This window comes from Leucopleurus acutus (genome assembly GCF_964270905.1).
Source record: "Leucopleurus acutus genome assembly, chromosome: 18".
NCBI classification, from domain to species: domain Eukaryota; kingdom Metazoa; phylum Chordata; class Mammalia; order Artiodactyla; family Delphinidae; genus Leucopleurus; species Leucopleurus acutus.
In genome coordinates this window covers 2,618,820-2,740,715 of record NC_139160.1, presented here as the reverse complement: position 1 = coordinate 2,740,715, position 121,896 = coordinate 2,618,820, and the positions used below count along the sequence as shown (strand labels likewise).

At 43.8% G+C, this 121,896-nt stretch overlaps 1 protein-coding gene across 1 annotated transcript; it reads right to left on the bottom strand.

Annotated features, from left to right (window-relative positions):
• Positions 1-631: 631 nt before the first annotated feature.
• Positions 632-68,686, bottom strand: TNFRSF19 (TNF receptor superfamily member 19; the record flags this gene model as incomplete). Its single annotated transcript, XM_082859626.1, has 9 exons — positions 68,603-68,686; positions 66,068-66,178; positions 52,617-52,795; positions 42,544-42,629; positions 10,260-10,424; positions 9,649-9,774; positions 6,253-6,373; positions 5,251-5,656; positions 632-664 (listed from the first exon to the last, which is right to left on the bottom strand). The coding sequence occupies exons 1-9, from the start codon at positions 68,669-68,671 to the stop codon at positions 632-634; spliced, it is 1,296 nt and encodes a 431-aa protein (XP_082715752.1). The 5' UTR covers positions 68,672-68,686.
• Positions 68,687-121,896: the final 53,210 nt, after the last annotated feature.

The window sequence follows — 121,896 nt, the reverse complement described above, 5'->3', positions numbered from 1 at the left end:
AGAAGCCTCAATTCTGCAAGATTTGGTCTCTTCTGATTCCCAGTTAGGACAGTTAACATCATCTAATAAACCCAAGACTCAGGCAGGCCATGTGAAGTCAATTCTAACCTCCTATGCTAATTATTTAGAAGATGAAAAAGTGACCTTCAGGAAATAAAAACACTCCCTTTTGAACCCATGCTACCTAAGAACTAAGGTAACTCATCTGACGCCGACTTTTAGTAGGATATATGAAATTATTTCTGGAAAGAAAATGTAAATGAAAAATTTTACTCTGGGTCTTCAGTCTTGGCAAACCACCTCCACCGTGAAAAGAAGCATGAATGCATTTCTGTTTCTCGTTATACCCCTAAGCTCGGTGGCTGCAAACTTGGCCCGTCAGTCTCTGAAGTCAGCCTGTAGCGTAGAAGCTTCTTGTGTAGGAAAGATGCAAAGTCTCAGAAGTGCTTGGAGTGTATTCCTTGAGGTCTCAGCTTACAGCTGGTCTGGCTCAGAAGCAACTGGTTGAAAGGCTTAAAATGCCATCAGTGTGGTTCAGATTTACTTTCTTCCCCCAGAAGCCATGCGAGGTCCAGACGGTGCTGAGTCCATAAGCAGAGGAGTGGCTGCCCTTTGGGCTCCATACGACACTTCATTGCAGAAAGAAGCAAGTCCTTTCGGCCTCCTGAAACGGTGACAGAAGGACAGCTTTGAACACAGCACCTGACAAATTAAAGCCCTAAACTGGGACTGTAAACATTTATGGTGCTTAGCTTCTACTAATTGCGCACATGAATTTTATAATATATGGACAAGAAGTTCCTGTAAGGGTGTCCCAATATCAGGTACCCATGTACTCTGAGAATAAAAACAAAGATTTCCTAACAACCCACAGTCACTCCATATGTGCAGACCTTAAAAGATGAAAATGTGCCCCAAACAAACTGTATCGATGAACAATTCTTTTGCTGATTTTCAACCTCAGTCAAACATTTAACGCTTGTTTCTGTGTTGCACTCCTTTAAAGCAACTGTAGGTAAAGGTTTTAGGATTCTTTAGTCTATTCTTTAAAAGAACAAAGATGGTTAATAATTAATGCTATTCTTAGTCTTTGAATTTAAAACTTCTGTGAAGTCTTGGAGAAAGTTTAGAAAGAGTCTGGGAATGAGACTTCTCTTATAATGACCTCCCTGGAATACTCACACATACGTCACAGGGCAAACGTCCTCGGGAGAGAGCAGCCTTTAGATCTGTCCCTTATCACAAAAGCACAGTGACCTCACTTTGGGAGGGGGTGAGGCTTGGGTCACCTGCGTGTTATTGTACGTGAGTGAAACCTTCATTCACGCCGTAACCCTTCATTAACTTACCACTAATTTGGCATTAGTGACATATCAGACGCATTTACAGAAAAAATTTTTTTCAAAGGTCTAAGGAGATTATCTAGAAATAGAAACTTCTGAGGTTCTCTCAATAATAAGATAGTTTTATCAAATATGTTGATCAACTGATATGATAATAACAACCATATTAATGCTACCAGGGAGGAAAATTATACTTAATTGGCCAATAAGGAAAAGATAGAGATGTTGATAGACTGAGAAACTAGAACCCAGGTCATCTCATATCTTTTCTAGCATTCCTTCCATTATTTCATGTTGACATTTAAAATGTTGGTTAAGAAACACCACCAAAGAAAGCTTTTCCTGTTATTAAACAGGCTGGCTTCGTTCTCCCAAATACCTTAGCAAGTGATGTCTCAGTATCCTAGACCTGGTTCCCTTCTGGGGAGGTGTGTTCAGGGAACATTTGATTAAAATGGAATCATACGGACTAAAGACAGCTCTCACTCCTATTTGCTTTATCCCGAACCATATCATTAGCAGACTCTGGGTGGCATTAAACTACCCACAGGAAGACTACCGTGTAAAACTAAATTTTCGGAAACAAATGCATCACACATTAGAAATCTGAGCCTCACACCAAATACAGACAGAAGTCCCTTGGTGCACTTGGCAATCAATCGAATCATCACACTGTACACCTTTAACTTCTGCTATGTTATATGTCAATTACATCTCCATAAAGCTGGGGAAAAAAAGAGTGAATAGAGGTTAAAATACAAGTGAATGAAACTTGTATTCACGTGAAATAGAGGTTAAAATACAAGTGAGTGCCTGGGTAGGAATTTAAAGTTTCATTGAAAATAAAATGGAAATAAATTGTTTAAAAAGGGGTGGGGCTGTTTTGGTAACAGCTGCCCTCATCCACCCCCGGAACAGAAAACAGTGCCCTCCTGAGTTAGGAGTGAGCCCACATCAGGGGCCAAGCTCACTGCACTTGAACTTGAGGAGCCAGGAGTCCTGCCCTCTGGTCCAATAATAGAAAGCTTCCGAAATCAAATTCTTTTTTTTTTTTTTGCGGTACACGGGCCTCTCACTGTTGTGGCCTCTCCCGTTGCGGAGCACAGGCTCCGGATGCGCTGGCTCAGCGGCCATGGCTCACGGGCCCAGCCGCTCTGCGGCACGTGGGATCCTCCTGGACCGGGGCACAAACCCGTGTCCCCTGCATCGGCAGGCGGACTCTCAACCACTGCGCCACCAGGGAAGCCCTGCTATTTTTAATTATATGGAGAAAATGGAAATGATTTACATTTTAACAATCCCTTTCCTGAATTCAGGATGTCTTATTTAGATTTGCCAAAATTATCTAATAGTTATAAGACAACACATCTTGGAAAGCCTATAAAAACCTTTCATTAATAAATTACATGGAGTGAGGCTTCCCTGGTGGCACAGTGGTTGAGAATCCGCCTGCCAATGCAGGAGACACGGGTTCGAGCCCTGGTCCGGGAAGATCCCACATGTCGCGGAGCAACTAAGCCCGTGCACCACAACTCCTGAGCCTGCGCTCTAGAGCCCACGAGCCACACTACTGAGCCCGCGTGCCTAGAGCCCGTGCTCCACAGCAAGAGAAGGCACCGCAATGAGAAGCCCGCGCACTGCAAGGAAGAGTAGCCCCGCTCACCGCAACTAGAGAAAGCCCGCGTGCAACAACGAAGACCCAACACAGCCAAAAATAAATAAATAAAATAAATAAATTTATAAAAAAATATTTGGTGATGTCCTTAGCCACTGAAAACTACCTCAAAAATAAATAAATAAATGACATGGAACAAGCTGTATGTAACATTTCCTCATTCATCATATATGTAATTATAACTTTCCATCAGACTTTGAGTTGAAGGTATCTTTAGGTAATCATAATTACCTTGACAACTCTCTATGAAAAGAATTCACGTCATGATGCACCAATCTTACACACTAAACTACGTTTCCACACTTTTGCATCCACGTAGCTGGGACAAAAGGGCTCATCCACCCTACCTCCACCTCCTCCATAACACAGACAGGACAAAGGGCAGGCTGGGTTGCTTCTGACACGACGTGGCTTCGAGATGCTTTATTCCTTAGTTTTAGAATTTACACCACAAAACTGGGGACAAGCTACAAAATTAAGACGAGCAGTAATTCTATTTACTGACAATACTCGGAAGAACTGTAGCTAGTGCGATGGTAGCACCGTCACTGCAGCCACTCAGACTTTCTTCTGACAGTGGATACACGAGAAGGTGAAACAGATAATTCGTGAAGGTAACACAAGCAAGTTTATCATCAGAACCAAGTGACTTGATGGAAAAGAAACTTCAGCACTTTGTAATGAAAACGTGACTCAGATGAAATAGTAAGTGTCCTAAGCTGCTCATTCTAGAGTGCGTGGCAAGGCTTCCGACTGGGATGTTGGGATTAGCTACCAAAGGGCCCCGTATCCTGTCTTCTGCATCCTCCTCTCACCCGTTCTCGGGGCTTGTTAGCTGCTCTGGGCTTCTGGGGGTTCTCTGTCCAAAGGTCTGTGGGCCACGTCCATGCTGAGACCTATATGCACCTAGGCCAACTCTTAAGTCTTTTCTTATTGTCCTCATGAACGGTGTGAAAATCAGCGGCTGGCCCCAGAGAACAAGGTCAGTGAGTGAGCTTCCCAGCTACAGAGCTGCACAGTCTGTGCTCTTTAAACGGCCTCATTTGTTTGATTTTCCTCCGTTCATGGATCTCTTCTTCATTTCCGTTATTATAAGAAAACCAACATCGTTTTTTCTCCAGAGCCAACAAATGTTTTCAGCACAGAATTCCCTGTACATGCTTTAAAGATTTTCTTCATCGTTAAAAAAAAAAGTACTGCAGGTTTAGACGCACATAAACCCACATATGTGTTCTTAGAAGGAACTATCTCCATTCACACTGACTTTAGACTCTTCCTGATTTTATTAGACAAAGACAGGACGTCTCAAGGAAACAGAGGTGCTGTCCAGGAGCCCGCGCAGCGTGCTTGTGGCCCATCGGCCGCGCCCCTGATCTGGGGCAGGAAGGACCGAGGATGAGAGCAGCCCTGTCTGTGCAGGACAGGGCTTGCGGGGCCTGGGAGCCCCTGTTGCTGTGAATCTGCCCTTTCATACTCAAGGCCGGCATTGTTCTCCCAGAAGGAGGCACACCAACAGTGTATGTGCTCACATTCAGGGAACGCTTGTACACACCAAGCCCAATTCGGCAAAGGCCACCTCCTCACCTGGACGAGAAGGCAGGGACAGGGCCCAGGGGCCCCCGGGGTCAGAGCCCGTCTCCCTTCAGTCACCACCTGCCCCACCCAAAACCTGATGTCAGACCCTTCCATCTGGAAGGATCTTCTGCTGTATTGGGTGCCAGATCACAACCAACAATCAATTTCCAACCAAACTGATCAATCAGTCAGAGCAAAGCGATCTAGAAAAACCGCAGTGAAAGAGAGAGGACGGAAAAGGGTAGCCGTAGGGGACCTGAATTCTCATTAACTTGACCGTGAATGGACAGCATATAAGTGTTGGGCATGAGAACATCACAGGGGAAGACAAAGGTGAGGAACTGCTTCCAAGATGCTCCCATAACTAATTCATCTCTCAGCCAGGATGGTGCTGGGGTGCGGTCCTGGGTAGCTGGAGTGACAAGAGGAGAAAAGAATGCGGCTGCCCTGGATGGCCTTAGAGATAAGCTGTTAGTTAAAAAAAAAAGACTCCTGAAATTTAATTTAAATATATTCTCCTATAACATACAAGAAGTTATGAAGGATGGAAAGACCTTCTCCCCAGGTTCCCCCACATTTAACGGGGGACAGAGTCCTGTTCCCTCTGGGCTTCCTTAAGTCACTGCTGTGCCCACACCGAATCCATCGCTGCCTTACCTGGGGTGACGGCTGAGTGGCCAGGTGATGGACATCTCCTCTCTCCTGAGCCAGCTGATTTCTGGCAGTGAGCGCGTCCTGAGTTAGCGCTGGTTCTGGCACTGAGTTGTTGAGTCTCGATAAATCAGTAGTTTCTGTAAAGCTTTCAGGGTGAGCTTGAATTGGAACTGCTCCGCCCACCAGACCCCGACTACTGTTTGAGTCCAAGGATGCTGAACTTGCACTCTCTGGATTGAGAGAGTGAACGTCTTCTCCAGGGAGCTCAGGATAAGAAGCGCAAGAAGAGATGTCGTCACCACAGCTGGGATTTTGCATCAGCGGCCAGGCGTCCGAAAACTCGCCACAGACGGACCTCGAAAGGGACCCAAAGAAAGTCGGCACTGCTTCCCCCGCTGGACCTGTGTCTCTGGACACATGTTCGAAAGAGCTGTAAGTACTCTACTGGGAGAAAAACCTACTACAAAGCAACATTCCAGCTATGCTTTTCAGTTTTCTAGATGAAATAAACAACAAGTTATTGAGTCAGAATTCTCATGCTTCCTTTGTTATAAACTTGCTTCAATACAGTGAGTTAAATTACTACGTTTACTTTAAAACCGAATTTTTATACCTACTTCTAACCAATATAAACTTAATCCGATGTCTAAAATAGGCAGTTTCCTGGGTCTTAATTGAGTTCCTTTGATTGCTGTTCTAAAATTCTCTGAGTATGTGACATGCTAAAAATTACTTACAGATGATGGAAGTGTCACAAATCATGAATATAAAACAAAAACAAAATTAGTGGAATGTAAAGGATAAAGGATGTTACCCTGGCTATCAGTAACCCTGAGACACTTACCTAATTCTTGCCAAAGTTCCCACCCCCTACAATGTCTAGAATGTTATTAATGATACTAAAAAAGTGATGTCCCATAGTTTCCCATGAAAATTGGTACATGAGTAGCCTGTATATTTGCACGCGGGAACACGAAATTATATAGATTAAAAACACCCATTTACCTGTCCTGAAGAATGGCCTTGGAGTGCACCCTACAAGCAGGAGTCTCCCGGCCGACGCTGCAGGCCCCGTCACAGCACGGGGATGGGATGAGATGCACGGGCCCTAGGAAAGCCGGCAGGGCTGTGAGGAGCAGTGCTTGTTTATACCAGTTCAACACTGCTCTCGAAAATTTAGCTATTCCCCTTTGGGTGACTTTCGGGGGGAAAGGGGTTATGAGGTTTAATTTTTTCTCTTTTTTCTTATCTTAAAAATGATGGACCACTTCTATGAAGGACCCGGAAGAGTCAAATTCCTGGAGACAGAGAGTAGGATGGTGGGTCCCAGGGGCTGGAGGGCAGGAAGAATAGGGGGTGAGTGTTTAAAGGGGACAGGGTTTCAGTTGCGGGTCGTGGAGAAGCTCTGGGGATGGTGGTGATGGTTGCACAACAATGTGAACGTGCTTAATGCCCTCCAACTGTACACTGAGAAACGGCTAAAACGGTAAAGTTAAGGTGGTGTCTATTTTACTACAATGAAAATAAGGATGAAGAGGAATGATGAGAGGGTACGTGAAATGAGACTTTCACCTGTGGCTGACGAGGGCGGAAAGAGCACGGGGTTTCTGCAGAGCGGGCTAGCCATGCAGCACAGAACATACACGTCTAAACCCTTTAACTCCACACACACAACTTTTTGTTTTTTTACTGCTAGGAATGTATCTTAAAGAATAACTAGCTACGTGCACACAGCTTTGCAAACTATTATGTTCACTGAAGCGGTATGTATTTTCGGTTACAAAGATAATACACATTCACTGAAGAAAAAAACTTTAAAAATAGAGAGATTAGATCAGAAATTAAAAAATGAATCTTCCTTAATTCCATAAGCTGCAAGACACTGTCCACATTTCTGAACAGCCTTCTAGACTTCTCTCTCTACATATACAGACATATGTAACTCTGATTTTATAAAACTATAGATATAGTAAAACATACAGACAAAATTAGGAAATGAGCGTTAATCACGCTGTTGTGTAAGAGAACCTTCTTGTTCTTAGGAACCAAGCACTGAAGTAAAGGGATACCTTATCTGCAACAGATGTTTCTCTCCGCACAGCTTGTGGGATCTCAGTTCGCCAACCAGGGACTGAACCCAGGCCACAGCAGTGAAAGCCCAGAATCCTAACCACTAGGCCACCAGTAAACTCCCTGCCACTGATTTTTAAATGGAAGTTTAAAAACTGTGTACATGTCTATGTAAAGCACACAGTTGGCCCTTGAACAACGTGGATTTGCACTGTGTTGCAGTGCAACACAGTGCACGTATTGGAGGATTTTCCTCAACAGTAAATACTACAGTGCCACACGATCAGCGGGTATTTGGTTCCGAGGATGTAGGACGGATACGGAGAAACCGTGAACACAGAGAAGCCGCAGATACAGAGGGCCAACTCTAAGTTACAAGTTGATTTTTGACTGGGCGGAGAGTGGGTGCCCCTAACCCCCAAGTTGTTCAGGGGTCGACTGTGTACACCCACCATACTCAGAAAGAGATAAAAATGATACAGCAAATGTGGACATGAGATAAATGTTAATACTGGGGGAATCTAGGGACAGGGTATGTGGGAATTCTTTGTCCTATTCTTTCAACATTTTTGTAAGTCTGAAATTATGTCAAAATAAAAGTGAAAAGAAAACAGGCACTGTCACTAAGGAAGAAGCAATTTATATGATGAGCGACACTGAACGTGGGCGGGTGACAGCGGGGGCGGATGCTGTCCAGTCTCTGCGTTCTATTTCAAAAACGTGCAGCAAAGCCATCCACGTATTTAATCTTTCTTTTCAGATAGAAGTGACGATGAGGCAGAGTTTGCACAAAGCTGTACTTGATCACATTGAAACCCAAGTTTCTCTCTCAAGCAATCCCGTTTGCTAACTCTGATCTAGGGGCAGTGCCCGGCGCAGCATCTAGAAAATGCGGTGCTTGGGCCGCCTTGAGAATCACCAAGGCATCGGTGCTGCCAGGAGCTGAGTCTACGATCTCTGCAGGCAAAGGCAAAACCAGATCCACGCATGCCATGGCAATCCCATGTTTTGTTCTTAACCCTAAAGCAGAAGACAGCAGTGGCCAGGAGAGAAATAATTACGTTGAAGATGCCTTATCCCACGTATTAAATATTAGACCGAAAAGCTGAGCCCTTCAATTTCTTGAAAAGAAAGATCGGACAGTTCTGAGACAATAAGCAATTGAACTGGGACATGTTTAACTTCAAGGAGGGTTACAGGAGACAAAATGCTGCTGCGCTATTGCAACCACAGGTGCCGGGGGACCTGTGAGGGGTGGATGGGGCAGGTGGCGGGCAGGCTTCCGGAAGGGCTGCGGCCGCGTCGATTTTTACTTTGCAGAGGAGGTGAGTTTGTGGGGACAGGGGCAGGAAGCGTGCCAGCTGGTGTGACCTTTGCCCGTTTTTGCCCACGTTAGAAACCAAGTCCATCTGAATCACAGGCAGACGCGGCTGTGTCGTGCCTCACAGTTATTGCTTTTTCCCAAAGTGAAGGTTTGTGGCCACCTTGCGTCGAGCAGGTCTGTCGACAGCATTTTTCCTACAGCATCTCCTCACTTTGTGTCTGTGTCCCATTTTGGTAATTCTCACAATATTTCGAATTTTTCATTATTTTTTCATTATTATTATATTTGTTCTGCTGATCTGTGATCAGGGATCTCTGATGTTACTACTATACTCGCTGAAGGCTCAGACGACGGTTAGCATTTTTCAGCAATAAAGCATTTTTAAATTAAGGTGTATACATTATTTTTTTAGACATAATGCTGTTGCACACTTAATAGACTTCAGTACAGTGCAAACATAACCGCTATATGCACTGGGAAAGCCCAAAATATCACGTGACTCGCTTTACTGCAATATTCACTTTATTGCAGTGGTCTGGAACCGAACCCCCAGTATCTCCGGGGTCTGCCTGGACTTCCCTAAACTTTCACTTCTGTCAATAACCCCAGAGGCAATTATGGTTTGTGGAAAACCCTGCAATAGGTCTCCCTCCTCCCTCTACTTTAAGATATCCCAAAACACACTAAGACACTTACATGCAGGTTCAGATGGAATCCACCAGACAAGGATGGAGATGGATCCCCTGCTCTACAAAAGGCTCATATTACTTTAAATCAATTCACCCCAAAATAAAGGCAAACTTGCTTAAAAAGTTACTGAGAAATTCTAGAATTTTAATGAGATGCTTCTTTTCTGTTAAATACTTAAGAGACACAAAACACCCAAAACATCAGGGGACGGGGGAGAACGACTGAACTAGATTAGCTTTAACTAGAAAACTGAGTGGGAGCAGTTCTTTGCAGCTTCAGGGCCTGCATTCCTAGTGGCCCCCAAGCGCTGAACTTACCGCAGGTCTGGGCCGAGTCCCGGTGGCACTGACAACAGGCGTGGGGCGCAGGGCCGCTGAGCCGAGGTCTGTCGAAACAGGACAGTTCAGAACCGTTGTACTGCAGGTCCTGTGCCCTCAGGGACCCTGCGGAGGCCGAGAACTCGGTCAGCAAGACAGCTTCCCCAGGAGGAGCCCACAAACATCCCAGTGCAACCAGAACTACCCCGGCTTTTGCAGTTATAAAGGAAAGGAGAGCTGTTGTTCACATCTAAAAATACTTCTTACACGGAAGCAAAGATACGAAACAATCGGTCAAGACAGCTCGAGCTGTAAGGTACTTGTGTTGCCAGAGCTCAGACGAGCTGTGTTTCTGCCGAGCGGCGGGGGTACCCCTGCCTCCTCAGGTCCCCGGGAAGTGATGCTGCCCGGTGGCCGCGCCCTCAGCGCCTTTTGGCAGGAGGCCTCTTGGGGAGCAGGCCCCTGGGACGCCTGTTTCCACGTGTTCTCTCTGTCCCTTTGGCTGCAACCTGACTCTCCTCTTAGGTTCTCGTCGAACACCCGGATGGCAGTGATGACCAACAAAACACCCTCACCAAGACGCTAAGACACAGAAAGGGCTCAGAACTCACAGCTGGGTTTCTTCTCCATAAACTGCCGCTTACAGTATATGACGCAGAGGATGAGCAGGGCCAGCAGGACGGTGGCCAGGGCGCTGCAGATCACGGCAGCCAGGGCCGTGTCCCGTGGGCTGGAGGCCGTGGACGGGATCCTCACCAGGTTGACCTTGCTGGTACCTGAAAACCACGGGGATGGAATCAGCACATCTCGACCACCCAAGGGACTCAGGTGCTCACACTGAACTCGGGGTCCCCTGCAGCAGTGGCCTTCATGCAACATCAATGAGACCAGGGGGAGGTGTTCTAGACGGCTCAGACTCTCCCTCCGCCTGGGAGATCGCTTGAATACCGCACCTCTCCCTGCGCCTCTCCTCTGTTCCCATGACACCAACCGCGCGCAGCCCCGACACGTGTGCTGTCTGGCCCGTTGGACCAGAACCACCTGCGAGTTGGGAATCTGTCATCTTGCTCTTCCTCCCCAGCACCTGGCAGTGTGGGCCAGGGCAAGCACTCGGTATCTGCCCTTTAATTGGAATTAGACCTTCCACGGTTTTAAGCAGGCTGGACTGAAGCATGCTTAGGGGGCCCACTTTAGGGGAAAACCAGGACTTGGATCATTCATAACCTCACAGCAGGCCCCCAATTTCTGAGACAGTGAACATTTTTTAACGCCTTAGCTGTTAAATTACTGAACAACACCTAAGTTTTGGAGAAAAAAACCGAACACTGTTGTGATCTCAGATTGACAGCACTTTTCAGTTTGGATGAAGCACATCTTGAGGGCCGTTTGCCCCTGTGACTCACGGTGATGGTAATGGACTTGGCAGCCCTAGAGATGACAGGCTGGTGTCTGCATCTGTGCTGCACACGGCACAAAAGGCCACCTGGTACTTTCTCTCCACCCCTGAGTGCACAGGTCCCACCCCCATCCCAACTCCTGAAGCCTGGTTTCCACTGTACGACCCCTGCGGCTAGAGCCAGAGAAACTTCAGGGTTGATATTATTGAATCATAAAAATACGACCGCAGGAGCGATCGTTTTGGAATGTTGAATCTTGGTGTATTTACACTCAGTGATTCTGGGCCACCCTCATACACGTTTCTTATTTCCACTGGGAAAGGCACATAAACCATGTACCTTGGACCTGGATGAATAAGAATCTTAATCCAATCATACATTTTGAAGGATATCTGTTTGTAAACATGTTTTAATATTCATAAACAAATAGCGCTTCTAGCTATGTAGACATAGTGTCATAATCAAATTGCACACGTTAGATGTTCATCACACAGCAAGTTAAATAGATTACACCTCTGACCTGATAGAGATGAAATCTAAACCTGAAACAGCCTCTGTCGGTGGACAAATTCACAAGAGGACGTATGAACACAAGCACAGCTGTGCAAACACTGGTAAGTAAATACACGAATAGGAATTTATATCGAATGCAAGTAAAATCGTGGGCTACGCTTGGGAAACATTAAGTATTACCTATTGCGACCAACTGGTGAAGCTGATTTATGTTTGTGAGAAAGTGGTTTAGTTCAGAGTGAGATCAGGCCCCTTAGCTGAAACTTTCCACCAAATAACCAAGCTCTAGTCAATACCAGGCTTTAGCAGAACTGTTATCAAAATGAGACTGAATACGTTATTTGAGTCGAAGATAAAGTTCCTAACTATGATGTAAGGATTAAGTTAAACTCATTGATCAATGGAGTATTAGATATTCAGAAAAACCCTACGAGGAACCAGGAATTCAGGTTAAAGTAGAACAAGATTAGAGTCTTCTGGGTTCTTATTGTTTAAAACCTTTCTAAAATGGATGAGTCAACTTCCTTGCCTTCACAGAAAAGGAACTGTCTCTAACATAAATCAGCTGAAATGCCCTCAAATGGGTATATTTTTAATTTGGTGGTTGGTGACTCAGGGTTTATTTTCCCCAAGCCAATCAGGAAAGTCTTGGTAACACGTATCTTTCCAAGGAAGCGCACTAATACTGTGATATCAGTGCTACTGAGTTGTCATAATAACATCCATTTTAAACATAATTACACCAAATAAGCTACTTCTCTATGCATTTCCCAGGCAGGAGCATCTGAAGACGAACAAGAAAATACAGACATTTCACCTCTCAGTTTTTGACACCTATATACGAAAAGGCATCTTGTTAATGCAAACACCCCTCCCAAGAGTCCCCACGGGAAGCACGCTCTGAAAGGCACATTCTTGATTCTTGTTTATATGGACAAGTTTATGACAACCCTGACAGCAAACACCATCTTTTTTTTTTTTTATGGGAAATGGGTTCATCATTCTCAAGTTCGTCACATCAGCAATGCAGACATACCTACAGAAGCCATGAGAGACCGGGCCGAATATCACTAGATTGTAGAACCACCCTCAGAAACTCATTCACATCAGTTCCCGATAAAAGCCTATCTTCTTATCATTCTTTTGACTTGAGCAGTAAAAGCAGAGGGGAGGGAGCGGTACCAGCTGGATGAAGTGGCTTCTACCCTACTAAGTCCTGGCTCAGAAAAGGACTTATTGACTACAAACCAAAAAAGATTGCTGCTCTGACCTGTCGTTGCTGCCATGAGACTGAGATTCAAGATTCTTTCCACCCACGGCTCTAACTCAATTCCCTGGCCAAGCACCTCGATGCCTACAAGGCACCTCACCCTCATCTTGCTAGGATCCTGAGGGTACTTCCGAGGAACCAGGAATAGGACTACCCGTATTCTCCGGAAAGTTCTAACTTCTCTGGAACACAAAGGCACGTCTTACCCTCACCAATTATCAGATTCCTCCCTGATCTCAGCACTACCCTTTGGCAAGTTACTTCAGAGTGAGAGCTGTTTCTTCGCTTAAATTTCACGTTACAGGACACACTGTACGTGGGTTCAGTTTCAAACTGAACATTTCAGTGGGCTCAGCTCAACTGGACGATGATGTAGGAGTGTCTGTAGTGACTAAGACGTCTCAGTCCTACAAGGCTAAGTGCGGATCTGAACAGATGAGAACACGGGGGTCATTTGCAAGGCCTGGCAAGTGTTTCTATAAGGCCTGCTCCCCCCTTTGGAGTGGGACAAGGTGAGTGAATCCGAGTAGCTGAGACGCCTCCTTGCATCTCAGCCTCTAGAGAGCTTCGGAACGTGGCTGGGGAGACGTGTGTGTCGGGGGGGTTTGTTGCCGGGCTCCGACTGCTTTCGGGAATGTCCGAGGAAGAGTTCAGGCCGGAGTGGACCTTTCCTCCACCTGACGCTGACATGCACCTCCGGTGACCCCACCCTCCTGACGACGGGGTGAAGCCCGTTGACCACCCTCTATTTATAGAGGAGAAAACCCAGGCTTGGAGGGACTTGCTCAAGGTCACACAGCAACACGCAGGCAGCTTGAGAACCGGAACCTGGCCGTCGGATCCTTTCTGGTGGACCACCCTGTCCAGGGATGCAGGTAAAACATCTGTCAGGTAACGACGAGCAGAATGTGGCTCATCTCTGTGCGGAGAAGCTGGCCGGGCCCCAGTGAGACCACGGGCCTCCTGATCACAGACCTGTCCACGTGTCCAGGTGTGCATGGAAGCTGGTTCCACTTGAGGGCCTCTGGCCCGGCGTGGATCTCCGTGTCGCACGATGAGCTGGGCAGAGGGGAAACTCTACAGAGGGGTTTGAGTCTGGAATGGATTCGAGGGCGAGATGGCAGGAGGGGCAGCGCCCAGACGCCCTCCACTAGTAACTGCAGCTCTGCTTCCTCTCAGCCCCCTGCTTGTTCAACCTCACGCCTGAGTAGGCTGTGTTTAAAAACCTGCTGAACAAAAGCTCCCTCTTCCCAGAGCCCACTCTCCACAGAGGGTGCTAAACAGGGAGGACGGAACTGGTTGGCACCATCTGGCCCCTCCCTGAACCTCAGCCTCCCCAGGGACGATTACACAGGGGCTCATACGCGGCACCGAGATCCACTGCGAGGGGCCATGAGAACTTCTCTCAGGGCGGAACGAGCTTCCATGCACGCCTGCACACCCGAGCAGGTCTGCAGTCAGGAGCCCGTGACCTCCCTGTGGCCTGGCCGGCTTCTCCCCACGGAGATGAGCGTGGTCTTTACAGCAAAGAACAGGATTACGTCAGACGCTGCATGTCACTTCTCTGAACTTTACATTCCCAGTCCAAGCTGCTTTCCCAACTCCAGAGTCACAAACCCAACGGCCAGCTGGACGTCTCCACGTGGATGGGGAAGCACCTAAGCCCGGCATATCCAAAAACGAGCTCCACCACCGCGCCCCACCCTCTTCCCAGCACCCGCCCTGCGCCCCATGAATCCCTCCTCCCTGCCATGGCCTCGGCCTGCAGCACCCTCCCCGGGCTGCGGGCATCACCCCTCCACTGCTGTAGCTCTTTCCTCAAGTGTCACCTACTCAGTGAGGCTTCCCTGCCAAACTCCTTAAAACTGTCACCTCTCTCCAATGCCCCCCGGCTTTCCTTTCCTCCCCAGCACTTGCCACCATCTGACGTTTCATATATTTAACTTGGGTGCTTCCTTGTCATTCTCCCCTGTGGTGGGAGCAGTACAGCCCACTCTGCTTCCCCAAACCCACCCCCTGCCTTGTGCTGAAGCTGGTCCAGCAAGAGGCTACATTTCCCAGCTTCCTTTGTAGCCAAGTGTGATACGTCCAAATCAGAGTCAAGGGGGCCCGGGAGGATGAGCAGAAGGGATGGGGTGGCATCTGTGTCACCTCCACTTTAGGGACAAATTACCCCAGCGTCCCCTTCACTGGGGCTGGAGCTGCATGTAGCAGCAGCCCAGTCTGGGTCCTATGGGTGAGGAGGACAGATGAGGAAGGTACCCAAAGGCTGGCAAAGCAGCAGGGGCCAGGCGCTGGGCCTCTGAAGGACCCCTGCGGCACAGCTGCTCCACCAGCTGCACCACCTGCACGGTTACAGAACAGAGAGGACCTGCTGCCTTACAGAGGCTGCACTACTGGGGGGCTTCCCTGTTACAGCTGCTTAGCCTTGAGCACAACAATTAAATCCCTCCCCGAAATACAGGCTCCACAAGGGCAGAGATGTCATAGGTTTTGTTCACCACTGTACTGATGATACTTACAAGAGTTCTGGGCACACAGCTGGTGCCCAATAAATATAAACGATGACACGAATGCACGTCTGTGAAAGAGACTGGAAAACCCTAAGCGTTCCCCGAAGTTTGTTAAGTGGCAAACGTCCAGTCACTGAGACGAGATTATACCCACAATGCGTGTGTCCTTCATCCCTCCACCTCTGGCTGGTGACAGTACAGGTGCAAACAGCTGGGGGAAATAACAGTTTCGTCTGCAGGCACTCACTTTACGTTATGTTAACTTGACTCTGGGAGAAAAAGTAAGGGTTGCTCAGACTTATCAATACACAAGCCTTGAAGGTCATTGGCGATAACCTCAGAATGAGAGTGAAACAAAAATTTATCTCTCTCTATTCAATCTGAATTAGCAGCCCATGGACTCGTCAAAAAGGGATCTTATTTAAGTGATTATCCCCCAAGTGTAATCTTAGTTAAACATCCACACTTAGCAACAACTGATTCACAGTGAATTACCAAAGAAGCCAGAAAAGGAGAGGACCTTCAGGGGCTCAGTCACATCTCCCAACAAAAGCTGCTTCGGTGTCAATTTCAGAAACTGACTGTTAGGCAAATTGGATCCAGGGAACGATTAAATCGCATTCCTATCATTTTACCAAATTAGGCATCTTTATCTTACATTTTCACCCACGCCTTCCCCCTAAAACCACTCAGAGGGATGGAGAAAATTACATGAACATTTAGAGATCTGCCAACAACAGAAGCCCGTGAATTTTTTTTGTAGAAAGTCATCCAAATTATCATCAACATTATCACAGACACCACACACCAAACACCTACAGAGGGCCGGCCTCTTGCTACCCACTTTTGGAATGTCATAATAATCCTTCACAGCACGGGTTTTACAGATGAAGATGTCTGTTCAAATCTATAAACAGTCTTTCATTTAAACCACCATTGGGTATTCATATTCTGGAAAGCAAACCAAACTACAGGGCTCCTTGGTCCGTACTGCGTTTGGCTGGCTTGTTTGATTTCAACATGAGTATATTTTTACAAATTGATTTCTTTCCTCATTTTCTTCAACCAAATTTACTGTAATATAAAGTATTCAACAATTTGAATACAAGATAAATTATTTTTAAAAAATGAAGACATCTGTACAAATCTTTAAACAGTTTTTCATTTAAACAACCATCGGGTGCTTGAATCTAGATTTAGGCCCGATTTGTCCGTCTGCTCTTTTTAAAAAAATTAAGCTATGCTCCTTCCAATATTCCAACAATATTGCTTACAGCAAAAAATATACTATGGTGTGAAGGACTGCTAGTTCAAATTTTGTACAGACCAGTAAATTCTACTTAATTAGCTAACATATACAATATAACTTGACCTAACTTAAAACAAACAGAGCTTCACAAATTCAACCTCTCTTGCCCCAAGATTAAACAGGCTCTTGCATGTTATTGCAGCGAAAAAGAACACATGGCTCCTTAAATTTATTTTTTAAATGTTCTCTGTAAGGTCTATATGGTAGAACTAGATGAGTGTCAGATAAATAGAGTAGGGAAGAACCAGTTGTAAATGAACTAATTATGCTTTCTGTCTGGGCTTCCATGTTTAAGATCTCACTAATGCCTTGTGTTTTCATCAGAGAGTTCACATAAGAAAATAATACAGCAGGTGTCACACTATGTGACAGATCACTGTGGAAACTCCAACAGAATTGGAAATGTGAGGCTTTTCACTTGTCGATGACCATGCTTTGGCACATGCAACTCAATTAACAATTAGTTCAGGAAGATAAACTTACAATTTAGACGTTTGCTAATAATTTTCAGTAATATATTTTCTTTGACTTTTATATTTCTTTCAAGTAGAGTACAAATCAATCCATTGCTTTCTGTGCTCTTTCATCACCACAACCACTACCAACCAAAAAACCCCATGTTGAATAACTGTTTAACAAATTTAAAACCTGATGAATCTATTTCTAGCTATGTTCTTTCATTAAAAAAAATATATTAATAAACAGCATTTTGCAATCTTAACTGAGGCAAGGATACAGTCCTGGAGTGTAAGGTTTATCTTGTTAATCTAAACTGGTTAAACAAAAATATCTACGGTAACACTCAAATGTATGAATTCCAGATATACTAAAGAAGTCTGCCAATAAGCAAAATAGTTGGATTTTTTTTCCCTCTTCTAATTTATTTGTTTATTGAGGTATAGTTGATGTGCAGAATTATATAAATTTCAGGTGTAACAATGTAGTGATTCACAATTTTTTAAGGTTGTATTCCATTTATAGTTATAATAAAATATAGGCTATATTCCCTGTGTGGCACATTATATCCGTGTGTCTTATTTATTTTACACATAGATCCTCTTCTAATTTAGATGAAGGTATTGATATGCAATTATGATTTACATTTTTTTTTCACCTCCTCCCCTTTCTCTTGCCCTGCCTGCCCCTAGTTACAAGGGACACACACATTAAAAGAAAGCTTCTATTCTTTTTTTTTTTGGCATTTGAAGTATCCTTGGTTTTATTTAAAATAATAATAATGATGATGATAATGATGATGAAGGAGGGACAAGAAGCCATGATTACATTTTATTTGACATGCTAGAATAGCACTGTTCCTTTTTCTTTCCAAGTGGAATTTATTGATTATGGATAACAAAGGAACATGTAAAGAAATAATATCAGTAATTTATTTCTGAGAAATGAAGATAGAGAGTATCAAAAGTGTCCCTGAGGGCTTCCCCGGTGGCGTAGTGGTTGGGAGTCCGCCTGCCAATGCAGGGGACACGGGTTCGTGCCCCGGTCCGGGAGGATCCCACATGCTGCGGAGCGGCTGGGCCCGTGAGCCGTGGTCGCTGGGCCTGCGCGTCCAGAGCCTGTGCTCCGCAACGGGAGAGGCCACAGCAGTGAGAGGCCCGCGTACCGCAAAAAAAAAAAAAAAAAAAAAAAAGTGTCCCTGAGTATTTTCTTCTGATTTTTTTATAGACCTAATAAAACAATTTCTTACTTTTCTAAATGCAAAGTATAAAGAATATAAGTAAATATAAAGTATGGTTCTTAGCCTCAGGCAAGTTATAATCCAGCTGGGAGGAACACACTGTGTAATTCTTATTCATGGAGATATCCTTACCTAAATGTGCCCGGGTTGTTTTTTTTTTGGCCAGCCATGGGGATAAAAGTTTGTTAATGAGGACGTTGGAGTACATTGTAGAGGAGGCTTGAATCCTCAGTGATGTCAAATACGAAATGGAGTATCTAAACTGAGGGTGGGCAAACTTTTCCTGGGAAGGTTTGCAACCACTCAACTCTGCTATTGCAGTGAAAAGGAGCCACAGACAATATGTACATGAATGGCTAGGACTGCATTCCCATAGAAAGAGCAGTAGTTTACTGATCCCTGCTCTGCATCCTCTGCACTGCCTACCACCAGATTTCATTTATCTGTTGAGATAAACCCTTTGGAGTTCAAGCCACCGGCATATTCCTCTGAAATAAACAATAAATAAAACAGTCGGATTTTTAAAATCCATTTTATATCAAGCACTCTGACACTGGATGTAACGTAATGTAAAAGAGTGAGTCTTCATCTTTTTACTTATCTTTCATTTTAAACTTTGAACTATGTGGTTTGTTTTTCAATAACTGATAAAAAAACATTATTTGAAAATGAGATTTTTTTCCGTTTGCACAGAAAAAAATATATTTTTTAAACTGAATTGATTTTTTTTATTGTGGTGAAATATACGTAACATAAACTTTACATTTAGTGACAATGAGTACATTCACAACATTGTGAACCATCACCACTAAAGTGATGGTTGTCCTCCCCCTTTTCGCCCATGTCCTGGTAAACACTAACCTGCTTTCTGTCTCTATGAACTTGCCTACTCTGGGTATTTCATATAAATGGAATCATAAAATATCATGTGACCTTCTGTGTCTGGCTTCTTTCACTTAGTGGAATGTCTTCGAGTTTCACCTACGTTACAGCGTGCATCAGAACTTCATCCCTTTTTATGACTGAATAACATTCCACTGTATGGATGGACCACATTTCGTTTACTCATTCATCAGATGGTGGATATCTGAGTTGTCTCCACCCTTTGGCTACTATGAATAATGTTGCTATGAACATTTACGTTCAATCTTTCCCATATATGTTTAAACTTTTCACGAAGATACACAGCAATGGTTCCACACGCTATCAAAAGGTACCTTATTGGTATTTCACTAAGGAATTAAGTTAATCAGTTTCTCACCTATTTAATGTTACTACACTAAAGCATTAAGTTAATTAGTAAGTCAGGAAATAAAAACAATTCCTGGGCAAACCAAGAGAAGAGTGGAAGGAGACAGCACAAGAGAACTGGTCAGGAACAGTGCATGTGGGGATCTGTAAACCATAGTGAGGAGTTTGAATTCTAGTCTAAGAATAATAGGAAGTACTCAACGATCGCAGAACACATTTATAGCAGCAAATGTCTACATTTAAAAAGATCTAAAATCAATAACCTAATGTTTAACTTTGTGACATTAGAAAAATAAGAGCAAACTGAACCAAAAGCTAGCAGATGGAATGAAATAATAAAGATCAGAGCAGAGACAAATAAACAGAGAAAAACAATAGAGGCAATAAAACCAAAAGCTGGTTCTTTGAAAAGATCAACAAAATTGATGAAACTTAGGTTGACAGGAAAAAACGGGAGATGACTCAAATGACTAAAATCAGAAATGAAAGAGCAGACATTGCTATGGACTTAACAGAAATAAAAAGGGTTATAAGAGAATATTATGAACAACAATACACCAACAAATTGGATAAACTAGGTAAAATAGAAAAATGCTTAGAAATACACAAGCCAACAAAACGGACACAGAAGAGACAGAAAACCAAAACAGAGAGACTATTATCTCATATTCCATCTCATGACAAAGAGATGGAATCAGTAATCAAAAACCTCCTGACAAAGAAAAGCCCAGAACCAGATGCCTTCACTGGTGAATTCTACCAAATATTTAAAGAAAAATCAACACCGTTCCTTCTCAAACTCTTCCAAAAAATAAAGAGGAAAGAAGAGTTCCTAACTCATTCTGTGAGGCCAACACTACCCTGATACCAAAGCCAGATAAAGGCACTATAAGGAGAGAGAACTACAGATCAAGATCCCTTACAGATATAGATGAAAAACCCCCAAGAAAAATAGTAGCAAATCAAAGTCAGTGCATATTAAAGGATTATACACCATGACCAAGTGGGATCTATCCCATGAAGGCAATGATGATTAATCATAAAAAAAAATCAATCAACGTAATACACAATAAAAAAATGAAAGGGAAAAAAAACACATGATCATCTCATTTATGCTAAAAAAGTACTTGACAAAACCCTAACCCTTTCACGACAAAAACACTCAATATATCAGCAAGGGTCCTTGCCTGCGTCTGCCCCGAGCCGGCGGTTCTCCGTACACCCAGCACCCAGCACCCAGAGAGACATGCCGTGTGCCCACAGAGCAGATGCGGGCAAAGCGGTGGTGGCCAGGCTCAGACTGGGCTGCTCCGATCCAAGCAGATTTGTTCAAATCCAACAACTCTTGTAATACTTTCAGGTCCTCCTCTCAGAACACCACAGCTGCCCCAAATCCAGGGAGTGCCACCACGAGGCAAGTGGCAGTGCTCTGCAGTCCACAGCCGGTCTCTTGGGGATCTCCTCCCCCCTTCCATATCTCTGCTGTTAAGAGACTCAGGCCTGGAAACATCTCCACTCCCCCATCTTCCAAACCCAAGCCAAACGGCATCCAGACGTCCAGTATGGCAAGGATGAAGCAGGTCTTCATCGAATCTGCTAGTTCCACACCTTATTTTATTGACACGGAAATGTTGAGGATCCCAAATTTGATTGCTTTGAAGAGCATGATGAATGCCAACATTAAATTTGCTGGAGTTTTATGTACAAGATGAAGACAGACAACATTTAAAATTACTTAAGATATGATTCCTTTAAATGTGGCTTAAGAAATACGGACACTTAAAACTCTACCTTGAAATAAGAATAGATTCTGTCTTACCTAGAGGTAAAGGATGGAATGTGGAACAGAGATTCAGTTTTCATTTGGTTCATTAAATCCGTAAGGCCATAAGACAAGTAACAGAAAAAGTTTCCAGGATTCTACTTATATGCACATTGGAAGGAACGTCCAGGTGTTACTGCAAGTCTTCCAGGTGCTGTTCCAGCAGGTGCTAATTTAAGGCTGATACACTCTGGACAAAGCTTTACACTGTTAAGCTCTCACTGCTCTCTTGGGGACTGAACTCTCTCCTCTGAGGCTTTGGATTGACATTGCATTTGATGATTTATGTGCCAGGGCAATGATGGTTTGGAATCTACCCCAAATACAAGCACAATGAGTAAATTTTGCTCATATACTTCTCACCTATTTCTGGTCCACAAGAGCACTAGATTCATTTGAGTAAACTGATTCCAAAGAGGTTGCACTGACCTAACCCTAACTCTAACTCACACGTGTATGGTCAACTGATTTTTAACAAGGGTGCCAAGACCATGCTCTTCAATAAATGGTGCTGGGAAAACTGGATATCCATGTGCAAAAGAATGAAGTTGGATACTATCTCATACCATATTAAAAAAATTAACTCAAAAAATGGATCAAAGATCTAAGTTTAAGAACTAAAGCTATAAAATTCTTAGAATAAAACATAGGGTAAAATCTTCATGACCTTGGATTTGGTATTTGGTTCCTTAAATACCAAAGCATAGCATAATAAAAAAATAATAATAATGGGAAGGGATTGGAGAGTTTTAAACATGGAGGGTGACATGCTCTCACACTTTAGAAAGATAACCACTTGCTGGATGCTGAGGTAAAGAGAGAAGGACAACAGGTGAGGGGGTGTGCAGTGGTCTAGATGATGATGATGATGGCTTGGGTTAAGACTGTAACCACGGAGATGTTGCCAAATGGTTACGTTTGAGAAATATTTGTTGTAAGAGCAACTGCATGTACTAGTTGTGAGTCATGTGCAAGGAAAGATGGAACCAACAATGATATGAGGTTTTGGAGTGAACCCAGAAAAACTATGGTGCCATTTACTAATGAGGACGGCAGAAGCTTGAAGGACACTGCATTTGCTGGGGGTCGGGAAGGAAGGGAATTCTGTTTTGGAAATGTGAAGTTTCAGATACCTGTTACCTGTCTACCCAGAGCTGCTGAGCTGGCAGCTGGATATCCCAACAAAGCATAAAAGAGATTGTAGTTGGAGACACAGATTTGAAACTCTGTGTATAGATAATGTCAAAAGCCAGAGGACTGTAAAATCACCTACATGCGTAGTGTAGATAAAGAGAACCTAGGACAGAACTCAGGGACACTGTGAAATTAGGAAATCTGAAAGAAGAGGAGGAGCTAGCCTCTGGGATAAGAAGAAGAGAAGCCTGAAAAAGAATTCATTTCAACAAAGAAGAGGTAAACAAAGGTTAATGGGATGAATTCTTCCAATTCTCAAATAACTAAGCAACATCAGGATTTATTTGGGGGATTGGTTACAGAAAGCAAATTTCAACAATTCCAGAGGAAAGTTAAAACAGATCTGTGATTTTTTGCCCCCTGACTCCAGACTATACTACAAAAGCTACAGTCATCAAAACAGTATGGTATTGGCACAAAAAGAGGTACATGGATCAGTGGAACAGCACGGCCCAGAAATAACCCCATGCACCTATGGTCAATTAATCTACAACAAAGGAGGCAAGAATATACAGTGGAGAAAGACAGTCTCTCCAATAAGTGGTGCTTGGAAAACCACATGCAAAAGAATGAAATTAGAACATTTTCTCACACTGTATACAAAAACAAACTCAAAATGGATTAAAGACCTAAATGAAAAGACCATAAAACTCCTGGAAGAAAACACAAGCAGTACTCTCTTTGACACTGGTCTTAGCAATAGTTTTTGGGATCTGTCTCCTCTGACAAGGGAAACAAAAGTAAAATGAAACAATTGGAACCTAATCAAACTAAAAAGCTTTTGCACATCAAAGGAAACCATCAACGAAACAAACAAACAAAAAACCTACTGAATGGGAGAAGATATTTGCAAATGATATGACTGATAAGGGGTTAATATCCAACATATATAAAGGACTCATACAACTGAATATCAAAAAAACCCAAACAACCTGATTAAAAAATGGGCAGAGGACCTGAACAGGCATTTTTCCAAAGAAGACAACAGATGGCCAACAGACACATGAAATGCTCAACATCACTAACCATCAGGGAAATGCAAACCAAAACCACAGTGAGATATCACTTCCCACCTGTCAGAATGGCTATCATCAAAAAGACAAGAAATAACAAGTGTTGGTGAGAATGTGGAGAAAAGGGGACCCTCCTGCACTGTTTGTGGGAATGTAAATTGGTACAGCCACTATGGAAAACAATAAAATGGAGGTTCCTAAAAAATTACAAATAGAGCTACCATATTTTTAAAAAATTACTGACCTTGCCCATTGCAGCTGCCTACAAATTTATTGTTGAATGAATCTCTGAATTAAAATGAAACTAAAATGTGATTTCAAAATACGATATCACAAAGTAAAAGAAGAGGCGCGAAGCTCAGGGGGAGTTTGTAACAAATAGTAATCACAACTCAAGCAAGATTTCACTACTCACTAAGCAAGATTATTTACATTAAGAAAGTATCATTTTTCAAAGGAATGATAGAAGGATTATACTAGGATTTGCATCTTTTTTTAAAAGGAATCATTCTGACCTTACTTTTGAAGCTTCACCCGAATCATTTAACTTGATGTTTCTGTTTACCAGAATCTGAGCCTAGTAAACATTGGCCAGACCATCTTCTAACATCTGTATTTGGGGCAGTCAGTTGTGTGCAAGTGAAACCAAAAGTTCATCGTGTCACACCGGTTTTCAAACATGCTCCGAGTGCTGAGTTCCCAAGTTAGTGCCCTAAACTGTTTTTATTGATTTTCCTTTTCGAACTGAGAGCACATCAAAAACAGTGCAGCTAGGCAAGCATTTTTCCTTTGTTGAGCAATGTTTTAACATTTGTTTATAAATACAGAACTTCTGAGCTCGTTTCCTTCTTTTAAGTTCCCTTGCAGGCACTGCCCCAATTACGAGTCCTTTCATGACTTAAATGCAAGTGAATCAAGGCAGAACCCCAAGGTGGCCTCGAGCTTGCTTTCTTCTAACACGAATACAGATGAGTCACAAATATGGTATTATCATAAGCAGAACCCACCTCTGAGAAGTCAACTCTTGTATCTTTATTTCCCACTTGGCCAAGTTGGGCTAACCACTGAGGATAAATAAAGTGACATGTAAAAGCTGAAAGGCTACAGAACCAAAGAAACCCAGGGTACCCTGTGATGGCACGGTTGGGCGCCCTGGTTGTGGGATTATGGGATGGCGGCTCCTCAGGTTCCTGAGAGCAGGAGACCCTGAGACCCCCGTGGAGGACCTCTGAGCCCTCTCTCCATCTGCCATTCTGCCTTGATCAATTTCTGTTTCCCTCTGGGCTGCCTGCCCATCGCTGCCTTATTGCTATTCTCAGCTTGTTACCATGTTTGTTGGGAGGAAACTATGAAGAAAATGTGAAGTGTCCTGCTGGAAGTTGGAGGGAGCGGGAGGGTGGTGGATATAATTCTATGCATTCTTAAATTTAAAGCATTTAGAAGTGTCCTTCACATTCATGTCTATTCTCATAATCTTTATATACAGTCTTTCCTTTAGATTATTAATACACATTACTCTCTATTACAAGACATTTAAAAAGATACGATTATAGTCAATATTCCAAAATGGTTCCAATTATTCCATTATTTTCTTTTGAATTGAAGAAGGAAAGTCCGAATCTTGCAATGAAAACACTAGTGATATGAATCAAAGCTCCGTTTTGTATTCTGGAAAGCTTTCATCAAAACATTGTTCTGAATTTCTTACCCTAGAAGAGGTGTGTGATTAAAAGAAGAGGTGTGTTATTTAAAGAAACTTCTTTAAATAACATGCCTCTCAGTTCTTATCTGCAACATTATCTCTGCTCTTAGAAAATCCTTTTTTTTGTTGTTCTTACTTTTTAAAATATTTCAATTTTAATGGAGCACTGTTGATTTACAATGTTGTGTTAGTTTCAGGTACACAGCAAAGTGATTCAGTTATACACATGCATATATTCATTCTTTTTTAGATTCTTTTCTCATATAGGTTATCACAGAATATCGGGTAAGTTCCCTGTGCTATACAGTCGTCCCTTGTAGAAAATCTTAACTAAAGTCAGTGGAGAAATGAGGTAACTGATTGGTAATAGTTTGGAACTGACAGAACACTATTACCAATCAAAGGGTTACAGATGAGAAGAACGCAGTATCAGGATTTTGATTATGTAGAGCAACTGCATGTAATTAGGCCTACTGATGTAGGAGCAGAAAATAGTAGCAGTGACCATGCAGATAAGTTAATACACATAATAACAGACAACTAGCAGATCCTAGTGGACATCAGCTCATGTAAGTGGAGCTCATGCAAGTCGTGCTCACATGAACCTGATTCTACTGAGAATTAAAATAGCAAACACACAGCTCTTTCTCCCAGAGCTGCCGTGCAGGTGGATGCTGCTGGAACTAGAAGCACGGCTGGTTGATGAATTCACTTTGCTGCTGACGGTCCAGAGCTCAACTTTTAAAAAGGATTGGACAGAAGCCTCCCTCCACTGGTCCAAGTGTGGTACATGGACATCTGCGGGTCTTTATCCTTTTTTCCTGGCTTTAACATTTACTGTAAAATGCTGCACACACTCTTTTATTTTTTTCTTTTTAACATCTTTATTGGAGTATAATTGCTTTACAATGGTGTGTTAGTTGCTGCTGTATAACAAAGTGAATCAGCTATACACATACACATATCCCCATATCTCCTCCCTCTTGCGTCTCCCTCCCACCCTCCCTATCCCACCCCTCTAGGTGGACACAAAACACCGAGCTGATCTCCCTGTGCTATGCGGCTGCTTCCCACTAGCTATCTATTTTACATTTGGTAGTGTATATATGTCCATGCCACTCTCTCACTTCGTCCCAGCTTACCCTTCCCCCTCCCCGTGTCCTCAAGTCCATTCTCTACGTCTGTGTCTTTATTCCTTTCCTGCCCCTAGGTTCTTCAGAACCATTTTTTTTTTTTTTAGATTCCACATATATGTGTTAGCATACGGTGTTTGTTTTCCTCTTTCTGGCTTACTTCACTCTGTACGACAGTCTCTAGGTCCATCCACCTCACTGCAGATAACTCAGTTTGGTTTCTTTTTATGGCTGAGAAATACTCCATTGTATATATGGCTGCACGTACTCTTGGTTAAGAGCTGGCTCTGCCACTTACTAGCTGTGTTACCACCGGCAAATGACAACCCCAGTTTCCTTATTGGTAAAGTCAGGAAATAACAGTATCTACCTCGTAGGACTTTTGTGAGACCTGAACGAGGTGATGCACATGGAGGGTTAGCATGGTGCCTCCCACAGAGAACCTTCTATGTTAGCCATGCTTCCTCCTGTTATTACTTGGAACCAGACACTATATTCTAACTGTTATTATGTCAGAATCTGGAGTGTCTTTTAAACCAATTGAACCACCTACATAGTGGGCAGGCCTCTGAGTACACTGATGGGACAGCCTGGGTCCTTGTGACACGGCCCTAGAGGGCAGGAAAATTCAGAAGGAAAATTCACAATGAAGACAAACCAACATGACTCTCCCCAGAAGTTTAGACGCGTTTCTTACAAAAGAAACAGCTATCACTACTTCTATCTGAGTACCTCAAAGGGTCCCACCATACGATCTCCCAATGGTAACAGAAGCAATGTTATATAAGAATAAGCGACCACGAGCAAAATAACTCAACCTCATGGAATACTGTGAATGAAATGGGAAAGCTATTACTAAGAAAAGCCTTTGGGAAAAAGAACTTTAGGCAAATCAGAAAAATATGAATGGTCAGGCACAGAGATAGTTCAGAGAATACAGAGCAGGGGTACACCTGCCAAGACGCTGAAGCAGTGTCTGGTCCCTCTCTAGAGGCATGTGGCACACAAGCTACAGGACCTGCCCTCACTGCTTCTTAAATACACTGGCGGAGCATTCTGTGTGGATGAGACACGAGGTGAGAGTCCCAACTGAGTACAATGTTTGTCCAGGATCGCCAAGCCTCTCTCAAAGCCTTGTATTAAGCACTGTTGGTACAGGATTTGGAGAGAATAAACTAAAACAATATGCTTCTTTCTATTCCAGCTCCTTGAGCACTAAGACCACAGTTTGGACTTATTACCGACATACAGACAGATAAACAGAAACAGACTTTAAGCATAAACAATGATACATATTTAAATTCAATGCATAAAAAAGGGGCATTGCAGGAAGAGGGATTAATACAAATGACTGTCTGAAATCTGTATTTTGTCATGTATGTACCTGCCTGGTTCTATTGCCAATATTTAGATGGTCTGGCCTCACTGTGAAATTACAGCAGAAAAAAAGGCCAGTTCCATGGATGTGTGACAACAGTCTTTGTGGACAAAGGAATTTAACTTATTCTTTCCCGAGGGTGGATGGTCATGCTCGGTGAGCATCTGCAACCTGGTGGACAGCCAACGTGGGAAGAGAGACCCTCTTATGTGAGAGGAAGAGGGGTAAAGGGGCGACAGTGAAGAGGAAGCAGGCTGGACCACCACCTGGCCGGCACAGCGTCCACGACCAAAAAGACCTGCTGAGCGACGGGAAATTCTACCCAATGTCGGGAGGGTTTCACCCTCTAGTCTCTCCTCGACTTGACCCGTGACCTTTTAGCTGAGAGTCACTCTTGCTTCCGCCTGGGGACACCTTAGGGTCAGGAAGTCGGTGATGCATGTATTTGCAATAAGCTGATGGTGTGAACTGAAGGAGGAATGTGGTGGGTTCAGATTCTCACCAACACAGCTACCCAACTACATTTTCTGACTTCAGTTACTAACCTGCGTGGTTAGAAAACATGATTTTTAAAAATCGGCGCAAGTCACCAAGTCTCCGCTTGGTGTGTGTAGAGATGGGCTTGGTTCCCTGTCCAACGGAGGCCATATTTTCCACTGCGAACCTCATCCGACTAAGTAAATGGGCTCCCACAGCATGTCTGAACGGAGTCTTGGGAGCCCGGCACCTTCTTCCTGAGAGACGGCACCAGCCAGAGCGTCTCCGTTGCTCCATCCATCACCAGCTGCGTGTTCACCGGCGCAGATGCCCTCGGAGACGCCGAGTGAGCTGACAGCCCTCAGCCCCCGAAGGACAAAGCACTGTATCCTGCCAGCAGGGCTCTGTTTTGTTCTAAGCTGAGAAGCCACAGTACCATCACTCACTCTGACCACAATAATGAGTACTTTGTCTTTCAACGGCCAGAAGAATAATGGTTTAAGGATGTCCTTTCTCACCCAGCAGGGTACGTACTGCTTTGAAAACTGTCCTTCCAAATACCTGGATCTCTGTCGTCTTCTCCCTCCCACCAGCCTCCACTTGGTTCTCACCCGCCATCTCCTCTGCGCCCTGCAGACCCTGCCCTGCTGCCCGAATCTGCCAGCAGTGGCTGCTCTGCACTGAGCCACCAGCTTCCACCGACACCGGCCGGGAGCCCCGAGGCGCCAGGGGAGGACACCCCACCCGGGGGCGGGCGGATGCACTGAGCCCCGGCGCGGTCCTGGCAGGAGGGCTGAGGAGCAGCTGGGAAGCGAGCCTCGTCCTCACCAGGCCTGTTGTTCCCCAAGGGCTCTGGTCCCTGAAGCTGACCAGTCACTGCTGGTCGACTGTTACCAACAGGGAGCGGTACAGGTTTTCCTTTTCTCGTTTCTTTAAGTTTGCTTTGGATCTTATTAGTACCGAAGGTCAATGTTTCTATCCAGAAAATGAAAATTAACTACATTTATAAGGCATTGAGGACTTCCCTGGTGGCGCAGTGATTAAGAATCCGCCTGCCGATGCAGGGGACACGGGTTCGAGCCCTGGTCCGGGAAGATCCCACATGCCGCGGAGTCCCCTGGTTTCTGTTCTTCTTAATCTTGCTTCCAGATCACTGGGCTTAGAGACCTGTCCCCCACCAGAGCTGTGCCACATGTTATCATGCATATCTCTGTGGGGAAAAGAAGGGAAGGACAGACAAGGCAACTGTCACAGCAGAGTGGCTGGTGAGACTGGGATGTGAACCCCAGGCCACCACTGCCCGCAGTTCAACCGCGCGATCGACCAGCAACTTTCACCGCCTGGTGCTGTTTGGAGAAAGTCTGTGATGCCCAGAGAGAGCTCGGTACTTTAGACTTGTCTTTGGCACCGGGTGGATTATAACTGTTTGGTACCGTAATTATGATAAATACCATATTTAACACTGAAAAAATTATAAAGCCCACAATGGCCGCAGATTGTCTATAGCATTCCTCTGTAAACAGAGTAAAGAAAAAGATTTTTTCCTGCGTTCAAGGATGTTTTTCTTCCTTTTATTGTCCCACAGTCCCATAAGGTCTTGCTGCGTTTATTTGACTGATGAAACAATGAAGCTTTTAAACTTCTACACCAAGAAACAGAAAAGACACCATAAAAGAAACACATTATTATGGCCTCAACCATCTGTGCTGTAGGATACCCAGGCTCAAAAATAGTTTTGCTTCAACTGCGACTAACAGACGGGGTTGCCATCTGGGAATTGGAACAAAGACATGAAACTTGGGCCCCTGCCCTCCTAGTTCCTGTGCAGGACTGTGCTTAACCCCTTGAGTGCCAGGCTCCACTGGGGGGCCCTGGACTCCGTGTTCCCGTGAAAGCACGACCTTGTTCGTTAGACCTCATCCTCGGGAAAGGCAGTGTCCAGCTCAGCATGCTTCCACCTAAGGACTCTCCTCCTGAACTTCTCAGCTTCCCTGTTATTAGTAAAGTGGATAATTCTTAGTTACCTCACTGCAGTATTGAAAGAAGTAATTTTTTGTTTTTGGCTGCATTGGGTCTTCGTTGCTGCATGCGGGGTTTCTCTAGTTGCGGCAAACAGGGGCTGCTCTTCCTTACGGTGCGCGGGCTTCTCATTGTGGTGGCTTCTCTTGTTGCGGAGCACGGGCTCTAGGTGCGCGGGCTTCAGTAGTTGTGGCACACAGGCTCAGTAGTTCTGGCTCACGTGCTCTAGAGCACAGGCTCAGTAGTTATGGCTCGCAGGCTCAGTAGTTGTGGCGCACAGGTTTAGTTGCTCCGTGGCATGTGGGATCTTCCCGGACCAGGGCTCGAACCCGTGTCCCCTGCATTGGCAGGCGGATTCTCAACCACTGCGCCACTAGGGAAGTCCCTGAAAGAAGTAATCTTCTGTGAAATTATTCTAAAATGATGAAACTCAAATTATTTCCACCCATTAACTTCCAACTAAGATAAAAAAAACGTGTGTATGTCTCTGCCCAGTTTCATGTGGCTGGCTCTAGACTGGAGAGAAAATCTGGATTTGGACTGTGTTTCTTGCTGTCTCTGTTACAGAACAATTGACCCTGCTCTTAATTTATTTATAACCTGACAGTTGACAGACCTTATGGTAAAGAACCCAAGTCTGGGTTAGGTTGGAAAGAGCACATATGTCTTGAGGTTTGGAATGTGAAGCAGATTCAGGACTTCAACTGGGGGGGGCTTTATTTCCTCTTTTAAACCTATAAGAATCTTCCTTTGGTACATGAAAAAACTGGGACACAGACAAGTTAAATAATTCATCTGAAAGTTAGCTGTTAGGACCAGGACTCAAAGGCAAGCCTCTTCATAATGAAGATTAAATGAGCTAATCCACAAAAACATCAAGTAGATTTTGGTTGGCGTTAGTCTTGGGATGATCAAACGAGGTAGTTATGTGAGTGTCCTTTCAGTGCTAATGAGCATTAGAAGTAAGAGAGAAACTTCCAGGATCTCATTTTTTAGATCCTTCTTGTGTCCCCAGGGCCTAAAGTAATAGAAAACATTTATCGTGCAGTAAAATCTTACGATGTGATATAGAATCGTAAGTTCACCTCTTCAAAATTTGTGTTTTGCCCAAGTTTAGAAAAAAATCAACTGAACGCTATTCTTCTGTAATTTGCTTTGACATCACAGAACGGGTAGAATATAACAAATATTATTACATTATTCATACACGCAGCCAAAAAAAATTAGCTCTTGAGAAACGGGTGGAAAGCCCGTTCTTCTAAGGGCATCCTTTTATCGAATCAGCTAAAACCGTTGCGTTGAACTGGTCCCCTGCTTCTTCCCTTGCTCTCCTGAAGTCCACCTCCCAGACGGTGAAATGTGAAGTCAGATCGTGTCACTCCTGTAGTTAACATTCTCCCTCAGAGGACAGGGTCCTCCTTGGTCTGCACGGTTTCCCAAGGCCCTGCACCCACTGGCTGGGCTCCCGCCTCTGCCCATGCTCTGCCCTCCTCCCTGCATCAGGGACCCTGGGACAGGCCTTCTTCTGACCACCTTATCTTACATAATAGCCCCCTCCCCCGGAGTATTAGGGCGTCGACTCCTTGAGCACTGGGAATTTAGTCTGTGTTTTTCACTGCAGGGTCCCTGGGGCCACGTCAGTGCCCAGAGTAAGATCCAGTACACTTGTCCGTGAACAAGAGGCCAGACTGGTCGACAGTTATCACATCAGAGAGCTGTCTTTATGTCCTCTGCTTTCCAGACTAGCATTAGGCCCCCAAAAAGGACTCCCTGGGAGACTTCCTGAGCTAAGCAGCCTAACACCAAAAATTTGAAAAAGTAATTTTCCTCATTTTAAAGCAAAGCCTGCCTCTTACGACCACCGGAAAGCTTTCCAGGGATGATGGATTTTCAGTGCACTTCTTAACTTTGATACTGGAGGTTTTGCAGAAAATCATTTAAACACAAAATTCGACATTTCACACCATAACCCTTTGGTCTCCACATAGAAAGGGAAACGTGGACAGAAAACAGTAATATATGCATACATCCATTTTTTTTAAACGCAAGAGAACAAAAAGATGTCTAAACCCTATCTTCAAGACAATGGCAAGTATGATAAAGAGAACCCTTCTGAGGTGACTCCAGGCTCTGCTTGAGATGACTCCCCTTTGGGAAGACTTTCACATCTTCCCTGGGGCAGATGATAACACAGCTGTGCACATCTGTCAAAACCCACTGAACTGTGCACGTAAAATGGATGCCTCTTCTTGTACGTCAAGTACATTTCAATAAAGTTAAAAAATAACTTTGGAACAGTTAAAGACGAAAGAAACACTTCTTCCCTTTCCTTATAATTGTACAGTATTGAGAAAAGAAGCGTCCTGAATATTTAAGAAAATGCATACATGATTAGTATATAGACAGAACCCTCACAAACGCTTAATTTCTCTGATATGGTCAAAATAATAAACGAAGCAGTTAAGATACTTGTTTAAACACCTGAAATGGGATATTATTATTTTTTAATTCCTATTTGATATCTGAGTTTAAGCTTCCAAGTTTTACTTTCTACTGCCTTTTCCACCCTTTGAGTTATTTAAAAAAAATTTTTTTTAACTTTTTATTTTCCCTTTGAGTTATTTTACATTACTTTTTCAAGTAGGATGACTCAACTACATTTCAAGTATAGTTTCAATGTTTTTTCCTTAAGTTTGAAATTAAACTCTTACTCCTGGTCCTTCCGAGCTGTCCTGGAGATGCAGGCCCGACTTGGGCGCCCGTCCTGCCTCTCTGCCCTGAGACCACCTCCTGGCTCTGTGAGGGCAGCACAGGCTGCGGGACGCGGATGGAGTGTCGTACCCTCCGGAACTCAAGCCCTGCTTGCTATTTTATTTATTGATTTTAATTAATTTATTTATTTATGTTTGGCTGTGTTGGGTCTTCGTTGCTGCACGCGGGCTTTCTCTAGTTGCGGGGAGCGGGGGCTACTCTTTGTTGTGGTGCGCGGGCTTCTCACTGCAGTGGCTTCTCATTGTGGAGCACGGGCTCTAGGCGTGCGGGCTTCAGTAGTTGTGGCACGTGGGCTCAGTAGTTGTGGCACACGGGCTTAGTTGCTCTGCTGCATGTGGGATCTTCCCGGACCGGGGCTCGAACCCGTGTCCCCTGCAGTGGCAGGTGGATTCTTAACCACTGTGCCACCAGGCAAGCCCCCCTGCTTGCTATTTTAAACTCTCCTGATGCTTCTCTTTTCCCTCCTCAAAGCAATGTTCCTCCAATGACATCCCTGGTCAAGCAGTTGGCGTGGGAAGCAGCCGGGCGCTCACCCACGTTTAAAGACAAAAAGACCCCCCTCCATGGGGGCAGCTACGTATTCCAGGCGCCCTTGGAATGTGGCCCCTGAAGGACCAGGCGCTGGTTTCCAGGCAGCGGGAGCCCTGGCACAGCACCTCCTGAGAATAAATACTCTGCTCTAAGGGAGGGAGTCATCGCTAAGCTGCAACTTTGAGTGTTTCCACTACGGGTCCGGGTCCGGCATAAACTGTGAGACGGCTTTTCTCCACACCCATTTATTTCAAGCGCTTAATGGGTATACACACAAATCACTGTACCCTTTGTAAAAGTCCACAACCTAATGAAACAGGCCTGCTGGATTTTATATTTTTTAAATAAACTGCACTTAATCTAACATGCATTTAATTTAGGGATGGCCTTTAACAAACCACAACCTGTTTCTTCGTGAGCAAATATTTAAACGAGTTCACTGACTTTAAATGTCTGAAAGAGACTGAAGATAAAGGCGGAGAAGCTAGATTTACAGCCGACTGGGTAACAACCAACCGCCCCGCTCCAAGGGCGGGACCAAAGCCTTCAGCGTCTCCAGACCAGGACTCTCCCACCTCCCGGACGGCAGCCAGCTGACCAGAGCTCTCAGAGCATCTCCAGACTCAGGGGCCACGGTCCACGGACCCAGCGAAGGCAGCTAAACTGCCCCTTCCTGTTCTTCTTCTTATGCAGGACCAAGTGAACGGCTTACAAATATCTGGCAATTTTGTATCGGGAGAAAAGAATGCACATAGAGCGCATGAGTGTAAGAAACATCTTTCTCTTGAAATGTTTTGATTTTTATAACTTTAATGAAGCTAGGGCTAAGGAACGATAAATACCCGAAACAGCTAAATAATCGTTCAAAGCAGCTGCAGGTACCGCGCACCTTTTTCTCTCTAAAGAGGCCAAGATGTTAAAACTGCCCTGCTACTTTTTCAATATCCTTGAAAACGAGGAGTTTGCTATAATGAATTGTCAACCTATGTTTAGAAAACAGTTGTTTACCTCCAGAAGCAAATCTGCTTAAAAAACAGGTTAACCTTTAGCAATGGAAATCATTTCAAAGAAATTACAGCAGTTTTTCTGTTTTCTGAAAAAGATTTCAACAAATGTGATGGGGTCTCCCCTCCCTTACCCTTTCTGGGTCCAGAGCAATAATGAAAACTGCAATGCCTGTCGTGAGTGGCATTAGAAAAGCCCAGGCGGGGTCAGTCGTTGAGGTGGAATTGGTCCCTCTGCTCTACACTAAATGGCACAAAGTCACGGCGTGCTCGGCGCTCTGTGGCTGCCCCGTGGGGTCCTGCGTCCTCCCCACTGGACACACAGCTGCCCTTGCACTTCTCCCTGCGTCCATCTCTCTGCCTGTCTCAGCTGCTCCCCCACTTCCTGCCCTCTGCCAGGCTGGCTGGGCCGACAGGGCGTCACCCACAGTAAAGCCTAGGTGGACCCCACGGGGGCTCACGAGGCGTCCTCGAGGCAGGACATTCGTGCCGGGACCCTGCAGGGAGCCCTGGTGGATTTCTGTCTCTTTGGTTCCCCCATAAGCAACCTTCCGTGACCACTGTTTTAGACGGTTTGTCAATAAAGTAAGGGAATCACATAATACTGAGAAAAAGAAAGGGAGGAAAAGCAGACAACTACGGAAAGTGGAAGGAAGAGAGGAGAATGGTTCCCTAAACCAAAGAATAAAGAGTGACCAGCACGGGGAACCTGCTTCAGATGCCTGGGGAGGCTGTCCTGTAGCCCAGGCTGTTTTCTTTGATCTCATTGTTCTCCTATTCTCCACCCTGTTCTGTTTAACAGGAAGGACCCAAATCTTGAAGAAGCTGCCCTTCTCCACCATTTAGGAGGTCCAGGAGGCCCCATCTGTCCTGAAGCAGTCTGGAAGCCGGGCTCCACCAGCACACCCAGGGCACCAGACACCCCGCCCGACACTTAGAGTCACGGCCTGAGGACCAGAGACTCCGTGAGCATCCTCTGTAAACTGAACCCTTAATTAGCACAGGGCGGCTTTGTGGGCCTGTCCTGCAGAGGATCCAGGAAGGACTCCAGGAAGTCAGGCCACTAAGTATTAGCAAGCCCAGGAGAAGAACTCTCTGTTGCAGAAACAGAAAACACACACAGATGCAATAACATCACATGGTGTTTCCAAAGCAAATGGATTCGCTATAACTCTTTTGGATTGCATGCATCTCTCTGCATCTCATTCTATGTCACTCACTCTGATCAGATTCAGTGAGTGTTTTAGTCCCCGGTAGTATGAAGAGTCCTGGGTGCTGGCAGGATGGCAGGAACTGGCTTCTGAACCTCAGGGGTTCAGCTGAAACACAGGTGGCAGCTGAGGTCGCCTGTGTTTCACCACAAGTAACTGGAAAACCCATACTGGCATCGATTTCAGGACACTCCCCATTATTTCCTTTTAAATTGGTTTTCTTTAAAAGAGGCGATTACCAGGCACCCTTACTTCAAAACAATTTAGCATTGCAGATCAAGAGAGAAAAACATCAGTGCCTTTGGACACACAAACACCTGTGGGCATCCATCCACCTGCCCACCTGTGGAAGGGCTCACGCACACGTGGACAGAGCAATGCGTGTGGCAGAGACAGCCCTGAAATCCAATCCACCTGAAGCCCAGAGCCCACGCCACACTCACTCGAAAATACCATTAATGTTTGGAATAGTACGTGAAAAAATGTACATCTCAAGTGGAAAAAGGATACAAAATTCTACGTACAGCATCATTACACCTATTTTAAAAAAAGATCAGTAGTAGAGATAGAAAAAAATAAATGAAAGCCGTCAGAAGGCTGTATTTTGTTTTGTATGCGCTAATGCTGGAAATGTTTTGTTTATGATGTTCTCCCCTTCTTTTTTTCTATTAAACTTTAAAAACTATCTTTAATGAGCAAATAATTATTTTAAAAGTTTACTCTGAAATTAGTTTTATTCGTTATTTACAAGACAGTTTGAGTTTCCTTTGGAAAACAATCAATCTTTCCTAATGTGATGTATTACTTACTGGTGCAGAGACCTGCGGGTTTTCTGAGAGTACTGAGTCATGTAAATTCCTAAACAGTTGCAGGTTAGCACAGCTCCTGACTTTCCTTCTCCCCCACCCGGCGACTTATCTGATCGCTTATCTCTTGGGAATCACGTGGCTCATTGAACAAAGCAAACATCTAGGTTAAACACCCTTAAATAAAAACCGCTTTGAATTTTTTCAAAACCATTTGTTCCAACTACAGTTCCAAATTAAGTAAACAGGTCTAAAAGAAATCACACCAAATCTGCATTTCTTATCAGGCCCGTGGCAGGACATAGTTCTAAAATTTCCTGGTGTTTTCCTCTATTTCTCCTAATGCTCTGAACAGCTGCACCTGATCAGGAGGTGACGCTATGATGAGGGGCAAAGCCTGAAGCAGGGGTTTCCACGTAAAGGTTGCCACTTATTTATCTGCGTCTACAGCGATGTCAACCAGACTTCCTCACGAATTAATGCTACAGGCAGACTAGCTGACGTTCACACGTCCATCATTACTTTGGGGGAGGAGAGCTTCAGGTCATGTTGGCCGGGCAGCGGGCGTGAGGCCTTGCGCCACGGGACAGAGAGGAGAGCACCGGCCGGAGTAGGGACTCTTCGGCCAGCCGAGTAACCAAACGCGAAAGTCCACCGCAGCCCCTTTCTAGGCAACCTTCACTGCTCAGCCCCCAGTGCGGGGGAGGGCCAGCAAGGCAACACCACAGCCAGTTGCATCTGAGACCCTCCCCGAGTGGGGCAGTTCCCAGCCCCCGTACCCTGCGAAGGGTACACCTGGGGTGGAAGGGGCCGCAGGCACCATCGGGAAGAAGGCTGGTGTGCTTTTGGACGCGAGTCCATTCAGTTCTATCTAAACTCGGCCAACATGGCACGCTTAGCCCCATTTCCCAAGGAGTAAGTGGAGGTTCAAAGTGGTGAGCTGACTTGCCCGACGCGACACCATCGGTCCAGGCGGAGCCTGGTCCCAGGCTGTGTCCTACACTCTGCTGCTGGTAGACGCCAAGTTTCCGAGGACTCCTTAAGACTGGGCCAATATAAAGAGTCGGGGGGATAGAAATTTCCTTCTAGTCGTTTTTTTTTAATATTTATTTTATTTATTTATTTTTATTTTTGGCTGCGTCGAGTCTTAGTTGCAGCGCGCGGGCTTCTCTAGTTGTGTCGCGCGGGCTCTGTACGTTGTGGCGCCCGGGCTTAGTTGCCCCGCGGCATGTGGGATCTTAGTTCCCCGACCAGGGATGGAACCCGCGTCCCCTGCATTGGAGGGGGGATTCTTTACCACTGGACCACCAGCGAAGTCCCTCCTAGTTTTTGAGATCAGTTTACAAGAAATACGGGTATGCCCTACAGGGAGAGAAACGCCTGTTGAGACACTCTTGATCACAAACCGAAGCTGCAGAGAAGAGATCTGTCATCTGATGGCTAACGCGTCCTCCATCTCCTGTCACCCCCTGTCCGGCTGAGCGGGGCGGCTTCCCACACTCACTGCTGGTCTCTGAACCACTGCCTCTGCTAAACACCAGACCCCCGGGCAGGCCCGCGGCCCTTTCTCCAGACGGCAATTTCTCCCAAATGCTAGGAGGTGAGGCCGAGGCACCCAGGATGCACCGCGTGGTAGGAGGGGCAAGGAAGGGGCTGAGAGCTTGGAGCTCCTGCCCGCCCGGACACCGCACAGAGGATCCCAGACACCGACCAGCTCCTACTCACATCAGCCTTAGCGGGGGGGGGGGGGGGCACCCCATTTTACAGACATGAAACCCAGCCCCCGGGGAGTTCAGTCACCCGCCACAGTTACACCAGCCAAGACAGGGACGGGCCTGGGTGGCCCTTCGGAGAGTTGACGGAAATATGGGAAGTCGTCAATCTTGTGCTTTCTGTTCTCGTAATCTCGCGAAGCAAATCTTCGGTTTGCTTCAGGTATCATAAAAAAATGTATTTACAGTCATTTAAAATTATTCTGGTGTTATTAACACAGACAGTCATCCTCTTTAAGGACTCCTTTGTTGCTTGCTATAAGCTGTGCATTTGGGGTACAACTTAGGTATGTCTTGTAGCAGCAGGACCCCTACGGATATCACAGCGGAGGCAAACAAGGTCTCACCAGGACCACTAACTCCAGCGGACCCTCGGTGCTCCTGGGAAACCCACCTCTTAATCTAATCTAGCCCGTCCACTCTCTGGCATGAGACCCTCAGCCACCTGTGCCTGTCCAGCCTCCGCCGGCAGAGGGGCACCTCGTGCTTGCCGCGCACACGGCCAGGAACGAGAGCGCCTCGCCGGACTCTGGACGCACAAGCCCGGCTTCTCGCCCACCTGTGCCCTGCCCGGCCCTGGTTACAGCACGGAGCCCTCGCCGCCACCAGAGGCCGACCCTTCTCTGGATCCTTCAACAAACCTGACGTGACATCATTCTTTTGTTCTCTCACATAGAACAGTCAGCCTCTCTCAACTGGACCTTCCCCTCAGCCTGCAAACAGGCAGATGTGTCTCCTGCCTGCGAACAACATAAAACAAAACCCCTGCCCTGCCTGCACCCTCCCGCGCGTCACCTTCAAGCCAGAGCTCTGGACCGAGTGGCCTACCGTCGGCTCTGCTGCTCTCCTTGCACAACCTCCTACGTCACCGTCATCTGGCTTCTGTTTCCATCACTCCCTAAAATGGCCGCCAAAGACCTCCGGGGCCAAGTCCAAGGGCACGTCCCGCCTCGGCGACCCACCCCGCCCCTGCCCCAGCCTCCTCCTTCTCATCCTCCCCTGGCCGATCCTTAGGTCACAGCTGGAAAGTCACAGTCGGGGCAGCCCCCCTCCGGCTCCCGAGTCATCACCCATCACTTCTTCTTAAAGCCGCGCATCCTCCCAGGTGGGACTGATCCACCAGGTGCATCCAGGTGTGCGGCGCCTGAGTGACTCGACAGCTAGCCGCCTGCACCCTACGCTCCATGAAGGGAAGGACTGGGTCTACGTGTGTCCCGTGGTGTGCACGCTCCCAGCAGGAACACAAGTATTTGTTCAGCAGGTAAGTGGGAAAGGCTGCACCTCCCAGGACGACGGTGTTTACCTGCACCGATCGGATTCTCTCCTTCAGGAGCCTGACCAGGGAAGTACACACCCCAGCAGCCCGCTGAGAGTGTTGGGGGGGACGGGGGACTGAAGCAGAACCTGAAAAAGTAGCTGCGGGCAGTGTCCTGCTGCAGAGGCCACAGCCCCCAGACTCCAGGGCTGCCGCTGGGCCTGGGGAGGCCAGCCTCCCGCGGCCACGTGTATCGCTGAAACAAGCCCCATCGCTCCCGGTAGCTTGAGAGGCGCCACCACCTTCGAGCTTAGAGTCTAAACAACACAGCAACTCCTCGGGGAAATCACCGAAGGAGCAGTTTTTCGTGGTTGAGTGGAAAAGCCCGAAGTAGAAGAAATGAAAACATAAGGCGCCTTACATAATGTCCCCCAAAGACCTCAAGATCTCTTTTGAAGAGATTAGCTGCGTTCTGGAATTACTCCCAAGAACTGTGCCAAAGGCAGCAAACTTTCCTTCCAAGTGATAAGCATTAAGGCTCACGAAAGACCACCAGACAGTGGTTTCATAAATCCAAAAGCTATCAGCTATGTGTACTGCATTTCTGACTCTGAAAAATAATTTGTATTTCTTTGCTTTCTAAAAAGTCTCATATAGGGAGAAACGTATCTATACACATAAATTAAACTAGCCAATTTTCTTTTCAAATTATAACTTACGGCTCTACAAGACATTAAAGGTTAAATGTGAAATCTACATTGACAGGCTAAGTTATGATGTCCAAGCTACGCCAGACCCCCAAGGCAAAGGATTCCAGTGCCTCAGACTTATGACTAGATTGCATTAAATTTAAACTCAATAAATTAAAGGGAAAAAAAACCCTCTAGGACTTTCCAACTCTAAATTGGGCAACGCTGATTTCTTCCCTAAATCTTTTTACGGTCGTTTAGCAGGAAGGGCATAATCTTGGCCTTCTGGCCAAAATGAAGGCTGAGCTGAGCCACTGGCCAGACTAGGTTGCGGCCACATTTTTAACTGGCAAGGGGATGTGTCCTTTTATGGGCTGTGTAGCAAAAAGAGACTCTTTCAGTATCTCCCCTATGTTAGATTTTTAGAGTTTTTGTTAAATGACGAGCCTCAAAGCAAATAATACAGGAAAAAGTCAACATGGAGTGGATTACACCAGCCAACAGAGGATAGACTGGACAGCTGGGTTTTTCTAGCGAGACAGTAGGGCGTGGGGGGGAAGAACGCAGTATTTGGAGTTAGACCTGGGATTGAATATTGTCCCTGCCCATCACCAGCCAACAATGGGAAGTTATTAACCCTCTGGACCCAGTGTCCTCAATGACGAATGCGAGCTGATGAGGACATTGAGAAAATTAAGTAAAACAAATTGTGACCAATACATAACAGGTATTCAGTACTGCATCTGTTAATTGCAATGAGTTATTTGGCGAGCGTTGACCTGTTACAAAGATGGGGGGTCAGGGTACGTTTCTATAAAAGTTGTAAAGGGTCAAGTTCTTTGCCTTTCCGTCACTTCAAATGTAGAAAGTAATGCGCTTTGGTAAAGGACCGAACAGTAGGGACTGCAAAATGCCATGACGTTCTTGGAAACAAAAGTACCATGTGACCTTATCAAATAATGCAATGACTTTCAATGGATTAAAGGGGGCTTCTGTCACAAAAAGAAGCAAGAGGTCAGATCCCATGCATGGAAAATTATACCAGACTAATCCCTAAATAAACATCTGTATTACTCATGCTCCCCGAAAGTCAAGAGCAACCCATGCAGGGATGGTGCCCTCCTCCAGCCTTCCTCCTGGACCTCGCTGCTCCCACAGCTCAGGAAGGCCCTGCTCAGCGGAGACAAGCCTGCCCTGAGCACACCTGGGGGCCGGGGTTGGGGGACGCCCGCCCTCTGACTTCTCTCCTGGCCCCTCACCTGTGGGTTTTCATTGGCCAGATTTGTATTTAGGATTAAGAAGAGTGAGGAATCACTCTTTCCTATTCAAAATCAATGCAGGTTGATAACCTGAAACAAACGCCTTTTCCATCTAAGGAAAAAATATGGTCAAAAAGTTCAAGTAATGTTAATACAAAGAAGAAAAGGCACAATTTTCTCTTTACCAGCATGTAATGGGTTTTCTCTTTTTACTTATTTGTTAAATGAGAAAAGTGAAGGAGGGAATGAAATGAACTAGGATGCACACTCATTCGGCAGGTGATTGCCATTCCCCGAGGGGGATGTCTCCAGAAACGCCTGGGAGCCACCCCACGACAGCGTCTGGGGCCTAGGAAGAGCCCGGCACAAAGACACGACGCAGTAGGATGTGGACCCCCTAGTTAACTGGAGTTGCCTGAGTTATGATCTAGAATGAAAGGTAAGAGTCTGGGGCTTCCCTGGTGGCGCAGTGGTTGACAGTCTGCCTGCCGATGCAGGGGACATGGGTTCGTGCCCCGGTCCGGGAGGATCCCACATGCCGTGGAGCAGCTGGGCCCGTGAGCCATGGACGCTGAGCCTGCGTGTCCGGAGCCTGTGCTCCGCGACGGGAGAGGCCACAGCAGTGAGAGGCCCGCGTACCGCAAAAAAAAAAACAACAAAAAAAAGATAAGAGTCTGAATGGGACATGGCAGCAGCAACGCCTCCGTGCTTCACCCGAGATTCTAATCAATGGATGCAGTTTGCTGACTGAGACGCACAACAAAAGGGCTTTCTGTCCTGCTGCACTCCTGATAAAAGGCCACGCACTCTAAGCCCCGCAGTAGAGAGAGATTTTGTTCCATTTGTCCACTGAAGAAAGGTTTTTAAAAAGGCCCAGAGCCCCTCTGCTCTTTGTATGGCGTTACTCACAGTGTGGCTCGTAGGGGGGCGGCGGGTCTCCGCAAGGCACACACTCCATGTCTTGAAAACCAACAAGTTTGGTCTTCCTGTAAAATCTAGAAGAGAAAGGGAAATAATCCTTGTTAGCATTTTCATCTAAGCTCACAGTTGCAGCAAACAGACTTATGTGATAAATTGCTGGCAGTCTCCATTACCAGTTCTAGCGTTTCAAAAAAGGTTCTCAAAGGCTTAACTATAACAGCAGACAGACGCATCCTTAGAAAGGTCTCTGAGCATGCAGTGGACGCTTAAGAAGTAACAATTCACTAAATGTAACTTTGTAGGTTCTACTCAGCCCCATTTTTCGTACACTGAGGTGGGGTGCCCGTGAGGGCATATGAAATCTGGACATTTCTATTGTCATTTAAATGACAAAAATGCCTTGTGAAGTGCTAGTTTTTTTTTTTTTTTGAAGTGCTAGTTTTTAACCTTTGAAATTCAAAGACCAAAAATGCTAAGCAAACCATAAAACCATTGGAAAAATGCAGGCAGATACTGATACAATCGTGATAAAAGGGGGCATGTTTCTAGGCATGACAAGAAACCCAGGAGCCAGGACGATAGAGATTAACAGCTTTGAGCACACACACACACACACAGACTCACAAATACTAGAGGCATCTGAAGAGCAAAAACAAAGCATCATCAACATAGTGGGCAAAAGAAAATTGGAAAATAGTTCTAGTCATGGTATTGTCTATAACTTAAGACTATAAGATAAAACTTAAAAATCATTATGGTGAAGTGAACAAGGCAACTGAAAAACAGGCAAAAACACTAATTCCCAAAAGAAGAACATTTCATAATTTTAAAACTTCACAATTAAAACTAAAAAGATGATGCAATTAAATTTAAAAAATTAACAGTAAAATGTTTAACCTCATTACTAACAAGTAAGTGCAAATTGCAGTGAAGATATACCATTTTCACTTAGAAAATTGGGAAAGTGTTGGCGTGAGCCTAGGTAAATAGGCACTTGTGTTTATTGTCAGTGGGCATATAAATTGACACTTTAGGAGGGCAGTTAGCTGTAGGCCATCAGAACTCAATAGAATAGTTTACATTCTACCCAGTAATTTCATTTTTTGAAATTTATCTTCAAAAAATAATCAAGTGGGTGAAGCTGGATGTAAAGAGTGTAACCACCGCATTGCTCATAAAAGAAAAAGAGCCAACGAGGCACAGTCCCACACCCAAAGCAGACATGACCAGCCATGGTAGACACAAGGCTGTGGAATACAAAGGGGCCTTGAGAAACGATGATGCAGATCTACATATCTATTTTTTTTAATTCATGAAATATCATTAAGTGGAAAAGAAAGAAGTGTGAATAATATAATGCCATTTTGCACAGACACACGCTTTTGTATAGATTCTTTCAGATCATTTATTTACCAATGCAGCTAAGAACAATTTTTGTGCATATATTTGCATTGTAAACAGTTTGGAAGGATATTCTATGCCACATATTAACTGATTATTTCTAGATGGTGGGGATTCAAGTGATTTTACATATATGTATATCTTCCAACTTTTTCATGACAAAAATACTGACGTGGAGAATAAATTACAGATCACGTTTATAAAGACAGGTAGATGCAATTATTTTGTGGAATTGATACTGTAGTAGCAAATCTGTGTGATCTGTGGTTGAAGCAAAATTTGCATTTGAAACTAGATAATTAGACCAAATGCCCACACCCAGCACTTGCTCAACCTTCCATTTTCATCGGACTGTGAAAATCTGTTTAAATGATTGTAATATGGTGACTTTCCACCAGAATTTATAAAAAATATTTATTTTGGAATTTATAAAGTAAAAGTTAAAGAACAAAGTTGGAGGATTCACACTTTCTGATATCAAAACATATTACGAACTCCCAATTATCAATACTGGCATAAATGCAGACATACAGACCAATGGAACAGAATAGAGAGCTCAGAAATGAACCCTCACACGTATGGTCAAATGCTTTTTGACAAGGGTGCCAAGACCACTTAACGGATATAGGACAGTCTCTTCAACAAAAGGTGCTGCAAAAACTGGATATCCACGTGCAAAAGAATGAAGTTGGATCCTGATCTTTCACCATATACAAAAATTAATTCAAAATTAATTCAACATAAGACCCCAAACTACAAAACTCCTAGAAGAAAATATAGGAGAAGTTTCATGACATGGACTCTGGCAATGATTTCTTGAATATGACATCAAAAGGCAACCAGAAGGCATATAATAAATCGGCAACAAAAGCAAAAATAGACAAGAGGGAGTATATGAAACTTAAAACTTTTGTGCATCAAAGGATACTATCAATGTATACTTATTCCCAAACTCACGGAGTTGTATACAATAAATATGTATAGCTTTGTCAATCATACCTCAACAAAGTGGTTAAAAAAAAGTCACAACCAAAAAAAAAAAAAGTTTTAAATTATAGTAATAATAGTTTCTTTGGTGGTTAAAAAAAAAAAGATACAATGAAAACAGTGAAAAGGCAACCTACCCCTGTGGGAAAAAATATTTGCAAATCATATATAGGATAAGGGGTCAATATTCAGAATATATAAGGAACTCCTACAACTCAACAACAAAAATCAAATAACCTGATTTAAAAATGGGCAGAGGACTTGAATATTTCTCCAAAGAGGATATATAAATGGTAAGCAAGCACATGAAAAGACGGTTAACATCACTAATCATCATGGAAATGCAAATCAAAACCGCAGTGAGTCATCACCTCAAACTCATTAGGATGGCTGCTATTAAAAAAAAAGTGTTGGTGAGAATGTGGAGAAACTGGAACCCCTGTGCACTACTGGCGGGAATATTAAATGGAGCAACTGCTATGGCAAATGGTATGGAGTTTTCTTAGAAAATTAAAAATAAAACTAGCATAAGATCCAGAAATTCCACTTCTGGGTATATACCCGAAAACATTTTTTTTTAACTCTTTTTCTTATTCATTTATTTATTTTTTGGCGGTGTTTGGTCTTTGTTGCTGCGCGTGGGCTTTCTCTAGTTGCGGCAAGCGGTGGCTACTCTTTGCTGCGGTGCACAGGCTTCTCATTGCAGTGGCTTCTCTTGTTGCAGAGCACGGGCTCTAGGCGCACAGGCTTCAGTAGTTGTGGTACGCGGGCTTCAGTAGCTGTGGCTTGCGGGCTCTAGAGTGCAGGCTCAGTAGTTGTGGCACACGGGCTTAGTTGCTCCACGGCATGTGGGATCTTCCCTGACCAGGGCTCGAACCTGTGTCCCCTGCATTGGCAGGCGGATTCTTAACCACTACTCCACCAGGGAAGTCCTAGCCAAAAGAATTGAAACCAGGATCTTGCTGAAGAGACTGTCTTTTCTCCATTGTATGTTCTTGCCTCCTTTGTCGTAGATTAACTGACCATAGGTGCACGGGTTTATTTCTGGGCTCTCTGTTCTGTTCCATTGATCCATATGTCTGTTTTTCTGCCAATACCATGCTGTTTTGATTACTGCAGCTTTGTAGTACAGTCTGAAATCTGGGAGGGTTATGTCTCCAGCTTTGTCCGTTTTCCTCAGGATTGCTTTGGCAATTCTGGGTCTTTTGTGGCTCCATATAAATTTTAGGATTTTTTGTTCTAGTCCTGTGAAAAATGTCATGGGTAATTTGATAGGAATCACAATAAATCTGTAGATTGCTTTGAGTAGTATGGCCATTTTGACAAAATTAATTCTTCCAATCTAAGAGCATGGGATATCTTTCCATTTCTTTAAATAATCTTCAATTTCCTTTATCAATGTTTTCTAGTTCTCAGTGTATAAGTCTTTCACCTCCTTGGTCAGGTTTACTCCTAGGTTATTTTTTTTTTTTTTTGGACACGATTTTAAAAGGAATGTTTTTAAACTTTCTCTTTCTGATATTTCATTGTTAGTCTAAAGAAATGCAACAGATTTCTGTATGTTAATCTCGTATCCTGCTACCTTGAGGAATTTGTTTATCAGTTCTAATAGTGTTGTGTGGAGTCTTTAGTGTTTTCTATATAGAGAATCATGTCATCTGCGTATAATGACAACGTGAATATACACTACTGAACTGTACACTTAAAACATGGTTAAGATGGTAAATTCTATGTTACATTTTTTTACCACACCTAAAAAATGCATTAAAAAATCTAAAAATAGGTAAAAAACCATACGACAACATAAGGGAGCTTTCTTAGATGTACTTCTTGCTAAACATTGTAATATATGCGGACTAATTCTCTTTATCTCAGACAGAAAACATGCCAAATTATAAGTTGATTAAATTAAATATTGAGATAGTCTAATATAGTTTTTAAACAGAAAAACTCTTTCTATGTAAATAAGCTAAACAAGTGCTGGGAATCATATGTGGACATTATTGAACTTTTTTTTTTTTTTTTTGCGGTACGCGGGCCTCTCACTGTTGCGGCCTCTCCCGTTGCGGAGCACAGGCTCCGGACGCGCAGGTCCAGCGGCCATGGCTCACGGGCCCAGCCGCTCCGCAGCATGTGGGATCTTCCCGGACCGGGGCACGAACCCGCGTCCCCTGCATCGGCAGGTAGACTCTCAACCACTGCGCCACCAGAGAGGCCCCTGATCATTTTTAAAATAATGAATTCTACTTGTGACAAAACAGTTTGGAGGTCTGAGCTCTCCCTGAAATTGAACAAAATATATTTGCCAAAAATAGAATTATTAAAATATATGATCAGTTTGGGGGCTGTAACACAAATGAGGCTAGCAGGTGAGAAAATCCCATGTTTTCAATGACCATTAAGTCTAACTAGAAACCCTAACTAGATAGGAGGTTGGATGGGCCTGCGTTGTTGCCACTGCTCACAGGAGAGGCGATACTTGGGCATGATGCTCATAGCAGCTATCAGCAGCGGTACAGAGATTATCCAAAAGCATTCAGGACCTGCTATGCCAGCTTCTTGATTACAATGGCTGGACGGCAGAATCTAAGATGTTTTTTAACTGCTACGAAATTTTCAAAGCCATCAACCGACTCTCACTTTTTCCACTTAGTACAAATGAGATTAAGGGCTGAATCCTAAAGCACAGAATAATTACTGAATCACCAATTATGTATTAACGATCAAAGACATTGTTTTTTTATTTTTAAAAAGTCTCCTTAAAATTATCATCCAATTTGAAGATGAAGATACAGAAATTAGAGTTTTAAGATGTGACAAAAGATTAAGTGGGTAAAGAAATCTATAAATCTTTAAAAATTATTCTACTCTCTATTTTTTTTTTTTTCTACTCTCTATTTTGTTTAGATTGCCAAGGTTTGGGGGACATAGATATATTTGCAACTCTGCTCCTGACCAAATGAGACAGGACACAAATTTTTAAAAATTAAATAAGACAAAAGAGAACAGAGACATATACACGGTGTCTGGTTAAACTGCTTTTTATCGTTGAACTTTAAATTTTACTCCGTGCTTTCAGCTAATGCAAAGAGACAAAAGGAAACCACATTGAATTTTATCTAATTTACTGTCTGATGAGATGCAGCATATAAATACATCTATCCACCCAAAATATTCCCCAACACTGAATGTGAAGAGGCGTTTTTAATTGAGCTGAACCCAAATAATACTACTTAGTCTAATGAACACCAGCTTGATAACTGCTATTTTAAGAAAGCCTGGTTGCAGACACTAACTCTTCCACCAATGAACGCAGTTCTGCAGGGGGATGACAGACCCCAGTCCAGCCCTGGTTTCAGAACCATCTCCCTTAATACAGGTTTGAATGCAGCTGCCACGCCCTGTGTGTGACATCAGGTCCCATTTCCTGCAGCGCGTCTGCCGGGGGCGGGTGACAATTCTGCCCTCTCCTACACACCCGTGGGCTCCGTGTTTGTACTGGAGGGTCAGCCCCCTGTTCACAGTTCTCGGCAGCCAAAGCGATGGCCCCAGTGACACTGAGATGCTACTGAAAAGATGACCGCCAGGGGAAGAGCCTGGTGTTGCCTGGGGCGCTCGGGATGGGCAAGGGTTGCCAAGTGCCACTGTAAGCAGAAGGACGGAGGACGGACCAGGCGGTTGGGGAGCAGGGCTGACGGGGGTTGGGGGGGAGTGGGTACAGAACCGGCAGAGGCCATCCTCAGGGGCAGTGAAACAGGACTCGAGCAAATCATTCATCCGCTCCAAGGATGGACTTCCTCCTTTGTAAGGAGGGGGTGATGTTAATCCCTAGTGTTAATCATCCCGGTTACTAAAAGCAGCAAAGAACTGGCAGGGGCTGGGTTACTCTTCCAGGGCGGGGCCCCAGGTCCCCTCGGCAGAGAAGGGAAGGGGGCGTGGCCAGAACAGGGGCTGGAGGCCCTTTGGCCACTTTCAGCAAAGCTTTCACTGGCCCCCAATAACATTAATTGGCAACAATGTCAATGATTTATCTAGTGCTTACTGTGTACTAGGCGCTCTGCTAGGCACTCTACGTGAGCTATGTTCTTAATCCTTCTGACAATTCTGTAGGCTGGTATTATTATTAGATGATATTTTTATAGGTGAGAAGAATCAATGTCAGCGAAATTAAGTAACTGGCCGAAAGCTGTTGACCATATTTGGGAACGAGGGCACTGAATTTCCCTAATTGGTCAAGCTGTAGCACAGAGGACAGACTTTCCACACCGGTGTCCGGTGGGGGGCTGGGCCTTTGGGCAGCAGAAAATCCTGATCTGAGTGAGGCCTCGGCCGCAGAGGGCAGGCGTCACACCAGGAATAAACTTGCCCGCCTTATCCCTGACCTTGGCATTCTTCTGGAGGCAATACGCAATTTATTTATTTTCTTTCTGCCTCCATTTTCCTGTCTGTCAAACGGGTGTCAACTATTTTCCTCTTTCACAAAAATACAGTCAAGCTGGGTGAGCACTTTGAAAACACCCTGGGAGACCTGGAAGAGTAGAAGTCACTCTGTAATTGTTGCCTGCCTCACACCTTCATGCTCGCTTAGAAAGGATGTAATTTTAAACTAATCATATAACTAAACTACGAAACACCATTCAAATGTCTACTCATTTCTAACCTTCCCACATCTAAGCATCTATTTACAGAATGAGCAAACACCGTGACACTAAAGCACTGGGCTCAGGTGACGACACGTTTGGTGAAGCACGTTTGGCGGGGACTCCCTCTCACGCTCCAGCAGCCCACGCCTGGGTTCCCCCTTGTAAAAACCGAGTCCTGGGCCTCTGGGCACTGCCCAGCTCAGCCTGGCATCCCCCGTGGGCCCCTCCTCTCCCTGACCCCCCATCCTCTTCCCCGGCGGAGAGGGCAGAGGAGTCAAGACCCGGTTCTGTCAGAACAGGAGCAGAGAGGTATCGGGTGCCCAGTTTCTGTCCTTCCATCAGATTTGCACAAGCTCAAGACGCTGGGGAATAATATTCACAGCTCTCAGTGTCTTCTGAGATGACAGGCCACTACTTTCTAAACACATAACAGATCGCTGAGATATACTTCACATACCACGCAATCTACCCCTTTAAAGTATTCAAGTAAACGGTCTTTAGTACACTCAGGGAGCTGTGTAAACATCAGCTCAGTCACTTTTAGAACATTTTCATCGGGAAGAAAAGAAACTCTGTACCCTTTGGCAATCACCCCCCTTCTTCTCAACCCTTCCCAACCACCAGCCCTAGACAACCACTAATTTACTTTGTGTTCTTCAGATCTCCCCATTCTGGGCGTTTCACACCAATGGAATCCTACAATATGTGTTCTTTTGTGATTGGCTTCTTTCACTTAGCATAATGTTTTCTAGGTTTCTCCATGTTGTCATACGTATCAGTAATTCATTCCTTTTTACCGCTGAATAATATTCCATTGCTAGATACACTCCATTTTGTTTATCCATTCACCAGCTGATGAACATTTGGGTCATTTCTACTTTCTGACCCTCATGTATAAGGCTGCTATGGACATCTGTGGACAAGTTTTCGTGTGGACATGTTTTCAGTTCCCTTGGTTACACGCTCAGGAGCAGAAGTGCTGGGTCGCATGGTAACTCTACGTGCAGCTTTCTGAGGAAACGCCGTACTGTTTTCCGAAGTGGCTGCACAATTTTACATTCCCAGTTTCTCCACATCCTCACCAACACCTGTTACTGCCTGTCTTTTGGTTATAACCATCCTGATGGGTGTGAAGTATGTGGGTCTTTTTTTTTCTTTTTTTGCGTTTGCTGATGACTAATTGACATTGTATATCTTTTCATGAGCTCACTGGTCATTTGTGTCTCTTCTTTGGAGAAATGTCTATTCAAATCCTTTGCCCGTATTTTAATTGGGTTATTTGTCTTTTTGTTATTGAGTTGTAAGAGTTCTTTATATGTGCTAGATAAGATAAGATAGAGTTACGAATCGTTCCTTTAATTCTGGGGGTTGTTGTTTCAATTTCTTGATGGTATCCTGTGAAGCACAAAAGGCTTTAATTTTGATGAGGTCAAATATAGCTATTTTTTCTTTGGTCACTTGTGCTGCTGGTGTAAGACCACCACTTTCTGCATCTGTTTGGGTTCTGAGTCTTCGCATAAGGACTTGCTTGACCCATGAGGCTATTCCCTGCCCTGTTTCTGGCCTTCAGGCCCAGAGCTTTATCTGCCCTCTGGCTTCACTAAAAGCCCCAGAGCGGGCACCCAGCATCTGTCAAATCCCTGCTCCCGTGGGCACGAGCCGGCGGAGTGCAGTCAGCGTCCTCCGTCTGCACTGACTTGGAGCGTGGACTCTGGTGGCAGAGTCCAAGCCGCACTGCGCACTCCTGTGCCATCTCGCCTGAATAACCTTAATGATAAGGCTCACTTTCTTCGTTTTTAAAACACTGTGAACGTCACAGACAGTAATTCACATAAACTGCTTAGCCACTACGTAATACAGTTTGCTGCTCCCGTCACGCTGCCGGCCCTGGTTGCTTTACTTCTGCAATAAAGCCTGGGTTCTAGGAAAGCTCCGGGAATCCTCATCTCTCCTCTGGCTCCACTAGATACTAATCAGGTCCTCCTGATGCTCACTTTGTCCCCTCCCCTCCTTACTTCCTGCAGCAACGCCTCGTCCCTAACAGACAACCACACTGGCCCCACTGAGTCCCGGGCTTCCTCAGGACTCTGGCTTCCAGCTGCCTGTTTTATCTGGCATGTCCGGCCAACCGTTACCTAGAAGCACTTAAAATGTTAAAGTTCCTCCTCCTGGGCTTTGTCTCCCCACCTGGCCCAGGTGTGGTCCCCTTGCTGTCCATGGCCTGGGTTCCTTTTCAACGTGCCCATTTCAGGTCTCCACCGGTACAGCTGCCCACCCCCTACTGCTCGCACTGCCTCTCCCTCTTCTCCGCTCTCCCTCCTCCTGTGGCTGCCTCGGCCTCTCGGCAGTTTCTAAGATACACCAGGCCATGTCCACCCCAGGGTCTGTGACAGAGACAGCTCACCTTTCCAGCATCGCCCATCCTGATGACCCACCTTGATCCTGCAACCTGCATCCCCTGCGTCCCCCAGGGGCACGCCCAACGCCCTGAGCTGCTTGCGATTTTCTTTTTTTCCATAGAAATCATATTTCCACCTTTTTGTATAACTTATCATTTACTGTGTAGGTATTTGTCAAATCTTATTAGGATATAAGCTGCCTGTGGGTGGGGATCTCTGTCTCCCTCCCCAAAGTGATGCCTTACAAAATACTGCAGAAATGACTGGATGGCGGTATTTGCATTTCTCCGATCATGTTGAGGATGGACATCTTTGTATGGTCACAGGCCACACACCTGCCTCTTTTGTGAACTGTCTAGTTTTTTCTTTCGTCCCTTTGTCCATGTTTTCTGTTTTATCGATCTGCAGGAGCTCTGAGGATTTTCGGGACACGGAGCCTCGGTCACCACGCTTATCCATTGCATTCTAACCACGCCTGTCGCCGTGCAGGGCACACAGGAGGCCCAGAGAATAGAAGAGCCACGAACCTCGGCAAGTGTGTTCAGGTTAACATCAGCGGCCATCTGCACTTGGAAGGGAACCAGAGAAAAGCCTGTTCAGACTCATTACGCGGGAAGGACTGGCCACATACCCGGGCAGGCAGTCCCCACAGATGGCGTCGCGGGTGGCAGAGCAGTTGGCCTTCTGGAGGCGGCTCAGCAGGGCGCAGTCCAGGCACGGCTTGCACTTCTGAAAGCCCCAGTCCTCCTTGAACCTGTGCGGCCAGCACCTCACACACTGGGCATCCTCCCCGTAGCCAAAGCCACATTCCTGCGGGGATGAACAGGCAAGAGACAGCTATTCAGACCCCGCGAGCGTGAAAAAGGGGGACGAGGAGACGGCGGAGAACTGGGCTGGTGACTACCCAGCGCCCGCCTCTCTGGACACAAAGGCCACTCTTTCAGCGAGTTCCAATGTGTCTCCCCCTGCTAATAATCTCTCTTACGACCTAAGTATACTTACTCATCCACTTTATTCCAGAAGCACGAGCATTTGAATAAGAAAGGCTCTCCCCCTCCCCCGCCTCCCCCGCTGCTGCGGCATTACCGCCAGCTGAGGGCAGAATTACGGCACTTCAACTCAGCTGGTCATCTGAGTGCTCAGAAGCTAGAGTCGGGGAAATACGTAGACACCTAGTCACTTATCAAGGCAGAAAGGAAGTGCTGTGATAAGTAACAGAACACAAGGACAGCTGCATACGAAACGTCAGAAGCTTACAATATCCTTAGAGAAACTTGGAATGGTTAGCTGTTTATTACTGTCTGAGAGAGGGAAGATGCTTACACAACGCTTATAAGAACACTAAATCCTTGTTTGGATCAAACCCTGTGATACTAAAGGTCTCAAGCATCTCTAGATTTGGCCATCAGAACCCAGAACTGCTTTCCAAGGATGGGCTTCACAGACGGCTCTTTGACCTGCATACGAGTTCCAGCACTAAGTCAATCACAGTGTGTCACATGATGCCGTTATAAATGCAGTCACAAAAAGAACGCCATAGACGAGTGTTCATGATAGTTTAAAAAATAAGTTACAAAACAGAATGAGAAATAGGATCCCATTTCTTACAACAACATTAATAGTAAGTGCTAACATTTATCGGGGGCTTCCCCTATGCCAGGGTCTCATTAATTCCTCCTCCCCCACAATGAGGAAAGCGCTTCCCATGCTCCGATTTCCTGGATGGGAGTATGGGGTTTCCCAGAAGGCATGCACCTTAACCAAAGAGACACTGCTAATGTCAGAACCAGGATCTGAACCTACACGTTTTCTTAATTAATTAATTAATTAATTTATTTATTATATAGCACTTTACAATTTTCAAAAGTTTCACACACATGATTTCATATAATCCCATAATAATCCTTTTGAAAAAATCCCCCACCCCTACCTTGCCCCTCCCCCTCCCTCTCCCCACTGGTCGCCACTAGTTTATTCTCTTTTATCTGTGAGTCTGCTTCTTTTTTGTTTTACTTGCTAGTTTGTTGTATTGTTTAGAGTCCACACACAAGTGATATCACACAGTATTTGTCTTTCTCTGTCTGACTTACTTCACTTAGCACAGTGCCCTCCAAGTCCTTCCATGTTGCCACAAATGGCAAATTTTCTTTCTTGTTTATGGCTGAGTAATATTCCATTGCATATACGTACCACATCTCCTTTATCCATTCATCTGTGGATGGGCACTTAGGTTGCTTCCATACCTTGGCTATTGTAAATAGTGCTGCTATGAACACTGAGTGCACGTATCTTTTCAAATTAGTGTTTTTGTTTTTTTCAGATGTATACCTAGGAGCGGAATTGCTGAGTCATATGGTACGAACCTACGTGGTTTAATTCCAGAGCCAGACTTCATACCACTACACTCTGGGACTTTCAGGCACTTTATGTGACATATACACAGGAAGATGTCTGAAAGATTAGATATCAAATGTTAACACAGTTATCTGCACTATGTGATGGTTTCTATTGAACACTGGCCATTAAAAAGAAAATCAGACAGCAGCTCTCGAGCTGCAAACAGAGCCGCACGTGGAGGGCATGCTGGGAGCCCACACACAGCCAGAGGGGCAGCGGCGGGGGGGCGGGGCGGGCAGGGCTCCCAATCACAGCCTCAGCTTCCTCATTGGGAACCATGGAAGCCAGAACACAGATCCAGCAAGGTCAGAATTCTCGCTTCTCCATAAAATTTATATATTTAACTTCTTCATCCATATTTTTATACAAAGTCAACTAAGCAGTACTTATTGGCTGAAAATTAAATCAAAACCAACACACACACACACAAAGATACAAACGAACTTATTTACGAAACAGAAATAGACTCACAAATGGATGGTTACCAAAGGGGAAGGGTGGGTGGAGGGAGGGATAAATTAGGAGGTTAGGGTTAACATATACACACTACTATATATAAAATATGTAATCAATAAAGACCTACTGTATAGCACAGGGAACTCTAGTCAATATCTTGTAATAACCTGTAAGGGAAAAGAATCTGAAAGAGTATATATACATACATATATATATACATATATATGTGTGTACATATGTATAACTGAATCACTTTGCTGTACACCTGAAGCTAACACGACATTGTAAATCAAGTATACTTCAATTAAAAAACAAAAACCAGCACAAAGAGTAGTATTCCCTGTACTCAGTAAGCCACTCAATAAAGGATATTAGCAATGATACTTCAATCCAGACCTCACTAATGAACTCACTCACATTTGGGAGGGGCTATCCCTTCCTTTCCCCCTTCAATTCCTCTGCCAGTCTTTCAAATGTGTGTCTTGAACAAGCACAGCAAAGAGCAGGGGAGAAAAACAAAGCAGAAGGTCAGCACCTTCCTAACCCTGAGGGCTCCAGCTAGACAGCGTTCCGAACCCAAGGCACAGACAGAAGCAGGGGGGGAAAGTTTTAAATACTAATTCACAAATTAGAATTTCTTTAGAACTGTTAAGAGGGATTATCTTTTTGTGGGGGGGGGGGGGTAGTGGAATTATGAGGTGTTTTCAGTTGTTATACTTCTGTAATGATTTGATTTTAATGCACAAAGCACCTCTAGTAATCAGGAAGACAATACAGACACACGCTGAGAAAGAATTTCTTAGGATGTGTACTTGGTCTTGGCGGGAAGGAGACCACTGCTATTTTGGGGGGCTGTGCACAGCAGTGGGATCTGCACCAGGACAGTGTTAGCTGCTGAGAGAGCCCCAGGCATCCGAAGGCTTTCTTTAGGCACAGAAGGGAGCCTCCCACCCCGAGTCCCAGGATCAAAGCGTGTGCACATGACATCCGGGGCAGGACCTCCTCACTCACAGGCTGGCATATCCCTCAAAGTTCCTGCGGCAGCGATTTCAACATCACGCTTTGATCCAGGCAGCTGGGACTGTAAGGGTCTCATATACAGGTTAACACACAACAGAGAAGGAAAGAAAAAGGGAGGGAGAGGAAGGTAGGAAAACAAAGGGAAAGAGGTAGGCGTCTATGAACTGGTAGCAAACGTCAGAAATGTCGCTTTTCAAGCCAGGCTGATACAGGGGGAAAGTGTATATTTTCCTGCATTGGAGCCAAAGACACATCGGCCACTTGCCAGCTAGGTTATTTTGGGAACTCTCTGACCCTCAGACTCTTCATCTGTGAGATGGGCTAACAATGCAGGCCCTACAGGGTTACTCTGAGGAATAAAAGGGAAAACATATGAAGCCTCTCAACTCTAAATCAAGCACAGGTGTCCGCAAACAAATGATACCCATGGCCATTACTGTTTTGGATTCTCTACAGCCCAACAGACCGATTTTCTTGATTCCAGTACAATAAAGCTTCACTGGGGAATAAAGAGATCTGCAGACCCCAATTTTTTCTAGGCTACTTCAAACATCACTTTCCATCTAAAACATTTTTATTGAATAAAAATTTTTCTAAATCGAATCCCAAGTACCTCCTTTTTTTTTTATTTTTTTATTTTTTTTTTTTTGCGGTACGCGGGCCTCTCACTGTCGTGGCCTCTCCCGTTGCAGAGCACAGGCTCCGGCCGCACAGGCTCAGCGGCCATGGCTCACGGGCCCAGCCGCTCCGCGGCATGTGGGATCTTCCTGGACCGGGGCATGAACCCGTGTCCCCTGCATCGGCAGGCGGACGCTCAACCACTGCGCCACCAGGGAAGCCCCCAAGTACCTCCTTTTGAAAATGGGTACATAAGATAGAATTTAACCTTTCCTGGTTGAATCCACTACTGCGTTGCGCCGTCATACAAAGAACTAGGCAGTCCTGGGCCTGTGGGGCCGTTCTGCTGCTCTAACGCCTCTGCCACGTGGTCAACGGCCCTCCCTCCCTCCTGCCAAGCCTCGCTGTCTATAGCCACTCACCTCCCCTCTCCAGTCCTGAGAAACTAGAGAAATGATCGGACTAGAAATGAACTTCAAAGAATATACACAGGTGTATTGACAGTTCCATCTCTTTTGAGAAAACATATACTTCAGTGTTGGGAAATCTTTGTGCTTCTTTTTTGATTCCTGGCCGTGTCTAGAGTTTATATTGTACATAAGCACCGCTTTGACCAATGAGTTTTTGCCATGTATCGTTGTGTGTGATTTACATGTCATTAGAGTTTATAGAATGAGGATTTCATGAAACTTTTTTTTTTTTTTTTGGTTCACTCTGCACTGGACCAAATCACGTACAGACAGAAAACAAAGCCAGGCTCCAAGGGCATCACAGCTTTTGCCTTTATTAACTGGATACCGGCTTACTATTTCTGCCTGCAGCTTATATGCTCTGAGGGCAGCTGCAGCAATTGTCTTTGGGGTAGATTCAGGTGAGGGGTTGAGATAAGGCTTTGTATCATCACCATCACAAAAGAGTACCAAAATGTACAGAGCAGGTACCATGAGCCATACTTGTACAGAGATCGATTATTTGGGGGAATTTTATTCAAAATATATTTTCTCTCAGAAACAGACTCACAGACACAGAGAACAGACGTGTGGTTGCCAAGCGGGACGGGGGGTGGGGGGTGGGGGAGGGAGGGAGTGGGAGTTAGGGATTAGCAGATGCAAACTAGTATGTGTAGGATGGATAAACAACAAGGTCTTACTGTATAGGGAACTACGTTCAATATCTTACGATAAACCATATGGAAAAGAATATGAAAAAGAACGTATGTATGTATAGCTGAGTCACTTTGCTGTGCAGCAGAAATTAACACAACATTGTAAATCAACTACACTTCAATAAAATTTTTAAAATATATACTTTCTCTAAAGTATTTGCCATTTATAAAAAGATTATTAGAAACACAGCCTAATATTATTTTTAAACTTTTAAGAATAATATCATCACTTTCAGTTCATGAGAGTCTAAGAAGTGTATGAAGTGCTCATTCCACATGTTAAATTAACTAGACACCTTGAATTAACTAGAAATTCAGAGCAGTTATTTCCAAAGAATTACTGTATAGCATCCATGGCAGCAACCACATTTAGAGCTGATTTGTCACATTTCTAAAGCACCATAAACGTAGAGACGTCATAATTATTTGAAATCCAGGCTATAAAGTAAAAAGCATATAAATATTAAATTACCCCATATAAATGTCTAGCTTGATGTTTTTATTTCATTCACTAAAACAAGGTGGTTAAAATGCCTTGAAATCTTCCATATTAAGTTCAATAAACAACTACCAAGAGAAACGGAAGGAGGCGAAACAACGGAGAGAGAGAGACAAAGACAGAGAGAGTGACAGAAACAGAGAGAGAGACGGGGGGGGGGGTGGTGGTCACCAGCCCCTGTCCCATGGTAACCCGTCTTTCCATCCTCCGTCCCTAACTTCCCACTCCACCACTGTGCCAGGTCTGGGGAAACCTCCCAGACACATCCTCCTCGTGTGTGGACAACTATTCTGCATCTCCTTTTCGTTCACCCCACTCAGCGCACTGTGGGGAGCGCTGGCATCAGCCCCTGAGCGCAGGTTCCTCCGCAGGGATGCAGGTTGGTACCCCACTGGTATCCTCCCAGGTGCTGGGGCACAGAGGGTACCCTTCGAGCGTGGCCAACTGAGCTGGCAAGCATCACGTGATCTAATTGGGCATCTCATGAAAATACCAACAGTATTAGATCTTTTAGTTTTTCCCATGTGACCTTGGGGCACAAGGGGGAGAGCTCCCAGGCACAGTGCTTCCTTTGGGGACAGAAGCAGAGGTGTGGACAGGTCCATGGTGACAGGAGGAAGGGGCAGGCTGCCCACACTGGCTCTGCTCAGTCTTTCCTTTGACAGACTCTCTGCTTGACCAAAGTCTGCAGGTGTCTCTGAGCCACTTTTTCGACCGCACCCTGTTCTTAGGTCTGGTCTTGAACAACCCGGTTGTCCGAGGATCCTGTCCAGTTGGTTTAGCCAGAATCCCCCATCCTCAGTACCTGCTTATTCTCCATATCTGACCTCCCAAGCCACCCACCCTACCCCCCGCCCCAGGTGAGGCCTGGTCCCCTGTCTGCCTGCAGCAGGAATCCTGGCGTCTATATAGCCAGGATCCCCCTTCCTCCACCGTTTCCTCTTGGTGAGCGTCCACCCTGCCCCCCGCTCTGCTCTGGGGCTATAACCCCCATGTGTCCACGTTGCATGTGGAGCTGAATGCGGTTCTGGAGCGAGGTCTCTCTTCTCCTGTTGCAAAAGCTCCTGAATAGAATTTGTTTTTCCTGCTGTAACCTCTGTCCTGTTCTGGTTTTCTTTGACACTTTCCAGGTTGTACTGAGTTCGCCCTCTCACCAGTTAGTAGGAGGACTGTGTGTGTGTGTGTGTGTGTGTGTGTGTGTGTGTGTGTGTGTGTGTGTGTGTGTGTGTTTGGTGTGGGAGGCTAAGGGAGAGGGAGGAGAAGGGGAGGGAAGAGTGAGTCAGTCACTGGCCTGGGCTCCAGGATTAGCTACGTGTTTTATTTTTATGGAGGACGGTCTGCCATTAACATCAATGCTAGAAATGCGTTGAGGCTTCAACACAATACGGCAGTTCTTTATTTTTGAAATTATGACCTGGTGCCTGAAAGCTAGAAGGAAATACCTAGGACTGCCCTGAACCACCGGGAAGGCCTTTTTATTAACAAACTTCGAGGTGGGAAAGTATACACATGGACAGAAAAGAATGCATGGCCACAGGCTTCCTGCTTACTTCCCCAAATCATAAACTAAGGGACTAACCCTTGGCATCTGACATCGCCCCTACCCCGCCTTCCCCAAAGCCCACATCCCTGAAGCCGTCAAGGGTTCTCTGCGTGACCACGCTTGAGTCGGCCTCCTGGACCTTCTCCCGGCCCATCTGCGCATGGCCTCGTGAAATCTAGTTCCAGCAAGAGCCCTGCGGGGTCAGTTTAACCAGGGCCCTCCCCCTCAGGGTCCTCAGCCTCCCACCCCCCAGGTGACATCCGGCCGTCCCACCCTGTGTCCAGCGAGAACCCGTCGGGTCGGCTTCGGTCAGAAACTCTCCGCCTCTCGTGTCTCCTGGTAGCGATTCCCACCACGGACTCGACCCCTCCTCCTCGGCTATGAACTCCCACTCATCCAGGCTGTATTCGGAGATCAGCCCCTTCCCTCCCGCTGTAAAATCCTCATGCCTACTGCAAAGGTTCTGAACGATGCCTGCCCTGCCCACTTCAGCAGGTGCCACTGAGTATCTCTTCTTTCACCGCAGCTACGCCAGTGCGTGATGAAGAGCTAATGCTGGGTAAACAGACGGACGAACAAATATTGTGTGAAGCAGTATTTGCTCAAGTTTATTATTAGTAGCAGTATCAGTATTAGTACAACTACTATTATTTTATCCCAGGGAGCAAAAGCCTGTAAGGGCCACAGCAACATCTCCTAGCTGGTAAGGCCAAGCCTTCCCCCTGGGCGGACGGAGGTGTAAGCAGCTTCCTGATCTTGGCTCCAAAGCAAGAGAGGGCTGGGCCCAGCTGGGCTTCTTCCAGCCGAGCTGGGGGCAGCCGTGGCTCTGTCACTCTGCCCAATATTTTTAAGCCACATTTGGTGGCTTTCCAGTAGCAAAATGACCGAAAGTAAACAGCGCTCACATCCCCTTCCTTCTTCTCTCCCTCTGCAGATCCAGAACTGATCAAAAAACACCACTGGATCCCACCTACACGCTGGGGGAGCAGGCTCGCCCCCCGACAGGGGAGATCCTCACAGACCATGAATTATCCAGGAAACACATCCAGGGGCCTCCGGTCAAAAGCACTATTTATTTGTACAGCCAATAAGTATTAACTTGGGTTCTTTGAATTTTGAAAGCTCAAACTGGATGGAGAAGAAGTTATTTATAAAGAAAATCTAGGGCACACAAATGGAAACGACAAATTAGATTCAGGTGCGGCTGGTGTGCAGCAATCAGCTTTTTAATTTCCTTTAAGAAAACAACACCAAAGACATAGCCCCCCAACTGTTGGTTTGTGAAAACCCATAGTTGAGTTTTCTAAAGAAAAACTACAAGCTAGAGCTTGTTAATACCTGCCAAACACCACTGGGCTTGATTAGGTATAATTAGACACAAATAAAGTGAGCGATGCTGTAATTAAATGGCAGAAATGAATCTTTTTTATGCTTGAAAATTACATTAATCTTTGTGTGATTTTCTTCCTAAGGATGTAAACAGTTTTCCAAAGAGGAGATGTCTTTAAAAACAGGGAGCCCCGCGTGCACCCGCGGGGAGGGAAGGGTGCTGCTGTTTACAAGAATTAACTTTTTTCACATTAACTAAAGTCATCCCAATAATTGCTTAGCAAAGCTTACTTTGAAAACCGTTCCAGAGACTTGAAGTCTGTTTCCAGAGGCTCATGCAAAAACTAGTTTCCTGATTTACTGCCGGGAGGCGAGCGTGTTAAAAGCACACTGTTGGCATTAATGCTCGGTGCGGAGGAGGGGCCGTGGGCGGGCAAACTCTAGACGGTGAGAATTCAAGTCTAATGTGATCACTTCGGGAAAACAAAAATCATCTCCCGCTCACTCTCACGAGCCCCCAGGACGCCACCGAACGCTCACGCACACGCTCGTGGTCAAAACGCCCAGCGTAGCTTGCTTACAGAGCCATGGAAATCATACTCGGTATTTTTTGCCTCGGAAATAGGAAAAAGACATTATTCATTATCTTTATCATAAACTTTCAAAGACTAAAAATTAAACCCTGCAGTGGGGGAGAGAGTAAATAGGGCTCAAGGGGATAAAGTCCTCAACACAGATTCTAAATGGCTCGGTGACCCGTCACATATTTTCCCAAAGATTCAGGAAAACGACTTCCTAAGCTGAGTTACTAAAAAAGAGCCGAAATGACAGAGATGGTGCTTGGGGCTCTGTGGGAGGGACCTGGGAACCGAAAGGGCTGCTGAGATGCTACCGCTCTTCGTGGCCCCAGGGCAGCGCTGGTGGGTGGAGCCAGCGGAGTGGGAGGGACAGGTGGGGACCTGGACAAGCGCACTGCCCGGAGGAGGAGGGCGGGGAGAAGGCTGCTGGGAGCAGCTCCCGCATCGCACACGCTGGGATATTTGTCTGTGTTTTCAAAGTTGGTCCTAAGCCACTGCTTCTGGAGGGAAGTCGATCATTCTAGAACAACACTGTCCAAAATGACAACCATAACCTCACATGGGGAAACTTAAATTTCATTACTTAAAATGAAATAAAATAAGCAACCCAGCTCCTCGGTGACACCAGCCACAGTTCACGTGTTCGATAACCACAGTGGCTCGTAGCACCCGTGTTGAACAGCACAGGTAGAGACCATGTGCATCAGCACAGAAAGTCCTTCCAGGTGAGCTGTCCTCGGGCAGTATCAAGGCGGGAGGCAGACGGTGACCCCAAGAGCCCCCCGTCCCCCCGACACTGTCACTTACTTACAGTGATGGTGGACACACCGTCTAACCTCTGTGTCGCATCTGTAAACAGGGGTAGTTATATATACTCCCCACTTAAGACGTATGCTGTAAGAATTCCTTAAGTCGTACAAAGATCACATAGAACCTGGCTCACTATAATACATGTTGGCCAATGTTAGCTATTTTCATTGCATGGTATACATCACAGACTCACAATTAAAGACATTTTGAGAGAGAGTCCGTATTTTTTAGTTTAAGACACACCCTGCAGATGAACACACGCAACGTATCCAGGGTCAAAGGTGAAAATAAGTACTCGTTTAAAAAGTGGCCAAAGATGAGAAGGGTACTGCTCTCAACAAGCATCAGGGGTCTTACTGAACCTGGAGCTGCTGCGTAGACTCCTTACGCTCTCACAACTGAAAGGAAGTAAAAAGCGGTCGGGAAGCGCTGACCACACACAACAGGTGAGCAGAGCACATGCTGCCCCTGGAAAGCTCTTCCGGCACCTTCCAACAAGCCCAACTGCATGTCCCAATGTAGAGACCTAACCGTGGGAGAGTAAGCCACACCTCGTGAAAAGGCAGGACCGAATGCCTTCCAAAGAAAATAATAATTAGGAATAATAAAACCACAGATGGAAATTTCAACCACACCTGCTCACCCAAAGTGTTTGCAAGCTTGACTTTTAAGGTATAGATGTACGTTTGTAATTCGAACCTCATGACCCGGAATTTATTTTGGATAGACATGATAGTAGAAAAATGGACAGAAGTTTTCAATTATGCTTAGTACAGCAGAGTAAGTTACATAATAATGTTAGAATAAAGATGATTAAAAACTCTATGTTTGGTGAAAATGCTCTTTTAAAAATTCTTAATATAAAGAAAACTTTAGTTGTGGATATCAATAATTTGATCCAGCTTCCCTACTTTTTCATAACTAATTATAAAATATTTGCTATTTATTGTGCTTTCAAAATTTCAAACACCACTGGTAGCCAAAATGGTACACCTCAGTTAAAAAAGAAAAGACTCCTGGACTCATCTGCTTCATTACAAATTAACAGGTAACCCCCCCCCCCAATGATATAGTTAGTATTCCAAGCAACAAGCAAATAGACTATTTATAAATGTAGTTATCTAACAATTTAACAAAAACTTAGTCTCAGTGAAAAGAATAAATTTTGCCTTGATTTGCAAAGCTTGGAAGTGACAATTAACCAGTTGAACATACTTGTTGATTTAAGTGATTTATCTGATTTTAATATACTCAGAACTTACTCTTCTTTCCTTTGAAAGATGTATGTTCTTGCTAAAAATTTAATAAAGGCAGCCTGGAAGGAAGAAACTGCAAATTCATGAGTGGACAGTTTAGAAACTTCCAGCTCCAAAGTAATTGTTTATAAAAAACTCACATCCTTTGCCTTGATTAATTAACTAGAAAATAAAAAATGTATTTTTACTCCCATAGGTGTATTTGACTCCTTTGCCTTTCTTATGTTTTACATTTTAGACCCTGAGCGAGGCTCACTTGCTAATTTTATTTACTAAGAGCTAGAACCAAGCTAAAAGACTTGGCCAAACATTATTTGCAACACACAGTCACACATTCGTTAACTTTTACATTACTAGATTTAACTGTCACCTTTTTTTCCAAAACCCATCCGAGGCTGACAGGCTCGTCCACTCCTTGAGCAAAGATTCGCTAAGCGTCTGTTACAAGGAGCTGGGCGGTCTGTTTAGACAGCGAGGGTGAAAGCTGAGGGGTTGCCTGCCTGCAGGGCGGACGCCTCAGGACAGGCAGGAACACGCTCTACATTTGTAAGCTTGTGCTTCTGAGTGGGTCCTGAGAATCTAATATTTCGGTGGCGTCGTTACCTTTACTTTTACTCTCTTTCTCACTCACTGTTTTGTCCTGGTCTTTTTTTGATGAGGAAAATGATCATAAATATTAATAACTAAAATAAGTACACACAGGCAGGGTTATTCAGATTGTTCCCCTTTGGTTGCCCCAGTAAAGTTGGACAGCTACTGCAATACTTGGGGAAAATTACTACCTAATGAAAAATACTTCTTATGGATATCTGTGGGAAATTATGAAATGCAGAAACTGTTATCAGATAATGGAGGATGGATTTAAAAAAAAATACTGCGAGCTGATAGAACCTTCATCTTCATTCTCTAGATAAAGGATGAAGGTTAGGGAGCAATTTCTTAGAAGTGATTCACTCATCTCTTCGAATCTATGATTCATCCATATTTTCACAGAGATTTGACAAAAGAACTCTGAGGGGTAGAAACATCACTGCTGTCCTCGCGGGCACAATCGCATTCTTAACTACTTTGTTGACAGATCCTAGATATGCAGCCCTCCTGTTATAAAGGACCTTTTTACCTCCAACAGAGCAAAACCTATGTCTGAAAACACATGTTACTACAATCCACAGGGATTTAAAAAACATCGGCCAGGGGGCTTCAGCAACTAGACACCGCAGAGTTCAAAATTCAGCCAGTTCCTTCCAAGCGGAGGGCACAAGAAGCTGAAAGCCGACATATTAAACACAACACCCAGAGAGGCCATCCACCAGGAATTGCTTGTGGAATGCATAATTCTTTGTTTCCTGCTGTTTGCAGACCATCGATCAAAAATCTATGAATGACAAGACTCAAATTCAGAGAACAGAAGACTGTAGGGGAAAGGACTTCTCTTTGAAAAGTCACTTAAAATAAAAAGACACATCTTTTGTTCCTTTTTTAACAGGAAGACCTTGGTGCATTCTTTAGAACAAAACGATACATCAATTGTCCACAACTGGTAACGTCTTCAAAAGGTCAAAAAATAAAGCAAATGCATGTGCGGCTCTGAACACGCTCACAGCAAAGTGCCCAGGAACACCCAGAACTCTGAATCCACCCAGCTGGAACACAGCTGCTTCACAAGCAGTGGTGAAGATGAATACATTGAAGATGCTCCTGGGAGTAGCATATACTCAAGGTGGGAAAATTAATAATCATACTGGCACTGTCAAAGGAATGTTCCAAACCCTGGCCTGGAAAAGAACTGCGACCTTGGAGCCTGGTTACTTAAGACACTGCTGGGGCTCTGTTTTTCTTGACTAGTAATTGTAACCTTAATTTTAAGAAAAAGAAGGCCCAGTAAATAGTATTATTACCATTTTCTGTTATCAATGCTTTATTTATAAATCTTTAGTAGAATGCTGATTCTTTTTAATTAGAGCAAATAAACCTTAATGATTCTATTCTTTTTTAAAATTTATTTTATTGAAGTACAGTTGATTTACAATGTTGTGTTAATTTCTGCTGTACAGCAAAGTGATGCCATTATTCGTATACTTTTTCATTACAGTTTATCACAGGTCACTGAATAATTCCCTGTACTATACAGTAGGACCTTGTTTAATGATTCTATTCTTTCAATAAAATACAATAAACACTAAATTATACACAACAATGACATTTATTGAATTATGGTTATTAGAATCTATTTCTTTTATCTCAGTAAGACACATGAATCGAATGTATTGAAAAGGGAATTGTGCAATATTTGGCTAAAGGGACGTGACAAACCAAGAAATCTTCACTAGTCATTAACTGCAAGAATTTAGCTGAAAAGAACGCATTTTAAAGACAGAGATCTACAACTTTCCCACACACCCGACAGTTACCTTGGACAACTCCATGCCTGGCCCACACTGCTTGCAGAGAACACAATTTCCTGACTGATTCCTGAATTCCTGTTGTCCACAGTCTCCTGTTTCACAGATCACTCTACATGCCTGAAATAAATGTTTCACAACACGTTATCTTAAGGGAAGTTAATTCTATTTTTCACAAAAAAGGAATAGTATCTTCAGTGTTATTCGCATAACCACTGAATGTAAACATTAATTTCAGTTTTCACTTTAGGAAGAATAACCACTTTCTGGAAAAGTCAGTGGAACAATTAAGTCAACAAGCCTGATTCCTCTCTGTATTCCTTGAATGAGAGTTCTCTTTTTCTGGATTTAACTGCTATCTTCTTCTGACACTTTTCTGAGTACCCAAGGTAAAAACAGGTAGAAACTGCTCTCTTTTCTAAGTAAGAAGATGTATAAAAGAACAGTTATGCAGAGACCGAGGTCCTTTTGCAACCTGAAAAAGTCTGAATTCAAGAATTATATTTTTGCTCTTTAAGAAAACATATTCACCCATAATGAGCTGAATAAATAAGTAAATGGAATACAAATACTAGTCCCAAGAGCTCTGCTATTATCCTTTAGACATATCTGATACCCAGCTTTGATGCAGAAGTTTTTCAGCTGAATTCCATTTACTTAGAGTTCATCATTCAAAAAATTCTGACAATCGTGACATCAGTAAAATTCCTGATAATGATGAAAATAACAATGGCCCAATTCTCTGAATGCTTCAGAGTAAAAGTGTCATGTAAACATGAACTTACTTTCCTACTGACTGCCATTTTGCCACTTAAATTGGACCTAACAATATACTTTTTTAAAAATTAAAGTATAGTTGATTTACAATGTTATGTTAATTTCTGCTGCCCAGCAAACTGATTCAGTTATACATATATATACATTCTTTTTCATATTCTTTTCCATTATGGTTTATCTCCAGATATTGAATATAGTTCCCTGTGCTATATAGTAGGACCTTGTTGTTTATCCATCCTATATGTAATAGTTTGCATCTGCTGACCCCAAACTCCTAATCCATCCCTCCCCCATTCCCTCCCCCTTGGCAACCACAAGTCTGTTCTCTATGTCCTAACAATGAACTTTGGTTCACAGCACAGGACTTAAATGCAAAGATTATCTGCTTTGCAAAAACAAAGGTTGTAAGTCATTTTCAAGATATAGTCTTTATTTCTTATTTTACCTATAAATGTAAGTTCATCTTATACACACCATCCTACAAAAGTGTGTATATCTGCTTCTTAACAGACGGTATTTCATTAAAAATGCTGATATTAACAGAATCTCAGACTGGTGACAACATTCAGTTCAAACTCTTACATCAAGCAGGGACTCCCTCAGTAACATTCCTGACTATTGACACAATTTTGTTTCCCTAAAGGAAAACTGAGAACCTTAGGAAGCACTGGGGGAACAGAGGCTGGTGTGTGTCATGTCCACGGCACAAGTGCACAGAAATGGTTTTTGATGGTTATAACAATGGGAGGTTATTCAGTACAAACTGTCTCCACCTTGGAGCAAATATCTATAATGAAGTCAGCCAACCTCCTTAAATAAAATCACAGCCTTAACCTCTAGAGCAGGCAGGAGGGAGAATCCAAGGTGGGGTTCAAGACCAAACCATGATTTGGGGCTAAAGGTCTAGTAATCACCTCCCACCTTTCTTAACCCTCATTAACAACCAATCTTAGAGGAGTTTGGTTTTATTTAAAGGAGAGAGGAGATTCCCCTCCACCACAAAGACGCTGCATCGCTTTGAGAAAGAAATGCCACAGCTTCTCTTGTGGACCATTTCTTCCAATGTTTAACAACCTCAACTCAAGGAAGGGATGTTTTCCTTACATCTATCTGCATGTCAGACTCCAGTCGGACCCCATTTCCTCTTCCTTTGTCTTCCAAGAAGACTTCAGGAACTGTCTTCAGTGTAAATAATTCTTTTTATATTTGTAGATCATGACTGCATCTCCAGATTAAATGTTTCAGTAATTCTTTTGAACACCTTCATAGATGTTCTGTGTTAAAGCTTTCAAACATTACAATTCTCCATCTGTCTTTGATGCTTTTTGAAACCAAGAAGGATATAAATAACTATGTAAAACAATAGCATTTAAGAAATGATTCCTAATTTTTCACAACCTGTGAAGTCATGGGCTCCAAACTAGAATCTAAGGTCTTGTTAGGCTGTGCTGGGAGAGGCATCTGCCTACAAACTCGATGGCGCGTCATTATCACGCAGCAACGAGCGATGCTGTGGTTTTATGATTTCATCTAGATTTAAATAAGTAATTGCGGCCATTGTTATACAAGTCAAGACCCAACAGCAACCTTTGACTTATTAATTAAATGCAACAATGATAAAATGAATTTGAAAGAAAATTTTAAGATATGGCGTTAGAAATAGAAAATAGATTGGGTACTAGTTCTATGAATTCTTTTTTTTTTTTTTTTTTTTTTGTAGTTCTATGAATTCTTTCCCCACATTATGAAAGTAAAGAGCTGACTTACCAAACAGGCTAGTAAAACTACAACCGTGAAAGATGTTTTCTGTTGTTCTAGTAGCACTTTGAAAGCCATTGCTCTCGTTAAATGTTATTTCTGGTTGAAGAGCTCTGAAAGATAAGAAGATACAGTTAACATTAATAACATGAGGGACTGCTTTCTGTATTTACTATACAATGTTACCATTTACTATATCCACTAGTAAACCATAATATTATTTAGTATGTTAGTAAGACATAACACTATTTATGTTTTAAAAGGAATCACCTTTTAAAAGGATACCATAGACAAGTACGATGTAATTCTTTACAAATTTAGGTTATGAGAATTGAAGCTTTGTCTACCTACACAGTATATACAAAATTCCTGCTGGCTCTGAGTTCCCAGGCTACACATGCCTTTATTTTCTTTCTATCCAAGTCTCTACAGTGTCCAGTCGACTTCACCCAGCAGAGAATCACATTCAAACTGTGACTTATAGAAACCTTCCATTTATACGGGTTTAGTCATACAGGATGATAACAATGATAAAATAACAATTAACACATGCTAAGCACGCCATGCCAGGTACTGCTTTTAGCAGAACTCATTTCATCTTCACAACTACTCTAGAAGGTGGATACTGTCATCATCCCCGTTTTAGAGATGGGGAGACTGAGGCTCAGAGAGGCCTGAGTCACTTGCCCAAGGTCACATCGCCAGTGAGAGGCAGAGCTGGATGCAAACCCAGGTGGGTGGCTCCAATGTCCCCGTGTCACATACACCTGAAAACAACCTGCTCCGTTTAATAAAAACTGTGTGCTTGGGTATTGGGCCTTCAGCTCCACTCAGAAGCAGAAATAGCTAACATCTGGCATTTGTGAGCTCTTCCCCAAACCAGTGCAGCGCAAATCATCTACTAGCAGAAAAATGAGCATTTATTTAAAACCATCTAAAAATCATTTACAAGTGGTGAATTGGAGGCACTATCCTGACATTTCAGGAAAAGATAAACTAAGCCTCTTTATCTTTACCAGGAATGATCGAAAATGTAGAAATGAATCTGTTTTGTTTTGTTTTACAGATTCACTCAATGTCAAGAGAAGAGATTTATTTGAAAATGTTTAAAAGGTGAAGACTCACCTGGTTGCTCCATTGATCAGACAGAGAAAAAATGGTTCCGTTTCTCTTTAACAGAAACCCAGAGCAGATAACCTGACTAACTGGAAAGAAACCAGAGCAGAGAACCAGAACCGAAGAGCTCAAGAAGAACAGCAACAATAACAAGAGAGGAAGCGGGCTGAGCAGGCTGCTGTCCTGACCGTGGACCAAGCAGTCAGCCAGGGGCGCACCCCTGCCCCGCCTGGAGACCAACCCAGGTGGTCATCCCAGCTGCCCCAGCAGCTCCAACCACCAGGGCAATGAAAAATCATTTTTAAGCTTGGCTGAATGAAAGACCCATTTTGAGTGAATTCAAACGGCTTTTTTTTTTTTTTTTTTGCTTTTCCAGCTTCTTGGTCATAGCTTTTTTTCCCCTTGCATATCTCAAAATCATCCAGCAATTACCCAACCATGCAACCTGCCGCTGTGTAGACAAAGGATTGGGGTCAGAAGATAAAATCACATTCCCTGAAAGGTATGCTTTAGGCTATCTCTTTCCCAGCGGGGTCTTCAATTTTTTTTAATGTGTTAATTTTTTAAAGTAAAAAACATAAAATCTACATGGAAGTAAACTAATATGGAAAAGAGGGTATAAATACCAAAGCATTTACATAAAACATGAGAAATAAAGAGATCGATAGAGTCTGTCGTCCATAATCGGTCAATAATCGAGCATCCAGTTTACACAGAAAACTCTCCTGGGATACGGTGCAGGTTACTGTGTGAGGCCCACAAACACTGCCGCCTCTTCTTGTAAAGGCACGTCAATCTAGAAGTCATGGCGCTATGCTTCTGACCTTGTAAGATACACCCATTTTGTGTACAAAAATAAATATGCCAACACATTATCAATGGTTTAGGTTTATACTGTGGTGATCCAGGTGAATTCTTTACCCTCTTCACCCAAAAAAAATCTTTGTAGTGTAAATATTTCATTAATAATGGAAAAAATATATGACTAGTGCTCTTGGGGCAAAAAAGGTAAATAACATGATCCTTTTTGAAAGTTTATAAACTAAAAAAGATGATGAGATAAAAACCACATATACACTACCAAAAAAAAGGAGAAAATTTGAACAAAGTGTACTATGATGTTTGCATCACAAAGATTTTGGGTCTTTTTTAGATGATAGGGTAGAAAAAAATTAATGGAACTAGATCCAATGTGCTGATTTGTCTTATCTTCCCAACACACATGCTAAATTGAGTAGTTTGAATGGGAAATACAAAAGGAGCATTGCCACACCTAAATTTCCAGGGGTACAGGTGGGTTTGTCCCTGCAGTTTATCTTCTGAACTCCTCGGCCCGGCACCTATGCCCTGTACAATCTCACCCGCCGGCCTGCCGGTCCCATCACGGGTCACTGCTCTCACTGCCCGCCCAGCTCAGCCGTACCCCGATACCCGCAGTTCTTCTGGACGCCCGTGATCCTGCCCTCTTGGTCTGGACAGCCTTTCGCTTTTTGGGTCCCTCTGGGAACCAGCTCAACTATCACTCTGCTGAATGCGGTCCACAGCCAAGCAGAGTGAAGAGAGGTGCTCCCTGGGGTTCCACAGCCCTTTCCGCATCCATGGACAAGACCCATCACATTGCAGGTCAGTTTCACTCCCAGACTGAATGTTCCTTTAAAGCATTCAATTTTAGGATCACACCTAGAATTCTCTGTGTTCCCAGTGTCGAGCACAAAGGTGCTCAGTGAACGCTTCCGGAATTAACTAAGTGAATGAAGAAGCACAAAACAATGAAAAATACATTGTGGGAAACACCTGACATTTGTTTGCACGTAACAGATCTAATTCTTCTGTGGTGAACAGGATAAAATAAACATTCTGTTTCAGATTTATATAAAATCTTACTGCCTTCTCAAGGCATTCAGTGCCTTAGATTAGGACACAGGATTAAATGATATAGTGACATATTTTTAAAAATCCTAATTGGCTTAAAATACGCAAGCAGCTCTTCACAGAAGATTTCTTACACTGGGAGCTGGGGATTGAACTGTGCCACTGCAATACGCCACTTCTGTTTTCTGTGGCTTCTTGTTTAACCTGGCTTTTTACACCAAGAGGCTGGGATGTAATTTAGACTTGGGTGGGTGATCCTGAGAGCCGTCAGGGTGATATAAAGGCCAAGTTCAAATAGTCTTCTGCAGGTAAACCCACCATAACTGAAAACAGCCTGGGCGTTATTGAGAATGGTCACAGGAAAATGGCAACCGGAACACCTGGGTTTTCAGTCCCATTTCTTAGCAAAGTCACTCTGAGACCACACACCTACAGAGACAAAAACAGACCCCTTTTCATGGGGTGAGCTGAGGGTCTGCTGAAATAACGCAGGTAAGATGCGTAGCCCAGGGCCTGGGACAGACTAAAAGCTCCTGGCTTTACCCACGGTGAAAGCTGATGTTGCCGTGGTTCCTGCTGTTCCTGGGAGCATCACCTACTCGCTGTGGACCTGACCCGAGTCTGTTTCCTTCTCTCTGAATTGGGCGTCGTGACAGTACCGCCTCCCGGACGGCTGTGAGGAATAAGTGAGCTTAACAGCTGGAAGATGTGACTGTTCCTGGCCCAGAATAAGTGCTCAATACTCATTAGCAATGGTGGCCGCCACTGTTAGTGATATTATTCTTGAGGAGCAAATGGTCCAGTATGTGTGACAGTCCCTGAAGGCTGCAACCTTCTGGACAAATGTGGGACATGATGCAGACAGTCACAAGCGAGGGGCAGGTGCGTTTCAGGCCTCTGGACTGAGGCTGCAGAAAGCGTTCGAAGACTGAGAACAGGGTCAGTGTGAACTTAGCATTCATGGTATCAAGTACTGTGTCAGCGCTTCAGAAGAAGTACAGCTTCTTTCCTTACTACCTACCCTCTAGAGTAGATCTTTATCCCCACACAATGGGGAGAACGCGGAGGGCCGAAGGACACATGTACTAGAAACAGTGGAAACCAAAGCAAATTCCCGCTTGGCGACCCCGAGGCAGGGCCCTGGCGCTCTGCCAGCTTGGCTAAGGGCTGTACCCTCCACGCTGGGCATCCAAGTCCCTTCCACTTAGCACAGTAGGACTACATCCAACTGGTCAACACGAACAAAGCTATGTAACCACGTAACATGTTGAACGAACACCAACTCTGATGAAGCAGTTATTAGGTGCCTGAAAGGAGGTGATGCCATCTGGGGGAGGACGCCACACAGGTGTGCTTTGCAGGGACTCCCAGCTAAGCAGGGCTGCGGAGACTTTTCATGCCACCTGGCCACAGACTGTTTAGAAATAAACAATTTAGCCCTCGCAGTGTTATAAGCGTGACCTTGAATTTCCTGGAAACAAATGAAATACCTTATGAAATGCTTTGGCATTCATAAAAAGAAGGAAAAGTTAATGAAATAACAAGCATTTAAGTAATAATATTTAAAGCAAAAACAAGGCCATTAAAAAGGTATTTACTGAAATTGCTTTTAACTTCTGGGTCTGGCCAAGGTAAAGAAATGCTTTTATAGATGGAATTCCGGGTTCTGTTTATTTGGGGGAGGGGTGGTCAAGCACAAGATACACACATTATGAGATTACGTACAATGGGCCCACAAGGGTTTTCACAGTTTGCCTAAATATCAGGGGAAGACCAAGGGTGCTGGTTTACAGGAATCTAGGTGTGTGGCATTCCTGCCTCACCATCTGCTCTACAGCAAATGCAAGCAGGTGTCAGGAGAACCAGGCAAGCAGAAAAGAAGAGGTGGGAGCCCAAAGCACAGAGCTGGCAAACACTCTGTTAAGCGGCAGAGAAAGCGGCTGCTTAGCAAGTTAACCTGCTTAGCCTGCGCATCTGAATGAATGGTAACTAACAGGGAGGCGTCCTGATTGGCCAGCCTCTAGACGGGGTAATCCAACAGATGCTGAAACGAAGTGCAGCCCCCTTCCCTTCCTCGTCCAGACCCTGAAGACCTGGGCTGGTGTGTCACCAGGCAAAGCTCAGGGTTTCTGGGAGCAGCTGCGGAGGGGCAGCCCCCTGGATCTGAACCGCGGTGGCGGCTTCAACCTGCAGGTCCCTCCACTGCCGCCCCGTCTTCTGCCTTGGGGCTCTCCTATACTCTGTGCCTCACCTACCATGCCTTCCCTAAATCTGTCAAACCGGGATCTCCCTAAGTCTGGCACAGGAACCCTCCCTGGTGCTTCCGTAGCACCCTGGATATCTCTCTGTCTCACGGGATGATGATCTGGTTCCTTCTCTCTCTTTGTAGCTCTTGTGTTGCATCTTGCCAGGATGCATCGTTTCCTTCTGTCAGTACAGCACTTAATTTTAAAAGTAAGTTTTCAATGGGCTTCCCTGGTGGCGCAGTGGTTGAGAGTCCGCCTGCCGATGCAGGGGACACGGGTTCGTGCCCCGGTCCGGGAAGATCCCACATGCCGCGGAGCGGCTGGGCCCGTGAGCCATGGCCGCTGAGCCTGCGCGTCTGGAGCCTGTGCTCCACAATGGGAGAGGCCACAACAGTGAGAGGCCCGCGTACCGCAAAAAAAAAAAAAAAAAGCAAGTTTTCAATATTAAAAATGAAGCATTTTCCTGAAAAATTAGAAAGCCTGGCATCCATGAGTCCCACATGAAGGCAACATGAGCTACAGCTGAGCATCTGTTGTCCCAGCCATAGAAGAACATAGGCGTCTGGTGCTCCAGTCTCTACTCCTCCCTACTGTCACAGGGGGCGACCTTCCTTCATTCATCATCAACCAAGCCGTTTGAGTTTACCATCAGTTAGGGTCTGAGGACTTCATGACAAGAACTGCGATTTCCCTCTAGAACGGTAACTCACCCAAAATACGTGCCCAACGTATGCTGAAGAAATGAAGAAATCCATTAGCTAGGGATAATATTTTTACTCTTAGGGCTGTTGTAAGGGATAAAATAATATAGGGGGAAAATCTGTGCGACCACAGCTCGAGCTTGAACTATAAGTGTTGCTGGTAGCACACAATTCAGGTGAGGACCCCATTTCTGAATATAGGTCTATAATATCAACAAAGATCACCAAGGAGGAAGAGCTGGTATGTATCTTTCTAATTTTAACAATTCAGTAACTTTTTGAGAATAGTCTTTATTTGTGATCTTATAAATGACCAAAATATATGAATCTGAAATAACTCCAAAAATCTGGAAAATTTGTTTCGCAATAAGTTGCTTAATTTTCTTTTATTTTTCCCCCCATCCCTTCAAAGCCATCTGATTTATTATCCAGCACACACGGCATGCAACATGTAAACATTTTCATCTAGCAGAACTGTATGAACATTAGGTCATGAAGCTACAACCAACTCATACATTTTTCCAATATGCAATAAGCTGAAATATTTTTAAAGAAATCAACATTAAAGTACACTGGCAGGCTTACAATTTATAAAATCAGCACTGAAATGACGCCAATGCCACACATAGAGCCTTTTACATTTAATGGTGGAACAGAATCATAAATGGCTGCGAATAATGTCCGTCCCATATGTGAAGAGAGTAAAAAATTAATTTTCTTTTTTTTAACATCTTTATTGGGGTATAATTGCTTTACAATGGTGTGTTAGTTTCTGCTTTATAACAAAATGCATCAGTTATACATATACATGTGTCCCCATATCTCTTCCCTCTTGTGTCTCCCTCCCACCCTCCCTATCCCACCCCTCCAGGTGGTCACAAAACACCGAGCTGATCTCCCTGTGCTATGCGGCTGCTTCCCACTAGCTATCTACCTTACGTTAAAAAATTAATTAGAAATTTAGGGTACTGCTATTTCCAAATGGGGCAATAACCCCTAGCCTCTAGCTGTTCTTTATCTCTGTCTTCAATTTCACTATATCCTGAAAATTGTTCTTCCTACACAGTAGGGTTGGCATCCCTTTTTGTAGCCTAGGAAGCTCACGAAGGTATGCGGTAATAAAAATATACATATTGTTGTTGGCTGGGAAATGAGAATGATTTCCCTTTTCAAGTCAAGAAATATCTTCTACTAAAAACTCTACAAGCTTTAAAATGTTCTGTTGCCAAATACAATATCTTCAATTCCTCCAAAGTTCAAAAACATTAGGGGCCAGTCACTGTCAGGCTCCTATAATTTTTTTCAACAGAACTTAACCTAGGATATGGTTTTTTTGAAACTAATTCTTTTCATTTCTCTGAGTTGTAGGTGCTGTCATTTTTGCTTTAGGAAAATCAGTCATAGTGTTCTCAGAATGTTCAATCAACAAGTGTCTTGTAACTAATGTACTCTTCCCCCAATTCACAAACGTTTCTCAATCCTAAAATACAAATAGGACAATTGTAGCATCAAGGTCTGAGGGGACCCCAAACATTGACACAATCTATTCTAGAGAATTGTGCATAATAATGTCTACAACACAGCTGTTTAAATTTTTATTTTAGAAGCCTGGATAGATTCCAAAGTCCTTCTTTGTAACATGTGTAGTGTTCTCCATTATAAGAGGCCTCCATTCTTTTAGAATTTCCTCAGATTAGAGCCATCCGAGCAGACGGAGGGGAAGAGTTGGCTGAATAACATCTAATCTTGAGGTGGACAAGCTCCTTTGTCTTATATAATTGCTGAGGTTGGTTGTTCTCTTTTTAAAAACCCAGGTCTTAAAACGTCAATTTAAAAGGTACCTATTCTGTGATGTGTGGACTAGACGATAACCCAATACTGTTTAAACATCTTACTTTTAAATGTAAACATTTGAGACAGATAAAATACGATGAATGAATTCACTGCTCAGCCGGTAAATCATGAAAGGAAACTGCGTTTCTACTGCTTGACTGTTCTTTTTCTTCAGCCAGAAGGTCACTTTAGACAGGCTCTGACCATTTAAGAATCCGCTGCCATGAGACAAACGCCTTGAACTGTTTAACTGTTCCTGGCTCCCTTATCCCATAAGCAGCTGTTTCTTTATTTGGGGTGTACATTTATTCGAGGTGGGTATTCTTATTCAACCTGTTGTCAACAGACAGAGCATGCTGGCCTTTTCCAGATTTTTAAATGCTTGACTTTAAATATTGATTCATCAGATTTAAGAGGACTTGGCTTTCTTCATTAAAGATGCCTTCAGTTTTTTGTGCTGTGTTATATTTTGAATGGTTGAACTGGCTGCAGAGGATTGGGTTAAGCTTGGGTTCAGAGATTTAAATAGGTGAAAAAGGAGAAGAATATTCCCCTCATGTTAGCAGAATTGCTCACTTAGGTTTCAAATGTCCCCAACATACCCTGGATTCACATATTAGAGCTACAACTAGTAAATTAAATGAACATATTAAGCACAGCATGTGATTATTACATGTATGTACAAACACATTATATATAAATTAAATTTGATGACCATCTAAAGTAAAAAAAAAAAATTTTCTTTCTGTTCTTTTAAAAAGCCTCTTCAAGGTTACTTAAATTTAGCAGTGTTCCTTATTCAAGTCTTCTGGATAGGAAAGGCACTTTACATTGCAATTTCAAGTGCATAAAACGTCTTCCTATGTCCTTACCTTTCAAATTCAAAATCCAGCCTGGACTCAGAGCCTAAAAATACCCCCATCAAAGAAACAAATAACTTCCATGAATGTCCCAGAAAATGCTAACACAACGTCCTAGAGCTAGCACTTAGTATGGAAAAACATTCCCAAGTTAATAAAGCCATGTGGCCTCAGTAACAAAGTAGATGTCATGAGACACTTCCATGGGTTAAAAAGGAACAAACATAGAGCTCATGATAATACACTATGTATTCATGTCAAGGCAGTATTTTCAAAATGAAATTGCATTTCTGTGTTTTGTATTATCCTCAAAACTTAATAAATATTATGCGAAGAAAAACTCTTTTTAAGTACCGACATCTCTGTGAATAACTGTCAAAAACTGTCTTCCAGGGAAGGACTCTATTCTCACCCCCTCTAGTTACGTATGTTTAAATTAGATAATAAGCCGTGCTTGAAATAAACATGCTTTTAAACTACACCTAAGGTGAAGCTGTATAACAGAAAACATATGGAGTAAATCCTGAGCGAATGCAATATAATCTTCCCTTTTGCATACAAGTATCTGGTCATGAAATAACAAAATATTAAAATAAACCCTTCTGTTTGCGGAAGTCATGTTTAACAATAACTGTTTCCTGTTTATATAAAGAAATCGTCTTCTAGTAAAGGAAAACTGTCATTGGAGTAAAAACCACCCATTCATAAGTAGTTTGTTAAACTGTTTCAATTAAAGAAATATCGAACAACGCTTATGTTTTTTCGTTGTTTGCAAATTGAGTCCTTTTATTAAAATGCAAAAAAAGAAAGTGACCTGGATTTCTTACAATGGTAACTGCAGGTTTGACGCATAGTTCGCTACCATCAAAACATATCGCTGTATTTGGATGCTTCCAAACGTCATCCTCAAGAGTGTATGAGCTAAATTTCTGTTCCATGAAATGGCATGAGACCCTTGACCAGGGCTGTGAGAGCGGCCCTTCCCATCACTGTGTCTACGGGCTGCTGGCACATCCTCCGAGTGCCCTCCCTTCCCCTCCCCAGCTCCCTCCGGCCCGGCCGGCCTGCAGACCGCTTCCCGCCAGGACGGGCTGGAGCGCCCCCGTCCAGGCCCCGGGAGAGACTCGCGCACACACTTACACACTCACGCACCTTCGCCTACATGCAGCCTTTCTATTTACAAGATCCCTGCACAGCGGGGCTCAGCGCGGCCACTCCCGTCGCCCACGGGGGCCGGGGGGTGCTCACACCCTCCGCTGCCTCCAGCTGCAGCATCTCGGTGGCCTTGCTGTCAGCCTTCCCGGGAGTCGCCTCCGCCGGCCCTGTCCTCCCGCCCCCTACTCTGCACGCGAGCAGCCCAGGCCGGCGCCCCCTCCCTCCACCCGCAGCTGCCTCCTCTCCGCGCGCGTCCCGTGCGGATCCGCCGCGCGGCGCGGCGCCACGGCCCCGGGGGCGGCGAGGCACTTACCTTCCCGGGTGCCTGGAGGCTGCTCCGCAGGTCTCGGCGGCGATCTCACGCTCCGGTACGCGCTGAACCGTGCTGAGCGCGCGGCACTCGGTGCGGAGCTGGGCCGGGGTCCCCTCCGCGCGCGCACACCCGGCACGTCCAGGCGCCGCGGGTCCGCGCTGCCCCGTAGCCCGGCAACGGCCACCGCCTCCGGCCCCGCCCACCTGGGGCCCCGCCCACATCGGAACCACCGCCCACCACCCACCCTCTGGGCTCCGGGCTGCGTCCCCGCAGTCCCCCGGGTGCCCCAGGCCGCGGTCCAGCCGCTGGTGGCCCCCGGGCTGCGGGAGCTGCTGACTGCATCCCGCTGGCGGACCTGGGTAGGAAGGAGGGGGCTCACCAGGACCACGGAGAGCGGGGCTGTGTCGGGGACCTGCCTGAGGCTAGAGGGACGCCTTCGCGTCCACCTGGACCTGTTTCCAGGCCTTTGTGCCTCTGCGCTGCCGGTGACCTTCTACCCCGCGCCCGCCTCTGCGCCAGGAAAGGCCCGGGAAACGATGCGACACGAGTGCGCGGCGGGTGCGAATCACCAGGACCCAGCCCATCAGCCGCCTCGTCATTCGCAGATGCTTTTCCCGGCGGGTCCTCCCCATTTCGCTCGCCGGACATTGACCTCCAGAGGTCGGGGTGCGTCCACCGCCTCGGCGCGGGCACAGCCCGGTCCGGCCCAGGCCCCCGGGGATCGTGGGCCGCGCAGGTCCGGGCTTCGTGCATCCACACGCGGCTCGAGGACGGTGTCGAGACTTCACCACTTTGCGCGCTTAAGAAGCAAGGCTAATGGTGCCCGCTCCACAGATTTAGTGGAAGGAGTAAAAGAACCATGTACAGAACAAATAGGTTTTCCGCACTACAATGCTGTAGAAATGTAAGCAATTGTCGTTCATCCGTCCAGTGAGTAAGTGGACAAACTTCCCCCCAACCCAAGAGACTGCGCACGCGCCGCATTGGGGCAGGGGCGCCCACCACTTCCTGTGTTGGTTCTGATTTCCCCGGCACACCTGCACGTCTCTTTGAATGGAACCAAATCCCATGTTTCCTTTCTATACCGCAAGGCCCATGGCAGCGGTCAATAAATGTTTGTTGAGAGAATGAACAAGTTGTCACAGTTGGTCACCAATCCGCCCGTCTCATGACCCCGCACTGAGAACGGGGAATGCGCTACTAGGTACTTGTAAAAATTACATTAAAAATATCCTTCCAAGTGTCAGCCTCAAGGCTGTCATGGCCGGAACAGAAACCGCAATCACGACTTATTTTTAACCATTTACAAATGATACGCCCTGTCCTACCTGAACGTCAAGGCGAGTGTGCCTGTCCCCAGCCTACCTGTCAGCTGTGATCTGGGACCACATCACAGCCCAAGGTTCCCTAACAAGCTCGCCCTTAGATGGAAGTTACCTATTTGTCTAATTAGACCTCACCTTCCCGAGGGCACAGCTTATTTTCTTCATAGCCCAGAGCCCAGCACACAGGGCATCCTCCGGCCACCGTGGTTAAGCTGACTTACTGCTGCTTCTCTGTTAAGGTCTCACACACACACCCCTTCCTCCTCGTTTTCTCTTCATCCCACCACCCCGTCTACTGCCAAACAGGCCCTCCGCACCCTTCCCCTGAATGCCCCGCCGTCAAACCTCCCTTCGAACCTCCCTCCCGGCTGCTCTGTTCCACCCGTCCTGCTTCCCCCTGCCTTTCATCATGGTCACTGTCCAATGAAAAGATTTACAAAGATTCCTCACCGTGAAGAATGGCTTCCAGTCAGGGATTTCCATGTTTGGGCTCCACCCACATCTCCAGCTCTATCTTTCCTGCCTCTAGACGGGACACTTGGAGTTCTGGCCAAACTGGTCTGCGTGCCTTGCCTCCTGTGTGCCCTGAACTTGCCCTTCCTTTGCACCCCAAGCTTCCTCTTTATGCTGCCTCCCCTGAGTTGGTAAGGGACCAGCTCAGAAGCCACAGCTCCCAGGAGTCACGGCGAGGTCTGAGGCCTTTTTACCACAATGACAGCACCCTCCTGTCCGGAGTTCCTGTGACTTAGCTTTCTTCCTCAAGGACTTAAAAGGAGTCCTGCTTTCGAGAAGCAGCGTATTTTGCTCAAACTTGCATCCCCGATAGTATCAGACACTCACACGAACGTTCAGTAAGTGTTTTCTGAGAGGAATTTAATCTGCCAGTGCAGGAACTACTTTGTCTTTTCTCTGGCCTCCCTTTCTACTTAGAGACAGCGGCACAGTATGTAGTTCACTCACTCTTGCATCATGTCATCTGTACGTGACTGCTCTTCCCCGAGAGCCCGCTGCTAGCTCTCTGCGGGCAGATCCTATTAACGTACACAGCCTTTGGCATCGCACATTCTGGCCTTGGAGGCCAATTGGCCGTTGGCTAGTTGCATGCCCTTGGAAAAGTTACCTGACCTTCCCAACTTTCTGTATCTTCTACCATTGAAATAAGTTGTTTCATTGGTCGCTGTTAAATAAGATGCGGTATTTAAAGCGCTTGGCCCAGTGCCTGGCACACAGTAAGTGCTCATTAAATGGCAGCCACCGTTGGCAGCGCTGTACCTTTTGTCAGGCACACAACGCCAAGCATCAAAAATCGATAACTGAAATGGTATTCGACAGCGGAGAGCCATTGAACCTCTGCACTGTAGCTGTTAAGTGCCTCTTACTCTTTAAAGAAGAGGCCGCTTAAGTTAACAAACGCTCCCCACTTACCTCACTTTGAGTGTAAGTGACCTGGGGACAGTGTCTGAAGGAAGGAGGACACAGTGGTGGTACAGAAAGAATCATATGACTCCCAGGCTCTTTCAGAATGAAACCAATGCTTAGAATTAGGGCTGCAAGCATTCTCCCCCTTTAGAGCACTGACTATCATGAATGAATTGAAATTTTAGTGAAAAGGCTAAATTTTTTTTTTTTTTTTTTGGCCGCTGTGGCTTGAGGGATCTCAGTTCCCCAACCAGGGATTGCGCCCAGGCCCATGGCAGTGACAGCCCGAAGTCTTAACCTCTGGACCGCCAGCGAATTCCCTGAAAAAGCCAAATTCTTATGAAGATCTCGGCAGAGGTGTTGTTTTTAAGACTACGTTATGGGTTGGTTTTCTGAAGCTAGTTTTAGCAATATCTAAGCTGATACGCAGTGTATTTGTTTAGAATGTATTCCTAAAAAAGTTGAACCAATGAAGTAACAAACTTCTTGAGAAAATAATTTCAGTGATAAGCTAGCTCACTGGAAGCAAAATTAATGGAAAATTGTTTGACTTTCTGGTAATTTCCATGTAAAGCACTATTTCATGGGAAAAAGGAATAGAAAGCAAGCTACACGAGACTCCTGAATTCTGTCCCTTTGTTCACAGTGCCTGGCACGTGGTAGGTACTCATTAAAAATTGGTTGAATGAATGAATAAATGGGGGGCCACAATCTCAAAGAGTTGTAAAGTTTGCCAAATATAGTTAAGAAAATAAGGGAGAAAATAACCAAGACCCAGCTATTGAAGTAATTCCCAGCGCCCACTGCTGCCGATCAGACTATCAGCGCAGGGCTGGGGCCTGACGGGAAGCCACTTGCCCAAGGCCACACACCAGGTTAATAACAAAACAGGATCCAAAATCCAGGCTTCCTGAACCCTAATATAACCATCACCGTACCACGAATGCTTAAATTAATACACATGAAAAGTCCAAGGAGGGTATTTATTTAGTTGACATAATGTCAAACTCATGACATTTATAGAGCAAATGTGCTATAAGTTGCAGCACTTGCACTGACCCTGGTGAGTTTATGACACTGCGTTGGCCAGACTCTTCTCATGTGTTTACTGAGAGGAGAGACGAGCCATTGACTCTCCTTCTCTGCTTCCCGATAAATACAGGGGACTCTTCCGCACGTGGCAGAATTAAGGAACAGCTCGCAGGGCAGCAGCCAGTGAGGCTAGGCCATAGGGCTGTCTAAGTACTGGGGACCATTAACAGGATGGGGAAAGCTGTACTTCTCAGAATTCTTCTCACAAAGGGAGTGGGCTGTGTCGGAAGAAATGGTTTCACGAAGTCACTCAACACCCCCATCTCACCTCCCTCCACCTTCTCGCCAGAGATCTAAGTCACGATGGATGATGCCAAAGTACTTCTCAGTCGAAGGATGTGAGACTTGGTCACTTCAGAGTGGTGTTTCAGCAAGTGGGTGGATCTGCGGGGCAGCTTGGAGCAAAGCTGAATGGCTTGTGACAGTTGAGGAGGAATGAGGCATGGCCACCAGCGAGCCTCCTCCTGCCCCCCCTTTCATAGCACGTTCCTCTAAACGGTGCTGACATTTTAAAGAATCACTCTTTAAAGGCACACCAGTTTCTGAATGTTTCCAGGGTGCCTGGGACCAGTCCTGCCATCACAGGGAGTCTGACCAGCCAGACCAATGGTGGATGCTTGAGTGTGGTCCAGTCCTGAAGCAGAGGAAGAATGAATTACGTCCTGAGGTCCTTTATAGTTGAAGATTCTAGGCCAACTGATGGAAAACCCTATCAAAAAATTCTAATAGTGCTCATAAAATATACCAAAAGGAGGAAAGAAAGAAAAACAGAGCACGTTTTTGCCAAATTTTGGCTGTAATGTTTGCTAACAGTTGCGTTCAGCTGTATGTAATTCTTATAATAGAAGGAATTAACTGCCCAGCCCTAGAACAAAAGAACCCGAATTGCAATCAGATAGACTCAGCCCTGTGACCGTGCACTTGTTATTTAATCCCTCCGAGCCTCACTTTTCTCATCTGTATAATTGGAATGACAAACTTAATTGCTGGAAATTTAAATGAGATGGTGTCCTGAAAAATACTGTCAGAGTGCCTTGCACACAAGAACTCAATAAATATTATTGAATTAATAACTAGCACATTAATAGATACTAGTGAGTGTTACTAAGTAATAATCTGTAAAGCTTTGTATGAAACCTTTATGAGGGTGATAAGACATGAGAGATATTTGGCCTTGAGAGCAGTGTATATGTGTAAAATTTATACTCAATAAATAAATTTACTCACAAGAAATATATTCCTTTTTTTTTCAAGAAAAAACCCAGAAGGAGTTAGTGAAAACATGGTCAAGGATTCTTAACATAATCAAATGTAATAGGGAATATATATCATGTACCAGCCCATATTGAATATGTAAACTGAAATCTCACAAAATCCCACTGGGAATCTCCCTGGAGGAATAGCAGCCTTTAATTAACTATTGAACTTTTCATGCACACCACTGACATCTTCTAAGAAAGTGTCAATTCCTTGGAAACACAAAAAGATGTGCATATAATGTCAAAAGATGTACATAATATATATATATGTGCACACACATATATATACATACAGACACACGAATATATATAATTCCACATTGCATTGATATATTAAATTTTTGTGAAAATTATTTTAAATGTCATGGTAAAGTATGTGTAGCAGTAATTGTGTTCAGACTGGTTAGAAATACGGAAGCAAAAGCAACTGTTGGAAGTCAGCGGACTAATCCAGTTGACTGACACATCTATCACAGAAACAAAAACTGCATAGCAGAAGGAAGTGGTTATCTTGATCTTTCAAACTGTTCTCCAGTCAGCAGTGCATTTGTTTTAGCAGGTGTTGGAAAATATCCATGGTGAACTGGGAAGGACACAGGACCAGGGCTTGGAAAACAGGCCATGTAACTTAGGTAAGAAAGTCAAGTGACTTTTCTGCAATCTCAGTTTCCTCATCTGTAAGATGGCTATAAAAATTCCACCCTGCTTATTTCAGGAGGATGATCTGATCCACTCCCTCATTTCCCATATGAGAACACTGGAGAGTGAAGCAAATCCCTTAAGGTCACATAGCTAATCAGTGACAGAATCAGGACTAGAAATAAGTCTTTTGAAGTCTTGGACTTTCTGCAGTAACAAAGCTGCCATTGAAGCAACAGATAGGAAAGTGCTTAAAAAATGTAATGTAAGGGTTCCGTTCAGTGGAAGTCTTATGGAGTATCCCCTCTTAAATCACAGTCAAGATCTTCAGGTGGAAATTAATTCAGAGACAGCTTTTGAGACTGTACCTGTACATTCAGCAATAGGCATCTTTCTTTTAAAATCAAATACAATCTGTTTCATTTCTCAACCAAGACACAAGAAGTAAACAATTAACTGAATTAATTCAGACACTGAAGTGAATTTTCAATGACTTGACTCGCCCAAGCTAGTTTTCTACAAAACCTAAATTAATCAGATAATTGCTAATTCTCCCTTTTGTTGTGTTGAAGGAAGTCTGTTTGGTAGAATGAACCTAGTAGCAGAATAAACAGTCATAAAAAAATGTTTTTAAGTCCCAAACATGAACTAAATGACGGAGTTCTTAAGCACACTATTTCTTTGGGCATCTTCTCCAGTCATTATCTTAAAAGTTTAATTTTCTTTATCCTAATGTGAACATTACTACTGCTTTTGTGATTTAAAGAGGACTTTTTTAACAAACAAATGAAAAAAATCAACCTAAGCTGATAATTCAGGATTTTGTGAACATGCTTTGTCACATTGTCAGTAGAACAAAAATTTAAATGCCTCTCTTGGCATGACTAAAAACAACAGTTAAATCTTTCAAATTCTCACCGACACATCTTAAAAATATAGTCAGTTTGGTATGGTTTTAAATAATCTCCACTTAACTGCTATCAGTTTTAAAATTAAGCAAACAATGCTAATTATCCTCCTTAGAATATCAGGAGGAAAGTTTAGAAAGTAATTTAATTAATTGGCTCTGAAAAATTAATTACACGTGAAATGAGACTCATTAGGCCCTTCCTGTCTCATCAGAATTTCAGACCAAACAATAACCCATCTCTCTCATCACTTACACTTTTTCTGTGGTTCGGCTAGCATTAAAATAGACTATTGTGATGATAAATATCTTACCCCCCCAAAATTAAGACCAGAATGTTAAAATGAACTAACGTGAACAAGGTGCTCTCACATTTCCACTGTATTTTCTTGCATCTCGACGTAAAGACTTCACGCTGTGTGCACGCGTGCGCGCATGTGGTCACTGAATTGGCAAAACAAGGTAACTTTCGAATTCAGCGCAGCAATATATTTTGGTTTTGCCATGTTGAGCGCCAACTAAAGTGAAAATGTCGCTAAAAACTGTACGTAACGTCATAACTGTTGATTACTCAGTTTTCATAAAGAGTTGGCAAATTTTAACTCACAACAGCTGTCACTACATTGAAAGTACATTTTAATTTAGGAATAGTAACTTTGTGAATGTTTCTGTACATGAGACTTGTGCTATTGCCAAAGGTTCCAGAAAACCACTAGAGGATTTTTTTTAAAAACAAACTGAGCACAACTTAAACCTCCCTGTTTGAAAATTCTTCAGTTTTACCCAGAAAAGGCTTTAATCATACTTGAATGCCTCTCCAGTGATTCCTTTGAGGGTACACACTGCATAAGGAAATGTATTTGATAGGTTGTAGTCTTGGAGGTGAGAGAATAAATAAAGAAACAGTATTGCCAGAGATGCACTGTACTCTTTTCTGCGAGAAAACAAGGAAAACACTGGCATCCAGTAGAGTTCCTCCGCCCGTTTACTAAGTAAAGCAACCTGTAAATACTTAGAGCAATTACAGCCTACAGACCTCGGGCTCTGCAGCGGCGGGTGATTGCTAAAGTTAGCTCTCTCCCTTTCTGTCCTGTTGGAACAACTCATTTCCAAGTAAAATGTGCGCGACAGATTGCAAACCCTTTGTACAAACTACTAAACCGGCACCGAGTATCGTGTTTCCTCTCATCCATACACATAGTCCTCAAGCACAGAAATGCTCGTGCTCTCTGCACTAAAACCATCTTTTCTGAGGACACGCAGGAAAAGCGAACTGAAAGCCACAACGAAACATGAGCGCGGTGCCTTCAGCGTGCTGAACTCTCTGCAGTACTCACCCTTTTCGGCAGCTGAGCTTCTCCCTGGCAGCGCTTCTGGGCCAAAAGCTCTACCTTCCCCAAAATGTATGTCAGCGCAAGCCCAGACGAATCTTCCAATCCAGGAGAAGAAGAAGAACCCTGCAGATCAAAGGCAGACGAGCAGCGAGATGAAATGCCCGTAATCTGATCGGTGATCAGTTGCAGCACATCAAAGGCAGGCCAAGTTTGCGTGTGTGCGCGCAGGGCTCTTGGAACGCTCCTTGCAGCAGGTAGTCGCCCTCCCGCCTCCCCGTCCTCGGATTCTTTTGTTTGACCCGGATCACGTTGCTTTCCTCCTTTTTTCTTGCACCCAGTTGGCCCGGCGGTGCCCCCAGCCCGGGCTGAGTGGCGGGACCGCAGCGCTCGGGTCCCCACGCTGCGCCCTGATTGCGCGCTGGAAGCTGCGCCTGGTGCCAGCGGGCCGCGCTGGATCCCTTTCATCTCGCCGAGCCGCGGATCCCATGACATCACCGCGCCGGGCCTGGCAGGAAGGCTGCACCGCCCGCGGGGAGCGCGCCCCGCCCCGGGAAGCAGGGCGGCCCGGCCTCTAATCGCGCTGCACGCCTGCGACTCAAGCAGCGCAGCTCTGTCATCTGCTGCCCAGCTGGAAGGCCTGGCGGTACTGCGGGGTGATTCCAGCGGGAAAGGCCCCCTCATCCACCCTGGCTCCAGAGGACAGCACGTAATAATTGCCTCTCCCTTAGAGAAATCACAGTTCTTCCCGAAGACCGGGGGTCCAGTATCCAGAATGGTTCGGAGAAGCACCAGGACACTGCCAGGGGGAGAGGGTGACTTCTTCAAAGTGTCTTTTTGTTTGCAGTGTGACAAGTCCTTAAGGATTTTAAGTAAACTGTCTTTTCTTTGACATTTACATTGTTAGACTTTGCCAATTAAACAGCGGTACTTTAATTAAAGTAATTAACGAGCAGATAATCAAGAGTTACCTAGTGTCTGATATCTGTCACCCTCTCACTTAAGGCCCTGGGCGGACACTTAATCTTAGTCTCGGTCTTAGTTTGGGATTCAGAAAATTAGATTTTAAAACAACGTGTACTTCTTAGATAGGTGCAATTTATTAACACTTGTGAAGCATTTAAAATCCACAAAAGAGAAGAATGACGTAGAGGATTGTCTTGCCCCGTGCTTACCCCAAAGCTGTGCTCCTTGCCTTTTAGGGCCGTTTCTGCTAGATCCATAGTTTGAACTCTTTACTCACTAAAAATCATCACATTAGTCTATTTATCCATAATTTAAATTTTGTACTTCCCTGGTGGTGCAGTGGTTAAGAATCCACCTGCCAATGCAAGGAACACAGGTTCCGGCCCTGGTCCGGGAAGATCCCACATGTCGCGGAGCAACTAAGCCCGTGTGCCTCAACTACTGAGGCTGTGCTCTAGGGCCAGTGAGCCACAACTACTGAACCCGTGTGCCACAACTACTGAAGCCCACGTGCCTAGAAGCCTGTGCTCCACAACGAGAAGCCACCACAATGAGAAGCCCTCGCACCAAGCCCGCATGCACCAACCAACGCAGCCAAACATGAATTAATTTAAAAAAAAAAGAAAATACGCTTCAAAAAATAAATTTATTGCACATTATCTAGAATTGTCTTGCTACCCTTCCTTAACAGTAGCAGATTCAATAAAATAAGCTTACTTTATTTTTAGTATTTATCCAAATAGAAAATAAAAAAAATTCACCTTCTTTACGATCTAGGTTGCAGTGCATTTCTGAATTCCAGACCACTCTTTTACGGCCTGAAGGAAAATTTTCTACTTTCTAATGGCAACTTGCCAACTTTTAGAAGGCCAGTTAAAAATATTTTTGCAAAACTTAGAAGACAACAGAATTTAATTTATATAACTTACATAACTTCCCTTCCTAATTAGTTTCATCTAATTTTTTCCTGATGTGATATTTGAAAATGTAGTTTATGGTGTGTTTATTTCCAGACTTCTATGATTCTCGAACAATTTTTTTTTTTTTTTTTTTTGCGGTACGCGGGCCCCTCACCACTGCGGCCCCTCCCGCCGCGGAGCACAGGCTCTGGACGCGCAGGCCCAGCGGCCATGGCTCACAGGCCCAGCCGCTCCGCGGCACGCGGGATCCTCCCGGACCGGGGCACGAACCCGCGTCCCCGGCATCGGCAGGCGGACCCCCAACCACTGCGCCATCAGGGAAGCCCCTCGAACAAATTTTGACAGCAAAATTTTTGGTTTCAACAGTTAATGATTTCAGTATAACATTTAAATAGTCATTTTAGGGGCTTCCCTGGTGGCGCAGTGGTTGGGAGTCCGCCTGCTGTTGCAGGGGACGCGGGTTCGTGCCCCGGTCCGGGAGGATCCCGTGTGCCGCGGAGCGGCTGGGCCTGCGCGTCCGGAGCCTGTGCTCCGCGGCAGAGGGGCCGCAGCGGTGAGAGGCCCGCGTACCGCAAACAAAACAAACAAACAAAAACCGGTTAAGGTGGTAAATTTTACATTATGTGTATTTTACCACAATTTTAAAATTGGGGGAAAAAAGCGTCAAGCAGAATAAACCCTCCAAGAGAAGCTAAGTTCCTTTTCCTTCTCTGTGAGGATCAAAGAACAATATTTAATTGGGATATCGAACTCAAATTTGAGTTGGGGTCAGTAGTCGAAAGGGAAGGGCAGGCTATCACATAGCTCCTGGGTCTGGTTAATCTGAAGCCTGGGTGAGTCAGGTGTCCTTAAGTTCTCCAAAGTCCTGGGACCACTTTGGCATGATCTGGGACCACGCTATACGTGATTATAAAAAAAATGATTCAAGCCTGTTACGAGTTGAATTTTATCCCCCAAATTCATACGTTTAAATCCTAATCCCCAGTACCTTAGAATGTGACCTTATTTGAAGACAGGGTCTTTACAGAGGTCATCAAATTAAAATGAGGTCATTAGGGTGGGCCTGAATCCAATATCACCGATATTCTTATAAAAGGAGGGAATTTGGACACAGACACACACAGAGGGAAGATTGTGAAGACACAGGTAGGAGACGACGGCCACCCAATAGGGAAAGAGAGAAGCCTGGGGCAGATTCTCCCTCACAGCCTCAGAACAGACCAACCCTGCTAACACCTTGATTTCAATTTCTGTTGTTTAAGCCGCCCAGTCTGTAACGCTTTGTTTGGGCAGCTCAAGAAAATCAATACAGAGCCCCGATCCAACATCTCAGAAGGCTGACAGTCTCCTGATCAATACGCCCTCCAATCTGCTTCCTAAAAATTCCTCTCACCCCCTGCTCTGGCTGGCCAGAAGACTCCTTCCTTCTGGTGGCCAGAAGACTCCTTCCTTCTCCCAAAGTGCCAGCCAGGGGTACTGTTGAGTGAAGCAGAGTATTACTGAAAGTCACTGAAGAGAGGGATTAAAGCACAATTTTTGGCTATTATAAATAAAGCTGCTATGAACATTTGTGTACAAGCCTTTGAGTGGGTATATATTTTCATTTCTCTTAGGTGAATACCTAGAAGTACAATTTCTGCGTTCTAGGGTATACGTTTAACTTTTTAAGAAGCTGTCGAAGTTTTCAAAGTGATTGTACCATTTTACATCCCTGTCAATAACGTACGAGATTTCCATTTGCTCTACAGCCTTGACAATACTTGCTGTTGTTGGGGCTTCCCTGGTGGGCCAGTGGGTAAGACCCAGTGCTCCCAATGCAGGGGGCCCGGGTTCAATCCCTCGTCAGGGAACTAGATCCCTCATGCATGCCACAACTAAAGAGCCCACACGCTGCAACGAAGATCCTGTGTGCCACAACTAAGGCCCGGCACAGCCTAAATAAATAAATATTTTAAAAAATTAATTTAAAAACTCGACTTGTTATTGCCAGTCTTTATAATTTTAGCCATTCGAATGGAGTCTACTGGTACCTCATGATAGTTTTAATTTGCATTTTGCTGATGCTACTGCTTACATTTTTATACATATAGACTTCATTTTTTAAAATAGTTTCAGATTTACAGAAAAATTGAGCAGTTAGGACACAGATTTCCCATATATCCCCTGTGCCCTGTACACAGTTTCCCCTGTTTTTAGCATCTTATGTTAGTGTGATATATTTGCAATAATTAATGAACCAATATTGATACATTATTAACTGAAGTCCTTAGTTCACACTAAAGGTCACTCTTTCTGTTGTACAGTTCTTACAGATTTTAACAGATGCATAATATCATGTTTCATACAGAGTAGTTTCACTGCCATTATGGTATTATACAGAATAGTTGTATCGATTTTGACAAATGCAATGTCATGTATCACATGTGGGATTTTGACTGAGATTCTATTGAACCTATAGATTACATTGGGAAAAACTGACATCTTAACAATAGTGCATCTTTCTACTCAAGGACATAGAACATCTGTCCATTTGTTTAGATCTTCTTTGATTTCTTCAATCAGAGCTTTGTAGTTTTCCTCATATAGATCATATATTTTAAAAAATTTATACCTAAGTATTTTTGGTTTTTTGGGGGTTCTTAATATAAATGATATTGTGTTTATAATTTCAAGTTTCAACTGTTCAGTGACCGTATATAGGAAGACAATTGACTTTTGTGTATTATATCTTACAATCTTGCTGTTATCACTTTTTAGTTCCAGGAGTTTTTTTGTTAATTATTTGGGTCAGTTCTTTGGATTGTCTGTAATCATGTCATCTGTGAACAAAGAAAATTTAATTTCTTCCTTCTCAATCCGTTGATTAGTTGTAAATGTATATTGCAAACTCTAGGGCAACCGTTAAAAACTAATCTAAAACCACTTTCATAGAACACTATGCTGGCTCCATGGGTAGTACAGTTACCTTATAACCAAGCGTTTCTATTCCTCTCTCACATCTCTTATAACACTGCTGTCATTTTTTTCACGTATCTATATGCTATATCACTCAATACACTGTTGCTGTTGCTACTTTGAACAGCTATTTTTTAGATCCATTAAGAATTTTTTTAAATTTAGCCTTTATTTTACCTTCATTTACTCATTCTTGCCTTATGTAGATTTAAAGTTTTGACCTATATTACTTTCCTTTTCTTTGAAGAATTATTTGGTGATTTTTTGCTTTTCTTTCAACATTTTAGATATTTCTCTCCACTCTCTTTTTGCTTTCATAGTTTCCAATGAGAAGTGTGATGTAATTCTTATCCTTGTTTCTTGATAGGTAAAGTCTTTTGTTGTTTTGATTTTTGTTTTTAGATTTCTGTCAAGATTTTCTCTCTTTTGTTTTCTGCAGTTTAAATAGGATATGCCTATGTGTAGATTTTTTTGTGTGTTTATCCTGTTTGGTAGTTTCTGAGTTTCCTGGATCTGTGGTTTGGTGTTCTTCATTAATTTTGGAAAATTTTCAGCCATTGTTATTTAAAATATTTCTTATTTAGGGCTTCCCTGGTGGTGCAGTGGTTGGGAGTCCGCCTGCTGATGCAGGGGACACGGGTTTGTGCCCCAGTCCGGGAGGATCCTGCATGCCGCGGAGCGGCTGGGCCCGTGGGCCGTGGCCGCTGGGCCTGCGTGTCTGGAGCCTGTGCTCCGCAACGGGAGAGGCCACAGTGGTGAGAGGCCCGCGTACCGCAAAAAAAAAAAAAAAAAAAAAAATTCTTATTTAAAGTATTTCTTCTCTTTCTCTCTCTCTCTCTCCCTCCCTCCCTCTCTCCTTCCTTTCTTCCTTTCTTTCCTTCCTTCCTTCCTTCTTTCTTCTCCTACCGACATTCTCATTAGTTGTGTGTTATGCCTTTTGTAAGTATCCTGTAGATTTGTTTCATTTTTTTCTCTGCATTTTAGCTTGGAAGTTTCTACTGATATTTCTTCAAGTTCATTGGTTCTTTCCTTCACTGTGTCCTGTGTACTGATGAGCCTATCGAAGGCATTCTTCATTTCGGTTACAATGTTTTTGATTTCTAGCACTTCTTTTTTATTCTCTCTTTTAGAGTTTGCATGTGTCTGCTTACATTACATCTGTTCTTGCTTGTTGTCTTCTTTTTTCCATTGGAGCCCTTAATGCATTAATCGCAGTTAGTTACGTGATAATTCTAAAATCTGTATCATGTCTGAGTCTAGCTCTGATGCTTGCTTTGCCTCTTGAGACTGTGTATTATCTTGCCTTTTAACAGGCCTTATGATTTTTTGTTGAAAGCTGGACGTGATATATGAGGTAATTAGACTGCTAATGGAATGGTGAGAAAGTGCAGAAAGATACAGTAATGAATGTCTTCAGAACAATACTACAGAGAGAGAGAGAGAGATTTTGGCTTCATTGCGAAGGACAATGTTAGATAAAGAAAAGCCTGCCCTTAAAATCTACTTTAAGAAATGCTGATCTAAAGTCAAAACATTTAATGATGCAATCATTTATGAAATTGAAAAGCACCTAATACATAGTTGGGGGCATAAAACACGCAGAATAATTATAACTGCTGAATAAAATCAGGAAAAGGTAAAATTTATTTTTAAAAAGAAGTGTAATAGAGCAGTCCTGCAAAATAAAACTGAATTGCAAAGTGAAGTGTTAGAGTAGATGGATAATCATTCACATTCTCACACCTTTTCTTGCCTTACTGCTCTAGCTAGGGCTTCCATTAGGATGCTGAATTGGAGCAGGGAGGGAACACATCCTTGCCTTTGTCCTAATATCAAGGATATAGCATCCGTCTTTCACCACTACGTACAATGGCCGCTGTTGGGATTTTTTTCTGGGATTTTGTTCTTCATCGAATTGAGGAAGGCCTCCTCTATCCTTAATTTTCTAAGGTTTTGTGTTTATCTGAAATGGATGGCGGCTTTTGTGACATGCTTTTTTGTGCATCTATTGAGATGATCATATGGTTTTTCTTCAGTTTGCTTATGTGGTGAATTACACTGATTAATTTGTAAATGTTGGGTCAGCTCAGTCTTGCATTCATGGGACTTGGTTGTGCTGTCTGAGCTTTTTAATATATTGCTGGATTCAGTTTTTTTGCATTTATGTTCATGAAAGACAGTGACCTGTAGTTTTCTTCTCTTGCAGTGTCTTTGTTTGGTTTTCGTATAGAGTAATGCCAGCCTCATAAAATACTGATAGGCTAGGAAATCTTTCTTCCTCTTCTATTTTCTATGAAAGTTTGTGTAGAATTGGTATTATTTCTTCCCTAGATATAAAATTACCTTTCAATAAAGCATACACTATGTAGTTGCTATTTTTAATTTGTAGAAAATGACTACATTATGGACCTCTCCTAACTTTATTCAAGGTCATAGCCTATAGGTTGTATGAGCCTCAGAGTTTAGCCTCTATTTATTTTCCATCTTCACAGATCATTAAAAGCAAGTAAGAGATGCATACATTGTTGGAAGTAGATATAAGGAATTTTGCAAAAAGAAACTGTTCTAGTCAACTTTCAACTTTCTAATGTCTTAGCTGGAGCCACACTGCTTAGGTGAATGCTTGCTTGTGCCAGGCTCTGTTGGCTTGAATTCCAGTATTTCCACATGAAATTCCGAGTGTGCGTAAGTCACTTTAAACTTCAGATTCCTTATCTCTAAACTTTGGGACAATAAGTGTACCTACTCCCTAAGGTTTTTGTCAACCTTAGAATAGTACTGGCATATAGTAAGTATGGAACACATCTTAACTCCCAGCTATTTAAATAAAGTATTGCTAAAAGAAAGTCATTTCTGACTGTATCAGGTAAGAAAAAATTCTCTTTGGAAGAGAAAAGCACCCTGTATTCTGCTTTTCCTAAGCATTTCTCATGGTGAAGTCAAAAGATATTTTGCATTTTGTCAAGCAACATGTTTTACAGCATTTGAAAGTGGACAACTTTGATTTTTTAAACACTGCTACTGTGATATTCTATATTTAGTATCATATTTAGTATTACACTATACCATCAAAAACTGCAAAGAGTATTATGACAATTTTCAGAGGGGATACTTCATTCACGTTCGAGGTTCAGGATTCACTACTCCTTAGATAAATGTGTAAGATCATAAATAAGATTCTCTCAAAATAAGAAATGAAGTGTATATTGTATGCATAAACTTCAATGATTTAAAAAGACTTTCATATACAGGCACAGCTAGACAGTGAGTGAGTCCTCCACTACTGGAGGGGAAGAGTGCCCCCAGACAGAGAAGGATGTCTGGTCTTTCACCAGCTAAGGGTATGGTGGAGGGCAGGAGTCACCATGGAGACAGGGAGGAACGATGGGAAGACAATAGGAGTGGCCTGTGTGTGCTGGGGTTGGGGCAGCATTTTGTGAGCCTGCCATCCTGGTGTGGTGCAGGCTGCCTAGAGAGAGGGCACAGACCTTGAGATGCTGGGAAGGCCCAGAACTTCTTGTGCTAAGACTAAGGGTATGGTCTGGAGGGGCTGCACGTGACATGATGAATAGCAAAGACCTCAGTCCCTGAAAGATGTAGCAAGTCCAACCGGTAAAAAGTCAGAAGTGAAGGACCCTGGGGCCCAGTGCACCTGAGATGCTGCCAGGAGACAGTCTATGATCAGAAGCAGGAAAGTGTCCAGTTCTCCTCAAATGCCTTGATGACCTGACAGCTCATTTGGGGTCTCCAAGAGGTGGGGAACATAATGGAACACTCAGTTTTCATGTGCATTCTGCAGAGCTATTAACAATAGTTCCTGGTTAACCATTTCCCTTCAACCTGGTCCTCTGCTAGGCTCAGAATCAACTCCCCCAGTTCACAGGCCAGGAGACCAAGGGTCTGAAAAGATATATCAACCTTCCAAGGTCACATGGCTAAAATCAATCTCAGGAGTGTATGACTCCAAACCTGTGTTGTTTTACACTATTGCACTCTTTTTTCTGTTAATTAACTATCTTTTTAAAACACTGTTTTAGTTTTCACAAGTAGGGAGCCCTGGCAGCTTAAGTGCTAATAGCCTCTGTAAATTAACCTTGGTCTCTTGGACTACAGAAATCCCCCGCAGGAGGCTTATGGGTACCCCTATTAAAAATGTTAAATTTCAAGGACTGGGTTCTTTTTTTCTGATTACAAAAACAGTATATATTTATTATAGAAAATTGGATAAGTACAGAAGAACAAAGTAAAAAACATTATCCATATCACCCATCATTCTAATTTATTCTTTTTTATAAAAAAATTATGTGGATTCAAACGATTAAAACAAAAGCTTGGGACTTCCCTGGTGGCGCAGTGGTAAAGAATCTGCCTGCCAATGCAGGGGACACAGGTTCAATCCCTGGTCTGGGAGGTTCCCACATGCTGCAGAGCAACTAAACCCATGCACCACAACTACTGAGCCTGTGCTCTAGAGCCCGTGAGCCACAACTACTGAGCCTGCGTGCTGCAACTACTGAGGCCCACACGCCTAGAGCCCGTGCTCCGCAACAAGAGAAGCCACTGCAATGAGACACCCGCGCACCGCAACGAAGAGTAGCCCCCGCTTGCCGCAACTAGAGAAAGCCCGCACGCAGCAAAGACCCAACACAGCCAAGATAAATAAATAAAATTTTTAAAAAATTTAAAAAGCAAGAAGCTTTTCATTACTGGCAAATCCTGAATGGAGAAGGCAGCTAGCAAGCTGGTTTCTGACAAGCGTGTTCTTCCACTCATGTTTGTTTAACCTTCTGGTCGGTATCTTAAGTGCTACTTCAGTGTGATATTTAATACAGGAAATGCGTTGCTGCTGCTTTATCTCATAATCACATCTACATGCAAAGCTTTAGGAAACAAATATCTCTGAAAATCACTCCCTTTATTGGGAACCTCTGACACTGGGGGAGAGACTGCAAAATAAGACACTGTCCTCAAATGAGGTTGCTAAGAAAAAGGTCTCTTGTGCTGGAATTTGAATAGAAATTGCACGATTTCCTCTCTAAAGGTCTAGCATGAAAAGAGAAATGTGACTCAGATCAGAACATCGGTACAGGAATCTGTAATAAAAATTCAAAGTACACTGAAATGTGTACAGTGAAAAGGAACTCCCTTCCTTCCTTCCATTCTAATCCCATTACACAGGCCAACTCTGCCAGCCCTGTGATGGGAGCCCTTCCAAACGTGCGTCTTTGCAGGTGCACACGCTGCACACACACCACACCAGCCGTACCATGCACACACGCTGTGCACACACCACACCATGCCTGCACCACACACGCGGCACACACACCCGCCACACCATACACATATACCACACATGCGCACACGCACACACGCACACACAGTTACTTATTGTTAAACGAAAACGTGGTTTAGCTATATTCTGCTCTATTGTTTCTAAAACTTACCTTTTGCACACTAAATACATCAGAGTGCCAGCATGGCATTTCCGTATTAGTGGTTATGAAGTTACTCCCAATTATTTTGTTATTGTAAACAGTACCATAGTTAATATCTTTGCCAGAAAATGCTAGTATTTCTTTAGGAAAGGCTCCTAGAACATTGCTAGGTGAAATGATACAACATTTCATGGTATCTCTGCATTACTCTCCCAAAATGTTTTTATCACTTAGTATTACTGCCAGCAGCATATAAAAATGAGCTCTTTTACCCCAACCTTCACCTTTGCTTCACACTGAGACTTACCGGTATTTTCCACTTTTTTTTTGCCAATGAGACAGGTGAACAGTGTTGCCTCAGTTTAATCTGCATTCCGTATTAACTACAAGTGAACTGAGGCAACTTTTCCCATATTTATTGGTCATTTGTGTTTCCACTATTGTGATTTCCTGTCTTTTTCTCTTATTTAATGTGTTCTGATTGATTTGAAACAATAATTTTCATATTATAAATAATAATTTATGTTGTATATGTTGCAAATATTGTCTCCAAATCTGCTACTGCAGATTTTCCGCGTTTGTACACGCATTTAACACAATCAATCGCTATTCTTAGCTCCAGGCACACTATCATCTGCTTACAGACTCTTCTGACGTATTTTACGTTCTCCTATTTTGTTTTGCTGCACTGTATTTTACTTCGTTTCATTTTACATGTTTTCCCTTCTAGCCTCATTTCTAACTTCAGTTCCTATTCCCTTCCTCCAGTATCCACCCTCGCATATTAATGCACAATGAAACAATTTTACATGTTATTTTGCCCCGATTTCTAGATTTTGTGTTACGATTAGGAAGCCTGACTTCTCCGAGCTAGTCTCCTTGATTTTACCAGCAATGTCAAGCTAGCAAGTCACCCCCAGAGTAGTTTACATACTAAAGGGTTTTCAGCATTTGTATGTATGATGTGATTTACAATAAGAAACACATATTCTGTCGGCAAAAACACACATCCCATCGGCAGTACTCATCTCTGTGGGACTCTCTATCTCTACAGCACGTGCTGGCCCTATCATAGCTCCCCACCACACAGTGCTATAAATTGGTCTCTGTTTCCACTTTGCACATCAGACCCTGAGCTCCTGGAAGGCAGGAACCATGAGTCACTCATCTTGGCCGACCCCGAGACCAGCTCAGCGCCGAGATCCAAACAGTCAGTGGAGGGTGAGATCAGGGGGTGAAATGTACCATGCATCACTGTGCGATGCAGTTCGCTCACCACAATCATCTCGCCACTAGTGAATTTCTTAGGTAGAAAGAAATAACCATAGTCCCAACCTTCAACACTTCCCTTGGTAAGACTGTCCCAGACTCTGGGGAGACTGTTACAGGGTTCTTGGCAACTCAGTCCTCCTACGTCAGACTTAGGTGTGCTCAACGGGAAGCTCTATCTCCATAGAGAAGCTGCGCGGAGCAGGGCTGCTCCTCTGCGTCGAGGGAGAAACCATCCCTCTCGGCTCCAGCTGCTCGCCGTGCGGAGGACAGTGATGGGCCGACACTCAGGGAAGTCTTGTCCAAAGTCATCTTCCCACTAGGACAAGAGCTGTACTGTGAATGAACCTAATGTGCAAATTTAAATAGATCTCTTCTTAGCAATAATAAAAGTGGGAGAATTTGGAAATCTGGCAAAGAAACATTTCCTAAAATTTCCTAATTGTAGCTTTAAGAAAAATGAAATTGAGACTGTCATATAGAGTCAGAGAGCACTGCATTTTTAGAAAGAAAAAGTTTTTGCCGTAGACTGGGAATCAGGCCCCACGATGGTGAGACCTGCTCTTCTCTCCTCAGTCATCAGGTGGGTGCATTTTGGAGAAGTCAACCAGCCTCTCTGATGACAGCGGTTCCCTCAAGCTTGCTTCTGGTTCTTAAAACCCTGTGATTCTAACCTTTGCATTCCTTGATTAACAAAGAAGCTACATATGGAACCATACAGCGATGGCCACTTTAGAAGCTTCTTATCTGTATATGTCTATATAACTTGGCTCCGTAAATCACATTCTGCCAAAAAGTAGGTACGACGTCACTGATGGGATCTCTAAGGATATGAAAGAATTTGAGCAACGGGTAGAAGAAGGTGGGTTAGTAAGCATCCAATGTTGGGTAATAAGGTAAGAAAGACGATGATTCTCAAACAAGGCAAGTTATTCATGGTCAGTTTCTACTATGGGCATAGTGGATCTAATGTTTGACATTTTCCAAAAACTTCAGTTGTTATTCGTAGGAAATATTTCCTGATATTCTGGGTACTTTGTTCTTTCTTTACTTTTACCTTTACTGTTTCACATTATGTCACCTCCAAGGAAGCAAAATAAGGACTTGCCTTCACGGGTGTTAACGCCATTCAAATATTTGTAGAACTCTTATCGAGCACCCAGGCAGCATCCCCTCCCTCTCCACCATTGCTCGGCCAGTCTACACTCTGCCAGGCCTTTTGACCTTAATGCACAGCCGCTCCTTTGATCATTTCGGTGCCTTGCTCTGGACCCTCTCAACTATATCAACTTACTCCTGTTAACAAACACTGCTCTGCGCAGCCCAGCGGTCCTCTCTGGAGAAGCAGACTGAAGAGAAAATATTCCTTTGCTGTTCCGTGATGTAAATCTGTGCAGCGTCGGATCCAGCTCAAGACTTTCCTTTTCACTCTAACTGAGGTTATTTCAAGCACACAGTTAAATAAACTGGCCTTTCAAGTTCCTGACTATAATAAAATGTGAGATAGTTTACCTGGGAGGAGGGAGTAACAGAAAGGACCTTTTATCGTCATCGTCTGCTGATGGGTTGTTTCTACCTTCTTCTGATTTCCTTTACTGGAGCCAGTCAACCATTTTAACTGAAGTAGATAAGCCTTAAAACAGGAATACTACTGGGAGAGGATAGTTGACCTAAATTCCCACTAAGACGTAACTATTTATGTATTCAATTAAAATAGATAAACTTTAAAACAGAAATACTATTGGGAGACCTAAATTCTCACTAAGACACAACTACACTATATATATATTTCCTATAATAATTAGTTCTGGTGTCTAAAGTTCAAAGATGAACCACAGAGACGGGAAAGCAGCTGGGAGAAGCTTGCAAAAGAAGATTAAGAAAAGCAATGGTACGTGTCGTACTGTATATTTCATAATGTGGCTCCAGGCCAGCCCTGCCCTTTGAGCTCCTTTAGCGACTGGATCAATGCCTTTTAGGAGCTACTAGTAATTCTCAGCATCTCACGTGGGGTACGGCACAGTGGATGGCCGATAGATAGTGGCTGAATAAATAAATGACTAATTTCTGTTAGGAATGACCTGTTTCTCAAATTTGATCCCCTTGATTCTATTACTCTTTTGATGCGTAGATTAGCATGTATTCTCTTTTCTAAGCTAGGCCTTATGCTGTACTATGTTATCTCTGTTTTTCCTCTATAAATTCTGTGGTATTATTCTCCAAACATGAGTGTGTCCGGGCCGCCCCGCCTCCACACAGTTTGTCCCAGCATTTATGCCCCGGGGACACTTTTCAGAAACTCGGTGGGGCGGGAGCAGCCTGCCCTGTGCAACAGCACCTGCCACCCGCCCGCCCTTCCTTTGGGGTGCATGGGGCTGCGAGGCTGCGCGTTGGGCCTTCACCCCCACTCCCCTCCAGGCCTGCATGTCCCCAGTCCCCAGGGAGGAAGACCTGCCTCTGCCCCCAAGGAAGGCTCACAGGGGAGAGGGCAGAGGGGAAGAAGGGGAGGGCCGCAGACAGCAGGAAGAGCTTACCCTCCATGCTGATCCTGGAGTTAGAGACAAGTCATAGAATACATAGCAAATGAAGGAAGGAAGAGAAAAAAGGAAGGAATACAGAAGGAAAGAAGGGGAAAAAGGAAGGAAGGAAGAGGAAGGAAAGGAAGGGAGGGAGGGAGGAAGGATCCTTCCAACCATATGTTCTAACCGGGAGGAAAAGGAAAAGGCCCTTCTCTCTGTTATTTTTTTTTATTTTTATTTTTTTGCGGTGCGCAGGCCTCTCACTGTTGTGACCTCTCCCGTTGCGGAGCACAGGCTCCGGACGCGCAGGCCCAGCGGCCATGGCTCACGGGCCCAGCCGCTCCGCGGCATGTGGGATCTTCCCGGACCAGGGCACGAACTCGCGTCCCCTGCATCGGCAGGCGGACTCTCAACCACTGCGCCACCAGGGAAGCCCTCTCTTTGTTATTTTCAATTAGAATTTTTAAATTACAAAATATTTTAAATATACAAAAACATGCAGGTGGATCTTACCAAGATTCTAAATTTCTAGTTACCAAAAATCATCATTAAGAACGTGGAAAGCAAGCCAGACTAGGGAAGGATATTCACGATATGAGGACCTGAAGAGCCTGTCTCAGAACAGATGAAGAATTCTTACAAATGATAAGAAAGGCAAACAACCTAACTGTTAGGGCGCTTCACAAAAGTGGGCTCCCAAGGCCAACAAGTGAACGAAGGTGTTCAATGTTATTGCTCAGAATTTGCACAGCAAAGGAAGCCATAAACAAGGCAAAAAGACAGCCACAGGATGGGAGAGGATATCTGCAAACAGCGCAACTGGCGAGGGATTCGTCTCCAAAATTTACAAGCAGCTCACGTGGCTCAACAGCAAAAAAACAAACAACCCAATCAGAAAATGGGCAGAAGACCTAAATGGACATTTCTCCAGAGATGACATACAGATGGCCAAGAGGCACATGAAAAGATGCTCAACATCACTGATTATTAGAGAAATGCAAATCAAAGCCACAGTGAGGTATCACCTCACACCAGGCAGAATGGCCATCATCAAAAAGTCTACAAACAATAAATACTGGAAAGGGTGTGGAGAAAAGGGAACCCTCCTACACTGCTGGTGGGAATGTAAATTTGTAAAACCACTATGGAGAACAGTATGGAGGTTCCTTAAGAAACTGAAAATAGAGCTACCATATGACCCAGCAATCCTACTCCTGGGCATATATCCAAAGAAAAACATGGTTTGAAAGGATACATGCACCCCAATGTTCATTGCAGCACTATTTACAATAGCCAGGACATGGAAGCAACCTAAACGTCCATTGACAGATGATTGGATAAAGAAGATGTGGTACGTATATACAATGGAATATTACTCAGCCTTTAAAAAGAATAAAATAATGCCATTTGCAGCAACATGGATGGACCTGGAGATTATCATACTAAGTGAAGTTAAGTCAGACAGAGAAAGACAAACATCATATGATATTGCTTATAAGCAGAATCTAAAAAATGATACAAATGAACTTATTTACAAAACAGAAACCGATGCACAGACATGGAGGACGAACTTATGGTTGCCAGAGGGGAAGGAGGGGACGGATAGATTGGGAGTTTGGGAATGACATGTACACACTGCTATATTTAAAATAGATAACCACATACATGCATTAATATACGATATTTGTTTTTCTCTTTCTGGCTTACTTCACTCTGTATGACAGACTCTAGGGCCACCCACATCTCTACAAATGACCCAATTTCATTCCTTTTTATGGCTGAGTAATATTCCATTGTATATATGTGCCACATCTTCTTTATCCATTCATCTGTTGATGGGCATTTAGGTTGTTTCCATGACCTGGCTATTGTAAATAGTGCTGCAATGAACACTGGGGTGCATGCCTCGTTTTCAGTTACGGTAAAACACATAGCTAGTGGGAACATGCTGTAAAGCCCAGGAAGCTCATTCAGTGCTCTGTGAGGACCTAGATGGACGGGATGTGGGGAAGGGAGGTCCAAGAGGGAGGGGATATAGGTATACATACAGCTGATTCATTTCATTGCATGGTGGAAAATAACACAACATTGTAAAGCAATTCTATTCCAATATAAATAAATAAATAAAATAGATAACCAACAATGACCTACTGTATAGCACAGGGAACTCTGCTCAATACTTCGTAATAACCTAAATGGGAAAAGAATTTGAAAAAGAATAGATACATGTACATGTATAACTGAATCACTGTGCTGTATACCTGAAATTAACACAACATTGTTAATCAACTGTACTCCAGTATAAAATAAAAATGTAAAAACTAATAATAAAAAAAGAAGGAAAATGCACATTAGAACCTTAAACAAGAAGCTGCCACAGCCACCGGAATGGCTAAAACCTAAGAAGACGGACAGTAGCAGCAGGTGCTCGTGAGGACTGGAGAAGCTGAAACTCAGACACCACTGGTGTTGATGGTGTGACCACTTCAGAAGACCACTCGGCAGTTTTTACCAGATCCAAGCATATCCCTAACCTAAGACTCAGAAATTCTAGTTCCAGGATCTATGCAAGAGAAATGAAAGCACATGTACACAAACAAATATGTTCCTGAAATGTATAGATGCTTTATGCATAAAGGCCCAAAACTAGGGGAAAAAAATCAAACTCCCACCATAGAAGGTCAGATCAATAATTGTGATCTATTCACGCAAGGGAATACTATACATTTTTTTAAAAAGTGATCTACTGCTACATGCAAGCACATGGATACATCTCAATGAAATTAAGTTGACTAACAGAGCATATGCTGTATGAAGCCATTCATATGAATATCAAGCACAGGCAGATTTACTAGTTACTGAAGTCAGGATAGTGGTTGTCTGGGTCAGAAGTGGTATGAACCTGAAGGAGCACAAGCAAACTTCACAGGGTGCCGAACATGTGAATGTTAATTTAGCTGGTGGTCATGTGGGCATACACGTGTATAAAATCTCATCAAGCTATACATTTGAGATGATTGTGTTTTGCTATACAGACATTATTCATCAATTTAAAGAATATGAAAAATTATATAACAGACAAGATGTTGCACTTAGATTTGTTTAATGCCAGCATTTGCCACATTTGCTTCTATTCTTTTGTTGTTGATTAAAACACAGAACAGTACAAAATATATTTGGAGCCATCCCCACATTCCACCCACATTTCTCGGTCCCCAGAGGCAATCACTGTCCTGAAAGAGGTCAGCCTCCTGACCGCTGTGCCTTTATATTTCATTCTGAGCCTACTCTGCACCAGGCAATGTTCCAGTTTCTGGGGATTCAGCAGCAAATAAAACAGACAAACATTCCTGCTCTCCTGGAGCTGACATTTGACAGAGTGCAGGGACAGACAGTAAATACGAAGTGAAATATATGGAGTGTTAGGTGAGAAGACGTGTGCTTTGAAAGTTACATGTATGGATTTATGCTCCACAAATTCTTCTGCAGTCTTTTCTCTGGGATTCATTGATGTTTTTGCATGTAGGTTGTTTTATGTGCTGTATGACACAAGACGGTGTGAACGTACTAGAATTCACTTACTCGTATATATAACAAGTATTAATTGAGCATCTACTAAGAGCTGGGCATGGTTCTAGGCGCTGAGAATCATCTCGGCCATGTAGATCTTAATGTCTAATATTTATTCATTGCCCTGGTGCTGAGCATTTAGGTTGCTTCCAGCTTTTCACTGTTACAAAATGCTGCAATGGGCATCCACTAAACGTCTTTATCTACAGCTCTAAGTACGCATATACGAGAGCTTCACAAGGGGATCTAAACGTGGAATTTAGGGATTTGTTAGCTGTTGCCAACTTGCTTTCCAAGAGGCTGTTCTGGTTCCCAGCACTCCTCAACCAATGCTTGGCTTTAAGCTTTGGCCAGCTGATAAGTATGAAATAATATTTCATTATTTTTAGCTTCATTTCCCTGATTATGAGTGAGGTTGAATATCTTTTCAAATGCTTACTAGCGATTTCTATTTCCTCTTCTTTGAACTACCCATTCATATACTTTGCCAATTTCTGCCATAGTTTGTCTTTTACTTATTGATTTGCTGAATGTTACACGTAAATTTTGATACTAATTTGTGGCCGGTTGTATGTGTATCAATTACCATTTATCTTTGCCTAAGTTATTTTTTTATACTGAAGTTAAAGAATGTTAATGTAATGAAATTTATAAATCTTTCTGATGAATGGATAAGGTGTTTGCTTTTTCTGTCTTGTTCAAGGGACATTTAACCTATTCCAAAGTTATAAAGATATTCTCTAGTGCTTCCTTCTAGTTTTCAGCCTTTTACTTTTTACACTTAGATTTTTAAATGCATTTGTGCATGGAATGAAATAGATGCATTTTCCCCCAGGGGACTACCAATTATCCCAGTATATGCAACGTAACTATTTGCACACAATAAGATTGTATCTGAGATATTATTAGTAAGAGATGAGGTATTCAGCTTTTTAGTGTTCTGTTAAAGTAGTTCAGACTTTTTAATCAAAGATTGCTAGGACCTTAAGATTACCACGGAAAAAAACAAAAAGTCAATTCCTTCCAGGTAGTAAAAGGGGCAAAATTGGTTGAATACTTCATACTTTTCTCACTGATTCGTAAAGCTACATCTATAGTATCACATATACATTAAATATTAAAAAAAAAAACTGTTCCTTGGTTTTCATTTTATTCTGTAAGTTTATTTAATCTTAGATTTGGGTATAATACTTTTCAAGTTAAAGAAGGTCTCTTCCATTTCTTGTTTGCAAAACTTTTACAAAATCATGAATTTGTTAGAAATTATATGTCAAAGCTGTGATACATCTTCTAACATGATCATGAGATTTTCCTCCTTTTATCTACTGATGAGATGAATCACCTTACTAGATTTTTCTTAAGTTAACTTTCTTCGGAATAAATCAAGTTGGTCAATCACAAACTGATCTAAGTGAATTTGATTACACATAACTCTTAGCTACTATTTAGTAGAAAGCAGGAACCCCTGAAAAGTTTGTGGTGGGAGAAGGTTAGCTATTGCCCCAAAACCTCCCTACCAGCTATAATGAAAGCATATCTTAGGCCAACTTCTGCACACATACTAACACTTACTAAACAGATACTGATTAAAAAGTAGATATGAAACTGGTTCTCTAATCTAGATGAAATTCCAGCGCTCTGTACATCTGAGTGCTCTGCATAAAATGCATGACAACACTCCATAGTTGCTGTCAGGCAAACACATTTGCCTAGAAATGGCTGGAGACAGGACTGTTTAAAGATTAAGCCTCAGGCTTCCCTGGTGGTGTAGTGGTTAAGAATTCACCTGCCAATGCAGGGGACACGGGTTCGAGCCCTGGTCCGGGAAGATCCCACATGCCATGCAGCAACTAAGCCCGTATGCCACAACTACTGAGCCTGCAGTCTAGAGCCCACAAGCCACAACTACTGAAGCCCAGGTGCCTGGAGTCCATGCTCCACAACAAGAGAAGCCACCGCAATGAGAAGCCTGTGCACCGCAACGAAGAGTAACCCCCGCTCAATGCAACAAAAGAAGGCCTGTGCGCAGCAACAAAGACACATTGCAGCCAAAATTAATTAATTAATTAAAAAAAAGATTAAGCGTCATACTAAGGGTTCAGATTACAGCCTCACTGAACTCTTATGTCCTATAAGGGTGAAGAATGTCTCTGAAATATGCTAGCCTATCCCCATATTCTGAATACCTTTAATTTCACCAGTGAGAGCCCATTTTTCACATGCATTTTGCTAATTAGTGACGCTTCACATGCTGACTGATGTCATACTAGCTAAACACCCCTGAATGTGGACTCATGATCACGAATATTGACTGTGCCATGTCAAAACCTGAGTTTACTGGAACAAATATAGTGTCATTCTTTCTTGGCTAAAGTACTTCAAATTGCATAAAAAATAAATAATTGATTCAATAACGTAACAAATATTTACGGTATATTTTAGGTAATGGAGATGTAGCAGGAAGGAAACAGACTGAATTCCCTGACCTTACAGAACTTACATTCTAGTAGGAGAAACTGAAAACAAGAAAAGGTGGGTAAGGGGAAGGAGGTTATATAATTAGTGTGTTAAAAGCTTATCAACAACTTCCACTTTCAGTCATGCTGTCATCGTTGTCATGGACTTGGCCTTCTGCCATGGAGAACCAGAAAAGGAGACAAAACTTTTGAAACAACTGTTTGAAGATGTTGGACCACAGCGAGCACAGGGGTGTGATTCTGGAGGGAGGGGAAACCAACAGTGTGAGTCCTACTGTCTCCTGGGCTTTAGACCTGGAAGAACTTAATCAGATGTACATATACCGTATTACTTCTAGAGTTGACAACTACAATACCTGGAAAGAGAAAACTCACTCACTGAGATTAACAGCAGATTAAACACTGCAGAAGGAAGTAAGTGAAACTGTAGACATAGCAATGGAAACTCCAAATTGAATCATGGAGAGAGGGAAAAAAATGACTGGACAAAAATGAACAGTGCTTTAGTGACGTGGGAAAATAAGTGATTTAACATATCATTTGAGTGAGAAGAGGGCAGGAAAAATTCTTTTGAAATAAGAGTCAAAATTTTCAAAATTTGATTAAAACTATAAACCAATAAGCTCAATAAATTCCAAGCAGAAGAAACATGAAAAAAAAAAAACATACCAAGGCACATCACACTCAAATTACTGAAAACCAATGATGAAGAGAAAATTTTAAATGCAGCCCCGGGGTGGGAGGGAGCATTATGTACCAAGAACAAAATTAAGAATGTCCCATCCTTCTCATCATAACCAGTAAAAGCCAGAAAACAACGGAGAGACATCTTTAAATTCCTGAAAGAAAAGTGGGAACACAGGAGTATATATCCAGTGAAAATATTCCTCAAAAATAAAGACAAAATGGTCATTTTCAGACAAACAAAATCTGGAAAGACTTTTCCCCAGCTTGTGCTGTAAGAAATGTTAAAAGATATTCCTCAGGAAGAAGTAAAATCGTATCAGTAACTTGAATTTTAAAAAGGAGAGAAAAACATCAGAAATGGGAAATGTATCGGCAAATGTAAATGACAGTTTAAAGAAGAATGTGTTGTGTAGTTTGTAATAAATGTAGAAGTAAAATGTCTGACAACAGCAGCACAAAGAATGCGATGGAGTGAAAGGGAAGTATCCTGTTATAGGCTCCTACATTACACATGAAAAGTTGCAATATTATTTGAAGAAAAGACAAAAATTAAAGATATTTATTGTAAAATATAGAGTAGCTAATAAATATTAATACTAATAAAAGGTGAATAGCCAGTAAGTCAATAATGCAGATAAAAGAGAATATGTAAAAAATACTAAATTAATCCAAAAGGAGGCAGGAATAAAAGAATAAACAAGCAAAGAACAGATGAGTTATGAAAAAATAGACGGCAACATGCCACATTTAAACCCAAATGGGCAGACTTGTAAAAAAAATGATCTAAACAACTGAATTAAAAGTTAGAGATTGCTAAACTGAATAAAAATGCAAGGTCTATAAGTATTTGGAAATCAAACAATACCCATGGTACTGTTGATAATGAAAACACAATATATAAAAATTTGTAAGGTACAGTTTAAGTAGTATTTAGAGGTATTATATAGGCTAGAAAAAGAAGAACAAATGAAACCCAAAGTAGAAGGAAGGAAAAAAAATAAGGACTAGAGCACATATTCATACATTAGGAATCAACCAAACGGTAGAGAAAATCAGTGTAAGCAAAAGCTATTTTCTGTAATTATCAGTATAATCTACAAATCTCTAGCTAGAGTGGTTAAGAAGAAAAGACAAATTACTAATGTTAGGAATGAGAGTGGGTCATCATATAGATCATGCAGATATTAAAAGGATAATGAGATATTGTGAACAACTTTATGTCAATAAATTAAAAAACTTTAAATGGACAAATCACTCAAAAGACACAAACTACCAACATGATTCAAGAGGAAACAGAAAATATGAATAGGCTATGCTTATGAAATATTTTAATCTGTGGTTAAATCTCTCGATAAAGAAAATTCCAGACTCAGATAGTTTTGGACTGCTGAATTCTACCCAAAGCCTTTCTATCAACCTTTGAGAAAATACAGAAGTGAATACTTCTTAATTTTATGATGTAAGTATTGTCCAGATACCAAATCCAGAAAATGACATTACAAGAAAAAAGACAGCCATTTACAAAGATATATTGTGAACACAGAGGCAAAAAATCCTTAGCAAATGTTAGCCAATCAAGCACATTAATACATAAAGAGGATAGTGCATCATGGTTAAGTGGGTTTCCTGCTGGGAATCTAAGGATGGCTGAAGATCATCAAGATACTTCACCATATAACAGAACACACATGCCTTCCAGACAATCTCAGTGCACGCAAGGAAAAGTATTTGACGAAGTGCAGCACCCACCAACAATAAATACTCTAAACAAACTAGGAATAAAAGGGAACTTCCTCCATCCGGTGATCTGGGAAAAACCTAGCGTTAACAACATACTTAATGGAGAAAGACTGAACATTTTCTCTCTAAGACTGGGAGGACGGCAAGGATGCCTGTCTCCCCACTTGAGCTCAACATCGCCAAAAAAGAAAGAAGAGAAGGAAGGAAGGCAGGATGGAAGGAAGAAATACAAATTAAGAGGAAGTAGTAAAACTGTCTTTGAACAACACCATTTACAATGACATCAAAACCATGAAGTGCCTAGCAATAAATTTAACAAAATATTGTAAAATCTGGTCATTGGAAACTAAAAAACATTGCTGTGAGAGGGCTTCCCTGGTGGCGCAGTGGTTGAGAGTCCGCCTGCCGATGCAGGGGACACGGGTTCGTGCCCCGGTCCGGGAGGATCCCACATGCCGCGGAGCGGCTGGGCCCGTGAGCCATGGCCGCTGAGCCTGCGCGTCCGGAGCCTGTGCTCCGCAGCGGGAGAGGCCACATTAGTGAGAGACCACAACAGCGAGAGGCCTGCGTACCACAAAAAAAACCAAAACCACCACCACCAACAAAACATTGCTGTGAGAAACGAAAGAATATCTGAACAAATAGATACACTGTGTTTATAGACTGGAATACTCAATATGTATTTTTAAAGTATTAATTGTGGTAAAACACACTTAACAAAATTTACCATCTTTACCATCTTTAAATGTACAGTAGTGCTAAGTATACTCACATTGTCATGCAACCGATCTCCAGAACATTTTCATCTTGCAAAACTGCAACTCTGTACTCATTGAACAATGTAAGCAAACAACCCCTCCCAATAAACTTCTCTCATATCCTTGACCCGAATGAGTAACATCCCTACCCTTAAACCATCAGTGGCAAAGGTGACTGGGATCACCGTGATGTCATAGGGCAATCAAAGGTAACCACCTGGGCCTAGGAGAGCCCACCTTTCCTGAGCATGCTGGGAGCTTCCTGAACAGACAGGGTTCTTTGCAAGGAAGGTGAGGGAATGGATATCGGGTGGGCCAGCAGCAGCAGCACCTACAAAGGAAATCTAGACCATTAGAGCACTTGTTTAAAGAGTCTCATGTGAGACAAGACATGATAGGAAAACATCCTGCAGATAACCACAACCAAAGCTTTATTTGAATTGATGAGCTCTAGCAGGCTTTGTACTTAGGGGAGGACCTTAAAATGCTTGCATGTCTTGAAGCAGAGCCTTTAAAATCCAATGTGCTCCCCCACTGATTTGCTAAATCTTTTATAATAAATTAAACACTACTACTTTTCCTCACCACCATGTTCTGTTTTCGAAGTTTCTTCAGGCAGAAATTTTCCTTAACTTGTACTTTATGACCTCAGCTTTATCTCTTGTATCTTCCAAGAAATTAGGAAAATTCATTTGTTTCTCTGAAAGGTTATATCTCTCCCTTTCTTCTTCTCTCTTCCCTTCTGTCAATTTCTCAAACAATTAAGCACATCCTGTATGCACGACTGTGGAGAATAAGCAGTAAAATCCTGACCTTAAGGAAATCATAGTCATATTGGCTGATGTGTAAGGTTTAAACAGAGGAAATAAGGCTAGAAATGTTGGCTGGAATTGCAACACGAATGTCACGTATGCCCACTGTCACACTCGCCCCTCAAGACTTTTTTTCTTTAATTGAAGTGTAATCAATTTACAATGTTGTGTTAGTTTCAGGTGTACAGCAAAGTGATTCAGTTATACATATATATATATATATATATATTTCTCAAGTTCTTACAGGTTATTACAAAATATTGAGTAGAGTTCCCTGTGCTATGCAGTAGGTCCTTGTTGTTTATCTGTTTTACCTATAGTAGTGTGTATATGCTAATCCCAGACTCCTAATTTATGCCCCCCCTTCCCCTCTGGTAACCATAATTTGTTTTCCATGGCTATGAGTCTATTTCTGTTTTGTAAATAAGTTCATTTGTATCTTTTTTTTAGATTCCACATATAAGCGATACCATATGGTATTTGTCTTTCTCTGTCTGATTTACTTCACTTCGTGTAATAATCTCTAGGTCCATCCAGGTTTCTGCAAATGGCATTATTTCATTCTTTTCCATGGCTGAGTAATATTCCATTGTATGTATATACCACATCTTCTTTATCTGTTCATCTGTCGATGGACATTTAGGTTGCTTCCATGTCTTGGCTATTGGAAATAGTGCTGCTATGAACACTGGCGCGCATGTACCTTTTCGAATTATGGTTTTCTCTGGATATATACAAGCCCAGGAGTGGGACTGCAGGATTCTATGTTGGCCCTATTTTTAGTTTGTTAAGGAAACTCATACTGCTCTCCATAGTGGCTGAATCCCCTCAAGTCTCACTGTTTTATTTCTTTTTAACAAACGTTAACTCTTAGGAATATTTGAGATTTAAAGAAAAATTATGAAGATATTGAAAAGATTTCCCATATACCTCCTACCCAGTTTCCCCTATCATTAACATCTTACATTAGTATGGTACATTTGTCACAATGAACGAATCAATATTGATGCACTGTTATTGAAGTCCATACTTTGGACAGATTTCCTTAGTTTTTCCTACTGTCTTCTTCTGTTGCAGGATCCCATCGAGGACACGTCACGTTTAGTCCTCACGGCGCCTTAGTCGATCCTGGTCTTTGACAGTTTCTCAGATGTTCCTTATTCTTGCTGACCTGGACATCTGAGGAGCACTAATCAGGTATTTTGTGGTCTGTCCCTCTGATGGGATCATCTAATGTCCTTCTCACGATTAGACCAGGGCTATGGGCTTTGGGGAGGAAGACCACAGAGGTGAAGTACCCTTTTCACCATATCGTATAAGATCAGGGCATGTGCTGTCAGCATGCTTTATGACTGTTGATGTTGCCCAGGGTCGCCTGGCCAAGGTCGTGTTTGTCGCTCTCTCCCCTCCCCTTTCCGTGCTGCACTCCTCAGAGGAAGCTTGCTCTTCCTTCTTCTGTCAGTTAAATTAATCTGTGAAGCTGAGTGAGGACAGGGATGCTGCTGGTATCACACCAGGCTTTCTTCCTCCGAAGTCCTTCTAGGATGACACTGCCTCTTTGCTTTCTGCTTAGTGTCCAAGTCCCAAACGAGCCTTTCCTTTCTGCTGGGCAAGCAAGGCCAGCACTCTGAGATGTGCCGGGGGCCCCACTTCACCAAAAACACTGTTCCCAGGGCTGTGAGGTCATCTTCTCTCCTCCCTATCTGTCCTAAAAATTCCCTTTAGGAAGACACCTGGGCAGGGTTACATGGAATATGGTACGAATGGTGCCCCCTGCAATTGTGCGGTGTGATGAACCACAAAGGTGGAGATCTGTGTCCTAAAGGAAACCATTACAACGTCCCTGTGGTTTCTGGCATCAGGGCATGTGCCCTTTCTCACATTGTCATATGTTCTGGGAAAGCAAAGAGAGCACCTCCCCTGCCTCGAGGTCTGCGCAGGTCTCACGGAGGAAGGATGGGGACCGCGGGGCAGGGAGGGGGTGGTGGGGAGTCCCCAGAGCCAGGAAGGAGGAGGGGTGAGGGAGGAGCCGGAGTCTGGGTGAGTCGCTTTGGGCTTGACTGAAAGCCAGGAGGGTACGGAAGCCAGGGCACGTCAGAAATAGATGTTTCCAAAGAAATAAGTAGACAGTGGTATAAACTGCTTTAGAAAAGAGAAGCCTTACAGAGACTGCATGGTAATAGTAGCTAAGGTTTACTGTGTGCTTGTTACGACGTGGCCTAACTTGGTGGTTCTCAAAGTTCTGTGTGCATCAGAACCACCTGGATGGCTTATGGTTTAGTGGGTCTGGGCAGGGCCAGAAAATGTGCATTTCAAATAGTTCTCAGGTGGTGCTGCTACCAGATCGTGGACCACACTTTGAAAACCACTGATGTAACTAATTTACTTCTGACAAATACCTGTGAGGGAGATGCAATTATTATTCCCATGCTACACACAAGGAAACAGAGAGATTGAATCAAGTGGCTACACTCCCACCTTCCAGTGGTACGGCTGAATATGAACCCAGGCTGTCGGACTCTGGTTCTGGATTTTAAATGCTACACCACCCAGTGTCCTATGTAATTAGCTCCACCACGGAAATCTTATCCACCTGACAGCATCCTGGCAGACTTATTGTCATCTGTTATAGTTTTAAAGATATTATCCCCCAAAGGCAGCAAATATTTGAGAGTTAGTGAAATCAGCTACATATATTGGCAAAATCTAGGTTAAACACAAAAGAAAACAAAACCAGTCATTGTAAGAACTGTCTTTCAAAGCAATTAAGTTAGATACTAAAGAAGGTAGAAGTTAACATAATAGGTAGGTAAACCTTATAAAACCTTCAAATCTTTCTGGAATTTCAAGGTTTAACCCTGAATGTGGATTACTGTTTGCACTGAATCATAAAACTTTTAAAATCTATTTACGGTTTTCTCTTCTGGCTTGCTGCTAGGCAGAGCTGGTCAAAACATGTTATATAAACACGACAGAAAACATTTCCAAGTTAAATTTAGTTATTATGGAGCCTACAATTTAAGGCAGAGTGGGCAGATGGAACACAAGTCAGATCTAATGATGATCGTGGTTACTCACCTCAATGACATCTGATACCCTCTAAATGGCTATACTTGCTTTTAAGACCTTAAAACCAGAGTAAAGACAATATTAATCTATAGTCAAGTCAGTTCAGAAAATGAAGAGAAAAAATGTATCCAGACCAGAATGTCTAAAATTACATGGGTCTTTAGAAAACCCTCTGCAAGCCTGCATTCCCCACAGTCTTGTCAAAGGGAAGAGCAACACTGAAGGGACGGATGTACATGCAATCATAGTTATTTCTCAGCATCAGCAACAGGTAAGAAGAGAATGGCAATAAGCATCACCACACCCTTATGCATTTTCTCTACGTCACAAGATTGGGAAAACTCCCCTAGTCGTGTGGTTCAGAGACAGGTGTGTGGTGGTCAGGAAGGTGTCAATCTCACACAACAACATTCTTTTGTGGGGGGGGGGGGGCTGTCCCCTGCACTGCAGGATGTTCAGCCACACCCCTGACCTCTATCTGCTACAAGAGAGTAGCAGCTGCTCCCAAGCCCCAGTCAAGATAATGAAAAATATCTCCAGACATTGCAAATATCCCCTGGGAGGCAAAAAGCCCCCCCGACTTGAGAACCGCTGGTTTTGACCATTCATCCTCTTCTGTCTTAAAGCATCGCTACTAAGGGTGAGGCGGGCTTTACGGACCTTGGAAATAATTATTAAGTAATCCCTTTGGTTTTTTTTTTTCCTCTGGATGAGACAACTTTAAATCAAAAGAGGTGCCTTCCCCTACCTGTGGGCCCGCGTCTCCTGAACTGGAAGGACTGTTCGAGATCCCGTACTCTAGACCCACATTTCAGATGAGCCTCGTCAAAGAATACATTTGATCCAGTTCTGTAAGAGGATGGATAGAAAACACGGTTCAAAACTGTTTGAAAAGGGAAATAATGAATGACAGAAGAAAGACGGCTGTTTCTGGTCCCCTGAGAAAAGCAACACTGTGATTAGGTGACGGCAGAGGTGGACGGGCCCCAGCAGGAGCCCCAGCAGGAGCCCCAGAAGCATTTGGCTGGTTTCCACGAACTCAGGAACTCCATTTGCTAGTTGTTTCCCTGTGAGTAGACACGGGCAGCCTGCCTTTCACGGAGCAGCTTAGAAAGGATCAAATCAGCAACATTGTGGAGTCACTGAACTGAGGCAAAGACATTAGAGGAAAAAAAGACAGTGATGAGACATTTCCGAGGTGCACAGAGCTCACTAGAGAGGATTTCTGTTCGTGATAGGAATGCAAGTCAGGAAAGAGGGAAAATATACTAAGTCGGTGGACATTTTGTTTAGTCACAGGAGAGACATATTTGTGGGCTTGATGATGTGTCTACTATTCAACACTTTAAATGAATCCAACGTTAATCAGTGTTTAGCAAGAAATAAATCGCACGTTTCAACAAGCAGTCAGGGAACATGGACCGCACGCTTGCTTCCGGCAGGAGCGATGCTGGCGGCTGCGGTTCTGTGGTTTGCAGAGGACTCAGCCACTGTAGCCAGAGAAAATGGCAGTGGTTTCATTAACTCTGTCCCCAGACTGGCATTTTCAGGCCTCTATGTGGCAGAGTAATACTACAGCAAGTTCTTTTTGTTACTTTAGGTATACTGAATGCTTGTCACGTTTTAAAGGATTCTATTAGATCCAGGTTTCCAGCACTATTGATTTAGCTTTACAATGACTGTGTAAATGGATGAGAAACCTCACCTGCCCCAGGACTGCATAACAAAAGAATTTTACGAAATTTTGATCAAGGATAATGGTGTGAAGTGGGAAAGAATGGCTTTTAGTAGGTCAGACAGATGACAACTCTGACACATAAGTTTAGATGTCTCTAAATCTCAGTATCTGCACCTGAGATGAGCGTCACAGTAAGAACACTTGTGTTTGTTACCTCCATTCTAGGCTTGAACAAGTTAAAGTGTAGGGAAGTGCTTTTGCATACTATTAAGAACCATACCAACTCTATTTTGTACTATTTACAGCATAATAATACTATAGAGATCACATTTTTATTTTAAAAGCACCTGGACACCAAGCACTGTTAAGTCATATCATAATTTTAATTATGAAAAACCATGATTATGAGAAACCTGAATGGGGTTCTCTACTTCTAGTGTTGTCTTAGTCAGTTTGGCTGCTGTCACAGAATACCATCTACTGGGCAGCTTATAAACAGCAAACACTTATTTCTCACAGTGCTGGAGGCTGGGAAGTCCAAGATCAAGGCGCCAGCAGGCAGACTTGGAGTCCTGGTTCACGGACAGTCGTCTTTTAGCTGTAACATCACATGGTGGAAGGGGTGAGGGAGCTCCCTGTGGTCTCTTTTAAAAGGGCACTAATCCCATTCATGAGGGCCCCACCTTCATGGCCTCATCAACCCCAAAGGCCCACCTCCTAATACCCCCACTTGGGGGTCAGGACTTCAACACAGGGATCTGGGGGACACATTCAGTCTGCAGCAGACCTTTTAAGGTGAAAGTCGTGCAGTGAGAGGTCTGTAAAATTCCCAGGTTGTGGTCCAGGAGGGAACTTCAGCAGCTTCTCTGTAGCCTTCTCACCCACACCCCTCCCTGGAGCCCATCACTGGGAGGGTGGCCCTTGCTCTGAAGGGATGAGCAGGTCCAGGTGAAGGTGAGAAGTGGAATCTGAGGGCAGAGGGCTGTGCTCTGAGAAAACGTTTTCTCTTAAGCCTGTGAGAATCCCTGTTCACAGTGGAACAGTTTGCCATGCCTGTGACCCTCACCCAGCTCCTTGCCAGGGGCAGAGTTATCCAAAAGGAGACAGACGTCTCAGGGCCACCCAAAGCCAGCCCTTCGCCACCAGCAGCACTACCTGGAGGAAAGATGTGCTTTGTATCCACAGACCTTTAAGTGGAATGAACTTGTATCTGTGTTCTACCCAATGCATTTATCCTTGATTCAGTATATATTTAAATCGACTCCACTATGTTCCTAGATATTCCTCGCATGTGTGTGGTATTTTAATCCCATTATTCTCTTTCAGCAGAATGGTCCTAGTGATTGCCCATGACAGGTAGTTTTTAAAATCTCAAGGATGGCAAGAATGGGCATAGCCGTCACATAATCATAGAGTGTCTTTAAACAAAATGATGACAAAATAAACAAATCCATACATCAAAGCAGTGGAAAGGTGAAACATTAAACGAACCAACTGTGCATTAGTAGAGAGCTTCAGAAGCCCTAAGTTGTATTTAGCTTTCATGAAAATGAGAATTATCACCACTGGTTAAGGTAAGGTCCTGAGTGAGATGTTTCCTACTGTTTTGGCAACATTATTTAGTTTGAATCCACAGCTACTAAATTACCATTTGCTTCTTTCTGAGGGAAGCAAACCTGCCCTGTACCATCTTGAACAATTCTGAGGTAATTTCCAGAAATGCTCAGTGAAATAACGTATGTTTACTGGAGCTTTCCAATAAGATTTGTCATGACCTTTAAATAGCACTGTCTTTGAAATGAAACAATTACGAGTGCCTCCAACGAAATGAAGAATGTGGTTATAAACAGCCCATTGGATGCGCGTCTGTAACGTCTGTCTGTTCTGTGATTTGGAGTTAATGGACTAAAGAGAAAAAAAATCTCAGTTTTTAAATTTTTTAACTAGATGGAAGCTCTCTGTTCAACACACACACACACACACACACACTTCTATTAAGTACTCAACGTCATGTTACACTATGATAAATGCAGGAACCTCCTGGATCAGGTTTTAGCCTTATTACCATCATTTCCATTTTGTAGATGGGATAAGTTGACCTAGACACTCAGTTTGTGCTGACAGAGCAGAGACCCTCGGAGAGGCTAGACTCATCTCCTGGAGCAGACCCCGCTCAGAGCCCTTTCTGGGCTGGGTGATGGCGGGGCCCCAGCTTGCAGTGTATCCTGGGTCCCCTGAGGCCCTGGCTTGGCTCCCCCGCTGGCTGGCCGCAGCCAAAACAAAATCACTTCAGGACTTGAAAGGATCTGCCTGGTCCACACGGAACTTCAAAAGACACCCCAGATAGCAGCACCTTAATGGATGCTAATGGCTCTGACCTTAACTGATTAAATCCAGTCTGGGCTATCTGGCCCCTGCAGGTATTAGAGGAAAAGGCTTTTAGAGAGACAATAACTTCCATTTTCCCTGCGGTGAGCTTTCCTTTCATAAACAAGTAAATGGAACTCCCTGTGCTGTCTGAGCGAAAGCGAGCGCCTGGTGCCTCTGAGGCAAGCTCGCCCGTAGGTGGCTGTTCTTCCTGGTCAGGAAGTCAAGAGACCACAAGGAGGTATGACTTGCTGTGTGTCCTGCCTCTGTGTCCTCAACGCTCTACTCACTGCTTCGCCTTGTAACATGACTTCTGCCCTGTCCTGACAACTACTGACCACTGAACACCATTTCAGCATCTGTCCTCTCCCCACACTGCCCCATCACTCTGGCCTGGGTGCTGGAAACTGGCTGCCTCCAGGGCAGGTGGGATTTGTCTGCCCCACAGAGCACTGGCCATCACATTTTTATTTTCTGAACTGGAGTTAGTTGCTGAGGTTTAATATTCACACGCGCACCTGCATTCTGGCTTTCCTTCAGAACTCAGAAGACTTGGGTCTACTGAGCCCACGTCCCCTGGATGTTGGCCCCCCATAATGAGGCCGCGGTCCTTCCCCCAACCCCTAACCGGTGTGTCTCCCAGCCAACTTCAAGTGTCCTGGCACCCACAGCGTTTGTGTTTTCCTTCCCGCTCCTGTGCCTCTCTCGGCATGATACCACTGACCTCTCTTTTTTCTAAATCTCTTCTCTTTTCTCATCCGAGGCAGCACTCTACTCTCCAGCTACCTCTCCTTCTGTGCCCGATTTTCACTGCTTTCCCCACTTTCTCTTACCTTTAAATGTAGGCGTCCCCTAAAGGGGAGATTTACCCTTGGTCTTCTGTTTCCTCTCTCTTTTCACCCTCCCTGGGAACCTCACACATCTCTGCGATTTAAATTAGCAGCACTCTAAAGACGATGTTTATATCCCTTTGTCAATTCAGCCAAATACGGTAAAAAAAAAAAAAAGATGAAAACAAGACATGTTACTTTCCTTAAGGAGCTCAGTAAGTTACACATATAAACAAATACAGTGCAATTCGATAAACACAATAGTGTCCACAGGGGGGCAGCTACAGTCTGAGGACTGAGTGGAGATTCGCCATGCGAATAACAGTAGAGGGTAAATCTTATAGGTTTTGTTTCTCCTGTGTTTTGGGAAGCATTTGAAACTGCTTACTCTGTGCCTCTACTTGGGTATTCCACTAGTGACCAAATTAAACACATCCAAGTCCGATCCCATCTTAGTCACCCACCACTTGTGCTAGTCTCTAGCACCCCATTCTCCTGACAATCTAACCTCAGAGACGTCGTCCTTGAGGCTTCACTCAGATAGCCAACCCTGTCGACTTCTGAGATCCTCCCTTTAAGTATCTCTTAAATCCACCCCCTCCCGTTTTAGGTCACCTTTGTGTCCTCCCAGCCTGCGATGACCTCAGCAGCCCTGCCTGGCCGCCCACTTGTGCACCTGCCGTCTAACCTGCCTGGAGCCCAGATCTGAAGGTGTAACTCTAAGCTCAGCACATGCCGGGCCCCCCTTTGCAATGTTTTACACGTGTTAACTTAGTTAATCCTCACTACAGCTGGACTAGGTGGGACTGACTATCCAGCTGTAACTGGTCCAAGCAGACAGGTCCAGTAGATAAGGGACTGGGGTTCAGGCCAGTCTCTAGGGCCCACCCACCACTCACCACCCTGTGTTGCCTGAGCACATCCTGCTGAAAAGCCACCACGAATCCCCTTTGCCTCTGAATCCCGTCTCGGCTTTGTAGAGCCTTGGAGGCTCTTGGCAACCTGGCTCTCAACCTGCTCTTTCATTTCCTTCTCTTCTCGGTTTTCTAGGGGAGTTCGTCCTGAGGACTCCGCATTAACACACGTGACACGCTTGCAACAATGCCTAGTGCTTAGGAAGGGCACTGCTGAGTCCTGCGGGCACACGGGGCACTTGTCGAATTCTGAGGATCCGTCCCTAAATGCCTCTTGAGTCCACACCCCCTACCCTTTTCAATTCAGTGCTACTGATGGTCTCTGCTCTGTTCCCTCGCCAGCTGCAGTTGCAGTAGACGTCAACTGCTGGTCCCCTCTTCTCAGTTTTGGCCATTCTGCGCCTCCGGCTGATATGAATGCCGTTATCCTCAGATGCACAGACCCCCCCAGCCCCCATCCGATCCCCAGCCTGCCCTCTGCCAGAAAGACCTCTCCCTTGTCTGTTTCTAGACCACTTTGTTTATGCCTCTGAGATAGGCTTGCCCCGTTCTGCTTCTTAGCAGAAGTGTGTGTACATTCTTAATCTTTTCCCTTTTCAAGATAATAAACTCTTTGAGGACTGAGAGCATTGCTTTTTCATTTTTTTCTTTCCTGGAGCTAAATTCAGTGACTTGTATTTGGTTTATACTTAATAAATATGTACTGAATAATTTGGCTAATATGATAAGTGATAGGTGGTCTCTGCTATCACCTGGATCACTCATTTGATAACCTTTGTGCAAAAGTTGAGTACAAAAATTAGGCACAAGTAGAATCAGCAATAAAAAGGATAAAACACAGATCAAGCATCTACATTCTTAAGCGTGATAGCAGGACATATTAGGATCAACACACGTCTTAAGGTCAGACAACTGCCAGTATGATGAGAGTCAAGGGGACAATGTGAATTCGTAAAGAACATGCCATCTAACACAGGTTCACAGGATTATACAGAAAACCTACAAATAAAAACTGCATTCATGGAGCATATAAAGTTCTGTGTTGGTTAGAATTAGGGGGATGAATCTGAGCTGCTCTACATCCTTGTGAAAAGTAAGTGCACATAAACACAGCCATAGCTAAATAAAGTGGGGTTCGTCTGGGAACCTGGGAGTCCTGGAGGCTGGGGGCGGGACATTGTTCGGGTCCCCTGTGCAGCTCCCTTAGGGGCAGAGGAAGGTGGCAGAGCAGAGGAAGGGAGGAAGCGGGTTGAGCGAGTTGCCTGGAGCCAGCCCACTGGGAGCGCTGGAATGCAGGTGCAGATAAGGGAAGAGAGCTGCCTGGGAACTGAGCCTCAGCTTTGAAGCTGAAGGGGCAGGTCTTGGGCATGGTCCAGCTGGCGGTGAGATCATGTAAGGCCTGTCTAGGTTACCCAAGGGTATCTCTGGCTATCACAGAAGAGTGGGGAATGAGGGGAAATTTGTCTTCTCTCCTACTTGAATCTGGGTGCTTAGTCCTCTGTTGAAAGGAAACAGATTACTCTCAGGCAGCCAGCCGTCTCGGTGACATAGGGCAGAATGTCCCATCTTTCTAGTAATTTAAAACTGGGGTGCATTTTAAAGTGAACTGTGTGCGTGTGTTTCTGGGAGGGGGACCTTCTCCAGTCAGCATCCCTGTGACAGCGTGTCCTCAGCAGCTAAGGAGGACCACAGCATTGAGTGTCACATTCAACCTGTGGCCTTGCTCAGACCTGAAAACTAGAGTCCGTAACCTAAGATCAAATTAGCATTTATGGATCAGTATATGAAGAGAAACACATTGGGAGACCAAACTGGATTTTGGATTTAAGTCCTGGAACTATCCCTTAGTAGCTGTTTTTCTGAAGTTTGTGGAAGTCCACAGCACAGTGCCTGGTACAGTGAATAAGAATTAAATTTGGGTCTAGTTTACTCTTTTTTCTTGAGTGCTTACAATCCATTCGACTTCCCCTGTGCCCTCTCTTGTCACATGGCCAAAATAAGTAAATACATAAATAAATCGAGGCATGGAACAGGTAAGGAATTTGAAGGAGCTCATACAGGAAATAATCAAGCAGATTTTAAACTATTCAAAATGTCTACGAGCAAATTCTTTACATTTTTAACTGGTTTTGTTTGTTCTCCACAACACATCCCATGGTTTCTGTCACTAAATAATCATAGTTTGTTTGTTCTCCACAACACATCCCATGGTTTCTGTCACTAAATAATCATAGTCATTTGCTGCGGACCAGTTTTGATGGTGCAGAAT